Genomic DNA, 111,400 nt, shown 5'->3' with positions numbered 1-111,400 from the left:
AATAGAAACTCTCAAGTATTACTGGTGGAAGTAAAATTGAGTACAATCAATTCACAGAGCAATTTGACAATATTTGATCTGGTTGAAAAACATATCAATGAACCAATGGCAGTAAAGTAGTTATCTTCTCTGGGGGAGTGGGGATTGGGGAGGGGAATGCAATCGGGGTTGGGTAATACCTTATTTCTAAACTAGTTGGTAGGTACATTGCTCATTATAGAATTACCAATTATTTTTGAATTACAAATAAAAAAGTAAAAAGGCAATCTTGTATTCTCTGTTACCATTTTTATCCCAATTCTTAACACACGACCAGCCTCCTGGGTTCCTTCCCACTGGTGACAATTCAGGGTGCAGGTGAGAGGCCCGTTTTCTCGCTTGGGAGCGTGTAACATAACATATGAAGTGTAGTAACTGTTCAGTAGTCCAGATTATTGATGATGTCACTGGTCATCTGAGCTCACAGGCCCACTGTGCTCCCTTGGCCAGGCTGTCCCTTTCCGACTAGCCTCCTGCTTTTCATTCAAGTGCTTCTTTTCTGTGTTTTTTATTGCAAAGAAATCATTTACTAAAGTCCATCTTTAAGAGACACTAAGGTCCATCTTTAAAGGAAGACATGCCATTCTTAGCTGTGAGGCCTGCATTTTTCCACCGTTCCTCTTTCTGGAATTGACCCTAGTGGACTACTTTTTCATACGTCACCTACTGCCTTCCTAGACTCCACTGCTCCGAGAGTTCAAAGGTTCAGAATGGAGAAAAAGACAGTTTGATTAAGAAGAGAACTTCCCCCACTTCCTTCTCTAGTCATCCCTTTAAAAGGCAGAGGAGAGTGAACATACTGCTGTCTTACTACTGCACAGAAAATGATTAGCCCTTGCCATGTGTTAAACATGGGGCTCAAATCATACATTCTAGGGTAGGCAGAGTTATGCACTCCTCTCCCAAGAAGTTTCCTATTCTGCACAACTGTGCATGTGTTGCCTTACATAGCAAAATGGATGCTGCAGATGTAATTAAGATTACTAGTTAGTTGATGTCAAAGTTGGGAGACTGTCCTGGCTTATCCAGTTGGACCCAACGTGATCCATGAACCTGTGAGGCAGAAGAGGAAGGCACAAGGAAAGTCAGAGATTTGAAGCACGTGAAGGCTTCCAAGGCCACGGCTTGCTCAAAGATGGAGGCGACCTCATGTCAAGTAAACAGGGACCTGTTTTGCAACTACAAGTAACTAAATTCTTCTAACAGCCTGAATGCACTTGGCAGTGGAGTCTTTCCCAGAGCATTCAAAAAAGAGTGCAGTTCTGCCAACCCCTTGATTATAGAACTCTAAGATAATAATTGGGTGCTATTTTAAACCGTAAACTTGTGGTAATGTGTTATGCTGCAATATAAAACTAATACCCACTGTATTTAACTATCAGCATGGTTCAGTGATTTAGGTATCGCCAATGTCACCATTAAAAGTGAGATATCCAAAGACTATCAGTCTGACAACGGATATGAGGCTGAGCTGGCTTAGAAACTGGATCTGTCTGACTACTGGATTCATGCTTATAATACTGCTCCTTCTAGAATTACTGCTATCTCAGCAGCTCTCCTGGAACTAATCTCAAAATTTTAAAGTGTCAGATCTTCATCACTTGATTTCTATTTCTATCTGTGATATATATACACATATGTGTTTTATTAAAGTATAGTCAATTCACAATGTTGTGCCAATTTCGGATGTACAGCATAATGCTTCAGTCATACATGAACATACATATATTCATTTTCATATTCTTTTTAACCATAAGTTACTACAAGGTATTAAACATAGTTCCATGTGCTATATAATATGAATTTGTTTATCTATTTTATATATATTAGTTAGTATCTGCAACTCTCAAACTCCCAATTTATCCCTTCCCACCCCTTTCCTCCCTGGTAACCATAAGTTTGTTTTCTATGTCTGTGAGTCTGTTTCTGTCTTATAAATAAGTTTGTCCTTTTTTTCCAGATTCCACATATAAGTGATATCATATGGTACTGTTCTTTCTCTTTCTGGCTTACTCCACTTAGAATGACAATCTCCAGGTCCATTCATGTTGTTGCAAATGGCATTATTTTATTATTTTTTAAGGCTGAGTTGTATTCAATTGTATAAACATACCACAGCTTCTTTATCCAGTCATCTGTCAATGAACATTTAGGTTGTTTCCATGTCTTGGCTATTGTAAATTGTGTTGCTATGAACATTGGGGTGCATGAATTTTTTTGAATTAAAGTTCCCTCTGGATATATGCCCAGGAGTGGGATTACTGGGTCATATGGTAAGTCTATTTTTAATCTTTTGAGGAATCTCTATACTGTTTTCCATAATGGCTGTACCATACTACATTCCCACTTACATTCCTGGTGGACATGCATGTGCTGAGCTGAAAGAAAGGAGCATCCTTATCTGTCTCCAAAGATGAAGACAGTACAGGAAAAGGAGGGGCAGGGCACAACCATTCAAGAAATAACACAATTAACACCAAGGTGGCTCTATCTGTGATTTGAATATTTTCTCTTTTTACCTTTTATGCAACTAATTCTATTCCATTTACATATATGTCTACCTTTATACTTGCACTGCACTGTCTTTATTACTGTACTTTTACAGAAAGTTTTGAATTCAGGAAGAGTAAATCCTTCCCCTTTATTGTTATTTTTCAAAGTTTTTTTTTCTGTTTTGGATTCTGTACATTTCCATAAAATTTTTGGTATCAATGCCAACAACAGTCATTATTTTTTCAGTCCCATGAATATGGAAATCTTCTCTTTTTATTTGGATTTCCTTTAATTTTCCTCAGCAATGTTATGCAATTTTGAGTGTATAAGTCTTGCATTTCTCTTCATACAACTAATAAAATCAAACATATGAGAACATTTTTTATTATTTTATACAATCATTCTAACATATTTTTTTAAATTTTCTAAATAGGACATGGAAACTGTGTATTATAGAATTAAAGACATAGATTTTGCCTTTATTATAAGGTTGTGTGTCTCTATGCTAAGTAGTAATAAATGTTGGCTTTGATTTCTCTAAGTTAGTATTTCTCTTCAACTGAGGTATATCTTTCTACTTTCTCTTGAAAAATACGAAGCACTGGTAACACAAAGCCAAAATGAACAGGGGCTATACTCTTTACCATGTGTCCCACGCTCACCCTACTGGGTTCTAGATGCTAAGGCGTTTGTCAACTGCCAATATTCCTGCACTTTGTTTTCCTTTGAAAAAAGAAAATTTTCTGTGTTCCTATGTCTTTTAAAATACCTGCAAACGAGAGACTGAAATTGATAAGAAAAGTAATAGTGAGCAAAATTTCCTTGTGGAAATGATGCATCACCCTGCATGTTTATTTTGCAGATACACAAACACTTCTCTCTTTGATGTTACCTGCCTGAAAGTCATTTGCATTGGCTTTTTCATTCCTGCACTATTTTTTTTGGTCTGTATTTTCAGTTTGTTCAGGGTTTCAGTTTGTTTCAGTAGTTTATTTTCAGTTCAGTGTGCTTATAAACTCAGTGTTTCTTTTCTTGTCTTTCCCTCTCTCAGCTTCTATTTGTCATCACAACTGCATATCTCTGTAAGTTTAGTAGAAGTCTGTCTCATACCCTAAATTGGCTAAAGATGGAGTTGATCTTTATCACAAACACAAAAATTGTCTCAGAATGAATCATATACCCTTATTTAAAAGCAAAAATGATAAACTATGAAAGAAACCTGAATTCCAAAATTGTGTTGGCACTTACTGTCAAATCTCAATTATTCATGTCTGCAGTTTTGGTATTTTCCTATCATTTCCCACTTTCCATCTTTTGGTTTTCCATTATTACATTACATCACTAGCAAAGGACAGAATAAAGAGAAAAAAGGAAATAACATTTATTGTTTGATTAATATGGACCAGATATTTAATACTTTAACATATGATGAAATTTAATCCTCACAACAAACCTTTGAGCTAAGTCTTTTTTAAATGGATGTAACTGATAAGGAAACTAAGACAGGGAGAACATAAGTAAATTGCCAAAACAAACCCAATAAGCTTTTTGAAAAATTTAATTTGAAGTAAACATTAAAAAATGTTCTGAGACTTATTTTCAAAATGAGTAATTATTAGTGTATGTGGGTTGAAGGAGAACAGGTAACATGTCCTACTACATGTTAAAATACCATCAAACAAGTATAATCAATATTGTGTGGCACTAGTACAAAAATAGATGAAAATCTAGAGTCTTAGAACATATGTGAAGATAACATGTGACTTCAAATCACAAGGAGATGTATTCATAAAATGATGGAATAATGAATGCACCTGAAAGGAAATTAATCTATACTGCTATTATTAATTATGAAAATAATATTCCTGATAGGCTGAATACCTAAAATTGAAAAAATATAACCGCAAAGATAATGGAAGCAATTATATCATACTTTTGTGGTATTTTTAGGGTAGGTTAGACTTTTTTGAGCAAGACAGTTAATCTAAATACTGTAAATGAAAAAATTGATATATATGATTATCAAATATGTAAAATTTCTATTCACTAACAGACATCATAAATAACCTGAAATGACACACCACTAGTCCACAGAATTAATCACTATAACACTTTCCAATATCTGATCTCATCCTTATGTAAGAAACCTCAGCAACCAGAATAAGAAACACGGGGAAAATTTGAAAAAAAAATTGGTTATATCCCTTAAAAAGATATATATATAAAACTTATATATATATATATATAAGTTTTAAAAGTCTCCTTTGGTTACCCAACTGGAATTTTTATATGAAAACCTCAGATGATCTTCCTGTGAGTAAGGAATAAGAAAAAAGATGTTATATGAAATTTATATGTAAATATATGCAACTTTTGGCAACTTTTTAGAAATTAATTGACCATAAATATAAAAGTATGTAAGATTGATGCACAGGTTTATCTGACTCCTATTAAATTAGTGATTTTAAATAAGTAATTGTTAATGGCTAAGAGAAAGATGTAGAAAGTCAGAAGTAAAATTTCTTAGCCAACATTTTTCTTTAGCTTATCAAGTAAAAATAATATTAGAAACAATTTGATAGAAATCTAGTTTAAATATACTAATAATTTAAGAGAAAATGTATACTGCAACCTCCCCTTCTGTCTATGATTTTATCATTTTTAGTAAACTGAAAAAAAAATACTCCCATCTTGAAAAAAATGCTCAATATAACTAATATCAGAGAAATGCAAATCAGCACTATAATGAGGTATCACCTCACACCACTCAGAATGGCCATCATTCAAAAGTCCACAAACAATAAATGCTGGAGAGGCTGTGAAGAAAAGGGGACCCTCCTACACTGTTGGGAATGTAGTTTGGTGCAGCTGTTATGGAAAAACAGTATGGAGATTCTTCAAAAGACTAAAAACAGACTTACCGTATGATCCAGTAATCCCACTCCTGGTCATATACCCAGAGGGAACTTTAATTCAAAAAGATATGTGCACCCTAATGTTCATAGCAGCTCTATTTACAATAACCAAGACATGGAAACAGCCTAAATGTCCATCAACAGATGCCTGGATAAAGAAGTTGTAGTATATCAATACAGTGGATTACTACTCAGCCATAAAAAGAATAAAATAATGCCATTTACAGCAATATAGATGTACCTGGAGACTGTCAGACTGTCATTCTAAATGAAGCCAGAAAGAGAAAGAAAAATGCCATATTATATCATTTATAGGTGGAATCTAAAAAAAAAAGACAAATGTACTTATTAACAAGACAGAAACAGACTCACAGACATAGAAAACAAACTTAAGGTTACCAAGAGGGGAAGGTAGTGGGAAAAGGTAAATTGGGAGTTTGAGATTTGCAAATACTACTGTATATAAAATAGACAAACAACAAGTTTCTTCTGTAGAGCACAGGAAACTACATTCAATATCTCGTAGTAACCTATACTGAAAAAGAATATGAAAACGAATATACGGATATATATGTACGATTGAAACTTTATGCTGTACGCCAGAAATTGACACATTGTAAACTGACTATATTTCAATTTAAAAAACACATAGGAAAGCCAAATAACACTGCCTCCTCTCCAGCTTCCCCTCCACACCCCGCACTCACACGCATTTTGAGGCTATAGGTGAAGTTATGGAGCAGGCAGAATAGGAAGGACCAAGGTCCTGGAGATAAGGGAGTTTCAAAGAAATGAGCAGACTTTCTCCTTACTGAGCCCTTAGAGGATGTGCTGATTGTTACTGGTGGGAGAGACTGAAAATTCAGGCAGAGAATCATGACTAAAATAAAGAGAAACCATCAGGTTTTCAAAGTCCTACAAAGCTGAGAGGTAGACTAGATTTTGTGTTTGTCAAAACAGTTCATCCTTGTGGGGCCAAGAACACTTGAGAGACAAAGACTTAAAGATATGAGCAGAACACTCACTGGTTTTCCCCTTAACACAGTAGGCAAAATCCTCAGCTGCATTGGGTGAAAAGCTGAGAAGACTAACAGAAATTTAATAAAAACAGAGTAGAGTTTTAAGCCTATTCACAGGGCTGAGAATATTAAAAATAAGAACTCAGTACCCCTCTAGGAAGTTAACCACTAACAAACGTCCCAGCTCCTAATTAAGAACCCACCTGGTTGGGGCAGGAACAGAGAAAGAGCAAGCCTTATAAAGTCTACAAATTGACTGTGTTGTAATGGGTTACCAGAGAAAAGACGGAAAGTTCTTTGAAGACAGGTAAACTAATTCTCATTTGCTATAATGCTTCATACATGATATATGGCATTTGATTGATAATTACTAAGAGAGAAAAAAGAAAGAGCCATAGGTACAAACACACACACACACACACACACACACACTCACACACCCACCCCAGATAGCTCCTCTGATAAACATAAAGAAGCCGTCGATCAACCTCACAAAGTGTGGCTGCAGATTAGCCCCAAATCTTAGACTTCAGGACTTCACCCAAACTCAGAATCTCTAAGGGGTAAGACCTTGAAATCTATATTTCAACACACAAACCAGGAAATTTCTATATATTTTAAAGTTCAAATAACTACTGTCACAGTAAATGTGTATCTCATTTGGAAAACCTTACCTCAACTCAGGAAAGGTAAATTTGGGGATAGATTTGTGTAAAATAAGATAAGAAATATGTTTTTATGTTGACAGGAAATCTATATGTATTGTGAAGTAATTTAACCGAGTTAAATCAATTAAGCTATAAAAAAGCTGTTTTTCCAGGTTACATGTCAGAAAAGTGGTTTTTCTACAGATAAATTTAGGTTCATCTCTCTTCTTGGAATGCATGACAGTTAAATAAAATTGCATATAAAAGGGCTTTTTATGGTGATAAGACAACTGAAGCACACTCAGGGAGCATGTTCAGAGGAATGGTTTTATATGACAAAGTTTGCTGCATTTGGGGAATCTGTGGGTCCGTAAGTTGTGCTGTTGATAGAGTCATGCTCTTGGACTAGATAATTGACTTATACGCTGTGCTCTCACCTAAGGACAATGCTGTCCTGCAAAGATATTTGAGGGTTAAAAATACCAAGTGAGATTTCTACCTAAGTGTCAGTTGGTATTATTGCTACAATTGAAAGACAGACAAGCTGAACTCTTGAGAACTGGAGGTCAATTATAGCAGCTAGATGAGTAGTTATGGTGAGAAATTTTAATAAAAATCATCATTAAAAATTGGCTTACAGTTACCTCTTCTGAGTATAAAAGATACAGTAGGTCTTGAGATGCCAATGCTCCCACAGTGAAAACCAGGTTAAAAAAAAAAAGTTAGTTACAAAAATTACATTTTTAATAACCTTAGTTCTCTGGAAAAACTAAGTACTGCGTTAGCTAAAGCTTCAGAGACAAAAGAGCTCTTTTTTTTCCTTTTTTTTTTTTGAAAGAGCTCTTTTTGAGGTGAAATATCTTTGATTCTCTTTCCTGAGCACATTTCCCAGTTCTGGGTTTAGGCAAGAGTTTGAAACCTTAGGGCAGGAGATTAAAGAACTAAAACCAACACTTCAAAGAGAAGAACTAAATACTTTAACTTTCAAGGTCAAAGGAAAAAGAGAGCTTCTGGGTTCTCAGTGGAATGGGGATTAACTAGAGGTAGAATTGAATTATATTAAGTAATAACTCAGTCTCAAAACAACTCAATCCCTAATTGGAAACCAAAAGCTAAGCGAAGAGTATAAAGGAGTTTTCAGTACTAGAGTCAGATAGAACAGGATCTGAGTCACTGAGCTAACATTTACTAAACATTTGCCTTTTAAAATTTAGTTTCGCTCTCTACACCTCTTGTTCTCTCATTTATGAAATAGCACCCACCTCCTGTGATTTTTGTTAATAAAGGAGATAAAGCACATAAAATTTTAATTCAATTCTTGTATGCAGAGGGTGCCAATATTTATATTTTTAAAGCACAAAATTTCTCCCCCACTACTAACCCAAGCCCTTGCTGGAGAAGAAAAGAGAAAGGAGAAGAAAAGGACTGTTTCTATCTGGATACACATTTCTCTGAAGCCCACACCTAATGGAAGTTATGCACCCAGAGAGCAAAAGAGTTCAGAGAGGCAGGTGGTGGTGACCCAGGGTAGGGCACAAGGAATGAGAAATCCTCTCCTAATGCAAGGATCAGAGTCTGTTACATTCTTGTTTTAAAAAAGCAGCTTATGAAAGAAGTAGTGTGTGTTTCTTAGAAAGATGAACAGACTGATGAGCAGATTGAAATGAAAGCAAATGAGGCAGTTGGCAACCTTATGCTGGACAAGAATCAGCAGAGAGATACCAGTGGGTGCAGAATCTGATGGATGGAGGTGGCAGCATCCACTCTACTGCTGGCTGCAGACTCACTGCAATGCTTCATACGCAGCCAGACAATACCAGAAACCCAGGTTATAGGTGAGTAACAAGCAGTTAGAAAACATAATAATATCCTACTCACAATAGCTACAAATACTATCTATACATGCTTAGGAATAAACTTAAAGAGAAATGAGCAAGGCTTTTATAAGGACCATGGTCATTCTTTACTAAATAACCTGAAAGAAAACACAAATAAATGGTAAGCATACAATATTTCTGGAGGGGAAACTCAATCTGTAATGTCAGACTTTAAATTATTTTTTAAGTGTAAAGCAATGTTAATAAAATTCCACTGTAATTTTTAATGAGAGTGTATGAATTTATTTTAAATTAAAACGTCAATTTCTTTAATAGAAAAAGTGTATCAGCAAAATATGTCATTATGTGTGAGTCAACTCCTGTACCTATAATTATTTAGAACATGATGTTTCTTTTTATCAGTAAGAAAATGATGGACTGTAAATAGTGATGTTTCAATTTGTTATATATTTGAAAAAAATAGAGTTATCTTAACATAAGAATAATATCCAAATTAAATAAAGATATGATTTGTGAATACTTGAAAATATTTGGGATAGAGACCTTCTTAAGTTAAATACAACACCTAGAAGCCATAAAATAAAAGGTTGATTCACTTGATTACAGAAAAATTAAAATCTGAAATGTGAAAAAAGCAATATAAAGTATTTTTGAATGACAAGACTTCCATTTCAAGATAGCAAATGGATCAAATGTTATGATTTTCTCCTTTTGCTCAAGAACTTAGGAATTACTGAAAGTAAACTTAAAAGAACTATTTCATAATAATATGCAAAAAAAGGAGAGGAAGCCTCTTTTGATCAGAAACTGAGGAATCCCTAGAAATGGAAAACAGGCCAGATGATGGAAAGGTATTATATTAACATTTATTAATAACTGAGATCTTTCAGTAACTATCCAATGGCAGTCAAAGATTAAAATGTACAATTACATGTATTATCTTCTGAAAATGTTTTCTTAGGATGTTTTTTGTGCTGAGGTTAAAATTCTATTATTCTTTTATACCCCAAATGAACTTCAAGGGAGACTTTTATCTTCTTTTGGGAAATACTGTAAAACTTTATTCTGCTCCACAGTCATGTGTTTTTTCCAGCCTCCAATGGTACATGCGGGTAAAAATCAAAGAAATTGCTTCAGTGAAGTTTTATGGGTGGAAAGGGGCATGAAATCATAGTGTGAGGAGAAACAGTAGTTTTCTCATTTTTATATTTCTCCCCATTTAGTTCCCAGTTTCTCCACCACATGGTCATGACTCTTCACTCACCCACTTTGTGACAAACAGGTAAACAAACTTATCATTGCAAATTTACAATAATTAGATATAATTAGCCCATATACTCAGCTGTCAGCCACCTGGAAAAAACAAAATTACTACAAACTAGGTAACTATTTTGTTCTGGGCTAATATTATTGTATTTTACAGAGGCACTTAAAAATTTCATAAGATTGGGTATTACTGAGTTAAAATCTCTGATCAGGATGTGGTACAAGATGATGTCATTGACAAGGACATAGTACAAAGCAGATAATACTGAGCTAATATTTACTGAGCTGGATATGAATGCACAAATAGATTTTGAAAAGTAGATCATACAGATACAATGGCAGACTCTGTTACGGAAATGACAGGCCAGCCAAGAAACAAGCACCACTCGGAGGGCTGGAGTACTCAGATGTATCCCGCCGGCGGGCTCAAGAGGGGCTTCCGCTCCGAAGCTCTGAGCACCTCCAAGACGTGCCCATGAGGTTTTATAGGGTAAAGTACAAGCTTGGGGTCTTTGGCCAATAGGCATGGAACAGCTTTAGCAGCATCATTATCACAAAAGTGGAGGCGGGGAGGCAGCAAACCAACATTCCAAAGCCAGATATATGTCTTTGAAAATCCAGCTGGCTGCCAAAAAAACATGAACAGCAAACCAACACTAATTAACTAGTTAGTCCAGCAGAATTCAGATCAGTATTCCAATACTTAGATTTGTGAGTTATCTTGTTAGCCCAGCCCGACTTTTCCTTCACAATAAGATGTCCGTTCTCTTTCTACAAGCACTTTCTTCCGTATTCATCAAGGAGATACAAAAACGCATGAGTTGCCCAGACTGAGATCCTATATGCATCTACACCACACTCCACTTTTTTTTCTCTTTTTTCTGTGACAAAAAGCGCTTCTAATTTTCTCTCTCCTGAGATTTTGCAGGAGAGAGTAAACATATAAAGAGCAAAAAGGTGACTTCAGAATGTTTGTGTGGGCTGACAGGGACTATCTTCTCTCTCCTCAACATCCTGAGTTTCTGAAATTGGTGGTTTTTAGGAGTTGTTTGGGGTGGCATTGTGCAGTGTCAGGAGGTGTGTGATAGCGCCTCACACGTTCATCGTTGAAAGGTAACTGTATTTTCTACTTGTGAACTTCAACGTTATGCAGTATGAACTCTCCTCCACCACATTCCATAGGCTGAGTTTTCCATGATTTTTTTCCAGAAAATTTGTGATTCCAATGTCAAAATACCTCTCCATAGTCATCTATTAAAACTATTCTTTATGGTTTATCAACCAGTTTACTCTGTCCTTAATTCTCAATAGTTGAATTAATCTGGACTTTAACTTGAGTAAGTAGATCGCTAGAAGTTTAGTAAGGACTTAATTGGGTCTGTCGACTGAAATAAATGCACAGCCTAAAGGTTAAGAGCTATGTTTTATTTGGTGGGAGGACTGGAGCCAGGATGACAGCCTCTCAGTTCGCTCTGAGGGACTGCTCCAAAGAGGCAGGGGAGGAGCTAGGATAGATAGGAGCTTTACAGCAAAGATCAGGTAGTTGGAACAATAAAAGATTGCTTGTTATCTAAAGAAAACCAGGCATCTCAAGTTAAAGAATGTAGTGCTTTTCTATGTATGGGAGGAAGTAAACATTTGGGCTCACTGAATTCATTGCTTTGACAAGCACCTAGCAATCAAGGGCCAGTATCCTGTCCTTTCTTATTCTGAGTCCGCTCAGAGGGCACCATTGTGAGTGGCTGCAGAGGCTGTGCTGCAGGCCTGTCCACACTGGGGGGTGGCGGCAGCCGCTGATGGCTTGGTTTCAGCATTCTTTGTTTACTGATATGGTTGCAGTATTTTCACTCACATTGCAGTATTTTCGTTCACAAAGGCTACAGCAAACACTGTTGGGCATGAAGAATGATTAGTAAAATCTTTTAGACCTATCTCAGAGTGCTGGTAGTTATTCCTCAGGTCTTCCTTGCACCATCTTATGTAAAACTAGGTCTTATGTAAAACCTTCTATGGGAGGTTTCAGGGGCTTTACAAACTCACTGCGTATTTAAATTCATTTTTCAAATGCCCAGGTTTGTTCATCCTAAATGATGTCCTTCCACCTACTGTTGTTTTAAGTAGATATTACAGAAGATTCAGCCCATCTTTTCTATACATTCAGTCTTTCTTTTGTTTTTTGTTTTTTTATATAATGTTTCATGAATTTTCATTCAACTGAGTGTGTTAGGGTCCTTTTGAGATGCTTGAGATCTTTTCCCTCTTTTTCCTCTGGATCAGTCTGCAGTAACACAAGTGAAAAGGATAGTACAAACTTCATGACCACGGCACTGCTTTAGTTTCCTCTTTTCCATACGAAACAATGATACGGTACTTCTAGCTACTAAGAATATTACTGATCTTTTTTTCCCCCCATGGAAACTTTCAATGCTTAGTGAAGTCTTTGTTTTCAAGGATTTTGGGAGGACACTCTATTCCGGTAATCCAGTGTAAAGTACTAACTGCAAACAAAATGGAATAAAGAATGTGAAAGCCATATATAATTGTGATTTAATAACTTGTTCCCCTTTCTCACTCGAAATAATCAATTCATCTTGTCTTTTTATGTCATTTAAAAACCAAACAAATGAGATAATTAGGAGCATACCATGTCATATTACATCAAATTATACAATATCATATTTTATAGCTCTGTCTGCAGGGTACCTAAAAGCAGGAAGACATCAGAGCAATGAGCACAACTAAAGCCAAAACCTTGGCTTCTAAATATCTTTTTCTGTTTAGAGAAATTGGAAGAAATGACTGGTTGTAAAAATGGGTCAAGGAATGTACAAACAAGCCTGAAAAATATTATTATAGCAGAAAGAGAACTACACAAAGAATACTGGAGACATGTCAAAAAGACACCAGATCCAGCTATGAATTTGCATCTGGCCAATTCTGGGACAATTTGAATATTAAAATAAATAATTATAGTATGAACTATAACTCTTTGAACAAAATGAGGAAACATGTGTCTAAACAAGGGGTAGACAAACTTTCATGGTAAAGGCCTGATACTATACGTTTTAGATTTGCTAGCAAAATGGCAAAAACAAAGACGTTATGTAAGTGCTCATATAACAAAGAAGAAACAGTTTCCACAACTTCTTATTGACAAAATTTAAACTATAATGGCAGAGAGATTAAGATGATAGAGTAGTAAGATGCTAGGATCACTTCCTCTCATGAACACATCAAAACCACAACAACATATACTGCAACTCTCACTGAAATCTACCCGAGGTCTAGCAGAACAACTCTTCTACAACCAAGGCTGTAAATACAGATCCACATCGAGTCTGGTAGGAAAGGAGGAAAAGCAATCTTGTCAGACCCACTCCCCTAGAGTGTGACACAGAATATAAGGAGGGATATCACAGGCTCAGTGATGCTCCCTGCGGATTGAGTGATTCAAGCTACATATTAGGGATTTGACCCTGGGAAAATGATCCACCCCTTAGCTGGTTTGAAAACCAGTGGGGCTTACCAGAGGGCTGTAAGACTCTCCTCTTCATGAGTGCACTCACAGTCTTGCTTACTTCCACTCACAAGGAGGAAGCAACAGATTGAAAATTGGCTGGGCCAGCTTGCCAGGGCTGCCCCAGCATGCCTCCTAGTCCACAACAGGCTCCTGCTCCAAATCTTCTCATTGCCAACAAGCATGCTCACACTTGGAGGTAATGCAGACAGCTCAGACCCCTGCCCTTCCTCTTCTTAGGGCAGAGAGCGCCATTGTCAGCTTACGCATCCCTGCACATCCCTGAGAGGGAGTGAAGCTAGCCACAGGGTAGAGACAACCATCACCTGAGCATGAGTCCCTGAACACACTTGGGAGAAAGAAAAATATCATGTGACATCACTTATGTGTGGAATCTAAAAAAAAAAAAAAAAGATAGAAATGAACTTATTCACAAAACAGAAACAGACTCACAGTCATAGAAAACAAACTTATGGTTACTTGAGGAGGAAGGGGATGGGAAGGGGTGAATTGGGAGTTTGAAGTTTGCAGATGCTGACTACTATATATAAAATAGATAAACAACAAGTTTATACTGTATAGCACAGGAAACTATATTCAACATCTTGTAGTAACCAGTAATGAAAAAGAATATGAAAATGAATATATGTATTTTCATGTATGACTGAAGATTATGCTGTACACCAGAAATTAACACAACATTGTAAACTGAGTATACTTCAAAAAAATAAAAATAAAAATTTTTTAAAGAAAAAAAGCAAGGCTTTTAAAATGTGTTTGAACTTAAATAACTATCAGTTTAAAATGAGTAGATATAGGCCAAGACATGGAAACAACCGTGATCAATATATTTAAATTCCATAGTAACCACAAATCAAAAGCATATAATAAATACACACAAAAAAGAATATGAAAATGAATATATGTATGTATGTGTATGACTAGGACATTGCGCTGTACACCAGAAACTGGCACTGAACCTCAATAAAAAAAATTAAATTATAAATAAATAAATAATCAGTTGACAATAAGAACAATAATAACAATAATAATACTTATTGAAGACATTTCATTCTGCATTTTTAAATTAGGAACATCAGAAACACTGTGGGGAGCCACTCATGACCTGAGGACGGCCGGCACAAAACAGGATAATAAATCTTGAGTGCTAGCGTCAGGCTTTGAGGTTGATCTATCAAAGACAATCTCTGTCCCGCCACCCCTTTGAGATGTTTGCGTCAAGGAATCTTAAAACCTCAGGAACGTCCTATGCTAATAAGACACTAATGGCCTTTGAGCAAGAAGATACAATCAGCATACAAGTTACTGATCTAAGCATATGGTGGTTTATGGGAACAATACACAAGTTAATGATTTTACTACACGCTATCAGGTAGTCTTAAGTTTAGAAGACAATGCCTTTGCCTACGTGAAGGAATGCACACTCTAGCTGGTTGAAATTGTATAAATTAACTGCTGAAAATAAACTCATCGTCCATTCTTGGTCTTGCGTCTTGCAGACTTAGAGTGCGACCCTCTCAACCCCACCTTTTAGTGTCGTCTTTCTTTTCTCAGTCCTGCAGCACAGGTTTCTGGACCTGCTCGTTGTCAGCTGGCTCCGACAAAACACTATCTGACATTAAAAGGTAATTTATTTCATTGTGAACTTGAGTTTATATTTCAATCAATGAGAAAAGAAAATCAAGACACCAATAAAAATTTCAAGGCCATTTCTATAATAAGAAGGTCCTGATATACAAATGACCAATTTGTGGATAAATTTTCATAAAACTACATATAATTAATTGTGGTAAAATTGTAGAAATTAGGGTTATATATGAGCTATAGTTGGCATAAGCATTGTTTAGCTATTGAGCCTGCTATGGGTACCAAATAAACATAGCTTTTTAATTTGATTTTTAAAAATTTCTTTTAATTTTGTCTGGCTATTAAAGTTCATACATTTTAGAGAAAAAAATAAGAGAATACTGTGAATATTTATGCCAAAAAATTGGACAACCTAGAAGAAAAGGATAAATTCCTAGAAACATACAGTATTCCAAGATGAATCAGGAAGAAATAGAAAATATAACCAGACCAACTGCTAGTATTGAAATTGAATCAATAATTTTAAAACTCCCAGCAAACAAAAGTCCAGGACTGTATGGTATCATAGGATATTCTACCAAATATATAAAGAAGATTTAATATGTACACTTCTCAAACTAGTCCAAAAATTGAAGAAGAGGGAATGCTCCCAAATTAATTCTCTGAGGTCACCATTACCTTGATACCAAAACCAGACAAAAACACTGCAAAAAAAGAGAATATTACAGGCCAGTATCTTTGACGAATATAGATGTAAAAATCCTCAATAAAATATTAGCAAGTCAAATACAGCAATAAATAAGAACAACCAAATACCATGATCAAGTGGGACTTATTCTAGGGATATAAGGATAGGTCAACATCTGCAAATCAATAAATGTGATACACCACATTAAAAAAGAAGGGTAAAAAAATCACATGATTATCTCAATAGATGCAAAAAAAGCATTTGACAATATTCAACATTCATTCATGATAAAAACACTCAACAAAGTTGGTATGGGGGAACATAGCTCAACATATAAAGGCCATTTATGACAAACCCACAGGTAACATCACACTCAATGGTGAAAAACAGAAAGCTTTTCCTCTAAAATCAGGAAAAAGGCACAGATGCCCACTCTTGCCATTTCTATTTAACATAGTGTTGCAAGTACTAGCCACAGCAATCAGATAAGAAAAATAAAGGCACCCAAATTGAAAGGGAAAAAGAAGTAAAACCCACAATTTGCAGATGACATGATACCATATATAGAAAATTCTAAAGTCTCCACTAAAAAACTATTAGAACTAATAACAGAATTCAGTAAAGTTGCAGGATACAAGTCCAATATTGCTGATGAAAATTCAATTAACAATCAAGTTAAGAAGGAAAAAGAAAATTTGGAGCCAAACTGAGGATTATAATATGGGAAGCAGACTCTCAGAAATCTCTGAGAACTGTTCCACCTGTTAAAATTTGAAGGCACATTTGTATAAATTTTTGAGACAAAGGATCATACATCAAAATGACATACTGATATTTTACATAAAGTTCACCAAAAATACATAGTCTAGGTAAGCAAATACAAAATGAGCAGCAAGTCACCATCCAAAACCTCCTACAGAGTTAAGAAAGAATGCCATTCTTTTAAGAGGTTACATTGCTAGCTTTAGAAGGGGAAAATTTTGATCTTTATGGTCTAGTAGGCACTCCCATCTTTGAGAAGCACAGGTTAATGTGTAATGCAGATGTAAATTGCATATTAGGGAGCAAGGGAGGGAGGAGGTCCAATCAAACAAAGAGAGAGAATTTTATGTTTAATTTTTCTTGTCCTGTCTCAAAATATTTTTCATTTTATTAACATAGAGAAAACTGATTTTTTTCTCTACACTAATAATCAACTACCAGAAAACAAGAAACAACTTCATTTATAATTGCATCAAAAAGTATAAATACCTAGGAATAAACTTAACCAAGTAGATGAAAGACCTATAATCTGAAAACTATAAACCATTGGTAAAGGAAATTGAAGATGATACGAAGAAATGGAAAGATATCTCTTGTTCATGGATTAGAAAAATTAAAATTGCTGAAATGTTCATACTACCTAAACAATCTACAGATTTAATGTGACCCATATCAAAATACCCATGATATTTTTCATGGAACTAGAAGAAATAATCCTAAAATTTATATGAAACCACAAAAGACTCCAAATAGCCAAAACAATCTAAAGAGAAAAGAACAAAACTGGAGGTATCACCCTCCCTGACTTCAGACTAAACTGCAAAGATACAATAATCAAAATGGTATGGTACTGCACAAAAACAGACACACAGGTCAGTAGAACTGAATAGAGAGCCCAGAAATAAGTATAAACACTTATGAACAATTAATCTATGAAATAGAAGACAAACATATATAAAGGGGGAAAGATAATCTCTTCAATAAATGGTGCCGAGAAAACTGAACATGTAAAAGAATGAATTTAAAAGATTTTCTCATATTATATACAAAAATAAACTCAAAACGGATTAAAGACAGAAACCATAAAACTCCTGTACAAAAACATAGGCTCAACGCTCTTTGACATAAATTGTAGCAATATTTTTTTTGATCTGTCTCCTAAGGGAAAGAAAACAAAAGCAAAAATTAAAAAATGAGACCAGTCCAAATTTAAAAGCTTTTGCACAGCAAAGGAAACCATCAACAAAATGAAACTACAACATACAGAATGGGATAAAATATTTACAAATTATATGACTGATAAGGGGATTAATATCCAAAATATATAAACAGTTCATACAACCCAATGTCAAAAAAAAAAAAAATCACCTAACAAACTGACTGAAAAATGGGTAGGGGGCCTGAATAGATATTTTTCCAAAGAAGACATTTAGATGGCCAACAGGCAGATGAAAAGGTGCTCAACATTGCTAATCATCAGGAAAATGCAAATCAAAACCACAGTGAGATATCACCTCACACTTGTCAGAATGTCTATCATCAAAAAGACCTCAAATAACGAATGTTGGAAAGGATGTGGAGAAAAGGAAACCCTAGTACACTGTTGGTAGGAATATACTGGTGCAACCACTATGGAAAACAGTATGGAGGTTCTTCAAAATACTAAATATAGAACTACCATACGATCCTGGGTATATATCTGAAAATATCAAAAACACTCATTTGAAAAGATTCATGCACCTCAATGTTCACAGCATCATTATTTCCAATAGCCAAAGTATGGAAGCAACCTAAATGTCCATTATCAGATGAAGGGGATAAAGAAGATGTAAAATATATGTATAGTGGAATATTTCTCATACATAAAAAAGAATGAAATTTTACCATTTGCAACAACATGAGTGGACCTGGAAGGTATTATCTTAGTGAAATAAATCAGCCAGAGAAAGACAAATACTGTATATTATCACTTGTATGTGGAATCTAAAAGATGAAAGAAATGAATAAATCTAAATAAACAGAAACAGACTTACAGATACAGAAAACAAACTACTGTTTACAGTGAGTAGGGAGGGGGGGAAGGGGCAACGTTGGGGTAGGGGACTAAAAGGTACAAACTAATATGCATAAAATAAATAAGCAACAAGAATGTATTGGACAGCACAGGGAATGTAGCCAATATTTATAACTTAAAATAGAATACAATCTATTAAAATATTGAATCACAATGCTGTACACCTGAAACTAATATAATATTGTAAATCAACTACAATAAAAAATAAAAGTAAATGTGATATAAATACAAACAAAAACTATTTTCCAGTATTTTGACCATTCAGAACAATTTTGGAGCCATGTACTTGCCATATCGTACCCTCTTTGTTGTTTAGTATTTGCATAATGCACATAATCATTTAATAAACCATTTAAAATTGGAAGCTAAATCTAGCTGTGTAGCAGCATTAGGTCTTAAGCACTTCTCTATCATGTTGGATAGTTTGGAGTCTAGGCATAAGAATAAATTCTTACTCTCCATGGCCAGCTATTACACAGTGAATAGGTAGATAAATTAAGCTCTCCTTTTCTAAAATACTATTATGCTTTGGTAGAAGATCATTGAACAATAGCAGAACAGACCAAAACACTGACAATCAGTGCTATACTTTAAAGGCTAAAACTTTTGATGTCCACTTTTTGACCCAAATTTCCTAGATGTGCTATAAGACTTTGAAATCCAAGATAGTGACATCTTTATTGTTTCTTATTCAAAATCACATGTCTTATAATTATTTGATTTTTAAAACATATGTTAATGTATACATCAATAACCATTAGAAAATATTACTAGAAATAGTTTGGGGAAGTAATCATTTCCCCAAAAATTTCCCAAGAGAGGGAAGGTATAAGAATGTGTGTATATTTTGATCAGTTTTAAAGGAATATATCACATTTTTAAATGCACAAACCACTCTTTCTTAGCTTTAAAGAGCCCAAGAATTCCCACTCATGGATTATTGACTTGAAAGATCTTATAGTGTCAGCTGGATCTATTCTAAGATGGAAACATTTTCTCCTCTTTCCAGGTCCCAGCTCTGTGTGACCCTATTTCCTTCTCAATGTCTCTGGTTGGTGGATTTCATCATAGATCTGGAACTACATGATTCACATGCAGCATATAATTCAACTTTGGGCAGTTGTTTTTCTTTAACTTCATGATGTAAATTTTAAACTTGACTATTTAGAAGAGACAGATTTCCTGCTCCTTAACTTACAAACTACTTTTCAACTTCCACGCCTCTATCTACCAAGAGAGAAAAACCATGTAAAATGTGGGATGGGTGAAAAGACTGTATTCATTAACACCCTTTCATGAATATGGTCCCTCAGTTACAGTTCCATCTGTCCCTGATAGTATGCTTCACAACGGTCCTTTTTCCCTTTTGATGAGACAGGAAGTATTGTCACAATGAAAGAAGACGAGGATCCACCAGCCACTTCTGTTTACCATCGTTCCAAAGGCCTTGAATACTAGGTTCTATCATTGCTTTTTTATAGTATTTTTTTGCTTCCCTTTTATTACAATAGCTCTATAATAATATTTCTGTACAATGGCTACTTTGGTTATTTTCCCTTTGTGGAAAAGCTTGAATTAAATGACTGTATTGCTGAGTCATTTGAATTGGACCTGAATTGAACTTGGTCTGGTTATTCCGGTGGTGCCTTGAAATGTTTATGACTGCAAATTCGCTAAATTTTCTCTTTTAAGTTGCTTCAATTGCTTTTATACTTGACAGATTTTTCTCCATTTGCAAATTACACACAGATGCACCTATATTTTTCTAGTCACCAAAATAATTTTATCTTAAAACTTTAAAGATTAAATACACGGGGAATTAGTTTAGTGAGAAATATGTTACGGGTAGGACCTTTTTTTATCCAAATAGTTAAATAGTTAAACCAGTTGAAGATTAACCCATAGCTGAAGATTTGATCTTTCTACAAACTTTGTGATTTGGTAAATTATTAGTAGTTGCACATGTTTACATATGATGGCTCTATTTTGACATTCATGATGATCTTAGACCAAAAACTTAAAGTTTACGTAAAAGAATCAAAGAATTTTTAATGTTTGGTTGATTTGAAATTTAACTGTAGATAAAGAAAATATACACACTACAGAAGACTCTCTTAAGACATTTATAATTCATGTGGCGTGCTTTCTGACTATCCTTTTATGATACAGGTTATGAACATTAACTCCCAGATCATTTTAATTTTTGAAATTTCAGAGTGTTCATCAAACTCATGACAACTGACCTAAACACAGTTTATTCGTTGTTTTTTAATAAAGTTGTATAATTAACATTTGTGTAAGCAGCATAAATTAATATGTATATTTAAAATATGCTCTCTGCTTAGTAGATTTTTTTTTATGTGATTCTTTTGCACTGATTCTACTTCTCATTCATATCTCAGGTGAACTTCAAGGAAAAATCGTTCATTTTCCTATGGAATAATCTATCAAATCTTTCACTTTGCTCCAGAGTCGAGTGATGTTTCCATTCTCCAATGGTGCCTTGCAGGACAGCACATGGCAGCCCCTGGGTGATACTTTCAAGGCAAAAGTTTCCTACAACCCACTTTAATCTGTTCTCTAACCCAGGCTAAATATGATAGTTTTCTGGGGGGTTTAATACTTCCCTTTTCCTTATACAGGGAAGAGCTAAGAAACAAACAGAGGATGCAGTAATATAGAAAGTACAGTTATAGTCCACTTCCTTATCTGTTAGACTTTCATCAATCGCTACATCAAATTATAACCTTTCTTTAGGAAAAAAAAAACTGAAATATGTGAAGAGTTTATAATATTTAAATATGATTTACTAAATACTAGGCAGAGATTAACTATCCATCAGACAAGTGATACGGAGCCAAGCTGATTTAGAAACTAGGTCTGTCTGACTACAGAACCCATACACTTAATACTGATCCTTCTAGAATTAAAACTATCATGACAGCTCTCTTCTCAAAGTTAAGAGGTCTCAAATATTCATCTCTTGATTTCCATTGCTATCCGAACTTTGAATATTTTGCTTTTTATCGTTTAGATCACTAATTCTAGTCTTTCTCAACTGTGATGTTTCTCCTCCAATTGGGGCAAACTTTTGTTAGCTGGGGCTCGGCTGCACCCCGCAGGCCTGCAAGCCCTGTAGCTGCCCTGGCTCAAGCCCGGAGCCATAGCAAGCGGCAGAGACATTAGCAGTTTAATGGGTAGGGGGATCTGACATGTCCAAAGCAAGGTCCTGGAGCAACACCCCACTGTGCGTAGCAGGCAGGGCATGGCTGCCATCTCCACTACTGGTGGTGGGCGGAGGGGGAGATGACCAGTTATAGCGGGAACTGACATCAGGTTGACACATCAGTTACCAGGGAAACCAGCAGAGGAGGATGCCGCTCACCACCCCTTTGATAAGCTACCATAGTAGAGATGTTCTGATCTAAAGATTAGAACAATCACCAGCTGGGGCTAGCATGTAGGCACTTACTGCGTTTACTGTCTAGGCTCTATGATTAAGAGGAAAAGTCAGTCATGTGAGGAGGATGAAGATGAAGCTGGGGCTGTGGAGCAGGGAATGTACAGAGAGCAAGAGAACAGCCATCTTGGGGGGGCCTGATCATACACTTGGGTAATCATGTTTTAAGCTCCAGAGGGGCTTGTAGCTATATGTATACAATGCTTCTAAATTACTCTCATCCTTCTGACTTAGAATCATTGACAACTAACTGCCTTTTTCTTGAAGTCAGGCAAGATAAAGATAGACATCTGCATATAAACTTCAGAGAAATCACCATGACAGCACATATATGGAAAGTCTTCATGCCTGATGTTATACAGCCACCCAGAAATATCAAGAGACATTTAAAATGCAATGCAGGAAAACCTAACAGCTAGCCACTGCCAGCCCCCATTTCATCTGAAGATGCTTGGAATCTGACACCTAGAAATATTCTCAACCAGCTACCTTCAGAACTCAGAAAGGGTATTACAGTTTGCGCCAAACATTAACCATTAGTTTTCTTTTGTTTTCATAAAAATATGCCTTGTTAAATACCTGATTACCTGAGCAATATAGACCCAACTTGGTGAGCCCACCTACACCACCACTTCCTGAAATGACTGTACTAAATGAGCCGATTGCCAGGACTGTGAGTCTGGTTCGGTGAGATGAAGCAACCTACCCACTTAACTTTTGACTGTGAAACTTCTTGGGAAAGTTTTCAAAGATATGGCTGAGGGGATCTCAGAATACCACCCACTTCTCCATGGCTCAGGATGGTATATAAACCTCAATTGCCAGACTGTCTTTGAGTCTTCATGTCTCTGTAGGGCTCCCATACGTATGTAATTAAACTTGTTTCTCTCCTATTACTCTCTCCTATGTCAATGGAATTATTAGACCAGCCAAGAACCTAGAAGGAAAAAAGGGAAAAGTTTTTCACCCCTACACAGAAATGAGATTATTCACCATAAGAGTCAATGGAAATGAAAACTTACCTTCTGATACAATGCAAGTGAGAATAATTGTGCTACTGCCAATGGAGAAAGATATGTATGAAAGTTAAATATTTCACAGGGATATTTGATGATTGACAAATTAGCAGTGTTCCCAGAAACAACACTCCACTCAAGAGGAGGGATTAGGCTGATGCTGGTAGTGGACCTTCCAACAGCCTGGTGTAAATGATGAATCCACTCACCACAAATCATGGGTGGCAAATAGATCAACGAGCTCAATGCTACTCAGGGGTGCAGGGTAAGGTTCAAAGTCTGTGCTTTAGACTAACTCCAGAAAGTTAGGATGGTTTTGCTTGCTGTCCCACTCATGATCCTCTCTGTCCATAAATCACGAGTACAACAGATTGAGTTGTTTCTACTTTAATAGCCCCACTATTGGAGCCTTTAAATCTTTGTGCTGTTTTCTATTAAAAGGATTGAGACTAAGGGTAATGTGAAAAACCGAGGAGATCAGAAAAGATAGCCATGTCTGCAAAGAGTTATAGGCTTACTTTGAAGGACTGGGCGTTTTTCCAAATTCTACAATGAGCTTGACACGAATATAATACTCATTTAACTACCAATCGTCATTTATTTTCCTTTATATTCCCCTCGGCAAATGTCAGTAAGATTTTCAAACCTCTATATCACAGCAGTAAAGTCAGACCCTGGGTTTGGTTCCTCGGGTCCTGAAATGTTATCTTTTTCATGTATTCCATACTCTATCCAATCAATTGTCTTCTAAGCAGCAATGGCCATAAACGCTAAATAATCTAAGGTCTATTCAAATTCCCTGTATATTCTTGCATTATTGACCTCAGTGCTGCTTTTGTTTTATTGTAACAGCTTCTTGAATAACAGATATTTCTTACCATATACTAAGACAAGTCATGACTCTTTCGTATCTGTTGATTTTACACTGGACACACTATCTGACTTGGAACATAACTCAAGCTTTTCCTAACACATTTCCCCTTACTCCTACCTTGTAAACACTACACCAGGCAAAGCCACATTTTGTCACTCAGAACTGTTAGTTGCTTTGTAGTTCATGGTTTCATCTTTTCTATTGTTGTATTTCATTAAAAAAAATTTGATCCAAGGAAGGTTCAATCCCTCTCACTGAAGAAATCATTACCACTGCAAAAATATTTAATGTGACAGACACTTGACCTTGTAATTATTCAGACTGCCTTTTTCCACAGTGATTTCTAAATTTAAAAAAAAAAGCCATTTCTAGAAAACAATGTATGTTAATAGTTAGAAAAGAATAATTGTGAGATTCCAACGAAAATTAATAAATTAAGGGAAGTAAACTGAATCTTATCATTGGTGAACCTTCTCATTCGTTCCCAGTCTTAACAATGGTGAAAATGTGGGAAACTTACTAGCTTAAGGTATTTAAGTACAACTTCTGACCTGTTACTGACTGACCACTAAGCTATGCTGCTATGATGGTCCATGTATAAATATGAAACTAGAACTTTTAATTTATTTTTTAAGAAGTGGAAGCTGTATCTTGCTGGGAAAACAGACTCCATAGAATTAATTCTATTCCTGAGTTCATTAAATTGCGCTTCTGAGTTATCTTGTACCTTGCTAAATTTCTTCATAACAGCCATTTGAATTCTTTATTGGTTAGATCGCAGTGTTCTGTGCTGTGCAGTTCCTTTGCTGACGGATTGCCATTTTCTTCTCGTGATACTGTATTGCTGTGGTATTTCATTACATGTGACAAAAGGTGCCTTTACCATCTCATTTGAAGTGGCAAACACCTTTCTTATTTAAGGAAGGCTTTGTTTGCTTTGATTCAACAGTTCAAGAGATTGCAATTAGAAACCTTTCTTTTGTTTCCCAGAAGCTGGCTCTTAGGATAAATGTTTGATTTCTCTTACCGGGGCTGACTTGTGACTAAAGTTGGGAATGACCCAAAAAGCATGGCATAAAGTCAAGCTGGTGGCAGTGGGGGAGGTGTGCACACAGTACCTGGGAATCTGGGTGTACACGCAGCCCCGTAGGGTATCTCAAGTCCCAGGGGTCTGTGGGTCATCCTCTTGCTGAAATCATGGCATGGACAGCAGGAAATGTAATCCTTCTATTCTCTTTGTCTGTCTCTTCTCTTGCTTTTCCCTCCCACATGTTGCAGACTCACTTCACAGAAATCCAGGTTTCCCCAGATTAACTGAGGAGCCAGGAAGATTTCCACCAAACACTATGCCTTTCCATCTCCTCTGATAGGGAGGCCACCACTCTGCCCCGACAGCAGCCATGAATCCCTCAGCTCCAGTCTCCTCTGAGGTCCATTCCACCCACTTATAGAGGCACAAATGGATGGATCTCTCAGGTGCCCTGGTGTGCTGTACAGAGACAGTTTTCTTTGGTTATGGATGTCCAATTAATTATAAATCAAAGGAGAGGGGACAGGGAGTATCGTATGCTACCAAGATGCTGGGGTCACTCTCTATTTCTCTTATTCCAATGAGTGTGGTCGAGAAATAGAAAAAAAAAATCTTGTCTTTCTGGAATTTTTTTCTAAATGGGGGCTGAAGTAAAGTTTAAATGCAGTACAATTTTTTCCTGGAAAAGCAGGGATGGAGGAAAACTTAGGCAGGGAACTAAGACAGACCACATTCCAATGAACAACTACAGGTGCCTGTTTTTCTGTACAGAAATATTATACATACAAGAATAGAGAGAGAATCCTATCTGGGAGTCAGAATTTTGTCTGAGATCAATCCAATCTAGAGTAGCTTAAAGCCCATCATGGTTACTCAAAGCTCCATAAAATTCTATAATCAAAACCCTATCACTCAAGTTCTGGCTCCAGGACAGTGGCATAACCCCCTTCAGCCCATCTTTCAAAAATATACAAACTCTCTGGACAAGTGAATTGAAAACCCACAACTAGATGATGATACCAAAGAGGAAACAAACCCTTTGTGGAGGGGACACAAAGCCTTAATAAATGGCCATGACAAGGTATATTTTCCCGGGTTTTGTTTGTTTAGTTTTGATTTTTGCCCTGGAGCCAGCCACTGTTGTCCAACAGTACTGGTGATTATAACGCAGTAGATTCTTTAACCACTAGGTGGCACTTGTGAACCCAGCATTTTTAAGACTACTCAATTTTGTTGCTAGATGGCGATACTGTCCTTTTCATGCTCAAAAGAGGTATTTAAATTTAACATCATTTATATATTCACTAGAACAGGCAGTCTTAGGAATACACCTTGTGCTTAGCAAAAGGGACTCTATTATGAACAAAAGTTTCTTAAGAAATGGCAATAATGTATTTGCATCCTGTGGTAATTCAGAATAAAATTCTCATAAATTTCATTTCTCCCATTCACAACCCTGTCACATAAGTGTGGGCATGTGCTTATCTTTGCTTATTTTTTCCATCATAAAAAATATGAATAACTAACTAATAAATAACTAATAAAAGAAGTTCATCTCACTTGCTCCAATACAAGCACTGCTATCTTTTTGACTAACTCCTAATATTCTTGAAGCATAACTCCAGGACCTGAATGATTTCCATACCCACAGGGATTTTTAAGAGTATTATGCTTGTTTATTAGCTTGTTTATTAGCTAAGGGACTTGCAACCTTGAACCTACCTCCTAGCACTGATTCAAATTCAAGACTAGGCTTTAATTATATTATCTCAATTTAATTCTCCTACAACAAAATAAATAAATTACACTCCATGCCTTAAGCACTGTGTGAAAAAAATTATTTTCTATTTCCTACACTAATTCATCTTACTCTCAAATCTTCCTTCCCATTAACAAGAAAAATAAATAAATAGTAAACTATAAATTAAGATCATATAACTCCTCCAGTGTTAAGCGTGGACTTGAGGTGAAGTTAATTAAGGCACTTTAAACTCTCTGTTAGGCTGTTTCTCTTGTCCTAACAGATAGTCCCTCCTTCCCAAAAGGACGTATGACATGGGAGAAGCTTAGAGTCTGCATATTGGTGGAGGGAGGTTCTAGTTGGGCCTATGTTCTGTCTCCTTGAGCTTTGCAGACCTCCAGGAAGCTGTTTCTCATTCCACTTGGGCGTCCAGCACTGGGGTCTGTTGCATGAAACTGGCAGCCATTGCTGGTGACCACGGACCTTGCTGTGCTAAGGTCTCAAGTTCCTCCTACTCAGGAGCCTCCTATTACTGGATTATGAAGGTGAAAGACGGTGGAGTGGGAAAGGTGAGAGAGATTTGTAGACAAGGCCCCGTGAAGAAGTTCACTGGTAACTGACCAATTTTGATCACGGTCACTAATGTTCCTTTTTTAATAACTTCTTCATGTTAAGAAAGTGTAATAATTGAGGATCAGAGGTTATGCTATTTCTTTTCAAACTTCCACAATTAGTACACGAGCCCATTATTCCAATTCACACTCTTTTTTCACCAGAACCGTCTCAGATAGTTTCATACCAAGCAACACGTTATATTTCAGTGGTAAACAAAAATACTAAGTATTAAGCATTAAATCCTCACTGTTTTCTTTTCGTGCGCAAGCTCCCTGGGGCTGGCTCAAAGTGTGCTTGCTTTATTATCAATTGAGCACTGAGGTCTGGAAGAGAGAAATCTTAACCTCCCTATGTAAAAAAATACATATGTACAGACACATTTCCGATCTCAAAACAGAATCCCATAATATCAGAGACACAAGATAGTAAATGCATGCCTTTATTAGCATCAGTATTCACCTTTTAAAACAAATACCTTTAGTAACAGATCCTAAAGTCTTAAAGGCCTTTAAATAGAAATGAATCAGTCTGATACTTTAAAAACAAAATTTAAATGTCACTAGATACATCCTAATTAATATCAATAAGTTTATTTCAAAAGTATAGGTGGAAAATATTCTAGATCTATATTTTCAAAATGGTCAAAGGAGTTCCACAAAAATCAATCTATTAAAGATACCACCGTATTTGGAGTATAATTTATTTTTATCTGATGATTATATCATATTGAAGTAAGTTTGGACTGATGTGATTAAGGCCAATGACCTATTTTTTAAAGTCTTGGGCACGTGGTTGCAGCCCACACTGCTGTGATTTCATGCCCTTCACTACTTTACCTTAACCATCTGCTTGGGGCTGGTAACAACATGGCTTCAGTTTGTTCGTCCACTGAGCACTTTCATTTATGCCAAGAAGCCCATTTGACCTGAAAGCTCTACATCGTTTCTCTTCCTGGTCTTTCTACCTAATATTCTTGGGGATGGAGACCAGGAAACCCTGAGAGCCTTTTTGAAATACCATGGATGACGGTAAGGTGAGTGAGGCACTTAACCTCAGGTGCAAGATTTAAGGAGATGCATAAAACTCTGTAACTAAGATAAATAATATTTTAATGCAGTACTTTTGAAAATGAAAATTAATATACATGAAAAGTGAAATATCTAAACTTTAAATAATTGCTGATTTTTCCTTTTACCTCGGGTGCCATTATAGTTCTGCATAGCACTGTTATTTGAATTTTTGGTTTGATGACCCTTTATATTCTTGAACCTTCACCAGCATTTTCCCATCTTTTACTAACGAAGGGGATTCAGTGCATCCAACTTACCTCCTTTCTTTCCAAGTCCTTTGATGAGTTTGCCCAACAAAGGTAACATGAAATAGAAGCCTACAAACTTCACAATACACGTTTTCGGCAGCATTCTGCCAATTGTTACCCTGACACAGGAGGGCCTAAAGCAGCGAAGAAGCTAGTATCATTCACATTTACATATTTATATGAACTCACACTTCTTCTGTGAAAAACTTCCCATCACTTTAGACTCAATGGCATCTCTCAAATTACTCCATACAATTCTGAACTTCGTGACTCATTCTGACCTATAATCATATGCCTCCCTTTGTTGCCTGTCATGTATATTCTCTGAAAGACAAACACTGAGCTACTTGTAGTTCACCTACATTCTGTTCACACCTCAATAACACCTAACAATGGGCTAGCACATAAATATTGAACACCCACAATCTCCTTTCTTCTTGAATCCAAGAATGTATCTCTTTACCTCTTGGCACATGTTATCTCTGGAGGTTGTGACAGTACAACCGATGATCTCATCCTCTTCACTGGTAAGAGATGTTACTGGTATCTCTCTCGGTTTTACCTCAACTAGGAAATGTTCATGTAACCTTTCGGATGTGTTGCCTTAGATTAGTTTTTAGCCACTTTTTCCCTAAGGCATCCTTGCTGGCAGAACGTGAAGTAACAGAATCTAGAAGCATTATTCAAAGCTGCAGATGGCCGACAGAACATTTCTTTGAACTTTCATATTCTACCTTTAAAATGCATGAGATTTTTGTATTCTATTCCGTAATTCATTCATTCAACAATTAGGTACCTCTGCAGTGCCATTGTTCCAAGGGTACAACAATTAATACACATATTTGTGTTTGTTTTTAACACAGTAAGAGCAGAAAAACGAAAACAAAAATTTTCCCAAATCCGAGAGCAAAACTGATCATCCAAGATGGGCCAATTATTGCGCCAAATACCGCTAGCCATGCTGTTATACATCCTGGGATGATGTGTACTCCGGTTTGAGAAGCCAAGTCCTTGGTTAATTCCCAGAATACAGAGCCAACAGGAAAGTTCATATTTACTCTGGATGAAAATATTGGGGAGTATTATTAGAACTAAACAGGTTGTCTTCATTTCTATTTCATTAGATTCTGCCTACATTCTGAAATGACAAAGGTGGAAATTCAATTCCCTGAAGAAAACCTATAAAATGTAGACTTTAAAAATTTATGTGAGCTGCAAGTGGAATCATTCTTGACATTTCAAGGTCAAGTCCTCATTGACCTCAGTGCTACGTTGCTCACCATTGCTTTTCTTAACCTTAACTGGGTCATTCTTTCAGGTTCTTATGCAACTTCTGACCAACTGCAGAAAGCATCTCTCCTTACAAAAAGCAAAATCTCACATAACAAACTTTTGGACTTCTCTCTGCACAATAATATTTAAAATTACTGCTATTCCTTTTTGTTGGCCATGATCAACGCTGGTGTAAAGTACTGAATTTCTCAAAGATAGTTTTGTCTTAACTTCATTTTGATCATAAGGTCTGACTCCAAAACTAAACGTGGGATTGACATTACTGCATTTGTGGGTATACAGCATATGCATTTTTGAATGGAGGCAGCTATTTGCAATAGTACAAGTGATTTCCTATGAGGGTTAGGAGTCAATTCTCCAAAACTGCAGTGACTGGATAAGTTGCATGAAGCCTAGTTTTCCTACTTGAAGCCCCCAGGTCAATCATTTCAAACTATTAAGAAGGGTACATGAAAATAGATGTGTGCTACTCTTGCAGGCAGTGTACAACCCCAAGAATTCAGACCACTTCCGCCTGGTCAATGAGAAGTCAGGGAACATCGTACTTTATAGACAACTGTAGGATAGTGGTTCGTAACCAGGGGTGTCCATCACAATCACCTGTATCACTGGCAGATTTCAGTTTTAAAATTCTGATTGAGGTTTAGTTTATTAATTTAAACTGAGAAAGGCCTAGGAGTACACACTTTATAATAATTCCACAGATGATTCTGATTCAAATATTACTATAGGACTAAAGTCCATTTTATTCCTGACTATAATATGGGCTTCTGGTTTTGTTACGACTTAAATTTATCGTGCCCTAAGGCTAGAACTCAGGAGGTTTACTATTCTGTTCACCGCAGTCTTCTATCTTATATGAATGACAACCCTTAGAGTCCAAAGCCACCACTGTCCCCAGCACAGAAGCTCCAAGTTGGTCCAGCCCCTATATGTAAACCCACACCTGTGCACAGCAGCAGCCAATCTTCTGGTCTTGGTGTTACAGGCAGGATCTCTCTCCAACATTAAATGACTTTCAATATGTGACCTTCTTCCCACCAATAAGAGGAAAGGAACATTTTAATATTTGAAATTTTAAGATCAGTTTATTAAGTTCAATGATGAAAGCTATCAGAAGAATATTCTCCTGGAAATTATTTTTTCTTAGAAAAAAGAAAGGAAAATCAACACCCTCTCAGCGTAGCCACAGATGCTGTGGCAGTCAAGCCTCTCCGGGGACAGTTCATTAGTCGGTCAGGTCACTCTCCGGGTCGGCAGGATTGTAGTCTGGGTCATCCTCGTCATCCTCCAGATCCAAGTCATCCATCTCCTGGAACAAAGACTCATCTACCTCCACATTGTTTCCAGCTGCAAAAGATGGAAGATTTCACCTTCAGCCATACTCAGAAATAAAAGACACAACTCACTGCCAGAGCCAGAGACCTCCGAACGTGCACGTGAGGTGCAATGAAACCCCAAACTACTGCTGTAATCACACCAACGGCCATCTGTGCTGGCCAGCAAAGACTCACACACTTCAAGAGCAACTTCATGCTTCCAGTTTAGAGTCTAAAAGTCCAGCTATGAAAAACAAAAGCCTTTCTAGAACAAATTATTTATGATCTGGCATGTTATTTAAGTTGAAGACGACTATGACACACCCTGGTTGCACAGAGTTGATTATCACTGACCATAAGACCTGTACCTGGAGTTTCTCTCTTCCAATACTGGAGATACACACATCATTAAAGCTCAATCACACTTGCAATTAATTGACACATCTAACTTGGTCTTCACTCTCACCCATTCCCCTGCAACCAATGGTATATCTTTCCAAGATTCCAAATGTCTAAGCCCTACAAGAAACAACACCCTGGCTTTGCATTAAACATCTTCACTCTTCAGTTTGTCTGTAGCACATAAAAGCAGGATATTACAGTACTCAAGTCACCAAAAATTTTGTTCACCCTCTTTCCTTCCCAGACTCTAGCCCTCTGACATTCAACTGAATGAGGAGTCCTAAGAACAGTTCAGTAATAAAAACACAATTTGTTAAGTCCAAGCCAAAGAATAACTGACTCTGTCTGGGAGAAGTAGCGAAGGGGCGCAAAGAGCAGATGACATCTGAAATATTTTCATGATAAATTTGAATCCACCAAGAAAAGGAGCCAGGATGAAGTGATTGTAGGTAGAAGGTTATGCAAAGGCCGAGAGAAAAGCTCCAACTGGAACATGAGATTCTTGAGGAAAGATATCTGGTGATAACATAGATGGAGGCCAAACTGAAAGATCATGGAGGTCAACCTTTGCCTCTAAAGAGCAGAGAGACATCACAAAGCATTTTCAAGAGAGAAATGTCACGATTACACATGGGTTTTAGAAATGCTGCCTTAGAGGTAGTGAGTGACTACAGGGTATATAAAGACCCTGAAGCAGGGAGCTCATTTATGAAGCTCTTACAAAAGTCCAGTTGAAAAACAATAAAACTTTCAAATCAGGAAAAAAGAGTTGAAAAGACATTTCAGAGGCAGAATCAACAGAGAACTTTTGGTAAGTTATTGGATATGAAAAAATAATCCGTTAGACAGGAAAAGAGTCAAAAATGATTAGACAGTAAAACTTTTCAAGTTCAAGAGAGAATGAGCCCAAGCTTTCCGGATTCAGAATTTCTCAACAAAACAAAGTAAAATAACCTCCTAAAATGAGAGGGAGGACAGATAAGGACATCCCTGTTTTTTGTTTTGGGGTTTTTGGGGGGTTTTGTTTGGCTGGTTGGTTGGTTGGTTTTTTTGAGACTAAAAACTTCAGAGCAAGAATGTAATAAGATATTAAAAAAAAAAAAAAGCTGAGTGTCAGTAAGAGCCCAGCTCAGGTTAAGAGGCATGATTCAGCAGTGGGCCACATCAACAGTTGATTTATAATCTTCTCCAGAAGATAGTCCAGGAACAAGGCTGAAAGGCAAGATGCTACAGGACCCCCAACTGGCATGACGGGCGTGACAGAAGGATGACGGAGTGGAGACCCCAGGGTGCTGCTGGAGTGCTGACCGAGTATGGAGCCCAGTTTAAGAAACACATACAGTCTTCAAGCTCTGTGAGGACAGGGAATTTGTCTAGTTGTTCTCTGCTGTATCCTCAGCAGCCAGGACGATGCCTGGCTAATAGCAGGGATGCAGTATTTGTGGATGGATGGACATGGATGAATGAAGACTAAAAGAGGGTAAGTAAGGGTTAGGATGAAAAAGAGAAGAAAAGCATAAGGGACTAGATGTCCAGACAGTAGAGTGGTATGAAATGTAAGATTTCTGGTTAGACAGCATGCTAGGAGTTCTGGGATAGAGATTTTTATACAGCTCCAAGACAGATTATGCATTACAGTTTCCAGAGATCCGTGATACTAGAAATTTGAGGAAACCAAGTCACCTGAGTCACGGTGACTTGATTTATGACCAGTTGTTAGAGGCTAATGTGACCACACTGTTTACCCAGTGCTATCTTTGATAAAATATACTTTAAAAAATACATTGCTATGGCTTCATGTATAATCACACATTAGAATTTATTCTTCAAAATATATTTCTTTACAGCCCTGGGATGAAAAATTATATATTAAGTGACCACTCCAATTCTCCTGGTTTAATATTAAAAATAGCACATTATGTACATGTGGAATTCTAATATTATCTTACCATCTTCCAAGAACTGGATATCAGATGTGTCGAGATTATGATCTGTTTCAAACAGCTGTCTCCCTATAAGAAATAAACGTATTTCAATTTGAATGGCAGAGTTTCCCCCCATTTTCCCTACAACTTTTTCAAAGGTACAATAATTAAAGAAAACAAGTCTGAAAACCTATTTTTCTGGGAATTTCAATAAATTTATGAACTCAGTAAGTAGCTAAGAAGCATACAAAATGCATCTGCATTAAAATGAACAAGTTAAAACTTAGCCTACCTTAGAGTCCTAGAAAAACAAGTGGGGTTGACTCTAGCACTCCTAAGGCTTATGATACTAAAAGTCATGCTAGCTGTATCTTGAGATCTATCCATTGCAATATTTAAATGAAAGATAAGCCAAAAAATTAATTATAACTATGCATAAAGAAACATCATCTTATAGAGAGAATGCTTTCTATTTCTGTCCTAGATGCCTAAGTATATTATTTTCTTATGAGAATCTGCCCAAATGATCCTCTTGCTATATAAGAAGTAATATAAAAGGGTTTAAGGGGAACAGGAAATGGGGAGGGGGTGCAGGTCATACCACTTAATTTATTTTTTCCTGCTTGTTCTTCTTCTTTCATTCGTTTCTTTTTAATTTCCAAGAGTTCTGCATCAAACTTGGCCTTCCAATTTAAGAAATTCTCAATTGTAACTGGAGTGCCATGAAATAATTGCTTAGAAAAGAAGAAAGACATGTCACAAAAAAACGAGATTAGCAGTTTAGAAAATAAAGCCTAATGGCCTTCTAGACGAGTGAATATAGCCGCTTACAGGAAAAACACAGAAAAATGGATTCAAGTTTTACAACATTTAGTCTGATTTCTGCTTGCACTGGCTAGTCTCATTAGTTTTGGCAATTTACTCTGGAAAAGTCATTTTTATTTTTATTACAAAAAACAAAGATAATATACTATGTATCCCCACTGCTATTCACTGTTATGAAGAAAGCTGCTGCTGTCGGTTATTAATGTTTTAAATATACACCAATTCACAGCACTAACAACATAGCTTATATTTTTCACTTCATCTCAGAATCTAAGGTTTTCTTTACATTAAGTAACTATTTAAATCACTTTGGTGAGGGCTTTATAGTTCTAAACTCTATACTGTAAGTGAAATAGTTTATACTTCTTGATTTTACCTGCATGAGCTTTTCTTTACTGATTATTAATCATTACTGTGCCATACCACCAACTAAATGAGGGACCTTCTAAAATTTTACTTAGTAAAGCTTTGCTAAAATTTATTGTTTATTTCTGTGATTCCCCAAAAAATTACTGAAACTTCCAAAAGCAAAAACAAAAACAAAAAACCAAACCAAAAAAAAAAAGATTTGAAGAATGAAAGAAAACATGCCTTTTAAATATACCTTTTCAGCTTCTTCTGCTTCTTTTTCTTTTTGTTTCTTTTCTTCTTCTCTTCTAGTTTTCATTTGATCCACTATTTCATTTAATTTTTCTTGCACACCTGTCACTAAAGTAAAGATCATCACCATACCAAGGTTTTCTTCTGCCTATGTAACCAGAAAAAAAAGTTGTAGTAAGAAACATAATCCTCAGAAAAATAAAAACAATTAACCAATGGGAAAAAAAGATGTTTCAGCATAATCACTAAACTCCATATATTTATAATATGATTACCGATTATGATTTTATCATTATATATCAGTTATACCATAAGTTCAGACACCTGGATCATTTAACAGTTGAGTATATAAATAATAGTATCTTACATTTTTAAAGTCTTATAATTTGCTATATTCAACTTAAAATACGTATTTCAATAAATTCTACTTAATAAGCATAAACATAAGAAGAATTCAGAAAATATTTTCCTACAATAGCTAACAATACTGGTTCTCCAGCATGTTTTCATTACTTTAGTTCTTTGGGGGTATTTTAAGAGCTGAGACAATGAACTGAATTTTGAAGGCAAAGTGATTTCCTAATATAGTATAATAATAAAGAATGTAGATAGTTTTATGATTTATCTTTATGTACCTTTTTTTCTTTCTATTTGAAATGGTTTAAAACCAAATATAAAAGCATCTCCAACTCATGAAAGGGATATAATTCAAAAGCTATTTGGAAGTTGGTCACGTGAAAGCAGAATATAATAAAACAAGATAACTTATTTATAGAAACAAGATAGGGTTCCAAGGGAGTAGACCCCTCCTACCACAAAAAATTCAAAATATACAAGCCAAAATCTCCATCCTAGAAGAAGAGATTTTGAAGATGTCCAAGCATTCCTTTGACAGAACTGGCCTCAGCGGCATCTGAGTGGATATTTCATCTCCCAGGCCCTCGGTGAGTACTAGGCTTCAAACCAGCTCCTGTAATCCTCTTCAGTGGGGCTTCCTGGCGGTGTCTTCATGCTAACCATCCTAAATCTGACTTTAAATAAACCTCTCCCCTGACTGCCAAACCAGTTTTAAAACTGTGTCTCAACACAAACCATCACTTCTCCACAAATCTGTTTCTAAGTTTTCCATCTCAAAGAATCATACACCATCCAGCCAGCCTGAACATTCCCACCTCATCATAAGCTCTATCACTACCTCTTATTTATTCTTAAATGTCATTTAAATCCACCTACTGTTCTCCATCAATGCTGTTATTATTCCTTAATCCAGGGTACCATCCCCTTCAGTTTGTAATATTACAAGAAACTCTTAACCAGTCTTCTCAAAATCTCTGGTCTTGTCACCTCTGACATCAACTTCTCTGACATTTCAGTACACACAGAACTCATCTATTCAGACTCTTGCTTAAAAATCCCATTAGCTTCCCAAACCTGTAAGGAGCAAGACCATTCATTCTAAACAGTTTAGAAAATCCTTTGGGAATTAACCTTTTTAGTTCTAACACATGTTACCACCAATCTCAAATTCCAAGCTCAAGTAATTTTAGAATGACCGGAAGTTCCAGAAGGAAATAATGATCTCGCTCTCTCTCTCTGTCTCCCATGCCTCTTCACAAGCTTACTCCTCCACCCTCAAACTCTTCTACTCTCTTTATTGCCTGGAAAACTTTTCCTTCAGTCCCAGCTTCACCTTGGAAGCTCTCCAGTGCCTCAAATCTATGCCCACTCATCCAATCTGCTACTTCACCCATCAGAGCATTTTTCACAGAGAATCATGATTTCCAGTTTGCTGGTCCATGTTCCTCACCAGAGTATAAAGTCTGTGAGAGGGGGAATGGTATCTGGCCACCTAACTTAAACCTGATACATTTCAAAGATAAATCCCAGTAGGATCTCTTTTTAAAAAGTTAAGTATTCCAATAGAAAAGCAAAAAAAGCAGCATTCATATGAAAACTAGACAACTAGAAGTTACATGAAGACTTCCACATCACTAGTAATTAAAGAATTTCCGATTATAATTATGTACTATTTTCATCTTACCATCATTTTTTCTTTCTAAATGAAAATACCTAGTGCTAGCAAAAGTGGGCAGACACCTCAATGGCTACAGTGAGAGGATAACTTGGTACAACCACTTTAAGGGTCGACTTGGCAGTATGTATTGAAAGCCTGCATAACCTTTAATCTGGCAATCCTACTTCTAGAAAGCACCAGTATACTCATCAGTAATTCATTCTTTTCATTTATTCAAAAAATATTTGAGTGTCTACTATGTGCCAGGGACTAGCGATTCAATAGACACCCTGCTCTAAAGATTTACAAATGGTGATATATAAGAATGTTCGAAGAATTATGTATTAAATCAGGCAAAAAATGAGAAATTCAAGATGTCTCAAAAAGCACATGTGTAATTACACATACATCCTGTGAAATGCTATGAAGTTATCAAAAATGACAATCCATATATATGTTTACTAAAATGGAAAGATGCTGATATATATTGTTATGTGAAAAAAAGAATGTCACAAAATACTATGTATAGGATGACCTAACCTGGGGTGGGGGAGGGAGACTATAAAACATAAGCATAAGTAAAAAAGTCTGGAACTATATCACACCAAAGTGTTACTAAGCAGTTACACCTGGGTTACTCAGATTAAGAGGAATCTTTATTTTTTTCTTCAGATTTTCCATATTTTCTGAGTTTTCTGTAATATAAATTAATTATTCTGATAATTAAAAATTAATATAACTATTTTTAGAGAAAAAATACAAATATATTCCCTCAATACATCAGATCTCAGTTAAGTATCAGAAAGAAATCAAAATTTCCTTTTTGAAAGGAAGGAGCTTGAGTATAAATAAAATATAAAATGTGTATTTTAAAAAAATCACTCAGCTCAAATAACTTACATTAACACATGACTGACTGAATATAGTATATTGTCCCACACTGTCTCCAGCGTTTTTAAATGAAGCATGTTAAACCAAATGATATAACTTCATACTGGGTAATGGAGTGAACACGGCCCAGGATCAGCATCAATTAACATTTGAGAAATCATGTTTCCCTCTTCATTCTCTAACAGCTCCAGATATTTCTAAAATATCAGCATTCAGAGCACCTCTACTTCTTGAAATATACACGTCACATTTAAGGTGGAGACATGTTTTTTGTCAGCTCTTCTTACCAAAACGAACAAAACCAGGATTCCTGCTTTTAAGATGGTGGAGTAAGATTTTAGTTGCCCTCCCTACTCCCTGCTCTGAAGAATCCATAAAAATTCTCTACCTAAACAAGAGAGAGCTTCACATATCTGCCATGCCCAGAGTAAGGAGCCATCCCACCAGAGAACTAGCCAGGTAGGAACTTTCCAATACCCATTCTTTTTTTCCACACAACATCTTCTTTTGGAGGAGTTAGAAACCACTGCTGCTGTTTGTAAGCTTAGGGAGAAGGGGAGATAGGAAAGAAAAGAAATGTATTCGTCACCACCCCTCTTACCAGATTGTAGGCAACCAGCCTGCAGCAGGTCAGAGGGGTTGGGAGTTTTAGGTTTTTTTTAAGAGCTGGAATTTTTAAATGCACATGGGACTAGATATTCTGAGAACCAAACCAAAACTGTGTTTATAACTTATAGTACCTAACTGGACTTTCTATCACCTTTTTATCACAAAAGTCACAGGGCTGACTGAATTTCAAATAAGGGTATAGGGAGAACTTCTCTTACTCAAATTTTAAAGTGGAGAACAAAAATAAAAATGCTTTGTAAACACACACACACACACACACACACACACACTCATATCCTGAATTCTGCTTGTTTAATATACAGGCTATACATATTTAATAGCATTTTCTGACTCTTAAAATTAATATATAATATTTAAGGCCAATAAAATAATGCCATTACAAAACTTGTTATTTCCTTACCTGTAATGCTAATAATTTCAAAATGTCTGAGACATCAGTATCTTCTAGATTTAACTGGGAGAATATTTCATAAAGGGGGGCTTCATCTGGGTATTTTTCACTGTATGTAAACTTGAGGGTAGCCTGGACAGCTGAAGACACAAGATAAGAGCTTGATATGAATACCTTAAAATGTAAAGTACAGAGAGGTCAACATATTTGTTGAACCAGTAATTATTTTATGATGTGTCAACGAACAATTTTCCTACAAAATAACAAGGTTACTATGAGACCAGATAGGTCATCACTAATACAAACAACACATACCACAAAGATAAGTGAAAACAAATCACAGGAATACTAAAAATCACTTCTAACATGAAATACATTTACTACATGTGAGTATTTCACCGATTTCACCATATTGCTTGTCTGAGAAAGAGAATGAATAAGAGACAGATGAACAAAAGGCACTGACTGTGACACATAGAAGAAGTACTTCCTTAGGCTCATTTTCAGGTCCCTACCAGAGACAGTTTTCAGAGCAGATCTGACTTCAGCCCTGGAGTCCATGTTTCTATCTGTACAATGACAGTAGGCATTGCTAGAGGACATGGTTTTGAATGGACAGTTTGAGAGGTTATCTGAGAAACTTTTACCCTTACTCATCCATACATTCTCCCTCAGTTTTTTGGCCTGTGCCAGTTTACAGATCTGACACTTGTAGAGGTGTGAGATTTTCACAGGCACATTAGTGCAAAGTATCTCTCTGCTACCTGGCCTGATGAATTCTCAATTTCGCCAGGCAATGTGCAACTGAGTAGAAGTGCTAAATATTTTCGGTTAAAACTTATTAGTCACAATGACCTTTTGTCTAGATTTCACCTTTTCCTGTAACTCATACTTTAATTATTAAAACCTCCTGATTTTGGTGATTTTAACTGAAATCTAGGTTTCTCTCTCCTTGGGAAGGGGGAAAAAAAAACCTTAAAATGTACCAGTTTGATATTTTGTTTCAATTTTATGTATGATGAACAAAGAATTTCATGTGTATGACGAATAAAGAATTTTATGAGTCAATGGATATAAGAAAGAGTGTTAGGTCAGTAAGATATACAATGTCTTTAAGGCATTTTTCTTCTTTTTTTTATTTAGCACATTTCTAATTTTATTGCTAGAACATTCAGAAGGTTTTTTCTTTAAATTTATTGATTCTACTATATGATGTAATAGACACTATAGAAAACTTAGGAATATATTAAGGGAAAAATAAAATCAATAATAATCCCATCTTCAGGAAGAGATCACTGTTCTCATTTTGGTATATTTAAAGTATCTTAAAAGTATTTTTTAAAGATTACTTTAAAGTATCTTTCTATGCATATATTCACATTTTAAACAAAATGTAAAAGGATGCTCATGTTGTAGCTGAGATTTTATATACATATTTATAAATAATATCCATCTATAAAAACATATGTAAATAACTGTATCCAACATCTTTTTAATTCAGAGTTCAGTAATACCTCAATGCTAACCTCATTTTCAATTGTACAAGACAGATTGAGAGTTATCAAGTGATACCACTAATATTGGTATTACTGACTGCTCATGGCAGAATTTCAGTTGGCTAGCTTAACAGGGGAAAAAAAAATCCTTGGGTTAACACCAACTTAATATAATGTCTCTATCAAATTACAACATTAACTGAACTGGACTAAAGGTGGAAACGAACTTCAGACATTCCTCTCCTGACGTGCCAAATTTAAATTAATTTACTTAATTTTTTTATTAGTTTTACAGCTGCTTTATTTCAGTTTGTATAATTGTCTTAGTTCCACAGTTACGTTAATACTGGCTTTTATCTGGTTTTATGTATATACATATTTAAATAACAATAGAATATCCATCCCTAAAGAAAGGAAAACATGCAGACTGGTATTTATCCAGCCCAATTTATAACAGCAAATATCCAGTAAACACTTCAAATATCCAAACAGGAAAAAATCCATGGTATTCAATGGACTACCACACAACTACTAAATTACGTGTGTATCCAAACTCTTGTTTTGGACAAAAATCTCCTGCACTTTCTCTATCTGCTGTATTGTTAATGTCTGTTTCACTTTTAAAAATTAAGCTTACTGTGTCAATACACCTCTTGACTTCCTCTCTATTATTACATAGTAAGTACTGACAAGAAACCCGTAACATTCACACTAGATTCTCAACAGCACCTTAGCATTCCACATGTGCAAGGCCCAGCACAATGGCTGCAGGATGAATAAAATTCCTGAGAGGCTTAGGAAAACTGCAAATATTTTTGATTAGACTTACTTTCATCATTTTCTCCGGCCTCAGATGTCACGGTAATGGTGAAGCTGGGTGGATTTTCTGATAATACTGCAAGAAAATATACACAGAGGTAAAGTTATTAAGATGCTTCCGAAGGCACATGCTTTTGTTTACGAGCAAAATGTCAATATCCAGTCCTGGAAACTGATCCCTAGCCTGTATTTCCCCTTCCACAAATAACAGACTGAACAGAACAATCAAGTGATAAAACGTCCATCAATTTCTATTTAAATCTACAGTTTTCTTTAATCCGAAAAGAACTATCTGTACTAGATACACTATTGAAGTTATACCAAATCAATTAAAATAACTAAGTAATTTACTTTTTAATTCAAAATTTCCACCTATATATAGAAAACTACATTCTAAAAAAATTCCCAAATGGAATGGCAAAAAAGTTTGATGTTTCTCATTAGAAACTACCCACTGATAAATACTCAGTATTGCCATTAATTTTTAAGCTTATATATTCTGAAGCATAATTCAGAATCTCCATGACAAAGGTGAATATTAAGTTGTCAGAGTTTGTGTCTTCTAGCTATCTCTTTCTCCCACGTCATCTCTAGAACCAAATTTCATAGTTTATACTTACAAATTATTGAGCCTCTACCATCTTTCACAGATTTATAAAATTATCTGTAAATCCAAACATCAAATTGCTTACAATTTGTTAAGTGAGACATGTAAGTCAACATTTACATAAATAAGAAAGCTGTATATACCACTTTACAGCTTGATGTCTATTTGATACTATACGTCTGTTTATGATCTGTTCCCCCACAAGAGTACTGTACTAACTCTGAGAACTTCTGGGTCAGTGCCTGGCAGTACTGAGAAACTCAGTAAATTTTGGCTGAATGAAAGAGCTAATAAGCTAACTGAATGAAAGGAGAAAGACAGTAACAAAGAAAACTCATACTTAGAACGATTACAAGAGTAAACAAGGAAAACTCAAGCCACTCGTGATTGCGGCTGAGCCCACGAGAAAACTCTGTGCTTCGTTCCAGGCCGAGGAAGCACTGGCCCCGTCAAGGTTGGGAGCAGCTCAGCGGCCTCTTTCTGAAATGAAAGAGCACAGGGATCCCTGAAGAAGTCACCACGGAAACTACTCAGCTTTTCCTACTTGAAAATTTCTGAAGTCTTCGTAAATATTCATTATCAATCAAATTTTCAAGAGATACGCCCTCATTTTAATGGAAGTTTAAAAGTACTTGAATCAATGACGAACATCTAAGATTAGTAGAAAGGTGTTTGTCAGGAAGATAAAAGACTCACTGCACTCATATTTTAATTGGCCTCAGCAGTCCAGCCGATGCTGAAAAAGTAATTATACCTAAGAGGCAATTATAATAAAGCTTTTAAATATGACTGGCCCTACACTTTTTCTAACAAATGTGTGTAAATATATTTCATTCTTATTTCTTTTCATGACCAACTTTAGCATTTACATGTCATAAACTGCAAGCATTGCAACTATAAACATGAGGGTTCAACCCAATGACATTCCAACTTATTATCATTTTTTAGGGCTCCATGAGGCTGTAAGTTAGGGGTCACCTACACCCAACAACAGCTAACATTTATTGGGCATTACTCTGCACCTGTACTGTTCTATGCATCTATACAAAGATCCTTTATTTCTCACACTAAAACCATTAAATATTATACTGTTACCGTATTTCACCAAATTTAAGACGCCATCAAGTATGTGAAGCACCCTACCTTATGTACCAATAAGAAAGAAAAAGGAAAACGCCAACTAAACTATGATATGCAATCAATTATAAGATAACATCGTATTTCAGAGATGTTTAAATGTGAAAAATGTCTTAGAATCAGCTAAATATAGTATCATTCCAATTTTATAGATGTGGAAACTGAGATAAAGAGCTTTTAAATAATGTGCCCAAAGCTATACAGGCTAGTAACTAGCAGAACTGAATAAATTTACTGTATAGAATTTCATTTAAAAAGAAAAATTTTTTTTCAGCTGAGAAATTCCAGGGAAGTCATTTGAGCTAGGCAGTGAATTAAGGCACACCGGTAAGTACAGATGGAGAAAAGGACTGTAGGTCAGAGAAACATGGCAGCAAGGGAAAAGCTTAAGGAATACACAAGGAATTAGAAATTATTCCATTGGTGGATGTATGCGTGGTAAAGAAAACAAGTTGAAAATACAATTTAAAGTTTAGCGTGGACAGTGATAGCTTTTTTTAGCAGCAGTAATAAGGTCAGAATTCTATTTCTAAACATAGAGGATAAATCTAGCAACAGTGCATAAAATGGAAAGAGAAAAACAAGGCTAGAGGCAGGATGAAACTAGGTAGCTACCGAAATCATCTCGGCAAAGTTAATGAGGTTCTGAACTAGGCTGGTAGCAAAGGGAATAGCAGGGAACAGGGAAAAAATCTAATATGTTGATGGATGCCAACTTGAATTTGCAGGCAGAGAATGTGCCACAAACAAAAACAAGAAACAGAAAAGAAAACCCATATATATTTGAAGGACACAGAGTACTTTCAGTTAGAAGTATCAAGTATGCATTTAGAAATGGGCAAATGGCATTAAAGAGAGTTGGGCCTGATTTTAATTTGGGAGTCATTAGACTAAATGAAGTCGCTAGAGAAAATAAAGAGAAACAAGGGCCAATTTCAGCCATGTAAGGCATTCTGAATTGGGGGAAAAAAGTAGGAAGAGGAAAAAGTGCCAGATATTAAAAGAAAAGCAGCAACCACAAAGGTAATAACAAACTCAAGAGAAGCCACCTGAGTACTGAGATCCAGGTCTGACATGGCAGTGTCTACAACACGCCCTGTGTGTCTGTGTAGCTGGGGCACGGGGCAGGGGGTGGGGAGGAAAGGGCCTGTAAGATCACATCTCAGTAGCTAACAACGCCCTCTGTGATCTGGCCCCTGCTTACTGATTTGTCAGGTCTCATTTTCCATGACTCTCACTTCTCACTTTACATTCTAGCCATACCCAGCTACTGGTTCTTTGAACACACTCTGCTCTCTCAGTCACCCTTCTGCACACTTGCCCCTTCCCTCAGTCTCATTCACACAACTCCTCATCACCCCTCAGTCCTCCAAAACAGTCCTCAGATTGTCCCTTCTCCCTTTGCTCAGGCTGCATTCTACACATATCTCCATAAAGCAATCATCTGCTGTGCTGTAAATTACTTATCTGATGTCTTTCCCCAAGAGACTGAGCTTCTAACAATAAATAGAGAAAATATTTAGTAAATAAGGAAACCATATAGTAAATGAGAGCATGGGAATGCTAGTAAGAACATCACTGAACTGCCTAACCTTGGAAGCCAGACAGGACAGGGAGGCAAGAAGAACAGGAAAGAGGATGATAAAATATCAGTCCGTGAGAATTCATGATGAGAGGCGTGTCCATTAAAAGCATGGAAATGAAAGAACTGTAGGGCTACAAAGTTTATAGACAAAAGAGAAATTTCAGAGGCCAAAATTTTAAAGATGGCATTTCTAAGGTGTGGTTGTAGCCCCATGCAGTTGTAGAAAATGGACTATGGTCGGCTGGATTGTGTCTCTTCAGCATCCACAAGTGGGTCATGATACACTTAACAAAGGCTTCTCTGTCAGCACTCAGCCATTTATTTAAAAAAAAAAAAGTATCTACATCCTTCATCAACAGCATTGGGCATTTACCAAATCTACTGTTAAATGTGATTCAAAATGAGATACGAAAACTACCAATTAGTGTTCCTTGGCAAACTGACACAAGCAAGCTCTCGTTCTTAAACTTGGTATGAAAATATTAAAGTATGAAATCATCAGCATGAAAGAAGGCTGTAAACCAGTAAACCTTGCAAATCCTCAAGATTTCAAAAGACCAAACATGAAAGTATGTTATTCCAAAGCCCCGTGCCTCTTCCTTGAGGTTTCATAAAGAATCTGACTGTAAGTAATGCAAAGTTTCTAAAGTACTATAAATCAAGACTTCTCACTTTAATTTGTTTATTGCAATTGTAGGAATGCTGATAGGAATCAGAGACAGATGGACTCAGCTGATATTGCAGATTACTTGATGTGTCAAAGATTCACAAATTGTCTTTTGTTACCCTGGCTCAGAATCCTCAAGCACTTTCCATCTGACAAGAATTTCACATACTGAACTATATCAGAGCCTGGTACAATTTTAAAGAAAAAAAATTTTAGGGTTAAAAATGTATCACTTTTATAAATGCTTACGTGCACAGTATATAATGAGTGATACCTTACGTCCAAAGAAATGAAAAGAATAGCACATCTTATGCTTTCTTAACTCTGCCTACCCTGTGTTCATGCCTGTTACATTTCCAGTGTTCTAGAAATGACCAAATGTCTCGGTTAAGAATAAATGACCCTATATTCTATTTTATTTAGACATTGATATGTAAGCAAGGATAGAGAAGGGAGCCAGACTCCATACACACTCACCCAGTTAATGACACTCTCAAACCCCTCTTCACTCATCCCCTTAACATCCTCACAGCATAGCTGTACTGCTGGTGAGAGAGAACATGAACAGGACTGGAGCTATACAGGGATAGCTGAGAGACATCTGCCTGTTGGCAAAGCAGAACAAAATTTGCTACTGTTGCAAGCAGTGATCAAAAGGTGGAGCTAAGAAAACTAAGCTAAGCAATGTAAAGGGAGAGGGGTTGGTGTTATGAGTTAAAATAACATACCTTACACCCTGAATTCTGACAATCAATGATGGACAGCACTCAAAGGAAGGGATAGGGAATGTAAATCCCACAAACCTAGGCGATCCTCGCTCATATTGGCTTTATTACATCACCTCTCAACAACTGAGTGTAATGTGAGAGAAACCATATTGATATGGTTATTATCTTGCAGCGTCTTCAGAAATTATCTGAAGGATGGTTTAATACAGAAAAATTCTCTTCCTTTAAAATATACCTAATAAACTTCTCAATAACATTTTATATTAGCCCAATTTACCAAGTAATCTTCTGCTCCCCCACATCCCAGGTGCAGCTAGATCCCAAGTCCCAAATCTCTGAGTACTAGTCCTGCCGCTAACTTGCTGGCCAACCCATAGCAAAGCCACTTACCTTTCCTGAGCCTCCATTACCTTGCTTGTAGCAAGAGGAAGCCAGGTTAGGTGATATCTGATATTCTAGCATTTGTCTAATTACGCATGGTCTTACAGTGAAACTGAAATTTGGGCCACCTCATTCATTGGGCATTCTGCAGAATGTAAGGATGTTAAAAAAAAAAAAAAGAAGAAGAAGAAGAAGAAAGAAAGACAAGAAAAAGAAAGAAAGAAAAGAAAAAAACGACAAACTTCAGAAACAACGCTACTCTCAAAACTGATTCTGGGTAACTCCGAGAACTCTGAATCCCATAAACTTTAAAACACCACCGTACGAAAAATAGCTTTCTACCTGAATAAAGGTGAAAATGTGAAAACTGGCACTTCCGCGGTTCTGCAAAGACTACTTCCACTTGGGGTATCTATTTTCGTGTAATTCTCTAAACCTCGCGCTGCTGTTAAGTAGCACGAAAACCAAAGTGCCCCCGACTGAATTACAAGCCTGACACTCCAGGGCCCTCGCAGCCTCGCCCAGACTTCCAGATTTCAGGGAACAAACGGAGAAGGGGAAACAGCCGTGGAGTTACTAGTAAGTGCCTGAACACTCTGCGAGAACTAGAGGAGAGAGTGGCGGGCGAAGTGGCCATGCAGCCCCGCTGTTCGCTTCTCCATCCTGGTCCGGGACGCCGAGGGCCGTAGCGACTGCGGCCGGTCCCACTCCACCCCTGGGTAGCCGCGGGCCGGCGGCCGCGGAAGTCACCTGTGAAGGAGTCAGGGTAGATGGACTCCAGAGCCTCCAGTTCGTTGCGCTGCTCCTCGCCGTAATCTGTCATCGCGGCCCTCGCTGCAGCCCATGGATGGCCCAGACACCCAGGCGGCGCGCAGCAGCCGGGACCGCGGCCGCGCCGGGAGAGCTGGCAGCGGCCAGGCGAGCGCAGGCGCAGAGTCCCTGGCTGGGAGGCCCGGGACCCAAAGCCAGGCCAGGCCTGCTGAGCAACAGCCCCGCGCCGGCCTCCGCCTGCTCCCTAGTTCCGCGTTCGACTGGTTGGGCCTGGCCAGTGGGCCGCCTGTCCCACGCCCGCTCGGGATTTGCTGATTTGCTCGGATGGTGAAGGCGCCCGGTCTGGCATTTGCCACGGACACCTAAGGATCGGTTTCTGGGCTTTGCAGGGCCTGAGCCGGAGAAGCCCCTCAGCGCCGTATCCTCGCTCGATGTCTCTGGGCTTAAGGCCGGCCTCACGTGCCAGGACGTGACGGTATAGCGGGTGGCTGGACGCTGGGGCGAAGTTCGTCATTTCCGGTTTCCGGGTTTCGACCCTGTAGTGGCGGCCGGGTGGTCAGATACGCTGAGCCAAAGGCTCAGAAATGTGCCTTTGCGTTAGTGCTGGCTAGTGGTGGGGTCCTGGTGAAGCTTCTCGAGCCTTCGAGTTCTTGGGGCCCCACGGGAGTGTGAAGGCCAGTGGGTCCGGAAGGGTCTGTTCTGCTGAATAGCCAGAGTGAATCCGGGGAGAAATCAGATGGGAGTCCGGAAGTCTGGGTTCTAGATTCAGATCTCTAGGCTTCCGTTTTGAGTCTGTAAAATGAACGCGGCTGGACATAGATTTAAATATGTCTGTGATTGCGTATTTTCTGTGAATGATGTAACAGTTTTGATGAGCAATGTAAAAGTAGCAGTTCTCCGAGAAATACTTCAGAACCTTTGGTTTGGCAGAATGAAACTGAGGAAGTGAATCTCAGTACCACAAGCCTCACTGACCTCCACTCCTTGCTTATCTCCTACAGTCTCTTCTGACTCAGCACAGCAGCTAGAGTTATCCTGCTACAATGTAAATCAGGTCATCTCACTCTTTTGCTCATAACTGACCCCCCCCCCTTAAAGACCCTTGTATTTAACAGTATAAGCGCTATGGAATCTGACTCCCTGACCATCACCTGCATCTCCTGTGATCTCTTAACCTTATTTCCTACTACCCAGCCACCTATTCCGTGCTTCAGCCACACTAGCCTCCTCGCTGTTCTTTAAACATGGAAGGCAGGTTCTCCCCCTAAGGAGGGGCTTGCTGTTCCCTCTGCCTGGAATGCTCTCCCCTCCTCACCCCCCGCCATGCCCATGTCTTTCTTAAGCTGTAACTTGTTCAACGAGACTACCCCAATCACCCTACTTAAAATTAAAACCACTCCCTTCTCAGTACTTCCTTTTCCCTTTACCCCATGATATTTTTCTCATGACACTTTAAAATTACACTGGGATTATTTATAATGTTTATTTTCTCTCTCTCCCTCTACTAGACTGTGAGTACCATGGGGTCAGGGATTTTATATACAGCTGTACTTTAGTACATAGGGCAGAGCAGGACAGAATAAGCACTTAAAAAATATATATTCTCTGAATAAATGAGTGAATTCAATGGAATGCTAACATGATACGATTCTAAACGCACTGGACCAGGGAGTTATAAAACTAGTTTAAAGCCCTTCTTTATAGTTGAGTTACCAAATGCATTTGTATAAGATGCATCCCCTATGGGTCTCAGCTTCCAAATCTATGAAATTGGGGGAGTTAGGCAAAAATGGTCGGGATAATTTCTAGATGAAAGAAGCTATGATTCCTCAAGATCTTGCTTACATTGGTGATAGATGTGTACCAGACTTCAAAGACAGCGGTTAACACCTCTGACCCAAGGTGTTAACCACAAGAGTGGTGTCTGTGAGCGGAGTTGTTACTCCCCTAACAGTCTTGATGCTAGTGTTCTTGAACCGTTTGGCAAGATGGTGACCTCAATTCTGAGCAACCACAAAGTAGGTACAACATTGAGTTTTAAGTAGGCTACACTTCCACATTACCTTGCATCCAAGGATGAAGTATAAGGTGGACAGACTTGAAATAGCATTTGTACATGTTCCTTTTCTCTCACCCTAGTAATGATCATTTTGATCATTTGTTTTCTTTTACTTTTTCTTCTCTTCCCTCTCCTCTCTCTCTCCTCTGTCTCTCTCTGTCTCTCCCTCTTCTCTGCATACCGCCTCCCTCTCTGACACCTGCCTTTGCTTTGGATTTGAAAGGGACTAGGTGGGGAAGGAGGAGAGAAAATGAAGGAGCAAAAGAGTTATGGAAGAAGATAGGGTTAGTGAAATGCAGTATGAATTTTATTAAATGTGTGGAAGTAAAATAAACTTGAGAGTTAAAGTGGAAAATTAAAATTTAAGTCAAATCACCCTTTCGGCTTCCTGAAAAAAAATATAGTGACAGTTGAGTCAGGGATGACCCTAAGGGTGTGCAGGGTTCTGGAAAAACATTTTGTGGGGTTGAGGGGCAGGGGAGATTCCTTATCTATATAATCAATTTTATTAAAGGATGTATTTTAAAACTTCGTGGGCTCATGTGAGATACAGTGATTTAGTGATGAAGGTTTAGAATAATAGATACACTTGCACATTTGTTTACTGTTTAATCAGTGTTCATGGAGATTCTCCACCATGTCCATGCACCATCTCTTCCTGGTCAGATGGAAGAACTGTATCATCTCTGTGTTCTTTATTGTCAAATGCATTGTTGCCATCTAAATTCATATCTCCCACAGTGACTAAACAAAACAAAAAGTAGCACTGTTGTTACTACTCTCAATGCCATAGCTCTTTGTAGTTTCTATTGAAACAATACAGTTCTCGCCTCTGCAGGATTCTAATACCATTTATGTAATGCTGACGACATCAGTACTCATTAAGCTCCATCAGCAGCATGCCGCTCCTGAACACTGGCTTCCAATGATTTTCTCCAAGAATGTGCTCTCTAGGTGAAGTCCATCCATGCAGTTCTTACCCAAAACATGCAACAAAAGGTGAATGGTCATTTTTCTAGTCACTATCTTCCAGAAACGTATTTTCTTGATTTCTGTGGCACATAATCACTGTATTCCTAGACGGGGATCTCTTTGGGTGCTGCCTGCACCCTGCCTTCCACACAGAGCCACAAGTTGGGAGGACCAACCAGGCGCCTTTGGGCGGAACCAGAAGAGCCACCCAGTTAGTGTGCCGGAATGCGCTTGACCCACCCGGCAGAGCACAGCGTCACCGCACAGTCAGCAGCCAGAGAGGACAGCGACCCGAAGGGCGAGCTGCAAGCCTCCGAGGGCTTGATAACGGCCCGCTCCACTACCACCCTCCCCCAGCCTGATCAGGGGCGGACACCCCGCGCACAGCCTACGCTGGATGCCCGCGGCGCGGCGCAGTGAATAAGGACCGGCCGCCGTCCCGCCAGCTGGGATGCTGTAGACGGAGGTTGGCTTCTCTGGTCGGAAAACAACGGGCCCTCAGCGCGCCGAGGGCAAAGGGTCCGGAGGTGCGCGGAAGCAAAGAAACCCGCCCACGCTGTCGGGCCCTAGAAAATTTTCAAGAATGAGCTCAAAACGCAGAGCACCCTAACCACAGGCAGAACGGAACTGCATTCTTAACTACATTTTATTATTCTACCTCTGCCACTAGTAACTAATGGTTTTTGCTGTTGGATTTATCTTTCCCGCAAAATATACACCTTTCTCACGGTATTCTTACGACCTATTTAATCGTTAATGGAGAAAATGTACTTATTTTGTAGGCAGCTTTCGCAAATTCATGTTATCTCAAGGTGAAAGAATGGCAAGCATGAACTGGCCAATAATACGACCATTATTCTTGATTTAAGAAATTTGCTCAACTACTAAAGCGCCACATAGATCCAGATTAGCTTTTTCCTTTTGGCTTTTGTTTTCCCATATTTCAAATGCTAGATTATGTCCACATTATGAAATAGCTTGCAATATATAATTCTGTTGATGTCACTAACTGGCAACTATAGAAGAAAAATATATTTTAAAAATGTTTATTTGTGGTTTACACTGAAACATCTATAAAAAACATAAGATGTGTAAACAGCTGTTCTTTTTTGCACTTTAAAACACTTTAAAACATGAGGCCACATTGTATTTTCTATATTTATAAAATATTATATTACAGATGTGTGTATTTATTTTCCAGGAGCAACAATTTTGCCTACGGCAGAGCATCAGTGCATATAGAATCATAGAATGCTTAGAAATTACCCTGAAGAGATGTTAATCCAGAGGGTCTCATTCATGACAGGCTTGCGGGTTCACAAACTCCTGAAATATATCGGTGTGTGTGTTTGTTTCCTATTGCCGCTGTTTCAAATGACCGCAAACTTAGTAGTCAGAACAATGTAAGTTTATTATCTTATAGTTCTGTAAGAATGGTACGTACTTCTTACTGTTTGACACAGATCAGACACAGGTCTCTCTGGGATAAAATCAAAGAGTCAGCAGGGCTGTGTTCCTTCTGGAGGCTCTAGGGGAGAATCCGTTTTCTTTCCTCCTCCAGCTTCTCGAGGCTGCCTGCCTTCCTTGGCTTACGACCCTCATCATCTTTAAAGACAACAATGGCTGAATTCTCAGGCATCACTCTGACACTCCTTGACACTCCTCTTCCCTTGCCACTTTGCTTTTTCTCTGACTGTGATTCCTCCTCTTACAAGGACCCTTGTGACTACAGTGGGACTTCCAGGATAATCCAGTGTAATATCCCCATCTCAAGAGCCTTAACATGATCACAGCTGCAAAGTCTCTTTGCCATATAAAGTATAAAGTAACATTCACAAATTTCAGGGATTAGAACGTGTACATCTTTGAGAGGCCAGTATTTAGCCCACCACAGCATATAAAATCTGAGATATGTGAGCCTGTGTGTGTATGCACAGTGTTATGTTTCTGGATAGTTCTTGAAAATAACTTTAGCCAGAACAGCTATTCAGAGGGACCTGTGACTTAAAGTAGTTTAATCACTCACTCCCAGAATTTGATCATCCTCCCCTATCTCTAGTAAGGGAAAATTAAAGTCCCAGAGTGAATGACTTATACGAGACCATGCGAATGGTCAGAGTGTGATTTCCTGACCTCATATCGACCCTTTATAACTACAGCCTGTTGAAAACAAGTTGACAGATTATAGTGAAATCTACCACTCCCTGCACAGGAAAAAGAATACCTGAAATTGCTGGGCAAGCTTGCAGTTAGTCTGTAGCTAATAAAATCAGGGCTACTGGCTGTTGGGTAGCTCGGATCCAAAGTTATGCCTCAATGACAGTGGACAAATCACTTTGCTAAGAAGGGCAGTACCTTGAAAGTGAGCCATCATACATGCAGATATAGTGGAAGCGGAAGAAGAAGGACTCAGACGTGCTACAGCAGCTTATTGTTGAAGCTCAGGATGTCTTAGTTATCCATGGACAGAAGTAGGAGGAGAATCCTCATAACACCTGCAAGTCCCCAGGAGGTTTGTAATGCTTTCTGTAGCTGCATTCCAGCACAGTGCTACGGAATGCAGGGTCAGAAGTCAGACGTCCGGGGCTGGATTCTGGCTCCATCACTCACAGGCATGTGACCTTTGGCAAAGTGCTTGATTTCTCTGTATCTCAGTTACCCCACCAATAAAATGGAGGAACTTATTTTATTGGGGTTAGATAGGCCTGGATTCCAATGATAACTACAATTCACTAGCTATATAATGAAATAATTATATCAATGAGAAAGCATTTTATTTGTATAGGACTTTGCACAAAATTCCTTCACGTTCTCTATGTTATTTAATGTCACTTCAGCAACTCATTTATAATATGTGACTCTCTTTACCAATTCACGTTCTCTATGTTATTCAATGTCACTTCAGCAACTCATTTATAATATGTGACTCTCTTTACCAGTTTGTTGTAAGGAGTAAATGGAATCATTTGTTTAAAGTAGCTAGCATAACGCGTAAACGCTACACATTATTTTTACCGCTACTGTATCACCACCACCACAGATGGGTGCAGCTACCTGTCTGACCACTGGAGGGCAGCAGAAAACAAGACGTCTTGCAGAGAAAACAAGACGAAATCCACTTCTTTCCGAAGTTCTGAGGTTAGAGAAATTTAATTGTTACTTGGTGGTTAATACAGAAAAACAATTCGAGTCAGGAATTTAATAAAAAATGTTTCTCTGGAAATACCATCATTGCTCCTTGGTCCAGAATTCACATTTATGGGTATGTGCCTCACACCTCTGGGAGCCAGTGGTGCAGCTGTCTACTCTGATAGCCTGACAACGTCTGCTCTTTAGCGACCAGTGTCAAATTTTGCTAGACTTATTATATCTCTAAACTTTACATTTTGAGGTAGTGAATAGCTACTGAGTCTTTGGTTAGCCATGATATTTCAAAGTTTTAAGATTAATGTGATCTCCCTTTGTGCTGCAAGCAGAATGCAAGAAAACTCTTTGTAAAATCACATTGTTGTTTCTTATTACAATCATGCATTAGAATTTTTTAATAGAATTGGAGACTTGGAACAGAGAAAGGAGATAAAGAAGATGATTGGTATAAGTATGATTCTGCAATTCAGCTTTGGAAGACATAACGCTGAGTAAAACACATCTGAACATTGGGATTGTATTTGTCTCCTGGAAAGGAGGCAATCTGGATTGTGGTGGGTGGATGAGGGAGCTGACAAAGCTGAAGTTAAGAAATGAGTAAGTCTGTACGTATGCCAAACCACAGCATTTGATGTAGTGGCCAGAAGCATTTGGTAGCAAAATATAAGGTAGTATTAGCACATAATTGATGTTAATTATATGTTTTAAAATTATATAAATCTATTAAGCACAAAGGGGAGGAAGTACAATCTTCTTAATGGAAAAGTTTTGTCTATTTGGCTATAGAACAGAAGACTATGCTGTACAAAAAAAACCTTGGATATTTAATATATTAATTTGAAATACATAATATACAATAAAACTCAAGGATGTGTACTACCATTTAAATGTTCATATAGATGCTATAAAGCCCTTGACGCCATGCAGAGGAGCCAAACTTACAATCTAGAATCTACAGTGGAAGACCATGATTCAGTGCTTCAAAGTATAAACTGTATGTAATACTCTGAAAGAGAATGATGTAGAAAAGTCTTCCAGAATCTAGTGGAAAGAAAATTTCCTGGTGTTCATATACAAACAACTATTGCTTTCTTTCTGGTGATGCAATGCATTAACTTCATATACTCTGATTTTGCTAACTGAAAATCTGACTGAAGAGTATTCTAGTTTTTGTACGTTATTCTGTATGCCAAAGTATATTCACTGAAAACTAATAAGATAATCCTGATCATAGTATAAAATGCTGATGTAACTAGTGTGTCCCAATACAGAGGAACTTCAGAGTCTCAGGTAAATTAAGCCATAGAATTTTGGAGCTGGAGGAGACCACAGAGAACAAAGTGGAGGTAGCCTTTGATAAGTACACAGCTCATTTATAGCAGGGGCAGACGAGGGCCCTACATCCATACTTACTCCTATTTTTTTAAGATCCCTCTTGTGATGCCATAGCAGAACTACATATAGAATTAGATGACAAAGTGGAAAAAGTTTCCTTGGCTACTTGAAAAGATCAGTACATTAACATTCCTTTAAAAGTGGAATGGCAGCAAATGTCTTTAGAGAAAGCTCAGAGTCAAACTCAGTGATATTTTCCTTCCAATAGAAATAACCTGAGCCTCCGAGCACTCCAGAGGATTGTATACTTCTTGACCTGTATTCATATGAACATAAATATCTTATTAGATTTAGAAGGGACCTCAAGAATTTATTTGGTTCAGTTCCTTCCTTTCCAGGAGGTAAGATATCATTATCCCTATTTTGTACATGAAACAATTGGGTCCCAGAGAGACTAACCAACTTGCCCAGTAACTAATGGGGAGGGAGGAACAGGTCTACTGTCCTAGCAAAGTACTATACTATGTGTCTCTTACTGGTTAAAAAAAAGATAGCTTTCTTAAAATTCATTTTTATTCGTTTCCATTAAGTCTGAGGGACCCATAATTTCACACAAAATACTCTTCCATGATTGCATAGAAGTAGATAGTAACTACACTTTAGACAGTCAAGCTCTCTGGTCTCCTTGAAAGTGAATCTTGAAAGTCAGCTTGACTATTCCCAGTTGGCCCATTGCCCAGTAAGCAGCCATAATTTTGGTTTTAAAAAATAAAGAAAATCTCTTATTTTGCTTATTTTGGCCAATGAACTAGTTGTTTAAGTGAATGACTCAAAAACCAGTCATGAGACACTACATATTTCAGAAAAAAGCCAAGATAAAATAGGAAACTGTCAAATATTAGAAGTGAAAGTTAGATAGGTCTTCCTTTTTAGAGTTCTAGATAATGGACATACAAAAATATAGGTTGCAGTCTTGCTTCCTAGAGTGGATTTTGAGTGCAAAGGTGCAATTTGATAATGAAAAGGCACAAATGTTATGGTTACCATGGGGGAAAGGGGGTAGGAAGGGGTAAATTGGGAGTTCGAGATTTGCAGATACACATTACTATATATAAAATAAACAAGTTTATACTGTATAGCACGGGGAACTATATTCAATATCTTGTAGTAACCTATAATGAAAAAGAATATGAAAAGGAATATATGTATGTATATGTATGACTGAAACATTATGCTGTACACCAGAAATTGACACAACATTGTAAACTGATTATACTTCAATTTAAAAAAAAAGAAAGAAAAAGAAAAAAAAAAGGCACACATGGTATGTCTGTGGTGGAGCACAGGGGGGAAGCTTTCTAGAATAAACTTTATATATCAAAGCTATAAAAATGCTCCTAGTCTGGAGGTGCTACCAATGACATTTATGACACTAATGAGGATACGTTATGCATCATCTTCCCCTGATTATGGCAGGGTGACTCAAGACCTTCTTGACTGGGCTTCTCCTTTACATGTTAACAGTTTAGAAAGGGCTTTTATCCTAGTTCCCAAAAGGTCAGATATTTAAGCTTGAAAAAAGAGAAGGAAGCAGTGACAAGTTCCTGGATATTATAGAGAGGTAGAAATTGGGGGAATAAAAAAACAAAACAGAAATTAGAGACAGGGAAAACAGTGATAGAAGACAGGGACTGCAAAGAGGAAGATGAAAGTAACATTTATTGGCACCTATTTTATGAAAGGCGCTATGCTGAGTACTTTGCTTATATTATCCCATTTAATTAGCACATATAGCTTTACAAGAGCTCTGTGAGGTAGCTACTATGTGCAGGTAACAAAATGGCACTCAAAGATATTAATTTTTACATAGCTAAAAGGTAACAACTAAGATTCAAATTTTGACATGACTTCAGATTTCACATTGTTTTCATTAGACCAGTCAGACCATCAGTGAAATTTCAAAAAGACATATTAGATAAATTGACTGAAAATAGCATTTAGGATGGGCTTATGTAAACAAATATCAGAAGAGAGAAAAAAAGATGAAGAGATTACACTGCAACTCCATCATCATAGAAATAAAATAGCTGTTAAGCAACCTGAGTTGTGAAAGGTGCTATAATTAAGATTTTAACTCAATATCTCCTGATTTCCCTTCCTCATTATCCTCATCCACCCTGTCTCCCAGGAAGCTATAGTGACCTTGCAAGTTATCACCAATGCAGAGAAAACTGGGTACTGAAATATCTTTCCAGTCCTGACACGAGGGAATACGAATGTGTTTGACATCTTCGGTTCCAGGAATGAAGCCAAATAGCTTCTTGATGCGCTGCGTGATAAGGAGCCGTGAGTGCTGCTCTGCCGCTTTTTCAAAGAGCTCTCTCTCATTGCAGAGGTGGGTGGTCCAGTAGTGATGCTGCAGAGAGGTGAGGGGGGAGCAGCATCTCGCCAGACAGCAGGAGACTAGGACAGCAGTAGTTGCCAGGGTGATCAAAATCCAGCCTAGCATCTTCCCATAATTATTAAAAAAGAAAAACAGAAAACATCCATATATCAAATAGTCAAGAAACAGCCATGGGAGGAGGGATTCCTACAAAACTGAGAACTAGAATATGGGTAAGAAATGTGTTTTTCTCATCTTTAACATATTAACAGGTGCTAATCATTTGATCCTGGTTGCAGGGATGACATAGGGTATAGGCCCAACCATTTCACCTTCGTTTTGGGATTACCAAGGATTTTGACCCATTAACATGGAATAGATTCTAAATCCTATTCTTGAAGTGGCAGACACTAAAACCTACCTTTGTATATGGTACGTAAACTACATTCTTTGATTTTAGCTCAAGCCTACTTTTCAACTATCAGGTATAGGTCCATGCATTTGGGGGGCACTTAATAAATACTTGATAGTGATGGTGATGAAGATGAGGGTCTAATAGATAATTACGGTGGCCTCGTCACACGTCTTCAATGATGTGCCAGCAAGTATTCATTGACATTTCTTCCTGAATTGCTCCTTCCTTTTCTTTTCTGTGACCAAAGAAAGCCAGTGAGCAGACTCTCATGTCCCTAAGGGTGTAACACCTATTATTTCTCTTTTCATTTTCCTCTCCCTTCAAATAATCATTTGTTGGCCAGTTTTATGATTTGTTTTTGAAACACACTTTGAAAGGAAAAGGAACTAGATTTTATTTGCAACTTTTCACTTCTTCCACTCTTAAATACTGATATAAACAGCTATGTTCTACAGTAAGAATCCTTTTTTTTTCATTTTCATTATTCTTTTTTCAATATTTAGTGGTTGTTATGTAGGGTGAGAGAGACGAGGTCCACAGATTCAGGGAAACCAGCAGCGTGCAGCCATAGTCTGGAAGGTGAAGGTCTCTTCCCCAGCTGTGACTCACCAACAGGCCTGGCACAGCGTGCACAGCAGGATAGCTGTACTCTATAGAGGCTAAAACCTACGAAGTGATACTCATCATAATTTAACTTAATAGAGGCCAGCATGGCAGAGGAAAGGTCATCTCAGTTGCCCATTAACTCATCAGCTATCATTTATTGAGCCCCAGGTTGACCTCCCACCATGTGCTGGGTATGGTGCTGGGTTATTGGGACTCATATGTGAATAATTTTAGATACATTCATTCTCTCTGCAGTCTTTAAGCTTAAAAAGGGAAACAAATTAACAAGCCAAGAAATATGGTAAAATAGGATAGTTTTTGATATGAATAAATACAAGGCCCAGGGAAGCACAAGGGAAGAGAAATAACTTATTTAAGGGAAAGGAGTGTTAGGGAACACTTCCCAGAGGCGATGATGCTCAGTCTTAAATTATTAAAGAGGAGTTCACCAGATGCAAGAGGTTGAGGAGAATTCTAATGAGGGAAGAAGTCAGAAAAATAAGAGTGTGAAGAGTTGGGATAACCTCATAAAGTTTGGATTCACAGGGTCATAGGAATCACATAGGAAAATGGTCAGGGGCCAGATATTGAAGGATATTGTATCTCATGCCAAGAATCTGGATTTGTGCTTAGGCTGGTAGAAAAACCACTGAAGGACCTAGATGGGTGGGAGGGGTAAGGAGGAGGCCGATCACTCAGTTCTCAGAGTGATACCTGTGGCATGAGTATAGAAAGTAGATTGAAAGGGGGTGAAATTAATGGCCGGAAGGTATTTTAGAAAGAGGTATGGGGCAGAGAAGGAATTTGAGCTTAATCTGATCTGGTGGTCAACCCAGAATAATCCAACATAAAGATAATACACATTCCTCAAATGAGATTGAAGTTCAAGGTATTTACAGAAGGTGGTCTGGTGAAATAGAAACATCATGATCTTTGGATATCTCAGTCAGCCATTTATTAGCTCTGTTAACTTATGAAAGTTATAAACTCTGTGAGCTTTGGTTTCCTCGTCTGTCAAATGGGGTTGATTATACCTTTGTCTTAAAATAATGAGGATTAGAGTCAAGATATGAAATATTTATACACTAAATCAAAAGCATCTCAAATGTTAGTTTTTCTATCACTATATCAAAAACCCCACTGGCTGGTGGCATTCAGAGCTGTAAAACTGTTTCTTCACAGAATTGTGTGTATCATTAAATAAGATATTTTATTTTGATCTTAGGAGCAGCTTACCATTGTGTATTATATCTTAGTTGTTTTACAAGCAAGGACATTTTTTTAAAGTTAAAACTGCCCCATTGATTTTTTTTTTTCACTTTTCAAAGCTCCTCTGCCAGAGCTTTAAGGCTGGTGTAAATAGGTCGAGGCAAATCCTTTCCTAATGAGATTTCTAATTTTCCTTAAAGTAGGCCAGATGTAACATTTCAATATTCTGTATGTTGACGGTAAATTTTTTTCAACTAAACAGCATTAGCACTTCTAAATTTTAATAGCTGAAAAGTGATAGGTCAAAAAATGCCTTTGCAATAAGTAGTTTAAAAAATGTGTTTTTACTGCATTGCAGTGATTTCAAATGCTTTTCCCCCAAAATCCCTTGGAGAAACAGATGAAAGCCAATGATTCTTTCTCTACTGACAAAAATGCCCTTTTACATCTTTAAATTTAACCTGTAAGAGCAGTAGGTTTAGGACCTCCTCCCTCTTCACTCCACCTCCTCATACAAACCTATCTAAGGATACTAAATTTAGAAGCATCATTCGAGTTTTTTGGGGGGGAGTTTATTTTTAATCATAATTAAGCTTCCTGTAATTTTAGATAAGATTTTAATATATAAGAATGCATATTTTAAAATATATATGTGCAGAAAGATGAATTTAGTTATATAGTAAAAATAATTTTAATAACAATATCTAAAATTCATTTTAATATAGATTCTGAACACAGTACTGAGCACTCTGGATGCATTAGTTCATTTATTACTCCAACCTTATGTGGTAGATCCTACCAATATCCATTATACAGTTCAGAAATGTGAAGTGTGGATGAATTATATAATTTGCATAAGGTTTTGCAGGTTAATAAATGGCAAAGCAAAACTCAAACCCAGGTCTGCTGACTCCAAAGCCCAGAATTCTGAATATAGCTTTGTCACCGCTCAGTAGAAATCACTTTGATGAATGGCGTCTACTCTGTGTTCTACAATCAGAGAATATGAGAAGCAGCAGGGATGTGAAATGTTTCCAGCGACTATAGTTAATATGGGAGAGCAGAGCAGAAAAGAAAAATCAAGAACTTACTTGTGACTGATATCTGTGCAGAAGAGCAACTTCATCTCTCACCAGGATTATGTCCGCTGGAGCTGATTTGCAACATGGAAACCCTGCTAGGATCTCTTTTCGTTTGCTGGCGCTAATGTTGTGAAACACTGGGTAATGGTCCACAGATGTGAATTCACTTGCTGCGCATTCGTAGTAGGTGCCTGTCAGCAAGGTCACTGCCAGCCACGTTAAAGGAGCAACAAGGGCCCTCCCAGTGATGCTGAAGAACCGAAGGCAAGCCAGCTTGCGCTCCAGAAGGCTGATTCTCCGCGGTGGAGGGACACAGATGCAGTACTCACCGGCAATTGTCCACGTCTGGCTCCTCAGAGCATAACCAGCAACCAGAAGTATTAAGGCAGGGATGACTAGAAAAGCAGAACCATAATAGAAATTTTTCCCAATCTGACAGGGACATTTGAACGTAAATGAGGAAAACAGCTGTTGGCCACCAATAGTCAATGCAGCAATTAGAGAATTGATCAAAGTTCCACTTCTCTGCAGAGAAGATACAGTATTGTTGAGACCTCGGCTCATCGTTGAGAAGCTCTTACTCAGATCAGCTTGTAGCCCTTTCTGATCATTAGACTCCACCAGCTATAATCATTTTATGGGATCTTACTGGTTGAACTGGTTGTGTCAATCTACCCAACATCCTCACGTGTTTAAAGGATTCTAGCATCTTGTGTACTTTGTGATTCCTGAACTAATAAATGCACCTCAGATTATAGCTGGAGGGACCTGAAGGAGAGATTCATCTGGCCTGAGTGATGGGGGAAACTTCTTCAGTGTATCTTTCTACTGTAAAGAGGTTGGCTTGCTTGCAAAACAAATTGCTGTCATCTTTCAGTGTGCTTCTTTGTGTGACACAAAATGCTCAGCACCAGCAAATAAAGCATTGGAAGCAAAACAAAGAACATTCCTACCTTTGCACTGGTCCAGGATTTTGTTACCATAAAGTTATGGCATAAATAATAATGGAAATTATCAAATACTAGATTAATCCAAAATCTAGAGCTGTCTGGAGCATCTGTAATGTAAGAGTTCTGCCAGAAGATCCCAAAAGCTTTTCCAAGACAAAGCTTGGGTAACCCTAAAGCCAAATCACAACAAAAACATTCTAACTTTGCATAAAAATGTGTTTGTGTTGACAGAATACAATAACGTGTTGCTTTAAAAGTTAAGCTGCAAATTTGCTTATATGGTATCTTTCTGTCATATAAATATGTCATATTTAGGTAATTAATAAAGTTATATATCTATAAATAAAATGGTCAAATATGTAAAATGTTTACTGTGTTTATTTAATCAACAAATATTTACTGTATAACTTCTATTAAAAGGCCCTGGAGTAAGCTTGCTAGGGCTCACAAAACTTGAATAAGATGTAAATTTCTCTTTTCAAATAAACTCTCAACTGGATATAGTTAAATACATAATTAAGGAATTGAAACATAATGTGAAGGAATTCACCGAAGTGTGGTATAAAAAGACAAAGAAATAAAATAATACATTTTTTAAAACAGTTAAAGAAAACAGAAAACAGGTTAAGCATCTCTATGATCTGTGTAATAGGATCTCCAGAAGAGAAAATGAAGGGACTGCAGAGAGGCAGTATTGGAAGAGAAATAACTGAGAATTTTGCAGAATTAAAGAAAGTTCTTACATCAGAAATGTGTTATATATTCAGAGCAGTGGACATAAAGACACGTTTACATCTGGACACCTGGTAAAACTGTAGCTTGTGAAAAATAAAGAGATATTCTTAAAAGATACCAGAAAGAAAAGACAAATACCCTACAGAAAATAACAACAGACTGATAGCATACTGAGCAGTAAGGACAGAAACTAGAAGACAGTCTTCCAAGTGCTTAGTACCAGCTCAACTATCTATCATTCAAGACAAAGTAAAATAAAGACACATAAAGACGAAAGGAATTTACCATCTACAGACCTTCATTAAGAGAATTGCTAAAGGATGTAATTCAGCAAGGAAGAAAAACAAACTGCAGAAAGACATGGGAACCAAAAATGATGACAGGGACAAATGTATTTATTAAGTTTCTTTAATTATTAGCTGTGGAAGTAACTACTTTTTATTTCAAAAGATACAACTAAAGTAATCCATGGTTACAATACAACATCACTACATATCTACTAAAATGGCAAGACACTTAAAAGACGCTCCATTGGTCTCCAATTACCAAACATTGGTAAGGATTGCAGAGCAACTGAAACTCTTATAGACTGATGTTAGAAATGTAAATGGAAACAACCACTTTGGAAAACTGACAGTTTCTTTAATATGCTTGCCATATAATGCAGGCACTTACCCCTAGTTATTTACTCAAGAGAAATGACAGCCTATGTCCACATGAAAACTTGTGTATGAATGACCATAGCAGTTTTATTTATAATAGCTGCAAACTTGGAACAATACAAATGTCCATCAACAGGTGAATCAACAAATTGTTATATATCCATTATAAGGGAATACTACTCAGCAAAATAAATGGAATAAACGATTGATATAGACAATAATAAGAATTAATTCAAAATAACTTTCTGAAAGCAAGAATTCACTCAAAGGAACATACGCTGTATGACTATGTAAGATTCTTAAAAGTATAAATTAATCTACACTAACAGAAAACAGACCAGTGCTTGCCTAGGGAATGAGGGAGGAGGAATAAGAAGAGAGGGATTGCCAGGGGGTGGGAAAACTTTGGGGACTGCATCAGTTTGAATCATGAGTTTTTAACTGATGTAGTTGACTGAGTGGTGGATGGCACAGAAAGGCCAATGCCATTGAAAGAAGTTATTATTTATATTTACCAAGAGAAGGAGGAATTTCAGGCCACTCCGGGACACATGGGGAAGCATCAGGTTTGGGCGGAAGGCAGAAAGGAGGAGGGAGAGCATAGGCCAGAGGGAAGCCTGGGGCTTCTGTGGGAAAGGCAAGGCAGGTCCGGGAAAACAGCTTAGGGTTGTCTAATTTAAACAATTCTAGTTGGCTTTGGCTTCCATGGCAGCTACTGCGGCTTGTCTGGTGCCTGGTCCTGGGTTGATTTAGAACAGATGAAATACTGACTTGGTGTATGAGAGTTAGACAAGGAAGTGAGTCAAGAATGGATTCCAGATCACACAAGAAATATAAAATACATTGGCTGTTAGTCTGGCCCTGTAATTAAGGAATGAAAACAAAGAATCAAAGGAAACACAGTCAATACAGCAGTGATGGAAATATTAATTACATTGATTGATTTGATGGCTTCAGGGGTGTATAGGTATGTCAAAGCTCATCAAACAGTACATGAATTATATCTCAATAAAGCCATACAGATTTTACATATAATTATTAAATAATAGAAATACAGTGCCTAGATCATTCAAAATGGATGACACAAAAAGAGAATAATGACAGGAAAAGAAGTAGTAAAGAAAGAGAAAAGGATGGTAAAAAGAAAACAGAAAATAATAGTAGAAATAAAACCAACACATCAATAACCACACACACACGAAATTTAAAACAGCTAACAATTACCAAGTATTTCCTACACCCCAGGCACTCTTCCAAGAACAGCATCTTATTTGATCCCTGTAATAATCCTATGAGGAGGTACTAATACAATCCTCGGCTTTTTTACAAATGAGAAAACTGTGGAGTGTCAAGATAAAGGAAATTGCACGGGGCCACAGAGACAGGAGTGAAAAGGCCAGGACTAGGACCCCAGGTGGTCTGGTACATGCTCTTAACCACCACACCAGAGCTGGGGTAAATTCACCTACAGAGTGATTAAAAATAGAGTCATGCTGCTTTCAAGTGACATATCTAGACTACACACAAAGTGTGAAAAATAAAGGTACTGAAATATACATCACTGGGAATAATAATAATATCATTATAAGGCAAAACTGAACTAAAGGCAAAAAGAATCAAAAGGGCTAATTTTGAACACTTCATTTTAATGGAAGGAATGATCCATTATGACATATGACAATGGTTGGCTTGTATGTTTTTGACTGCATAACTGAAATATATAAAGCAAAAACATTAAATTATAAGGAGAAATTCTTACAGTCGGAGAGATATTTTCAACATATCTTTATCAGAAATGATTGATCAAGTAAACATTAGAAAGGATATAAAAGATGTGAAAGAATCAAATTAGCAAGCTTTGATAAAGATGTAGTGCTCCATACCCTAAAAATTGAGAATAAGCATATTTATAAGCTCCCCATTAGTCATTTGCCAAAATGCATTGATCATGTACAAGATCACAATATAAATTTCAGCATTAATGTCCAATAACAAGGAAACAGATTTTAAATAACTATGGTAATAGAATGCCAAGGAGTAGGGACTGACAATCTATGGTTCAGGGACCAAACTGACCCACTGCCTGTTTTGTATGCCTTTAGAGCTAAGAATGATTTTTCCATTTTAAAATGGTTGGAAAAAATTTTTTTGATATTTTGTGACTTGTGGAAATTACATGAAATTTAAGTCTGAGTGTTTATAAATAAAGTTTTATTGGCACATAGCCACACCTGTTCCTGAATTGTCTATGGCTGCTTTCCCCCCACAACAGCAGAGCTGAGTAGTTGTGACAGAGTCTGTATGGCCTTAAAGCCTAAAATATTTATTAGCCAGCCGTTTATAGAAAAATTTGCTGCTCCCTATTATAAAGCTGTGAAAATAAAATAACTAGAATGACAGGTATGGATAGACATACATCTTAAATAACTTTGAAAGAAAAACGCAAGCTGTAAGAAACATGGAGTATGAAACATAATGTAAAGTCTTAAAAGAAAATAATGGTCTGTATTCTTTATGGTTACTAACATCTGCAGGATTTAGAAACATATATAGAAATAAAAAATACCAAGTTCTGGGTAGTGGTGACCATTGAGGAGGAAAGAAGAGGATTAAGAAAGGTACAGGCTATTTCAACTGTATCAGCACTGCTTTAATGCTTAAAGCAAAGCCTGAAGGATACATAGTAAAGCTTGGTAGTAAGTACTACATTTTCCTTATGTTTATAATTTCATATTTTAAAAATTCATTTAATAGGGTAAAACAAGTGGAGGAGGAAATTGTAGACCATTCTTTCAGGGAACAATATAGGAAAGGATGGAGCATTGATTGATTGAAGTCACTATTGAGGTGTCAAAGTCTGCTGTAAAGGAGTTTGTTGATGACAAATTCTTAAGCTTTTATTAAAGTTTTATTATTGTTTACTGTTGAAAGAGCTAATGACTGCATTTGCAGAACCAGCATGTAACTTGTCAATGATGGTAACTGATTACATCCATGAGTAATCAATTTTCCTTGGGGTTTTATAGCCAAATGTTCTCCTTGGTAAAGGTAGCTTGTTGTTGCCTGTCTATTCAACACATAAAATGTCTATTCCTCAGCAGGGGTTCACCAGCTCATTCACTGAGTATATGCTGGTACCTGGGGCAGGGAAATCAGGTCTGACAGCTAGAGCTGTCCTCAGCGGGGTAGGAGTGCTGAGCAAATTAACACTGATTCTACAAAAAGAATTTCACTTATAATAAGCACCAAAAGCAGCCTTAAATAGAAAAAGAAGTTGAAAAGGATGACAAGCCCCTGGACCAGATGTTACAGTAACTGGAAGTGGCTTTGCCTTGCCTGGGAGTTTGTGGATGATCCAAATGGTGCACATACAGCTGACACATCAGTAAACGCCCCTTCTTTTAGCGTCTCCCCAGTTCTCTACTCAGCTGCCGAGCCACCTCCCACAGGACCTGAACAGGGGAGTGGCCCAGTTCACCACTAACTTGTGTTGACTGGCTGCAGTGCAGATATATTGGTATTGAAGAATGTGTCATTTTTCCAACCTCGGCTCCAAATTCAGTCCTCAGCTACAGAAAGAACTCTTAATACAAGAGGCAAAATTTCTTTTCTGCATTATTTTTAATGACTCTTCTTCCTAGTTTGCTGCCAGGGCAGACATTATATGTCATCTACCTGTTTAAAACATAACCTCTGTGCTTCCTTTCTTTTACAGGAAGGGCAGTTTTACATTTTAAAAAAAGAAGAAGAAGAAGAGCCTGGGGGACACAAGGTTCACTCAGATCAGAAGAGCTGCTGCAGGCAAGTAGGTTTCATAGTCTGAACACCAGTAAATCAGCGTCCCAGCCAGTGCCTGCGGCTGTGCCTGCGCAGGTCCTGCTCTTGCTTGGGTGGTGCTTGGCAGGGGCTCCTTCTGTAAGCCCTGTGGTCCTGGCTGCAAGGGCAGGGGAGAGGGGGTGACCCATCACTCCAGAGGAAGAGCTGGCTTTTTCTAATGAACCCACAATGTCCCAAATTCTCTTAGTGGCCCTGATATCACCATACCACAGCCACTAGAGTTTATGAAATAGATTCCTGTGTCATCACTTCCTTCCCACCAAGTATGCAGGCCTTCTCTGTTTTTCTCAGGGATCTCTCATTCAGAACTCAGAATTCACCCCATACTGGGCCCAGGGACATGCTGTCACCATACCTTAGTAGCTGTTGTGAGTCTGCTTCTAAAAGATTTTGCTCTAACACATTAGAGTATGTGCAGTAGAAAAAAAAAAAACAAACATTTTTTGCTTTGGAGTCAGCAAATTTAGCCCAAATCCCTCTTTGTTGCCAACTATCCAGCTAACCTTGAACACGTTTTTAACCTCTCTGACTTTTAGGGGATACATTCCTATCCTAGAAAATGGCCATGATTACAGTACTGACTATTACACAGATTGTAGTTGAATTAAACTGGAAGGGAGGGGAGGAAAAATGTGTTGGAAACTGAAAAGTTTATATAAATGTAAGGTGTTATTAATCTGGTATGGAAAACCTCCCACACCCCCAACCGAACAAAACTGATATTCCTGATAATGGTGTCATAGAACATAGAATGCCATTCAATATAGCCACCTACAAATATAGTCTCTAGTCACTAGTGTTTATATAGTGCATTATCATGTTTTATAGCACAGATTATTTCTTTGATAATCACAATTATTCCGTGAGGGAAGTATTATTATTGCCATTTCCCAGATGTGGAAACTGAGCCAAAGCAATAAAATAGCTGACCCAAGGCCACACAGCCAGTAAATGGTTGCAAACAGCTTAGCCTGAGCCTCCCAAATGCTCCTGGGCTCTTTGAACTACACCTAGTCTGTCAGTGTCGGGCTGCACCTCGCAGGCCTGCAGGCCTGTACTCACCCAGCTTCAAGACGGAACAAAGAGCCTGCAGTCAGGGACAGAGACATCAGTGGTTTAATGGAGAGGGAGAGTTTATATATCTGAAGCAAGGTCCTGGAGCACACCCTGTGCGCGGTGACAGTGGGCAGAACGTGGTGGCCGTCTTCACTCCAAGGGGAGCAGGAATGTCAGCAGTTACAGGGGGAATTGAGGTCAGGTTGGCTCATTTGTTACCAGGGAAACCAGCAGAGGGACACACCCCTCACCACCCCTTTGATATGAGCACTCTCTTAGCTGGAGCCTGGGGTGAGTACGTAGGAAGGCCAGTCATGTGAGTAGGTGGAGGTGAAGCAGGCACTGGCCAAGCAGAGGATGTACAGAGATCAAGAGAACAGCCAATTTGAGTGGCCTGACCATACAGTCCTTTACAGGAAGAATTTTCCAGAACACAGAGGGCTAATTGACTCAAGCTGCAAGAAATAGGAAGCTGCTTTCTCAAACTGAGTGTTCTGCTTCTATTTCTGGAACAGGCTTGATCCCCTGCACCCTGCAGTTGTCAAGATGAGAGGGTTTCTTGTTTTAACATCAAGTATCTAGACTTCTGCATAAATAAAGATAGCCTTTAATAGCTAATATCTTGGGTACTTTCAAATAAAAGCTAAGGGCTTGCTTGCTTTCTTTGCCAGAATCGTTATGCATTATTAAACTGGAGAAAACCCATTTTGAGCAAGAGTTTTATAAGAAAATATCACCACCCAAATTCTGTCATATCTTGAAATTGCTGCTGATGAAAAAAAAGTTACCAGATGTATTTGAATTTTGTAATCACTCAATACAGTGATCTGTGATATCTGTTAGTTAGGGAATAAGGTGATACACATTGCAATTGTTGATTAGGTTTGAACCCAGGATTCAGTGCCTACAGATTGCTGATCCTATCTCGAATTCACACAACAATCAATTCAAAGACTGAATAATGCTAACATTTGGATCTATCTTGAATTGTGAAGGTTTCTGTTAGTGATTTTAAAACAATGCCTTGGCACGAGAGCAAAACACCACTCCAACACTCCCCTGGGCTAAAGAATGTTCAGTAGCTTGTGCGCCGGTCTGACTCTCCACTATCAGCTTTTATGCTTCTCGATTACGACTCGTCCCCACGAGTGAAGCAGCATTTGATTGTTGGCAAGATTCATGGCTGTAAGACAGTCTTATTTATGATTCTTTTCTCTTCAGTTCAGCAAAGAGCAAAAGCAGTTGAGTGCAGAGGTAGCACCCGATCTTAAAGCAAGGAGAAACTGGCAAACACGAAGGGACAGAGATTGATACACTTCCTTCATCGTCGCATACAATGTCTCGTCCTGCACATAGAAGACCAGAATACCATAAAATAGTAAGTTCTTTCTATAAACATATTCTCAAAGAGATTTTTTTCCCCTGTAGCTGTTTTCTTGAGAGATTTCTGATTTATTTTGAAAGGTGACGTTATTAAATAGACTTTTTCAGTGGAGCAGGGGAGTGTTTATTGGAGAGAACCATAAATGACACTTCTGGGGATAGTTACAATGATCTCTTACATACTGAGAGAATAATCGTCTTCTCTTTATATATATTTTAAGGTCTGCTTTTCTGACTAATTATGCAAGCATCGAATTTTTCTTTTGTCTCTAACAGAAAATAGAAAAAGATTAAGCAATTCTTTGTGTGTTATATTTGTAATTTGTTGTATTTCAAACTTCAAGAAATAGGAAATGAAATGTATAGCAAATATTGATTAAATTAAGCAGGAATATGTTATCCAAAAACTTGGGATTAAAAGATTGCCTCTAAAAACATAGTTCCTAATCTTCAATGTAAGTGATTATTACTGTGATTTGCTGCATGCTGTTATACTTTCTGTATATTCCATGTTCAGAGTTATTTTTTAAACTTAATTAGTTGCAGGTTAGATTTGGATGAATATTGTTCTTTAATCTTTTATTACAGTTTAGAGGCATTCAGAAGTTACAGATGTGAAAACTCATCATTAAGTTTAAAGCTCTGTTAATTACTTCAGAAGACTGATGGACATTACATGAAATTAAGTAATTTCAGCCGTGAATACTTAGAATTGTATGACTAACCCATGTGCACCGCAGTTGAGAATGCCTGCAGATGCCCCCCTCTGACATTCTGGGCTCTTTATTTATTTTTATGTGGAGCTGTCAAATGCCAAAAAATATTGGACGTAGTTCATATTGCACCTAAAATCACTTGATTTATATATCAGTTAAAACACATTTTTATCCTGGTATATCCAAAACCTCCTGAAATAAATTACTGGTGTTCTCTTTTTCATACATGAAAATGATTGCTTTTTATTGTTTTTAAAACTATGAGGCTAAATTTTTGTTGACCTTTCTTCTGATCAATCGTGCGGATTTGAGACCCCATGGACATGCAGTTCAAGGTACGGCCTTTGGCCATGAAGTAGAATAAAGCAGCCTGGCCTTTATGGGCACTGAGCTTGAAACGCACCTGGAAGTAAAATGTAGTTAGTACCCCACCACCACCACCACCAGAGTGAGAGAGAGAAAAGAAAAGAAAATGCTATTATTTCGGTTTAGCCTTAGCTATAAATGGGCACAGTGTTGAAGTTATGGCATAAAGGTAGGTATAATTTTATCCCCTTTTCTCTCTTTTTCAAATACTTTTTACTGCTAGTGGCAATGACCATTCTTCTTCTCTCTCTCTCTCTCTTTTTTTCACCTTTGCTTATTTTTATGCTGTAGCATTGGCACATGAAAGTAATTTATCTTCTCCTGTGGTTCCTTATACATTAGGCAGATATTTCATATAATTTATTTACAGGCATTTCTTGTGATTTATGAGTAGATTCTTGGAAGATTCAAAAAAGAACAGAATTAAAATTGACTACATGATAACCCTTCAGTGCTTTGTTTAACAACTTTTTTGGTTCAAATCACTTGCTTTACATTCCTGGTTTCCTAGTAAGACTATTAATGCTCTCATTATTTTCCCATACCTGAATTGTGTATATTAGTCCTTAATGTAATGTCAAGTAATGTATTTAATGTATATACTATACACATTTATGACATTTTGATTTATCTTTTTCAAAACAATGTCCATATGTGTCACATACTATTTAGATTCTGTTTACTTAAAATTTATTTAGTTATAATACATAGTCTATCCAATTAAAAAACATATCTGTCATGACATAAACCCATACATAAGGAAGTGGGTACTAGTGGTATTGGGCCAATTTTAGAAGTATTTATATCAAAATTATGTAACATTTTATAGAAGTCACTTTTGTTAAGTAAACTGTTTTATTGGTTTTCTGAGCTATTTCTGCTCATGATTTAAGAAAAAAACAATTAAATACATATTATCAGGCCTTACCTTCCCTCCACCCCGTGTTAGGCTACCCGAGATGCCTGGGCCCAGAGGTCAGGACACCTCTTCTAACCTGGAATCCACATTTCATGAGATTACAAGATTAAGCATAAAATAAGATTATGTTCAACAGTGGTACCCCTCCCTACCCCATCTCCCATTCACCTCTGCTCCAGCAGTGCTCTCTTTTGTGCACCTTGGAGATAGTTGCTGTCAGAGGGAACCTGCAGTTGCCCTCCACTCTGGCTCTGTCAGTCGCTAGCTGGGCAAGTCACCCACTCCTCCTGAAGCCTCATTTCCTCTTCGGTAGGACAGAGAGCATTGGAATAAATTATCTGTAATGTCCTCTTCTCTTGGTATTCAACATAAGATGCAAAACTGTGAGGCTCTTAAAAGGATTGATTGAGCTTTGCACTTTCTCTTTTCCATATTTTCAGCATATCGAAGCTAAACCAGACCTAAATTATCCTCAGTTTTAATTTTCCTCTTTAATTCACTCTGAAAATGGACATATGTTGGAGATCCACGTGGAAAGTGCAAATTCTCCTTTTTTCTCTAAGTATAAAGAAAAAACTCACAAATTTGTTGCTACAGTTGGATTCAGCCTGATGGTCTCCTTGGCAGAGCTGGAATCCATTAGGAATTTTTTTTTCAATTTTTTATTTTTTTTATTGTATTACATACTTTTTTGTGGGTTTTTCTGAGAGGGAGGTAATTAGGTTTACTTATTTTTTTATTGCTTCTTTTTTTATTGAAGTATAGTCAGTTTACAAAGTTGTGTCAATTTCTGGTGTACAGCATAATGTTTCAGTCATATATATACATACATGTATTCGTTTTCATATTCTTTTTCGTTATAGGTTACTACAGATTGCATATAGTTCCCTGTGCTATACAGAAAAAACTTGTTGTTTACCTATGTTATATATAGCAGTTAGTATCGCAAATCTCTGTCTCCCAATTTATCCCTTCCCACCCACCCCTGGTAACCATAAGTTTGTTTTCTATGTCTTTAAGTCTGTTTCTGTTTTATAAATAATTTCATTTATGTGGTGTGTTTTGTTTTGTTTAGATTCCACATATGAGTGATATCATATGGTATGTTTCTTTCTCTTTCTGGCTTACTTCACTTAGAATAATGATCTCCAGGTCCATCCATGTTGCTGCAAATGGATTACTTATTTATTTTTAATGGAGGTACTGGGGATTGAATCCAGGACCTCGTGCATGCTAAACTTGTGTTCTACCACTGATTTATACCCTCCCCCTCACAATGGATTGTGCAGACTCACGAGACATCTCATGCAATTATTCCTTCCAACTGAAAACATGGTCAGCATATACCAAAGGCCATTCTGGAACAATAAGAATTTATATCAGCAATTAGTATTTTAAAAAACTTCCTCCATAAAAATACATTGCAAGTTATATAATACAAGCAAATGCGTAGAATGATGTTCTCATGTTAAGAAATTTCACTGCTCTTTGCCTGTCAGCAATGTATCCAAATATGGGTACAGTGTGTTCTCAAAATTGAAAATTGTTGTAGTAATTAGGTGGGGGGGAGTGTGGAAAAAATAAACAGATGATCTCAAAGGTTACTTCCAACTAGATAAATTTGTAAAAAAAAAAAAAAGCAGTATATTGTTCATCACTTTGCCTATAACATAAAACTATCCCTTTTTCCTCAGAACAAAGATCTCTTTGTCCTCACCTATGGAGCTCTGGTTGCCCAGCTCTGTAAGGATTATGAAAAAGATGAAGATGTGAATAAATACTTAGATACAATGTGAGTAGAAGTCTTCCGTCCTTGTGGAACATGGTAACATAGTTGTTTCTTAACAACCTCTGTGTGTTGCCCTCCTCTTTCCACTTCTCTTGCTGCATTTCACCAGCTCCTCTTCTATTTCAATGAATCACATCTTAAATTTCTGACAACTGCCATTTGGGTTGCCATAAAATATAAAGTAATAGGAAGGGACTTTTATTTCATGAATGTCAGTCATGCAGTGTTTTCTTTTTCATTAGAAATCATTTCTTTGCTAGTCGCCTATAAGCAAAGGATGTGGTAAAACTGAAGTTTTCTTTAAACAATATGGTGGATCATCAAATTTGATTCTTTTCGGAGGTCTTCTGTTCTAACACAGTTTCTTCCAATGTAAACACAAGCTTACACAAGCATGGACCATCTCTGGAAGGATATGAAAACAAGAAAAAAATACTAATGGTAATTGCCCGAGAAAACCGGGAGGCAAGGGATTATGGGAAGAAGGTAGATTTACTGTTTCCTGCAAAGTGTGTTTATTATTTGAACACTTTTACTATTACTATGCTTTACTTAAAATTATATTAAATGGAGAAACCCGTTCCTTCCTTTTAAAATAAAGCCCATTTTCCTTTATTTATGGACATTTCTCCTGTACAAACTCAGCCTTTAGTTTTCAGAAAAATTGTATGATCATCATATTACCTCCTAAAAATAAAATATCTGCCAGTGTATTTTGAATATCTTAATTATGGGTCCTGAAAAGGACTTTAACAGAGCAATACCTGGAAAACTTGTACTAGTTAGAAGATTTGTACCTGTACTAGTCAGACAGGTTGAAGAGAAAATTCAGCTTAGTTAAGCGTTTTATAGCTTTTTAAAAAGTTTCATTGTATTCTCAATTGGAATACAGAAAAAAGACAACATTGAGGAAAGCTTGAAAGATTTTTTTTAAAACCCTTGGTTTCCTCTCTTTCTATATGTTTATCCTTTTTTACTGGAAAGTTATTTTTCATTGTCCTATATTTATTTTTATTTTGGTTCACATACCTTTTTTTTTCTGTTTTTCTTTTTTCTTTTTTTCTTTTTTTTTCATTTCTTCTTAGCCAGGGGTATTTCCTCAGTTAAACTGTCTGTAACAGTGGGAGCTTCTTAAGCCATTTTATATTTAGGTCACTCTTAAACATGTGATAAAGCATTTTCAGAAGTTACATTATTTTATTTATGTTAGGTTAAATTTGCATGGCTTTGTGGAACAGCAGCATAAAATGAAAAGAATCATTTATTTGACTGAAAAAAAAAACCCTTTGGTTAGTTACTTGGGTTCACATTTTAGCAAATACGAATGAAATAATTAGGTAAAGAATATATTTTGAGAGGCTGTAGAAAAGCTTTGTCTTAAGAAAAACAATAATTTACATTTGGAGTTCTTTAATAGCTTCTGCTGAGAGCATCTTACATTTTTAATTTGATAGATACAAATCTACTTTGCAGAAACATACCCTTTGAACAAAGCAAGATATATATGTGTGCGTGTTTATGCATATATATTGCACTGACCACAAAATTCTGCCTTCCCATCACCGTTCCCAGGGGCCGAGCCTACAGATATGCATAATAATTATAAAACACTGGAAACATTTTTTTTAATCCTGGTGCAACTATTTCTATAAAGTATACGTTCTGTTCTTTAAAAGGTTTTCAGTGTGAACTTTCTGGCTAGACTCACAAAGTGTCTTTCGTGAAAGGCAAGTAAGCTCAATTGAATATTTCTATCCACTCAGAAATATTATTGAATAATCTCATAGATTTAGTAAATTAATAAGTACTCTGACATCCATCTCCCCCCGTTCCCTGGGTCACCAAATATCCCTCCACTCACCACTTTAGACCCTATGAATCAAACACTGCCCTTCCAAATTGTGGTGTCTTTTATCTTGTTGGGCCTTCTGTTGCTCCATTCAAATTGTTTCACAAGTACATGTGGCTGTGAGATTAAAAGACCAATTTTATGCCAGTGATTTGGCAAAAGCAGTCTTTTTATTTCCGCCATCAAGGTCTTATTTCCTTGACTAGACTGAAAGTTCTTAGCTGCCTTGTAAAGGTGTCTGCTCCTTTATGTTGTCACATCTCAATACAATGCTTTCAGAATTGTACTTTGAGTGCTACTCAAGCTGTTTGCTGTGGGGTGGAGCTAACACATAATACAAAGACCTCCTCCCAAGTTCCACTGATTCAGTTTCCCTGGAATAAAAAATGAATTTTCTGAACTTCGCTATTTTGTTTTCGTTTTCACCAAACTTCAGCATTCTAATGGCTGAAACTTGCACTGGCAACAAAAATTGATTTATCCATTTCCTTCTTTCCCTCTTTCGAGAGTGCATCCCAGACATGCCTGCTCTCCTACCATGATAACTACGCCAAGAGAAAAACGAGCATCCAGGTAGCACACCTGTAGTAGACAACAAGTTAGCCAGAACCTCATTCTGTTTCTGACAACAGCTAATGATGAGAAAGTTAGTTGCCACTGGGAAACACTAGGCTACAAGCGCCTATCTCCTTTAACTTTAATTTACACTGTCAAGTTTGGGTCAGCCTTGACTCCTCAGATGTTTTCTGCTTGTAGGAGACTAGTTAATATTTCCTGGGTAGGTTGTTCTCTGCTTCTGTGGTCTGTGGGACACATAACAAGTGCCAAGTCTCCACTTGAATTTTCAAGTTAGGTTTACTTTGTCATTTGTTTGTGCAAGTGCTAAACAGATGAATCCATTCGTAAACAGTGATAGACTTTACTGATTACTCACATATTTTCAGAGCACACTCTTTCCTTCCTTTACAGGGGATACGGTATTGGAACACGGCTGATAGAAGACTTTCTGGCTCGGTCATGTGTGAGAAGATGCCATAGTTATTCAGAAATTACAGACATAATTGCCCAGGTAAATGCACTTTTAGCTCTGGCAATATGTTTCAGAAATCTCTGATTTGTCCTGAGTTTGGTGGTTTTCTGCTCTGATTGAACAAGTTCCATCTGTAACCGTTTTTAGGTGCTAAGACAGGAGATTCTGAATGAAAAGCATTTTATTTCAGCCCAGAGATAAAGCTACTGTGAACAGAGATAAATGCTTCCAAGCTTTTAAATGTCTATTGATTTTTCTGACCACGTGGTGTGTGTGGAATGTATGTCCCACCCTGGGAAAAATGTTTTGAGAAGGCAAACAGAAGGGGTTATGAAAGACAACCTTGTAACATGCATACCCCAAACCGATTTCTTTGTATCATTATTTCTAGCTCATGAAAGGAGGTAATCTTTGGTTATCTCAGAGAATATTGTTGTAGCCATTTCATTCCTGGAGCAATGTTTTCCCCAGAGAAGAGTTAAGCTTCCTGTAACTATCTGTGCTCTAAGAACTTTCACAGCTCTTACATGAGAGAAGCAACTTTGAATCATCCAGCACCAGCTTGAATTTCTTAGATATAAGATAAAATTGGGAAATGCATCTTTAGGTGGAATTCATTTAACCTGCTTACCTGTGGTTATCAACCTAGTGTTGTTCATTTGTGGGAAACCTAAGAGTCATGCATGACCATGAGATATTTATGGGGTCCAGTATACTGCCTCCAGCCTCTCACAACTGACCAGTTAAGCCAGTCTCATTCTTCTTTTCTCTCCTGATCTTCAATATTATTATACATTGAAATACTGACCCTTCCCATGCACTATGTAGAACTATTACTACATAATGCCTTATGATTCTACATGCAGTTGTACATATTTTTTGTCTTTCATTCTTACAGTAGCTCTGTGAAGTAGGCAGAGTAAGAGTTATTATTCCCATTTTCCAGATAAGAAAACTGAGTCCCAGAAAGAATATGATAAAAGTTGAATACTATGGGGAAGGAAATTTTGTACATTCAAAAATGCAATCCAAGTGAAAGATTTTTCTCACTTATTGTTATTATTACTTTTGATATTTCATGGCTAGTGAATCATGTAGTTGAGAGTGAAATCCAGGTCTTCCAGTCCTAGTGTAATAAGTTTACTACATCATAAACAAGTTTAAAAATTCTCTTTCCATATTTAATGTAACTAAGGAGTATATTCTTGTATAGATATAGAATATAACTGAGATTCTGAAGCAGTAGTTTGAAAAATGAAATAACTTTTCACTAAACTAATTCTATGGGCAATACTACAAGAATAATCTTTGTTTTAATGGAAAGCAGATGTTTGAAGTATACAAATGTAGGTGGTTGTGTTAAAATGCCATTGGGATTTTGATAAGGATTGTACTGCATCAGTATATCACTTTGAGTGGTATGGACATTTTAACAATAGTAAGTCTTCCAATTCATGAATATGGAATGACATGCTATTTTTTTCATATCTTATTTCGTTTCTTTCATCAGCATTTTGTAGTTTTCAGTATACAAGCCTTTCACCTCCTTAGTTAAGTTTATTCCTCAGAATGTTATCCATTTTTGATGTTCTTGTAAATGGAATTGTTTGGGGGTTTTGGTGGGGAAGGGAGTAGTTCACTGTTAGTGTAAAGAAACATGACTGATTTTGTATTCTGACTTTGTGTCCTGCAAGACTGCTGAAATCATTTATCAGTTCTAACAGTGTGTGTGTGTGTGTGTGTGCGCACGCACGCTCGCGTGTGTATTCTTTAGGGTTTTCCATATCTAAGATCACATCATGTGCGAAAAGAGATAATTATGCTTCTTCCTTTCCAGTTCGGATGGGTTTTCTTTTTCTTGCCTAATTGCTCTGGCCTGGACTTCCAGCTCTGTGTTGAGTAGAAGTGACGAGGGTAGGCGTTCTTAGCTGCTCCTGATCTTAGAGGACATTTTCACCACTGAGTCTGCCAATGGGGAAAGGATAGTCTCATCAACAAATGGTGCTAAGAAAATATGCACAAGAATGGACTTGGACCCTTGTCTCACGCCAGACACAAAAATCAACTCAAATGGATTAAAAACTTAAACATAAGACCCCAAACTGTAGGGGGAAAGCTTCATGACATTGGTCTTGGCAGTGATTTCATAGATACGACACCAAAAGCACAGGCAATAAAAATAAAATAAACAAATGAGATTGCAACAAAATAGAAAGCATCTGCACAATAAACAACAGAGTGAAAAGGCAACCTATTGAATGGGAGAAAACATCTGCAAACCATTGATCTGATAAGGAGTTAATCTCCAAAATATATAAGGAACCCTATAAGTCTAGTTAAGGAAAAACTAATAACCTGATTAAGAAATAGGTTAAGAGTTTAAATAGACATTTCTCCAAAGAAGAAATACAAATGGCCCACAGATATACGAAAAAATGCTCAAAGTCACTAATCATCAGGGAAATGCTAACCAAAACCACAATAAGATATCACCTCACAGTTTTCAATATGGCCATTAGAGAAAAACAGAATTGTTGCTGGGGAAATGGAGAAATGGAATCCCACTGCTGGTGGGATTGTAAATTGGTGCAGCCACTGCGGGAAAGAGTCAGGAAGTTCCTCAAAAAGTTAAAAATAGAATTACCATATGATCTACCAATCCCACTTATGGATATTTATCCAAAAGAAAATCAGGATCTTGAGAAGATATAAGCACTCCTAGATATTCAACATAGCACTGTTCACTGTAGCCAAGATGTGAAAACAACCTAAAACTTAGTCAACAGATGACTAGATAAAGAAAATGTGGTCTACACATACAATGGCATATTACCCAGTCTTTAAAAAGAAGAAAATCCTGCAATAGGCAACAACATGGTTGAAGCCAGTCACAGAATGACAAATACTGCATGATTCCACCCATGTGAGGTACTTGAAATAGTCAAATTCAGAGACTCACAGAGTGGAATGACGGTTGTCAAGGCCTGGGTGGGGAGGGGACATGGAAAGTTACTAATCAGCAGGCATAAAGTTTCAGTCCAGCAAGGTGAATGGGCCCTGGAAGTTTATGGTACAGCAGTGTCCCTATAGTTAACAATAATGTGCACTTAAAAATGTGTCAGAAGGGTAGATCTCATGCTACTTATCACAATAAAAAGAAGCTTAAAAGAAACAGGTCTGCTTGGTGTAAAGAACATGTTACAGCATCCACTTTCCAAATATCTTTTTTTCTAAAGTTTTCGTATCGTTTTGACTTTTCTGATGTCATGTGAATTGTCTGCTCCTCCTATTGTCCGTGAACGGGGAAAAGACCCAGATCCACTCACACTCTTATACAAGACTTTTCTTACTGGTGAAGAGAACGTTCTGTCACCCTCGCCCTTCTCTTGGGCAGAGGGGTTGTCTTGCTGGCCTTTGCACTTTCCTTCAAAGGCCTGACTGCTTCCCTCTTAAGCATTTTCACTTCTCCAGCAAAATGATGTCACCCAGTTCAGGAGCATTTTCACATAGATGACAGGTCAGACTCTAGTTACACACTCACCCACTGACGCTTTGCTTATAATTAGTAGCTTTCATTAGAAGGTCTGGCCTTCGGCGGCATTATGTCATTAATGCCTGTAAACTCTCCTCAGAGGACTCAGGTGTATAATGAACCAGAGCTGTATGTTGTGGAGAAGTGGGGCAAGGCCAGAGGAAGTTTGCAGAGTCACACGCTGCGCGAGGAGCACAGCAGAATCAGGACAGACCCCCACGGTGTGACTTTTGTTTGGCTGCCCTGTGAGACCACGCACTTACACAGAACACCATTACCATCCTTCCCCAGTGCCTACTGTATACCTACATACCGTGGCTTCCACAGAACTCATGATCACTGTCCTGGTTCGAGAAGGAAAGAGAGGGAAACAGAGAAAGAGGATGTATCTGAAGGGGGCTGACTAGATGAGGAAACATATGCCCATTTGAGTGAAGTGACTCCCAAGTGCTCGTCAGTGAAAGACTGCGGGAGGAAAGGTCTCCTGACTTTATGCCCTGCCTGCCCTCCTCTGCCTCTGAAAGGGTTCAGCTATGTGACTTCAGGCATTAATAACATTCCCCTCTCTCTTGTTTTCCTCATTTTGCCTTTTCCAAAATGCAGACAGACGGTCACTCTACCACTAGGCTTATAACAAATTCTTTTGACAGGCTTTGGACCTGAAATTGCGCCATCTACTGGGATGAAAAGCAACCTCACTCATCCAATAAATATTTGCCAGCCTTACATTTTACATAAAAAAAAGATAGGCTATTTCTAAAGTCATCTTCCTGCAACATTAAAATGTATCCATTTTTAAATGTGATTCTGTCATATACAAGTCCACTTTTTGTGGTTATTGCCTGAAAGCACAACTTCAGATTTTAAATAAGACATTTTATACAGATTGTCAGCAGCATCATAACATGATATGTTGCAGCATATGGTATTTAGAAACGTGAGTAATACAGAGCCTTTCTTCAGAAAAGCTCAAAGTAATTCCCACCTATTATCTATTTTTCCATTACCAGAGCCCTGTGAAGTGAAAAGGGCATCTGTCATTAACCCCATTTTACTGATGATGTCAGTGAGATTTAGATGATGTCACCACACATAGTAGAAAGTCAAGTTAGAATTTAACTCTTCTCACCTTATTCCAGTGCTTTTTCCAAAAATTGTTTTTTAAAAATATACCTTTGAAGATTTTCTCTTATTATAATCATTGTTCTGATCAAAAATGAGAATGTGGATTTTGCAGTACAGTTACCATAGCTGATTTTAATTGTAGTAATGAAATATTAGAGAGTTGAACCATAACTTAACAGGCATAAATCTCTTTATTTATTGTAAGAGCAAGTAGAAAATACAATCGTATTTCTCTCTGGTCTAAGGTCTAAAAAAAACAACCTCCTTAGTTACACAAAAATATATTTCTTGGTTTCCAAACACATTTATGATAAAAGTTTTATTATTAGGAGAAGCTAATTAGAGCTAAACTTGATCATTTAAGTCAAGATTATCCAAAAGCGTAGGCTTGACGAGCATTATCATAATGTTACCTTTTAAAAGTAATTTAAACAGGAGGAGCTCTGATCCTCATCAGATTCAGAGCAATAGTCTAATCAAGTCTAATGTAGTAGAGATTAAAATCTGAGTCCACATGCTGCTCAGCCACATTCCCGATGTGTGACCCTGAGCAAGTCATTTATCCTGTCCAAACCTCGATTTCCTTATCTGCCAGATGAGACCTCTTTCACTGGTAGTTCTGATTTTAAGTGTTGCTTTCCCGAGCTAAACTCTGGACACAGAGTTATAATCGTAAATAGCTCAGTGTGTTGGTTGTAGCTTCCAAAGCATCCCTTAGAGCTGCCATTCCTGCCAGTTACTGACAGTGTTTACAACTGCTTGGTCGGGTACAAGCTCTGTTGATCAAAGCTGGGAAAGCTTTTTACCGTCAGGTCAATGTCATTATGATGGGTGCTCCAAGGGGTAGACAGGAAATTTATCAGTTTTCAGTATAAACATCAGATCATTGGTGGTGTCACTAGAACGTGAAGTTTTTAAACAGAGAAAAATATGATATAAAATATATTAAAAACAGAAAAAAAAAACCCTAAAACTTGAAATTCTGATTCTTAGGTTAAAAAATTAGAACCCAGTATACTGTGCTTGTTGAAAATTCTGGAAAGCAAAAATGAGATCTTTTCCTTTTAATAGAATAAGTTGAAATTTTACTATAATTAAATGATGTGAGCAATGATTTTTTTCCTGGTGAGTGATACAAAATCAGTGAAATAATTGAAAGAAAATGTTCATAGGAGACAATATAAATGAAGATGCCTAAAAGCAGGAAAGAAAATCTAAATGGAGGATGTTATAAACATTAATTCCAAGGCAAAAGATTCAGGAATATAGTCCAGAGAGGAATCTAAATGGCAGAGGGATTTTTTTTCCCACGTAATAAATCATTTTTATTTCAATAAAGTGGTCTGTTTAAGATTAGGGTTGAGTCTGTACGGGATTCCAGCAAATTGTATTTGCTGGTCATGTTTCTTTTATCCTGCTTCTGATCTGAATTCACAAAGCTGCCAAGGCTGATTCTACTCAAGTAATTCAAATATTTTGAAGCCTAACCCTCTGGAGTCACTTTAGAATGGTGGCAGCTCCACAGCCACAGAATTGCAATTTCCAATACAGATCTGTACCCAGAAGCACTGATTTAATTTTTCAGCAGGGACATCCAAATCTAACTTTATTAGACATTTTCTGAGGGGTGTGCCACAGCTTGGAAGGTGAATTAGTGAGGGGCTACTCAGGAGACAGAAACCACATAATCATTTCAACAAGAAAGGTTTAATATAAAACATAATTAATTATTTACAAGGCACAGGCTACTAAGAAAGGAAAAATGTGCTAAAGAATACTGTAGTGCTGAGAGAGAATACCCAAAGGAGGAACACATTTTGAAGCGGGCCCTCTTCCCAGGGCTGGAGTTCAAATATCTTCGGAGACCTATGCTTATAGCCCATGGATGGGAGAAAAGGCCTCTTGGTTGCCCGGCTGAGACTGGTGGGCAGGGAATTAAGGATCAAAATCGTAAACAGGAAACCCCCACAGGGGTGTAAGTGGGCCGAGGCTGGCAGGGAGGGAACCATGGGCTGGAACCAGCCAGCTGGGAAGTGAGTGCCACTGGGTGTCCCATGCACTGCCAGTCACCATATCCGACAGGAGGAAATCAAGGAAGTCTCTTCCTCCAGCTGTGTCCCTACACAATCTTCTCCTGGCAAAGGAGCCATGTGTGTAAGATCTACCTCCAGCATCACAAGCCAGGCAGTGAAGAGTGGGTTTGGAGCCGAGAGGCAATAATCCGACAACCAGCACAGAGGCATGAGCCACTGTGACTGTTCCTTATATTTCTAGGGCCACTTTTCACTTCCATGGCCTTACGTTTGACCCCACCCAAACTGCTTGCCCACACAGGAACTAGTCTCGCCTCTAAGTGCAGCTTAGCAGGGTGGGACCAACACCCTGCAACTGAAATGCAGAATAGACTGAAACCACAATTTTCTATATGAAAATTTTTCTTCTGAAATAAAGACTTCCTGTTGAACACTGAAATTTATGAAATATAGCCACTGCTTCTTTTGTTTGGTTGGTTGGTTTTTGTTTGGTTTTTTTATTTTATTTTTTTATTGAAGTATAGTTGATTTACAATGTTAGTTTCAAGTATAGAACAAAGCAATTCAGTTATACACATACGTATATATGTATTTTTTCTTTTCAGATTCTTTTCCACTATATGGTATTACAAGCAATTGAATATAGTTCTCTGTACACTATTTTTTTCCTATGAATTTCTCTATAACAAAATATATGTTCTCTCCTACACAACTATTAAATCTGCTCTATTTTATTACTATCATAAGTGCTACTAAATGACATTGTGGGCCAAAAACCCTGGAATACAGCTGGCCAATAACTTATGCTCGCTTCTCTGGAAGTCCAAGGAAGGGAGACGCAAGACACAAAGGCAGATAGAGCATCAGCTGCCACCCAGTGAAAGGTATAGCAGGTTCGTGAGGCTGACTCCTTTTCTGTATCAGCATCTCATAGGCTTTACAGAAGCCAGGTTCATTTTCTGGAATGTCCGTAGGTCTTCATGGGCCAAAAGGTGAAACGTACTTTGCATTGCGGGAGGCAGGACTTGCAGAGTCAAAATGAGTAAGTGAACATAGCAGGACAATCTTAGAAAGGTAAGGGAACTCATGATCAACCTTGCTGAGAACATCTTTATTATGAAAATAGAGCAACGTAAGTCTGCGTTTTAGTTGAGTGTTTCAGTCACTCTGAGACATACAACACATGCAATGTGTTTTGTGCCTGTTGCTCTTCCAAGAATTTGCTGCTGACCAGCTTCTTTTGTATGTATTTCTATCCTCCATCCATGTGAAGCAAAAATGTTTTAAGAAGAAGAACGGAAATAATATAAAATTTTCTCGAGTTACAAAAATACACATAAAATTTGACTTAATACTTTCTTGTATTATCCAGTTAAGTTATAGTTCATTTCTGGGACATATCATTATCCTGTGAAGTTATAGTTCATTTCTGGGAAATTTCATCTCCCCATCACGTCTGTAAGCTTTTCAAAGGGAGGAAAAATTTCAGGCATTCCTGGGGTGTGGCCCACCGTGCCACGACAAACCAGCACATTGTAGACATTCATTAAACATTGTTGAAGTGAATTTAGAAAATATTTGAAGATTTTTAAACATCGACACACTGTCGCTCCTCCTGTTCTGTCCAGAAGAGGGCAGTGGTCCACACTCATCTCCAAAGCAAAGACTCCTGCCCCTTCCCCTCTCACCTCATTCTCACTACCTGCAAAATCCCCTTATTTCAAGCAATATTTACTACAGTGAAAAATCCAATGCTCCGAAAGTGTCCGGTTGCTCACAATAACAAATCAGCAATAATAAGATTTGAACTACAATAGGACCCTGGACAGGAAAATAACTGACCATCATTAAATAACAGACAGTGAATTCATCTTGATAATTTTATTGAAACGTTTATTTTTTTCCATGACTTATATGAGTGTAGACAGTTTCAGGAGAAGAGGAAGATTCATTCTTGCTACACTGATGTCAACTCTGATTACAAAATGCAAACGTTAAATAGATAATCAAATCATCAGATAATATACTTCACTTAACTGACTTAGTAGGCACGTATCTCTTCCAGCTTATTATGAGGGCAAATAGAAAATACAATTGTACCTTTCTCTGGTCTGAGATCTAAAGAACATCTCCTTAGTTACACAAAAATATATCTCATGCTTTCCAAACACACTTATGGTAAGTTTTATTATTAAGAGAAGCTAGAGACAAACTTGATTGTTTAAATGTCATTTTTATTTATTATGGAAAATATTTGAAATGTATCCTGAAACTTACCATGGAGCCAAATTGTGTTAGGTAGACTCCTTTATGTTGCTCGCATTTGGATTATGCAGGTCAAAGGGGGTTATTGTAAGGACGTTCTGGGACACAACAGCTGTACCTCACGGAAGAACAGAAATTCACTGCATCTTGTAATCCCAGCAGGTGACATTTATGGTTCCTTACGTCTGTCTTGGGCTACTTTGGGGACTCAACCACTCTCTGATTATCATGCTCTTGCAGCTACGTATTAATAGCTTTCTTCTCTTCTTTATCTTCTCTTCACCTCAGTAATTCTGCTGCCTCCCAGTTTTTGCTGCCTCGTGATTTCTGCTTACTGTCTTTTCTCCAGGTATTTTTTTGTCTTCTGCCACATCACCCAAACTGTGACTCTCTCTGTGTGTCTCATATTCATATTCCCAAAAAGAGAGTCTGTAGCCTGTGCAGTCAATCCCTACCCCTCCTCTGGGTAGAGCTTTCATGCTAAGCTACTTCCAGGCCCATAGCCAGACTATGGACTGACCATCTATGCTCTTAGATGCCCATCCTAGTCCATTACCTGTGGCCAAACAACAGGGTAACGAGACACAGAGCATGGCCATCATAGGGAACCCCTCAGGAAGAGGATTTGGGTATGAAAAACATCCTGAGATTTCCCAAACTGGGGTAAAATAATTGGCAAAGACTTTGTTCTTCCTTTCTAGGAAATTAGTAGCAGTATTTTATTTTTGGCATGACTTTTTTTTATTGAAGGATAGTTGATTTACAATGTTGTGTTAATTTCTGGTGTACAGCATAGTGATTCATGTACACACATGTATATTCTTTTTCTAATTCTTTTCTATTATAAGTTGTTGTAAGATATTGCAGCTAGTTCCCTGTGCTGTACAGTAGGTCCTTGTTGTCTATTTTTTATGTAGTAGTTAGTATCAGTAGCAGTAATTGATAGGCCTTACTATACCCATGAAACTTCTGCTCACTTTATTCATCTTACTGACGTTGGTGTTTGTTTTCCTGTGGTCCAGAGGCTAAAATCCCTGTACAGAATAGTGTAGCTGGCTCCGTTTAGCATGCTAACTATAAGGTATTGAAGTAGAGAATTATCATTGTTATGCATTTTGCAGGTAATAATCAAGTAAGCAAATCTTTCCAAAAAGCAAATGTTTCCCCTAGGAAGCAGTCCAAGTGAAACTGCATTGTTAGTTGAAAGTAAACATCTTAGACCATTAGCCAGAGTTGGGCAGACATTTCTCAGAACAGGAAAGTCAGAGGGATGTTTTGGTAGAAGGGAGATAACCAAATTCTCCTAAGAAAAATGATGTTGTACTACAACAGATAATATTAAGTTTTTCTTTTGAATTTCTTACAAAGGAACCAATCATAAAAGTTTGTTATAAAAAGAAAAAACGAGTTTGTTTGGGTCCTCTAATCCTATGGGACTTTTGTTTCTCTTTTTCTAAATCTTTCGCAGTTCTTTCTCTTGGCATTTTGTGTTTTTTCAGAGAATGTTACCAGAGATGACCTGATTTTTTTTTTAATGTGAATAGGAAAACAGCCCAGGTGAAATGAACTTGAACCACTTTTCAAGTCACAGACATCACTGTATCTTAAGGGTTTTGTTTTGTTTTCTTTTTTCTTAAGAACAAGACAAAGCAAACAGTTTTGTTCCTTATGCTTCTGTGTTTTACTTTCTCTCCTTTTTTTTTTCTGATTCTCAGTGTCTCACAGTGCACATTTTTAAAAGAGATACTTTCCCTAGAAGTCACCATATTTCACAGTTGTGAGCATAAGCCTAAATAGACTGCACCCAGTACCACGCACGACACGCAGACTGTGTTGACGTCATAATTGGCGCACAAAATGCGGAGGCTCTTTTCTGTTCTTTGAACATTTTTTTTTCTTGTACCAGGATGAAAATTTAAATCAGTTTTAAAGTTGCCTCCATTCCCACACCCTCCCCCGACAGTGCGCACACACACACCCACCCACACCCACACCCACACCCACACCTTCCTCTTGTGCACAACTTACTTTAAGGGGAAGCCCAAGAAATGCAGACTGAACGGCATAAAACGGAGGGAGACTTGGGACATTTTTATTGCTGGGCGATGCTTGCCCTTTGCTGAAATCTCTCCCTACGGTGGAGGACTGGTATTTGCTGTGATGTTCCTCTCAAAAGGTAGCTCGTTCGTGGTGCCTTCACTGCCTCGGGGCTGGGAGCACACGACGACCCCCGCCGAGTGGGCCGCAGCACCAGATGGTAACATGCCCTGGCTCAGCCTCCCCGTTCTGTGCTCCCCCCACACACACTAGTGGAGACCAACCTCCACTCAGCTGAAGTCTACTCCGCCTCAGGCAACTCAAAGCTGTATCAAGATAACCTGCCAGGAATCCCCACACTGCAGGGTGGGAAGGGGGAGAGGGTGCAGGGTGGCTCCCACTCATCTCCCCTCCATCAGACAGCCGACTGCTGTGACTCTGTTAGTTACAAAGACCACCCCGCCCCCATCCTAAAATGTTTAGGCATCTTGCCAGTGTTTTACATTAGAATAATTCGTGAACAGATGTTTGAGACTCTACCATTATGGTACGGGCTTCCCACCCGCACCCAAAAGATTGAAGTGGGAAAAGGGTCCTGGAATGGTAGAGCCCTTAAGAGTCTAGGTTGCATTTGGGAGCCAGGCATTCGACACTTGTGACCTGTGTAGGGAGCTGAAAGGGTGGAGCGAAGCCAAGTGGCACGCTTGGCCGTTAATCCGAAGGGTCTGGGCAGACCCGGAGGGTCAGGTTCACAACCAGCCGGGTGGCGACTGGAGACCAGGTCAGAGAGGGGTTGTCAGCGCAGAGCAGGCAGGGGCGAGTCCCAGGGCTGAAGCATCGTCCGGGCCTCATTGCCAGCATCTTCCTAAGATCATTGCCTCCTTTCATCCTTCAACCAAACAGTGGAGGCTAATCAGATTAAGCCTAAATCTAACACCTTTCTTCGTTATTACTATTTTTCAAAGCCTAACTCACAGTTTAGTGGTAGGGGCGCGTTGAATTGCCTGACTTTTTCCAACGTATGAAATTAAAATAAGTGGGAGCCCTTGATAGACAGGGATTGAATTCCACGGAAGTCGCAGCACAGCACCACACAGCATTCCTGAGGAGGCTGGCCTCACAGTTAGCTGAATGTCAGGCCATTTTCCTACTTATTAACATTTTTAAGCAGGGAAGATGGGAGTGGAAAAAAATAGAAAGAAAAACCCCTTTATAGTCTGAAAGTTCACAATATTTAAAAAAAAATTATGAATATTATCAGTAAAAGGAGCACATAAAACTTTTTCAAAATTCTTATTATTTGATCCAGAAATATGACACACGAATCATTTAAAATGAGAAACTTGTTTAAACAAACAACCATTTAGGCTAAATTCTCCCCTCTGAGTAGGCAAGAACGGCCTTATATAAACACCCACAAATTTGATCTATTCCCCTTTGTACTTCTGGGAGGGGTGAAAGAAGAAAAGTAGAGGAAGTTTTCTTTTGTGGAAAAGCTTGTGTGCATAACCACAAGGTCTGTGGCTTCTGCAGACTAACTAGGTACAACCCAGAAGACCACACCCATTACTTAGGGCAGATTTACAGTAGAGAGGTAAGGCACCTGCAGGAAAGATACCCTTAAACGTTTATTATGACTCCATTTGTGTAACATTATTTTTCTTTAGTCACAGAGAAAAATACCTCTTAAGGCTCAATTTTCATTAAATTCTGCAAGTTATCTCCCCTTACCTAAGAATGCCCATCTTCCACTTCTGCTTATGACCAGGTCTCACAGGAAACCTGGCTTTATCTAGGCGTCTCATTTCCTCAGCACTATTACCAAAGATGTTCCAGGAGACTATTTCAACCTTCCAGGTATCTCAGTACATGAAAATCTAGGCTGTTCTAAGTTTCCATTGGAGATTCTTGGTTTTATTTCTATTGCTTAACTTATTTGGATGACATGCACGAGAGACTGACTTATGAAACAATCCTAAGTGTGTGGATTGAAAATAGCAATACTGTTGGGAGCATTTTGTTCATGTAACTACTTACAATGAAATTCCTTACCAGGAGATGAAAACTGTTGAGGAAGTATTCTGAGAAACAAAAATCCCAAAGGCTAAAGCAAGATCTGTCAGTGCCTAAGGATTCAGAGACACTGGGAAGCCCAGCCACGCTCTGGGTCATCCCTGCTTAGTGTGACTCTTAGTTGGTGTTAGAAGTAGGATCTTGTCCAGGCTGGCTCTGCCCCAGGGTAATGGTTGTCAATCCTTACTGCTCCATAGAATCACTCAGAGCTTTCCCCCTACAAAATCCTGATGCCCATGCCCCCATTTTGACCAGTTAGATCGTAGTCTCTGGGAATAAGGCCCAGGCATCAGAACTTATTAAATGCTGCCTAGGCGATCTTAATTAGCATCACTCCTTCAGAGCAAGGGTTTTGTGTTCCTTGATGCTCTCAGGTGATGGCTGTAGGCACGATGTGGCATGTGAGGGCTGCTACTCCCAGTCCCTGAGTCCAATTCTTCCAGAATTACCACTTATTTTATCTCCTTTAAGTGTTTCAAATAAAATAAAATGTCATTGAAAAAAAGTGGAAAAGAGTGGAGAGAGATAATCAAGGAAAGTCTTGACTGAAACAAAACCCACCAGTGGTTGGGAAAACTAGCTTATGTCTTGGGGGAAGGTAGGGAGAGAAGCTGTGTCTTCTAGGACCTCCACTCCAAAGAACATGGAAATTGATCAAACACTAGTTTGTAACTGTATATTTGTAACTATATATTTCTTTAACTGCTTTACTTCATACACAGGGTCAGTGAAACCCATTCATAGTTAGTCAGCTGTTTAAGGAAGCAAGGCTTTTTAAAAGCATTAATTACTAGCCCTCATGTGTCCTTCCATGGCACAAATACCAACAAAACCTCCAGGAGAAATCATCTCAATCCCACCAGCAGTCATTACTGCAGAACACATCCCTTTATGTTAAAAATCTAAGAATCAAATATTGTTACAGTGCAACCAGTACTCATTTTATAGGTTATGTGCTCTGCCAAAGGATGTGTATATTTTGATGTATTGTTCTTAAGCAAAATCATTCATTATCATCTGAGTTGATACTTTATCCTATTTTTGAAATGCTCTAGATAATGTGATTAGGTGAATTAATTCATTTCCCCCAGTTTAACTTCAGTTTTCATTATAATTTAAAACTTTTAAAGATTTTTCTCTGGCATTGGTATGACTGTAGGGCCAGGAAATCTGAAACTACGAAACGATGGCTGGTCAAAAAGAAAGAGGTACTCTAGAAGATATAAAAGTTAAAGTTTAGGGACTATTCTGTCTTTTCTGAACTTTCCACTGCTGAAAATTTCTTCTTTATCAGTTATCATTTTTAACTAAGGGAATAAAATAAGAAGTCAATCTCACTGATACAGTAAACTAGAAGCACAGTTTGAACATAACTGTCTCAAATGTCTAGAAACCAAAGGTGAAAAATCTGTGCAGAAAGGAAGAGAGGCCAGGGGCTCAGACAGAGGCCAGAAAGCTTGGAGACAGACATCAATTCCCTGGAGTGCACCACAAAGCCAGCTCACTGGGAATTCATGTGCCACTGGCCTTGAGATTTAGGATAACAGAATTGAAAGAAACTCTGGCATGTACTAATCCAACACTCTAATAGTACGAATGAGGAAACTTTTTTTAAAGATTAAATGAACACTTGAGGATACACCAACCTGAGGCAGCATTTATGTCCAGATTTAAGCTCTATCTCTTACCTGTAGCTTAACTTTTTTGAAATTTAGTGTTATTCATAAAAATGGAAACAATAATACTCCCTTCCCAGTATGCTTGTGAGTATGCTTGTGAGATTTTAAATGTAAATCATGTGCAAAGTATCCAGCACATTATAGTTTGTTAATAAATTTTAATATTGTCTATCATCTTTACTGGAGTAGCAAAATTTAGCATATGATCTCTCTTATAGCTAGACAAGCATTTTTTCTGCAGAGCTCAATTTTAACAAACTGAACATTGAAAATATTATTTGAAGCAGCCTAAAGGCAGGGTTTTTTTCCAGACTCAAATAAAACATTTTCTATTTGTTTTTTTAATTGAAGTATAGTTGATTTACAATGTTGTGTTAGTTTCAGGTGTACAGCAAAGTGATTCAGTTATACATATTTATACAGTCATACATTTATATATTCTTTTTCAGATTATTTTCTATTATATGTTATTACAAGATATTAAATATAGTTCCCTATATTTATATTTAGTGCTATATACAGTAAGTTCTTGTCATTTATCTATTTTATATATAGTAGAGTATAAATGTTAATCTCAAACTCCTAATTTATCTCTCCTCCCTGCTTTGGTAACCATAGTTTGTTTTCTATGTCTGTGAGTCTATTTCTGGTTTGTAAATAAGGTCATTTTTTTAGATATCACATATAAGTGATACCATATGATATTTGTCTTTCTCTCTCTGACTTACTTCATTTAATATGATCATCTCTAGGTCCATCCATGTTGCTGCAAATGGCATTATTTCATTCTTTTTAATGGCTGAGTAGTATTCCATCATGTGTGTGTGTGTGTGTGTGTGTGTGTGTGTATACCACATCTTCCTTATCCATTCATCTGTCAATGGACATTTAGGTTGCTTCTGTGACATTTTATGTTTGTAATAAAAATATTCCAAACTCCAAAACGGATTAAACTAACCTAATGCTCTTGACCAAAATCCTACTCAAGTAGCTATAAGTACAAAGGCACTGGCACTTGCCTCACCTCCAAGTAGCAGTGGCCTCCTCCTGAGGTTACCCTCCATGCTCAAGTCCAGCCTCAGTAGCTCAGCTTGCCCTTTTTCCTCTCCTCAAACCTCACAGTGTCCCAGCACACATTTTGGACTTCATTAACATTTAGTCAGAATCCAATGCTATAAATGATTAAACTGGAGCCAAATCCTTCCTTGTGTCAGTTCCTCAGGGCAGTCTAGGCTCCCTTGGGGGCTTTGGGCAATGATGGGATTGGGTTGAATACATGATAATGATCAAGGCAGCAACCACACAAAGGAGAAAAATCTTCACCCTCACAGCTGCCACATAAAAGGTGCATGAACAGATCCACTGCTCCTTGCTATTTATCTCACGGGTGAGGGGCTACAAATGTCAAAAAGTCAAGTATTGACTCTATTCTGGTTGCATGAGTGGGAAAAGGAGAAGGAGAGGGTAGGGATAGGTGATACAAAAATCGAGACCACAAGATAACTTAGCTGTAATTTAAAATTATTATTAAATCAATGAAATTCCAATAGGAACATAGCAGTGGCCTAGTTCTGAATCCAAAACCGTAAGGTTTCTTGAAAATTTTACAGTATAACAAGGAGAATAATGGGAAACTCACAAACTCCATTCTCTTGAAACAGAAAATATTTCTCGATAATAAGAGTATAGCTTGTGGCAGGGAAAATTGATCCTAAAGACCTATCTGAAGGCATATTTAGTAATGTTACTAGGCTTTAAAGATGAAGAAAGAATTTTGTGAGAATAGAGGCAAAAATATCATGTTAGTAATAAGTTAAGATGGCACTGGATTTTTCCTTAACAATATTCAATCACAATGGACAATGGAGTAACACTTAAAATATATCCAAGTAGAGAACCAGCAAAACTGTCCTTTAAGTATAAAATAGGCCAATAACTTGAATATGTAAAATTCAGGGACTAGGATTCCTGAGAACCTTTTCTGAGAATAATACTAAAGGATAAACTCCAGGCAAACAGGGATTGACTGTCACAGCGTCAGCAAAAGAACTGTGGTGAACACATAATTTATTTTATTGCATAACTATTATGAAAATTTTCAAACACACACAAATATAAACAGAACATGTAATAAGCACCATGTACCTACTATTCAGCTTCAATAAGTATTAATATTTTGCAATCTTATTTCAGCTTTCAGCTCTTCCCTTTTTTGTGCTAAAATATTTTAAAGAAAGTGCTAGACATCATTGTAATTCATATATAAATATTTCAACATGCATCTCTAGCTGGTAAGGACTTTTTTTTTAAAAAACAAGTGTAAACCAACATGCTACTATCATAAATATCAAAATGAACAATTCCCTGATGTCATCTAATACTCATTTAATATCCATTCATAGTTCCCTAAATATTTCAAAAATATGCTATGTTGGTTGGTTGCTTGAAACAGGACACAAATAAGACCCACATGTTGCTTCTGGTTGTTATATATCTTATATCTCTTTTATTCTATTTTATAAATGCCATTGGTCTATGGAAAACTGGGTCACATGTCAAATAGAATGTCCTATATTGTAGATGTACTTGGTTGCTTCCTTGTGATGCTAGTTAACTTGTTTTCTCTTGCCTATACTTCCCATAAACTAGTAGCAAGAACTAAATACTTGATTAGAGTCAGATTTAATTTTTTTTCAGGAAACGGTATTTCACAGGTGGTACTTTGTATTTACTCTTGCACTGCATAACATTAGGAGGCACATAATATGCGGTTGTCCCATTTTTAGTGATGCTAAGACAGAGTGGCATTCCAAGTGGCTTCAAGTTGCATGCTCCTCACCCATCACACTTCCAACAAGTTGTTGAGAGATTATTTATTGTCTAGATCCATTATGTCCTTAGGGGTTGCAAAATTGTTATTTTATAATTCTGAAAAGTTCCACAAATAATAAAATAATCAAGAATCAGTAAGGTAGAGGCATATAAAATTGATGCACAGAAAGTAATAGTTTTTTCATGTACTCAAGTAACCATCACTTGGAAGATATCACAAAAAAAAGACACCATTTGTACCAGCAGCAAAGAATACCTACAAATGCACACTTGCAAAACTTATGTGAGGAAAACGTTAAAATATCCTTAAAGGATGAAAGGTAGTGTTGAGTAAATGGAAAATAAATGGAAAGTCACCCCATGTTCTCAGACAGATTGATGCCAGCATAATGTCTAGTTCAGTAGATCTGGGGCGGGGCCCAAGATTCTGCTTTTCTTCTAGCCTACATTCCCCAGCATGGCCTGCTCTGTGTCTTACAGCAGTTGTTCTCAAGATGTGATCCCTAGCCCAGCAGCAGCAGCAGCACCTGAGAACTTGTTAAAAACACAAATTCCCTCACATCACCCCAGACCTACCAAATCAGACAGTCAGACTCAGCAATCTACATTTTAACAAGCCATCCGAATGATTTTGACAAGGCTTAAAGTTTGAGAACCTCTGCTCCAGCACTTCTAAAATCTAAGTTGCACAGGAATCACCTAAGGTCAAGTTAAACTGCAGGCTCGATTCAGCAGTTCTAGGTAGGGTCTGATTCTGCATTACTAACTAGCTCCCTCACGATGCTGATGCTGGTGGTCTGAAGACAACACTGAGGAGCAAGACTGGAAGACCCATCTGTTTTGGCTTGCTCAAGGCCAGCCTGGCTTGTACCTTCCACTCCCATTTTTTCCTAGACATTAATGACAAATAATATGTTTATTTTCAATTGAATTTAACCCACAGCAGTGTGTTCCTCTCAAACCAAATTTAACCCAAAATAATTTAAATTGTACTTCAGGCTTTGGTGGAGACAGTTCGGAGAGGTACCTATTCATCATCTATCAGATCATTTCATGGAGGAGATACTGCTTACTGGAATCAAAAGGGAAAAACTAGTAAGGAAAAAACCTACGCATAGGGCGAATTTTGGTATAAGTCTATATATCAACACAATTTGCCTCTGATTTCTCTCTTTAATAAATTCTGATCCTCATGTGTTAGTGTTCAGGCTATCTTATTTCATATTGCTCCAAAATTTGATGGCTTAAAACAACAAACATTTATTTAAGCTCATGATTTTCTGAATAAGGGATTTGGACAGGACATACCCAGGACCCCTTAATAACATCGGCAGCCTCAGATGGGGTAGCTCAAAAGTCTGGATGTCTGGAATGACTTCCCTCAAACCATAGATCTGGGGTCTTTTTTCTGGCTGTTGGTTGGGTTCCCTGGTTCTGGTCCACGTCATGTCTCCTGAGGCTGGAATGTCCAAAATGGCTTCTTCACTCGCATGCCTGGCACCTAGGCTAGAACGACTCAAACAGTTGGGGCTGGCCAAGTACCATCTGTCTCTCTCTCTCTCTTTCTCTCTCTCTCTCTCTTTCTCTCTCTCTCTCTCCTCACTCTGTCTCTCCACTTGGCTAACTTGGTCTTCTTCAGAGTTTGGGACATTCAGGGTAATTGCACTTCCTGTCTGCTGGCTGGCTTTCAGCAGGCTGAGCACTGCCAGAAACCAAGGCTTAACTGCAACAGTTTTGCAATCTGGCTTAACTTCTGCTTCATTCTATTGGTTTGTTAAAGCCAGAATCAAGGAGAAGGGAAAAAGACCCATCTCTCAATCAGAGCCATTGAGCCATATTTTCATTTACCATGGTTTGGTTTGGTTTGGTTACAGTGAAACCCAGATGCACCAAAGATGGCTTGGTTAGAAGCAAAATAAATGCAAAAAAATGCTACCTGTTAAACCTTTTTAGAAAGTTCATATCAGCTCATAGAGCCCATGGTTAGCATCTCTTCCTAACTCTGCCTTCAGTGCCATCACCTTGGTAACTTGAAATTGCATCACAGAAATTGGCAAACACTTTGAATCAGGGCTTTTTTTTTCTCCAAGAGCCAGTTGTTAAACATTTTATCACACACCATGTTTAAAACCCAAGTAATATTTCAAATATTGCAACTCCCAGCCCCCATGTCCCACTCTCCCACCTACACACACAACCTGACTCTGCACCTCCAAGTTCCCCAGGACATGTTCCAGGTCTTTTACCTCAGGGTCCTTCCCCCAACCTGGGATAAAGTTCCATGGTAATAAGGAGTTCATTCCCAGGATTCTCAAACTAGAAGGCAAGGACTCTCTGTGGTGGGAGGTGTGAGCCACAGCATACAACATGGTGCCTCTTCTTTAAATATCAATTCCACTCAGAGATTTAGAGGGAATTAATATATATATTTAAACTAACATGGATGTACTACATAATAGACTGCAAAATTTGCATTCTGTAGGGGCCCACAAAAACATTTTTAGTTTCTTATAAAATCACAAGGAAATAAACGAACTTTAAGGTTGAAAAAAACTTTAACATTAATATTAATGTATATGATTTTATATCAATACAGTCATAAATATATGTCTGTATATACATGTGTGTGCTTGTGTGTATGTGTATGCGTGTACTTTTTAATGTAGAAACTGGTCCATGAAGGCAAAAGTGCCTAGAGCCCACAAAAATCATAATACAGCCCTGAATATAGGGGTCTACTTTCAGTACAGAGTCGAAACATGTGAAAAGCACTGAATTTTAGGTATCATATCCTTTCAATGTGTTATTTTTGAGAAACGAGGTCTTCAGATTCCAAAGAAATGAATTTCAAGCCATAGAATTTCGTACATCCTTGAGAGGCAGGAGAGATTTACAGAAGGATTTCCACTGTGACTACACTGCAGATTCCACTGCACAGCTGTCTGTTAAGAGTACCTCGCTCACTCACTATTAAGAGTACCTGCCCCCAGATGCCATGACCAATATTTACACAGAGCAGCAGAACATCTTGCATGAGTCTCACTGTCAATCGTGAAATCTTAGAACTTGAAGCCACTGAGCCCAAACCCCAACCAATGCAAAAGCACTTTTGTCACCACCCTTGGCCAGTCATTCAGCATCAGTCTGAGCACTTGACACTGTCTGCAGTGGGAGCTGTAAACCTGCTTCCCTTTGGGTAATTGTCTTGTAAGGAAACACTAAATGTGAGAAAACGCAGAGATACTCAGGTAGCTGGTGACTGTGGGAAGATGTCAGAATGACTGTACTGTTGGACACTGCGAGTCAGTGATGATGAGCTACACGTTGTGGGCAGTACCCACAAGTACCATTGTGGTCTCATCGTCCTCAGGGCTATGTTCCAGACCGTCCTCCACCACCCTGTGGAGGGTGCTGTAGTGTTGCCGGCTTTGGTGGAAAGAATGTAGCTCTGAAGCAGCCTCCCAGGCTGCAAAGGTGGGCAAGGGGAAGTCATCTGGCCTCTTGTTTTCAAAGAAGCATTTCAGGTTTCTCTCGCTCAGCTTTTTGGCATAGTCCAGGAATGTATTTTCCAACTGCTCCTTCTCTTTTTGTTTATACGTCTTCCAAAAATCCAGCTGAAGGTAGCTAACTTTAGATCGGCAGCGAGTGACACAAGTGGTGAGCAGAGAGAAGAAGGATGCTGAGCAAATCAGGAACCATCCTAGAATCTTAGAAAGAAAGAAACATTGAGGACATACAAAGCTCAGTCACTTCTCAGGGAGTGGTGGTGGTGTCATTGGGAAGTGTACAGCTAAATTAATCCCACAGTCATTGCCAGACCTTGGTTGAAGTCCTTCATCTTAATTATTAACAACAGTTTTTTACAGTCAAATAAAGTTAGGGTTTTCCTAACCTCTAGTCTCCATCCTACCCACCATTGCTGATTTGCAAAGAAACACCCGGAATGCAGGCAAATGGAAAAGAGCAAAAATAGAGATTATCCAAGAACTGGACAAGCCAAGCCCTCACATGGTACTAGCTACTAGAGGAACGAATTCTGTGCGTGAGTAAATGTGGTCATGTGAGCAACGACCAGTTCCTTAGGCAGGTGTTTTCAGGCCTCGACAAACGCATATTCATGGATAGCGAACTGATTTTTCCCGTGTTACATTGTTTGCAGAGAACAGCAGACCCTCCCTGAGAGAAATACCATTATTCATTATCCATCACAAAGTAATACAAACATAATACAATAAGGAAACTGAGGCTATAAAAATTGGAAGCCTTCACAAAAGCTGAAGGAAAAAAATAGAGTCACTCCGAATCTTCAGGATTGATGGTTCTGAATTTTGGTAATTGGAAAAAACAGATTCCCCTCTGAATACAATCTGGCTCAGCTGGGTTTTTTTTTTCCCCCTCTGAATTCCCAAAACAGAAGTCTGAACAGCTCAACTTATCTTCTAAACTTTTTTGTTTTTGTTTTCACAAATGGAATTACTTTCATGTGTGGGCAACTAGCAAAGCTATTTCAAAATTTCTCTTAACATGTTAGTCAAATGGTCCTTATTATTTCTCACCAGATGGGCCTATTTGAACAGAGAATCAGCAATCTGCAAATGAGCCCATTCAGACCACAACAGAACCACAAATAAGCTCCAAAGCTTTAAACCAGTGGTCCCCAAGCTCTGACTCAGACCATGGAGGTCATTGTGCAGAATCTCAGACCTCACTTGAGTGCCTTTGGCACTAGCTGGGTTTTAATCTTAGCTTTCCCCTTTTATGGGTATTCTCTGTGCCTCAGTTTCCGTATGTGTAAAGTAGGGGTTCCCCACCTCAGAGGGTAATTGAGGGGGTTAAAATGAGGTGATGTAGACATATATGGGATTCAGTAAGTGTCAGCTATGATCACCTCCTGCTATTTTTCAAATGTATACACATCTATGTAGAAGCATTACTGAATGCAGGGCATCTTTCTGACATGACTCATGAATGAGGCTTAGCTCCCATCGTGTGAAAGTCCTTCTGTTTACTTTAATCACTCATGGTTGGCTACCTCAGATCTTCCTCCTTTCTAACCTCTACCTTTCTTTTCCCACACAGCCTATCCTCCTGTAGGTCAGTAGACCATCTCACCTCAATATCTGAACCAATTCTGCTGAATTATAAACTATTTGATCAGCTCAGACTCGTCTTCCCCCCACTGGATAACTTTAGCTTCTCCTTGGTCTCACCTGAGTGCTGAACACTATCCTCTTGCTCTTCCCTAATTCATGGTACCCAGCCAGAATCTGACTAGACATGGCGGATGCTCCTCCCCAGCCCTCAATAGTGTCCCATTCTGCACGGGTCTTCTCCCTCAAACCCTGGCATTTTTCTCATCAACTTAGGACACTTACAGTGTGCCAGTAGCTTTATGCCCATTTATGCCCATTAACTCTATACTTTCCAGCAACCCTCCAATGTAGGTGTTATTACCCTCAACTATGAGGGAACTGGGGCTCAGAGGGGTCAAACCGGTAGCTCTGGGCCCCATAGCTGGTAAGTGGCAGAATCAGGATTCAAACCCAAGGTTGATCAATTCCAGGATGGAGTTCTTGCCACTACTCTACTCTCCCTTCCTTAAGGATAGAGAGCCATCCAGCTGTAATTCTTGTTTTTCTGCCCCACCTATGGATGGGGCACTTTTTCCACCCCCATGCACATACCCAATTGTTGGTCTGGACTGTTTGTTGCTGCTGCCTGTCTGAAGCACTGCGGTCAACACCTGCTCTTGATATAGCTCCCTTTGCCAACATCCCTCATGCATCCCCCACTAGGAATCAGCCCCCAGGTCCTTTTCATTCCTCCGAAAGGTAAACAGATCAGTGTGCCCAGGCTAAGCTAGGAAAGGATGTGCATGATTTCCTTACACCTGTGTTTAGAGAAGAAGAAACGCTCACACAGTGATAAGAGTTTGGATCTGGCACTACATGAATGGAGCCTGGTGCCTGAGGACACAGATCATACAACATAACATTTGTAATTAATACCTTCCTTCAACAAAAGAAGGAAGACATATGGGAGCCTGGCATATTTTTATCTAAGATGTGCTTTATGCATTAAACAAAAGATTTTTGTTTGGGAGCATTTTTAGGTTTCTCAGTTTATGAAAAGAGTGTGACTATACTGTCAACCAGTTTTGGAAAGTCTGATTTTAAAAGAAGATTTTGCCTTGCTATGTTGTTGAAAAGGCAAGTCTGTGATGAAAAAGTAAAATTACACTATTTTTACCACCTTTCATCTTAAATAGCATTTCTGACAAACTGTGAATCTGTTTATGTACTCTTATTGCTTGTTTGGGGAATGAATTCCTACTATTCACAAGTAAGAATTCAGTCTCTTCCTGAGGCCAGGGCCAGGCTCACATCTGGATTTGTGCTCACATACCTGGAAGGGTGACAAGCTACTTTCTTGCGTCAATCAGCTAAAGCTGCAATTTCCTTCTCTTAAAGAAAATAATGCCCCAAATCTTGAGCTTCTAAAGTGAACGTTAAGAACCTCCTTCACTGTAGAGTACAGACAGCATAGGATGCAACCTTCCCAGAGAATATAGCCCGGTTTCCCTGGAGGCTGCCAGCACCCGCTTTGTACAGGAAATCCCTCTCAGTCTTGACAATATTTATGCACAGAGATAGCCATTGCCAGAAATCAAGGGAATCGCTACACTAATTGTATTATGTGCAGCTTTGAAAAGTGGTAGCCCCGTTGGCTCAGCTGTATTTTAATAGATGAATGCTACATGTGCTTTTGAGAAGCCAGTTTGAAAATAATTGACAAAAGGCAGTAACTTCTAATTACAGCTCTGTTGTTAACACTATTATGAGTTAGCCTCATGCATTATTTACAAAGTCCGCCCCAACAGATTGTTTTAAAGTGCTTAAACATTTACATATGTATAACTCAGAAGCTATTTCCTTTTCGGAAATGGAAAAGACAATGCAATCAGCAATTTTACTAGCCATCCAAACTCTAAAAAGCATTTCCTGAGATTGTCTTAACGCTGCACCATGTTCCAGTTTCCATTTAGTTTCAAAATGTTCTAGCAGGATTCAGACTCAGCCCTGACTTAAAGGAGTACAGAGAGAATACATCAGGCTCATGCTATGGGGAGAGAAAGGCACTTTGTCCTTTCTTACCTGAGACTGGGCTTGCAGGGACAGCTTCAGTTCCTCGTTGTCTGTGGGGGTCATGCTGGTTTTGCCGCAAGATACTTTGTGAAGTTCTTTCCAGCACTCTGTGGGTTTGTCCTTGCAGATCAGTCTCAGGAGTCTTGAACTTGTGGTCCCGCTCACGGCACATTCATAGAAAGTCCCATTGAGCAAAGCCACAGAAAGCCACATCACTGGAGCCACCAGTGAACTCAGAGTGATCTGGCCGAGGACATGGAAAAAGCGGCAGTTGTGGCCTCTGGGGAAGATTTTCCTGGGATTCACACAGCAGCCTGTGAAGAGTTTCCAGGATCTGTTGTTCAGAAAGAATCCCAGGATCAATAACACCCAGGCAGGAGCAAAGAGGAAAACCAGTCCGTAGACCACGTTCTCAGTGCTGCAGGGACACTTAAAAGCCACGAGTGAAAAGAGACGCTCACCTCCCACGGTCAGCAGAGCCATGAAGCTGTAGCCAATAACCGTCTTCTGGTTGAGGAGGAACTTTACAATCCCCTGAAAAGCATCCATTTTGGAGGTACTTGGAGGACAAAGGCTTTGCTCTTATTTATTGGCAGAGAAGCTGTGGCAGCGGCCGAGGGTGGAGCTCTTTCTTCATTAGAAACAACAGTCCTCCTTCTCAGACTGATTTCAGCCAGATAAGGAAGCAATGTCATTCCCCAGGAATGAATGTTTCCCAACAGTGCTCAGACAATGCCTCCTCCTGGTGGATACTGGGCCATGACACCAGAGCCAAAACACTGAGAATGAGAGTAAATTCAAAGTGAACAGCCTCCATTTCTATGTTATTTCCATGTGGCTTGGATTGAAAATCAGAAAGAAATTCCAACTCTTACAAATAATAATAGCCTAGGAATTTTCCAACCAGAGGAATCAACATTAGCAGAAACTGGGTTTCAGCCAATTGATTGAAAGCCAGATCAAGTCTCCAAGTCTAGAGTTTCATGATGGTATTTTTCTCTTGCTACTGAAGACTTTTGCTTCTTTAACTTAAGATTTGGAAGATTCATTTTATATCCTCTTTAACTGAAAAGTGACTTGAACTAAATTTTAGGATTTGGGCCATTTGAAATTTATTTGGAAAAGTTCAGAGAGAGTTTGAGTGTTGAATAAAAGACACAGTGAGAAGGGTCCTCATTATTTCTTTCCTAAGCTATCATAGTAACTTTTTTTTTTGAGTTACAGTCAGTTTACAATGTTATGTCAATTTCTGGTGTATAGCACAATTTTTCAGTCATACATGAATATACATATATTCATTTTCATATTCTTTTTCATTGTGATCTACTACAAGATCTTGAATATATTTCCCTGTGCTATACAGTTTAAACTTGTTTATCTATTCTATATATACCCATCAGTATCTACAAATCTCAAACTCCCAGTCGGTCCCTTTCCACCCCACTGCCCTCTGACAACCACATGTTTGTATTCTATGTCTGTGAGTCTGTTTCTGTTTTATATCATAGTAACCTCTTGATTGGCCTTTCTGCCTTTGACCTCGTGCCCACCCTCCTTCTCATCCCTCAATCCATCCTCCATGCTGACACGAAGGAGATCGCTCTAAAACAGAAATCCAGTTCTTCCCCCTAGCCTACTCCCACCTTTGGGGCTCCCCACTGCCTGTTGATAGATGCCAACTTCCCCTGAACCTCATCATGGTATTCCATGCCCTTGACATGTTCCTTCTACCTGGAATATCTAACCTCCCCCACCTGACCTTGTCCACCTAGCAAATGTTCACTCAATATTCATGAACAGGGTAGACGCTTCTTCCTCTGTGAACATTTCAAGGGCTGCTTCCTAACATACAACGTTGTGCTCGCAGCGCTTGTCGTAATTGCAGTTATTTGTTTAACATCTGTCACTGCTTTTAGACTATGAGCGCATATAAAACAGGAACTACATCTTACTAAATTTCGTGTTCTGGGTGTAAATATGATGTCAAGCACAGAATGTATGCTTACTCAATTTTTTTTTTTTCAAATAGTAGTCGAACTCCACTGTGTGCCAGGCACTCTACTGGACAGGCGGTGCTCAATGAGTACTACTGAATGAATGAATGAATGAATGCATGCATGGTGAACCCTTTAGTACTTCTACTTATAAATAATTTAAGGAAATTTTCTCCATTTCTGTCCTGCACTGCTTTTCATTTTAAATTTAAATTAATTAAGGCACTTGAAAGACAACAACAATCAGGATGACAAACTTCCATTAATAAACTTTAAATTCCAGGCCTGTATATTTTGTGAAAAGTAAGTCCTTTGGACTAGAAACCAAGGAACCAAGTTCTAGTATAAACTTGGCCGCATCGTTTTACGTCTCTGAACCCTAGCTGACTCATTTGTGAAGCTGGAGGTAGAAAAGAAAGTCTCCAAGATATCCTCTGTCTCTACATTGTAGAATTCTTTAAGCCCTTTAGAACAGCAGACTTTTCTGAGGAGCTACTTTATGACTCATCTGTGTGCCACCGCCACTACCCCTTACTCCTTTGCAGGGACTTGTCGTCCTTAGTGACATGACTTCCTCCACTTCCCAAAACACACCCTTGGGTCTAATCTTCCCACAGCACCCTCCGTCCTCTACTCTGTCCCCTTCCTATTGTGGTGGCTGTGTCTTGGGTCCCTTCTAATTTGAGACTTTATCCTTTACTAGGCTCATGTGACAAATATCGTGCTAGTATACTGACGATTAGTAATATTTTAGTTTCTCATGGTCCTAAAGGGTATTTATCTTTTTAATTTCTTATTTTATACAATTTTAAAGGTTACTTTCCATTTACAGTTATTACAAAATAGTGGCTATATTCCCTGTGTTGTACAGCACATCCTTGTAGTCTGTCTTACACCCAATAGTTTGTACCTCCTGCTCCCCCACCCCAAACTTACCCTCCCCCCTGCACTGGTAACCACTAGCTTGTTCTCTATATCTGTGAGTCTGTTTCTTTTATGTGATATTTTTTAGATTCCACACATAAGCAATACATACATATATCTTTATCTGACCTATTTCACTTAAGGGATATTTATTTTTGAAAAATTTTTTTCAGAAATAATGCCTTAGCTGTTTCATAAATCATATTGCTTCCAAAGGAAACTAGTCCTTTAGGATATTCCATAAAAATGAAAGGGTTTAAGATTTGCACAAGTCATAGGGTCAGTAAATTTCAAAGCTGAGTGTGAACCACACTTCCTGACTACAAACTCCCCGAGCTTCCCTTGTTCCCTGGGTACGTGGTATTTAGGCGCCCTCCTGATAGTTATTTGTTCTTGACCAAGTTTTGTAATTTTTTTTTCCTCTTTATTAGGTTGCTTTCAAGATGTACTTGGGGATCACACCAAGTGTGACCTGTAACAATTCCAGCAGGAATGAATTTTCCCTGATTCTAGACAAGAATCCTCTGGTAGAGTTTGTGGAAGAGCTCCCCGCTGGCCGATCCTCTCTGTGCTACTGCAATTTACTCTGTGGGATTATCAGAGGTGCCCTGGAAATGGTAAAGCACGTCCTTTATCCTGCCAAGTAGCTTCATCATCCAGTCATCCAGTGCTGTGGAACTAATTACCCCCGATGTAGCCACTTAAAACAACAAATATTTATTGTCTCACACGGTTTCTGAGGATCAGAAATCTGGGAGCAGTTTTGCTAGGGCGTTGTGACTCAGAGCCTTTCACAGCTTAATGCACATGCAGTTAAGAGGCTGGTCAGGGCTGCAGCCTCTGAAGACTTGACTAAGGCTAGGGAACCCACTCCCAAACACTCACACAGCCTCCATGCCTTGCTGGCAGCGGGCTAAAGGCTTCATAAAGTTCCTTGTTACATAGGCCTCCTCATAGAGCTAACCCAACAGGTGCTGCCAACTCTGCTGCAGCCTTGGAGGGCACTACCTAGGGCATGAACAATAGGAGGCAGGATCTTTGCTGGCCATTTTGGAGGCTGGCTTCCACCCCTGAATTGTTCATTGATGTAACTAAGACAATGCATCTGTTGCATTGGGCATACAAAGACGAGGACACAGTTGCTGCCCTTCAAGAGTCGTCTGTCCAGGAGAGAAGTTAGATGTGTAAGGAAGTGTGACTTAGGGCTGTGAGAGGACCTGGGATGGGGCAGGGGTCGAGGGAGCAGGGAAGCCTTCCTAGGAAAACTCTAAGCTGACATTTGAAAGATAAAAAGCAGTTAGGTGAAGGTCTTGGGGTAAGGGGAAAATAATATTCCAGGTGAAAGGAGAACCGTGTCCAAAGGCACAAGAAGAATGTTTCACTCAAGGAGAAGGAAGCTGGATTAGTTCAGTATGCATCCTATGTAGACTGAGAGAGGTATTGTCGTGAAAAAGGAAGGTTACATTCTTTACAGAGACCTGATTTTTTTTTTAAAGGGAGATTCATATGACAAGCTTGGAATTTGGATTTTTATCTTGAAAGCAGCAGAGCTTTCCATTATAGGCTTATAAACAGGGGAATGATATCTTGAAATTTCTGTTTTAGGAATTTCATTACTTCATTAACAAAGTGAAAGTGTACAGGAGGGTGCAACGCTGGAGGGGCAGGCGAGCAGTTAGGAAGCCCATGATGGTAACTCTAATAAAAGCCAGAATAAAGCTCTGAGAGAAGGAGTAGAGGGGAGGAAACCAATAGGAACAACATTAAGAAGGTAGAACAGACAACACTAGGTCATCAGTTGCCTGAAAGAGAGAAGACTGAGAAAAAGACCCAGGAATTATTTTTAGGTTCTGAGCAACCTGTAGGTATGGCTGTGCTATTAACCAAGAGAGCAACCCAGGAGGAGCACACCGGGTTTGGGAGAGACGAAGAGAGCTGTTCGATTCGGAAGCTGCTGGGATTGAGGTGTGACACACACACGAGTGGCGATATCCAGGAAGCAGTTGTTAACATGTCTGGAAGTCATAGAAGTGGGCTGGAGAGCCACTGAGACTGTCAGAGAACGCCTAGCATTGTGTGTAGGGTAAGAAGAACAGATGGAGCCCTGTGAGACAGCAAAACATATTGAGTAAGTTGAAGAGAGAATACAAAGGCTGCAAAAGATACCAAGAAGGAATAATCAGAGGTAGAAGAAAGGTTAGGAAAGAACAGAGATAGAAACACTGGAAGAGAGTATTTCACGAAAAGGGAGTGATTCACCAGATCAAGGGCAGCAGAGAGGCATGTAAAACAGGATCTGAAAAATAGTCAGAACACTTAAGGACCGAAAGATCAAGAAGGACCTTAGTGAAAGGTGTTTTGGGAAAGTAGAGGAAGAAGAAAACGATGTTTTAAAGACTGAGGAGTCAAGGGCAGCTGAGAAAGATGTGATAGCCAGCAATGTCTCATTTTTCCAGAAGTTTAGCTGGTTACAAATGGTGAGACCAGATGGGAGCCAAAGACTAGACATGTGTTGATCTACCCAATAATGAGACATGCATATAATGTTCACTTATTTGTAATAGTTAGGGGAAGGATATAATAACAGGTAAGCCAAAAATGTGAAATCATAAAAATAATTTATTATTCACACAAATCCTCCATGCTTCTACCCTGTTATTTTTTTTAGGCTGTGAAATTAAGAAAGGGGAAGGGAATTGTTCTGGGAACTTCTAGGCAAAGCAATGAACCATAAAACCAAGTTCAAAATAGGATAAAGGAGCCTCCAGCTTTCAAGGATAACAGTTGATTACGTGCTGAATGACAAATCTGTTTCAGACCTCAGGTGGCCCCAAATATCCAAAGAACTTCAATGTAGTCTTCTTGTTATTTTAATGATTTTCAGCTACATTGTAACAAAGACAAAAAGTGTCTTACGGGAAAAAAATTTTTTTTTCTATATTTCAGAGTGCCTTATACATCCTTCTCCTGGATGGCAGGCAACACAAATGCATGGTTTTTGCACCCTGTACAACCGATAATTTGGCTCCCCGAAGTCTATGGTTTAACAAATCCAGGCTGGTTGGCCAAAGACTTTTTAGTGAGAAGGGGGGGTGAGTCAGATAAGACTGAATAACTGTTAACCAACTGCCTACTAGACTCAAGCCTTTTCCATTTATTATTTGCTTTTACTTGGTAATTTTTGCTTATTTATCTTATTTATCCCAATGACTTAAAATAACTGAGCAGGCCTTCTGCTGAGGATAGTTCAGCAACACGCTGCTCTTATGTGAGTGTATTTTAATGACTAGAGCAGTAAGCCCTGAGGGCTTACTTCAATGTCTGGGAAAAGAGGAATGCTCTGTAGTGGGAAAGAAGGCCTGGGTATCAAATATTCACATCTACAATTTCAATCTTTAATTTTATACTTATAATTTATTTAGTTGGTATTTTTTCAAAGCTCTCAAAGCCATAGTGATTGCTAAATGTTGTTAGGAGAAGTGATTATGCTATTTATCTAATGACAGAATGATTTATAGCCAGTCAGTTAGAGAAGAGTCGTTTAAGAAGCCTTTATCCGTGAGGTTCTGCTTCGCGAGGGGCATCAGGGAAGGCTATCTTTAAGCTGGGGACTTGTGTTCTTCTTGGGATGGATCCACAGTTTAGACCTGCACAGTGAGCAAAAATGGGTCCATGTCCTGGGCTTGCCCCAGAATCAACCAGGCTGGGCCTGTCTGGGTCCACCCTTCTCTCTGCAGACTCCCACACAGAGCTGACCACAGCCAGACCATCAGTGGAGGACACAGAGTAAAGGGCCCTTCGTCCACAGAACAATCTCTTTTTTTATCATTCCATAAGGAAAGTCAGCTCTTTATGGGGTAAATAAAGCTGAAGCAAGAGACAGAAAAGTTTAGAATTTTTTAAAAACCTGAATGATTCAGGCTTGTTTGTTTCTTTTTCCCCTAGGTTCATTTGGCTGCTGATGTTACATTCTTGCAAGACAGACTAAAAGGCGACAGTGTGACAGAAATAGGAATAACATTTCTAAAAAAGTTAGATGAGAGAAAATACAGACGGAAAAAATGAAGAATAGCATGCAAAATGCCACGGGCTGGCTGGTTGGGGAATTAATATTAGCTCAACATATATAGCCATATAAATTTTGAATTGCTTAATAGCATGGAATTTAAAAGGCGTATAAATCAGCTAGAAATTTGAAATGCAGAGCATTAAGATTTAAATCTTTTTTTCTTTGCTTATAAATCACACATTTTCAATTTCAAGTCCAAAAGATTTCATGTACAAATAATTCCTTGTAAGATAGCAAGCATGAATTCTACATATTACATAATCTGTCCTAAGAGTGTCTCTATATTTCATTTACTTACGGTAAGAAAAAAAAGTTTACCACTTACACAGCCGGTGTATTTATCCCTTCTTATTGGAAAAAAGAATGAAGTGATACAATATAAAGTTCATTCTATTAAGACAATTTCTAGATATTGTATATTGCACTACCCATAGAAACAGTGCCATTATAACATTTTTCCATATTTTTAAGAAACTATAGATAGATGATTTTTCTCATATTGGTTTGGCTTATAGCTTCAGCCTCCTGAAGCTACTCTTAGTTTATAACTATCAAGGCAAGCTATTTACTTATATGCTAATTCTGAAATAAAATAGCTTTTAATTTTAATTCATTTAATTTTGAGACAACTGATACTAACCAAATCCTTTCCTTTTCTCATGAAATATTGCTGATGGTCAGGCCAGGAAATTCCTAAAATGAGAGGTAAATAATGTACTTTGATAATACTTTCTTACCTCAAAGCTTATTCAGTTAGACCTTTTAGGATCATTTTTATCCCCTGAAAATCATACAAAGTATATTTTGTTTGTAACCAGAACATATTTCAAATTCAAAATGTACTGGACAAATAAACAATAATCTTTACCAGATCACGAGCATACAGCAGTCCAGAAGTAGAGAACTCAGATTACAAGTAAAAGTTACAACTAGTGGGGAACCATTAGTTAAAACTTGCATATGTGATACAGTAGTGATAGACCTCAACTGGGACTCGGGAGCCTGAACATGCAGCCCCAGTGCAGTTTCTAGTGGTATCAGCTGATCCTGACTGGTGGCTGGTCCTGGGGAAGGCATGTCATCTCTCAGCCTCTCTCCGTCTGTCTCTCTGTCTCATTCATCTGTAAAATGAAAGGACTGGACATAACAAATGTCAAAAAAAACTAGGAGAAAGAAGACTGGGGGAAATGGTTTGTTCCTCACCTACCCAGATGTCTCTTCAAAAGGACGCTGAGGTAGGTATTAAGGACCAAACAATATCACTTATGCAGCTGCAGCATCAGCGGAAGTATTTTCAAGCCAGTTCTGCAGAAGACCAGGAGTAGAATCTGGAAGAACGTTATCTGATACCAGAAGGGATATCATAATGCCATGTATTTTAAACTGATGCCTTCAAGAAAAATATTTGCCTACAAGCCATTCCAAAGCTTCTTTCGGGATGTTTTCATCTCCTGCTCAGTGTCCTCTTTCTCCGTAATAGTACACTCACCCCTCCAGGAACCCACAATATTCATGTCTATGGGCCTCCCTCTTAGGTCGTCATCCAACTAGCTGTCTTGAAAATGTTCCATGCCCTGGAGTATTCTCCTACCTGTCTACAGCCTCCTTTCCTTTCTCCCTCAACCCAGCCGTCAGAATTCCCTTAGTCCAATGTCTTCATTCCCTACCCTTGAAAGCAGCTTATCTGATTCTCTCCATGATGCTGAGCGTTGGAACTGGTGATGGCTTCAGAGTGAGGTTTGTTCTCCATCCCTTTTCTGTTTTCTTCACCCTGGGGAAGGAAGCAAGTCTCCTGGCACTGAACTTACGCTATGAAAGATGATCTATATAACCAAGAGAATGTCTTATTTGTATTCACTAGGCGCTCTATCTTGAAGAATGTGAGAATCTAGAAAGTATTGTTCATCAGAATTTTGACAACTACTTATATAGATTTTCTAATAGCCACATTAAAAAAAGCAAAAGGATAAATTAAGGTTAAAAAAAGTTAACAAGTTGAGGGGAGGATAGAGCCCAGAGGTAGAGTGTGTGCTTAGCATGCATGTAGTCCTGGGTTCAATTTCCAGTACCTTCATTAAAAATAAATGAATAAGTAAATAAACACCTAATTACCCCCCAAAAAAAATTTAAAAATAGAAGAAATCAAAAAAGTAAAATTAAAGGTAACCTTAATTTTAATAATATATTTCATTTAGACTAATTATCCAAAATATTTAGCAAATAGAAAAATTATGATAGACTGTTTACATTCCTTTTGTACTAAATCTTTGCACTCTAGTGTAATGCAAAGTATTTTACACTTTTAGTGCATTTCAATTGAGGCTAAATTTTCAAAGCTTACAGTGAAACGCAGTCCTACCAAAACAAACTGTGTTTAGAGTTGTTTAGTAGCTTCAGTTTTTAAATCTAAATTAATTAAAATGAAAGTAGATTAAAAGTGCATTTCCTCAGTCACACTAGTCACATTGTAAGTATTCAGCAGCCGTGCATGGCTGCAGATACTCCCTGTACAGCACAGGTCAAGCACTCCCAGGCAAAGATCTGTTGCGTCTCCCTATGGGGAAGATCCAGGTTCACAGAGAGAAAGAGGAAATGCGAAGAAAGAGAAAAGGTAAGGAAAACCAGGGGAAAGAGATCATCAGAAATCCATGAAGTGCTTTCTCTCCACAAACTTGAGTGGTGATCCAGAAAAAGAGGAAGTTTTCATAGCAAAGAGAGTTTGCACACCATCCCCTGGGCTCCAAATGTATTTTCACTGCTTTTATGTGAAGTTGAGTCTTTCTAATATGGAAGTTGCACAGCGTAACTACAGAGTTATATGATTTTTTTTCTAATTTCATAAAAGCCTTCACTGTGAACCCAAAACCTTGAGCAATGCAGAGATGTTTATCATTTCTGCTCAGCCAAAAGAGAGGAAAGGTTTAGGGGCAGAGAGAGAGTTTCGTGCTATTCAAATGACCTCAGCAGATGGCTGCCTGAGCTGTTTACTGAAGGAGCCTGCCTCAGTGCCTATTCACTAAAAGCTGCCAGGAAGCAGACATGCCTGCCCTCGGCAGCCTGCGCGTTCATTTATTGCCTTCTCAAATCTCTCGGTTTCACCCATGGGTTATTGGAAGCCTGGATCTCTTTAGTAGTTGAAATGGATTGTTCTGAATAAGTGGAAAGTTCCCTCTTCTTGTTTATGAAGGACCAGAATAAAAATTTGGAAAACCAGATGCTTGAAATGAGAAGAAGACGTTAAAACTTTTGTAACCAAAGAAGCCACTATAACCAAGATCTGCTAAGTGTTAAAGTAACGTCGTTACTGCTGAAAGATAAAATGTTATTCAATGTTAAGAGTTTCTTCAAGACCTACTGTACAGCACAGGGAACTATATTCAATTTCTTATAATAACATATAATGGAAAAGAATCTGAAAAGAAAAAATATATATGTACGTATGTGTATAACTGAATTGCTTTGCTGGTCACCTGAAACTAACATTGTAAATCAACAACTACACTTCAATAAAAAATAGAATTAAAAAAAAAATCAAGAGATTAATAAAAAGAGTCTCTCCTGTTGGGACTGTAGACTCTGGGCATTGGTAATTTCTCCTCAGTAACACTGAAGGAGTCCCTGGTGAAAGCAACCTCCCAGCCCCAGAAACTTGGCATCACAAAAGACTCCCTCTTAAAAAAGAAAGCCAAGTTTTGTTTACTCCTCCTGGCTGCATATTCCTTAAAAAATCTGTCCAGCTGCTGCACTTCCTCATTCTGGCAAACCTTCCAGAAATTTAGCTGGACATGACC

At 38.1% G+C, this 111,400-nt stretch overlaps 4 protein-coding genes across 5 annotated transcripts; 1 reads left to right on the top strand and 3 right to left on the bottom strand.

Moving 5' to 3' along the window:
* Positions 1 to 31,273: 31,273 nt before the first annotated feature.
* RWDD1 (RWD domain containing 1) lies at positions 31,274 to 47,821 on the bottom strand. Of its 2 annotated transcripts, none has more exons than XM_006205682.4 (7): positions 47,381 to 47,821; positions 41,536 to 41,601; positions 39,220 to 39,350; positions 35,289 to 35,432; positions 34,461 to 34,593; positions 33,884 to 33,946; positions 31,274 to 31,563 (listed from the first exon to the last, which is right to left on the bottom strand). In XM_006205682.4, exons 1-7 carry the CDS (start codon positions 47,451 to 47,453, stop codon positions 31,442 to 31,444), a joined length of 732 nt encoding a protein of 243 aa, XP_006205744.1. In that variant the 5' UTR covers positions 47,454 to 47,821; the 3' UTR covers positions 31,274 to 31,441. The 2 variants fall into 2 exon arrangements, with proteins under 2 accessions (XP_006205744.1, XP_072821872.1); XM_072965771.1 differs by lacking the exon at positions 47,381 to 47,821 and adding an exon at positions 42,473 to 42,584.
* An 8,794-nt stretch (positions 47,822 to 56,615) lies between these two features.
* Positions 56,616 to 61,230, bottom strand: CALHM4 (calcium homeostasis modulator family member 4). The gene is made up of 2 exons (XM_006205719.4): positions 60,619 to 61,230; positions 56,616 to 57,423 (listed from the first exon to the last, which is right to left on the bottom strand). Exons 1-2 carry the CDS (start codon positions 61,171 to 61,173, stop codon positions 57,037 to 57,039), a joined length of 942 nt encoding a protein of 313 aa, XP_006205781.1. The 5' UTR covers positions 61,174 to 61,230; the 3' UTR covers positions 56,616 to 57,036.
* Positions 57,445 to 111,049, top strand: TRAPPC3L (trafficking protein particle complex subunit 3L). The gene is made up of 7 exons (XM_031680125.2): positions 57,445 to 57,729; positions 66,672 to 66,761; positions 69,071 to 69,227; positions 72,928 to 73,025; positions 75,841 to 75,940; positions 103,972 to 104,157; positions 107,486 to 111,049. The coding sequence occupies exons 3-7, from the start codon at positions 69,186 to 69,188 to the stop codon at positions 107,603 to 107,605; spliced, it is 546 nt and encodes a 181-aa protein (XP_031535985.1). The 5' UTR covers positions 57,445 to 57,729; positions 66,672 to 66,761; positions 69,071 to 69,185; the 3' UTR covers positions 107,606 to 111,049.
* CALHM5 (calcium homeostasis modulator family member 5) lies at positions 92,696 to 101,250 on the bottom strand. Its single transcript, XM_006205679.4, has 2 exons — positions 100,632 to 101,250; positions 92,696 to 97,184 (listed from the first exon to the last, which is right to left on the bottom strand). The coding sequence occupies exons 1-2, from the start codon at positions 101,169 to 101,171 to the stop codon at positions 96,795 to 96,797; spliced, it is 930 nt and encodes a 309-aa protein (XP_006205741.1). The 5' UTR covers positions 101,172 to 101,250; the 3' UTR covers positions 92,696 to 96,794.
* Positions 111,050 to 111,400: the final 351 nt, after the last annotated feature.

Source organism: Vicugna pacos, chromosome 8 (genome assembly GCF_048564905.1).
Source record: "Vicugna pacos chromosome 8, VicPac4, whole genome shotgun sequence".
In the NCBI taxonomy this organism is placed as follows: Eukaryota; Metazoa; Chordata; class Mammalia; order Artiodactyla; family Camelidae; genus Vicugna; species Vicugna pacos.
The sequence above is the reverse complement of the archived record's forward strand: the minus strand, read 5'-3'. Positions and strand labels throughout refer to the sequence as shown.

Bases quoted from the DNA above. Each gene is read 5' to 3' on its own strand.
- TRAPPC3L (XM_031680125.2), top strand. From the start codon at position 69,186: ATGTCTCGTCCTGCACATAGAAGACCAGAATACCATAAAATA. The intron at 75,941-103,971 runs GTAAATGCACTT...CCTCTTTATTAG, and splicing joins TTACAGACATAATTGCCCAG to GTTGCTTTCAAGATGTACTT. The intron at 104,158-107,485 runs GTAAAGCACGTC...TTTTTCCCCTAG, and splicing joins TCAGAGGTGCCCTGGAAATG to GTTCATTTGGCTGCTGATGT.
- CALHM5 (XM_006205679.4), bottom strand. From the start codon at position 101,171: ATGGATGCTTTTCAGGGGATTGTAAAGTTCCTCCTCAACCAGAAGACG. The intron at 97,185-100,631 runs GTAAGAAAGGAC...TTTCTTTCTAAG, and splicing joins CCCTGCAAGCCCAGTCTCAG to ATTCTAGGATGGTTCCTGAT.
- CALHM4 (XM_006205719.4), bottom strand. From the start codon at position 61,173: ATGAGCCGAGGTCTCAACAATACTGTATCTTCTCTGCAGAGAAGTGGA. The intron at 57,424-60,618 runs GTAAGTTCTTGA...AATTATGGGAAG, and splicing joins TGCACAGATATCAGTCACAA to ATGCTAGGCTGGATTTTGAT.
- RWDD1 (XM_006205682.4), bottom strand. From the start codon at position 47,453: ATGACAGATTACGGCGAGGAGCAGCGCAACGAACTGGAGGCTCTGGAG. The intron at 41,602-47,380 runs GTGACTTCCGCG...ATTTTCTTGCAG, and splicing joins CTACCCTGACTCCTTCACAG to TATTATCAGAAAATCCACCC. The intron at 31,564-33,883 runs GTAAGATAATAT...CATCTTTTGCAG, and splicing joins TATCCAGTTCTTGGAAGATG to CTGGAAACAATGTGGAGGTA.